At 40.2% G+C, this 143,480-nt stretch overlaps 4 protein-coding genes across 7 annotated transcripts in view; 2 read left to right on the top strand and 2 right to left on the bottom strand.

Moving 5' to 3' along the window:
- Positions 1-4,840: 4,840 nt before the first annotated feature.
- SLC44A3 (solute carrier family 44 member 3) lies at positions 4,841-48,954 on the top strand. Of its 3 annotated transcripts, XM_082766486.1 has the most exons (16): positions 4,841-4,951; positions 5,104-5,211; positions 7,657-7,799; positions 8,407-8,543; positions 9,920-10,013; positions 11,488-11,657; positions 12,230-12,319; positions 12,956-13,080; positions 14,601-14,787; positions 23,071-23,236; positions 29,120-29,276; positions 31,817-31,900; positions 41,195-41,332; positions 41,841-42,077; positions 43,898-43,990; positions 45,053-48,954. In XM_082766486.1, the coding sequence occupies exons 1-16, from the start codon at positions 4,925-4,927 to the stop codon at positions 45,056-45,058; spliced, it is 1,962 nt and encodes a 653-aa protein (XP_082622612.1). In that variant the 5' UTR covers positions 4,841-4,924; the 3' UTR covers positions 45,059-48,954. The 3 variants fall into 3 exon arrangements, with proteins under 3 accessions (XP_082622612.1, XP_082622611.1, XP_082622613.1); XM_082766485.1 differs by having other exon boundaries at positions 43,898-48,954; XM_082766487.1 differs by lacking the exons at positions 4,841-4,951; positions 5,104-5,211 and adding an exon at positions 5,222-5,383 and having other exon boundaries at positions 43,898-48,954.
- A 135-nt stretch (positions 48,955-49,089) lies between these two features.
- CNN3 (calponin 3) lies at positions 49,090-71,646 on the bottom strand. Its single transcript, XM_082766489.1, has 7 exons — positions 71,468-71,646; positions 54,673-54,794; positions 54,182-54,248; positions 52,583-52,720; positions 51,592-51,708; positions 50,690-50,836; positions 49,090-50,199 (listed from the first exon to the last, which is right to left on the bottom strand). Exons 1-7 carry the CDS (start codon positions 71,522-71,524, stop codon positions 49,852-49,854), a joined length of 996 nt encoding a protein of 331 aa, XP_082622615.1. The 5' UTR covers positions 71,525-71,646; the 3' UTR covers positions 49,090-49,851.
- A 1,122-nt stretch (positions 71,647-72,768) lies between these two features.
- ALG14 (ALG14 UDP-N-acetylglucosaminyltransferase subunit) lies at positions 72,769-107,166 on the bottom strand. Of its 2 annotated transcripts, XM_082766491.1 has the most exons (5): positions 107,007-107,166; positions 105,710-105,861; positions 100,753-100,875; positions 75,642-75,728; positions 72,769-72,804 (listed from the first exon to the last, which is right to left on the bottom strand). In XM_082766491.1, the coding sequence occupies exons 1-5, from the start codon at positions 107,149-107,151 to the stop codon at positions 72,784-72,786; spliced, it is 528 nt and encodes a 175-aa protein (XP_082622617.1). In that variant the 5' UTR covers positions 107,152-107,166; the 3' UTR covers positions 72,769-72,783. The 2 variants fall into 2 exon arrangements, with proteins under 2 accessions (XP_082622617.1, XP_082622616.1); XM_082766490.1 differs by lacking the exons at positions 72,769-72,804; positions 75,642-75,728 and adding an exon at positions 85,709-86,110.
- A 15,463-nt stretch (positions 107,167-122,629) lies between these two features.
- The window catches only part of LOC309881086 (TLC domain-containing protein 4-B-like), a 20,881-nt gene continuing 30 nt past the window's right edge, over positions 122,630-143,480 (top strand). The window contains exons 1-7 of the mRNA XM_082766674.1: positions 122,630-122,751; positions 127,382-127,547; positions 132,193-132,282; positions 136,635-136,693; positions 138,508-138,602; positions 140,919-140,992; positions 142,821-143,480. The exon at positions 142,821-143,480 is cut by the window's right edge and continues 30 nt beyond it. Of these exons, the coding sequence (XP_082622800.1) occupies positions 127,393-127,547; positions 132,193-132,282; positions 136,635-136,693; positions 138,508-138,602; positions 140,919-140,992; positions 142,821-143,136 (789 nt within the window). The 5' untranslated portion in view covers positions 122,630-122,751; positions 127,382-127,392 and the 3' untranslated portion in view covers positions 143,137-143,480. The remainder of the gene's footprint in view (positions 122,752-127,381; positions 127,548-132,192; positions 132,283-136,634; positions 136,694-138,507; positions 138,603-140,918; positions 140,993-142,820) is intronic.

Consider the following 143,480-nt stretch of genomic DNA (forward strand, 5'->3'; position numbering starts at 1 on the left):
GGCCAGAGTGCAACAGGACACTTCCAAGGGAGCTTTGCGGATGTTTGCTGAGAGCAGAGGAAAGGTGATACTTTGGCTGTGAAAGGGAGTGGTGTTAGCAGACCCAGATTCTTTTACTCATTCCCCACAGTCTTAATCTTTTACGCACTTTCAGGATTTGTGCTATTGCTTGCTTAATCCCCACATTGTTTTCATGCTTCTCAGACCTACCCTTTTCTTCCCTGGCCAGTTGTACTCTTCCCTAAAACAGTGCTGACCTGTCTTTGCTCTCTGTGTCTTTCTTTGTCCCATCTTCACCTCACTTTTCCAGCTGTCTCCCTCCTGGCTTTCAGACTCATTCACATCCACTCCTACCCCTTTCTCCAATCCTGCATGATGTCCCTCTGATGGCCCTCTGTCGGCCTCATCTCTCTGGCTGTCATTCCCCTGCTATCACTGTCTCCCGTTTTGCTCTAAGACTTATTTCTGGTGCCTTTGCTGAGCCACTTCTGGCTGTCAGTCAGTCACAGCTACTGTGGCTCAACAGAGGCACAATGACCCATTGTGTAGGGCTATATGTTAGGTGCTTTAATGAGCCCTTCTGACACTGACCTTTTGAATCCTCTGATCCCTTGCAGAGAGCTCCTAGGCCTTGCTTTCCTTATTCACCAAGGTATTCCTTATCATCTGCAAGAAGCTGTTTGGCAAAAACAATCACTGCGTTTGTTTTTCTTTACATTCATCTCAGCATTTTTCTTTCACTACTGTACCTGGACACCATCAAGACAGTCACTGAGACACAAAAAAAGTGTTTGTATGTGGCAGGTTAGAAGCACATTTCGGGGTAGTCTAAACAGTGTCAAGCAGACTCAGGAATATACCATGCAGACACAGTCTTCAGACTCCTTAGCTTCTTTGTGAAACTTAGCAAGTTGACTGAGCCTACAGTGTGATTTATCAAAGTAATTTAGGCAAACGCATATGATGTTTCTCAGACATGAGAAGAAACAGAAAGAACTTCTTGTTCAGCAAATCTCTGATCCAAAACATGTGTAAGAATTTCTTTACTAATACCAAAAAAAAGGTGTTGCATTTATTTACTACAGATATTATAATGTCTGCTTTTCTACTTTCATTCTTAGAAATGACTGAATAGTTTGGGTTGAAATTGTCCAAAAATTTTTAGCACCTGCCATGAGAAATTTCAGGCTGAATGGTTCGAGTAAGGCAAGGTCATAAACAACAGGTTTTAGAGTAGAAATTGTCAAAAAAACTAACAGCCTCAACATAATAGGTGGCACTACGTTTCTGGGTGTTTCAGTTCAGGATATTCCAAGTAACATAGCTACATCTGGAGAATAGTGCCTACTTGCAAAACTACTGTACATAAGCAAGATTATTTGAGAGTAATGGAAACTGTGCCCAGCTGCACCTTCTCTAATTAGGCAGAAAATATTTGCTTTTAGATTGACTTTCTCAGTTGCTGTGTCCTGCTATTAAAGTAATTGGTCTCTGTTTCTTTTCTGACCCAGAAGGGGATACAGATAGGGGTAGTCATCTCACTTAACCAGTCTAGCAAGGAACTGCCATGCTCTCATTCAAAACCTTCTCCCAACCCACATTCCTGCCCCAGTTTTAACCAGGTAAGTTTCCTGGTAAGAAAGAGGAGCTGTGAATGCTGTCCTGGCAGCACCAGGACTCATTCTCTGTGAATAACCACCATGCTCGTAAGTAATAACAAGAACCTTGTGATTAAAGCAGAGGCTTGGAGTCAGGAAGCTTGAGTTTTTCTTCTAAATGTATTCTGAGTGACTTTGTGAATCGAAAACAGAGGACAGAGTCCATGAGTTCCTGGTTACAGCAGAATGTATGAAGCATTAGGCTTTGAAGTAGCTTTTGTCTTTGCAGGGAGCAGTGCATCCTCCAGAGAGCAGTGAAAACTCCTAGAAGAATGCAGACACATATCATACTAATCTCCCAGGAAAGTGGCTGTAGTTGGATAAAAGACTTAAACGTAGCATATTATAGAAGTCGGTGTCTTGTGCATGTGGCCCAGGGGATGGAAACCAAAGGCTCCAAGTTAAGCTTCTCATCAGAGGGCACAAGTCAGTGTACACCTCTGTAGCCAAGTCATTAGTGCTCTCAGAAAAGGAACAGTACTGGAATCCAGTACTCTTTTTTTTTTTTTTTTTTTTTTTTTTTTATCTTGTTTCTACTTGGGTTAAAGTGGATCAGTGCCACAAATTATCAATTCTAAAAATCCCCATTCCCCATTAAGTGCTGAAACTACCGAGCTGCAGAACCAGGCTCTTTCCAGTCCTCTAAAACTCAACTTTTCTCTGTCTATAGAAACGTTCACTCTAAAGAGATACAGGGAATTATTTGCCTCAGGTAACATACAGACCAGAAAAAGACCCAGAACAGAGCCCAGTCCCTTACTGCTCCAGTGCCAGCCATTCAGCTGTTACAAAAGCAAGAAACCTTTGCAGCTGCCAGTACAAATTCTGCAGGCTTCACCCCATCTGGTGTTCAGGGCAGGCACGTGGCAGTGAGAACATGCTCTGAAGCGAGCTCCTGTGCTGAGGGGTGCCAGCCCTCGAGTTCTGGCTGCATTCAGCTGTGAGGCACCTCAGGGCCTGTGCAAGGTGAGGCGCTGGCAGCCACCACCCCAAAGCTCATTATGGGTACCTGAAAACAGTAGGGCAGAAACTTCAAAGTCATTAGTGGACCCAGTCCATTTGGGCACTGACAGGATTGGACAAATAACAAGAAAAATATTTCATTATTACACTTTGGATGTGGATTTTTAAACCCTTATAAAATCCGAGCCTTGATTAGGGGTATCCTCTTCAATTGTAACATGAAAATCCTCATTTGTTATTATTTACTGTAGTCTGCATAAAGCCCTTCGCACAAGTCCGGAATGCTGTCCTGGAACTCTAAGCAAGGAGCAGAGCACCACCTGGTGACATGACACAGAATTACCCACCTGCTACTACTAAATGCAATAAAGGTTTGATTCGGGCATGTTTAAAATCCAGGAAAAACAAAACAGAACAACAACAAAAACACTATTAAATTAAAATATTGTTTTGTTTTGTTTTGTTTTAAATCCCGTTCTAATCCTGAACTATTTGCTATCGAATATAAGATAACTTTCCCATACTGATTGAAAGAATACACTAATTCTGATGCTGTTTGGTAAAAGCAGACCTTACACTTGATTCTGGTAGTTTTCCATGAACTTCATCTGCCTGGAATCTGAATTTTTTAAAAACATTTGCTCTTCTTTCTGCTTTGCTTTATTCACAATAAGAATGTAATGCAAAGCTTAAGGAGAATCATTCAGAAAGAGGCAAATCAACAATGAAAGCTAGTATTAGCAAGCCAGCAGTTCTAGTAGTTCTAGAAGTTCTAGCCTTCATCCTTGGCATTGTTCTTTCAGAATGATTTTTCTCAATCAGACAAGGAGGTTACTCCTTCTGTCCAAGTTACAAGTTATTAATAATTTTGGTTATTTTTCTTGATATAATCAAAATACTTAATTTCTCTTACAGAAAAAAAAAAAAAAAAAAAAAAGAGCATCACATGAAATGTCACATTGGTATTTTGATGGAAGATGACTTCTTTTTTCATGTATTTTTAGAGTGCAGTACAGCAAAGTGAAGGAAAAGTTATTTGTCTATTTAGGTTCTACAGACACAAAATTACTTGTGCAAGATGTATTAAATCTTAAAACTTCATTCTAAGTTTCCTACATTATGAAGACTCTACAAACTGATGAATCATGAACATTAAAAGGTACAATGCTGATAAAGACAGCTGTGAGTTGCCTGGAAATTAAAAGGTTTAGAAAACCCTTTTTAAAACAGTTTTTAAGTTTTTAGCAACCCTATCTGTCATGTTTGGTCTGAACCACTTGTGCAGGGGGTTAAACATAAGGCAGAATTGTGCTGAGCCCTATTAAATCAGTGGAAAAAGTTAATTTAAGAAACTGCACGGGTTAACTTTTTTATTATTAATAATTTATTTATATTTATTTTCTTCTCTTTGAAAAATGTATTTATTTTCAGTTAGCATTGAAAAAGCCTGAAATGCTCTGGGACAGAGACTCATATTCTCTCTCTCTCTTTTCTCTCTCTCTCTCTCTCTCTTGTTAAATCTGAGTTTCTGGTATTGTCAATTTACTTGTATCTGTGCTAGTTTGTCACCAGTATTTCATTCTGCATGTGAATTTGAACACTGAGGTAAATTCTTTCTTCTAAGCAAAGCCAGTCTTGTGCTCTCCATCCTGTGCAAGACAGACCAACTCTTCAATGGCTTTTCACAACAGCTTCAATATAATTCTGTTTTATTGCAGTTGCTGATTTTGTATTGCTGAAAAAGCACATTATTCCATTGACTGTCAAGGTAGAGAACAATAATGCACTTTATCTTTTTGATTTTGTAATATTAGCTTTCTCTACTTTATTGATTTGAACACCTATCTAAAAAGACAGCAGGGACGGCACTGCACGGGAAAGGGCTGGCTGCAGCCGGGTGGTGGTTTCTGCATTCACTGGCCATTCCACTCACAGGTGCTGATCTAACTCGGGGTGGTTATTTCTGTGCATGCTAAATTCATGTGCACATCCCTCAGAGGCATGTGCGATCTACAGTGCCAGTGTAATGTAACTGTACAAACATACAGAAAGAGACAACACAAAGCCCCTGCGCAAGCTGGCCGGGCCCCATGGCGGTCTGCATTGCGGCAAGGCCGCCGGGACGGCGGCTGACCCGGCGAGGGGAGGGAAAATGCCCTTTCCCCGGCGGCAGGAGGAGCCACCGCGGTGCCGCTGCCCGGCCGGGCGCTCCTCCCGGCAGGGCCCGGCCCTCGGCCCCGGTGGTGCCCCCGAGCGGCCCGGCCCGGCCCGGCCCGAGGGAGGGAGGGAGGCAGGGAGGGAGCATGGCGCGGCCCGGGGGCCGGCGACAGGTGAGCCAGGGGCCGGCACCGTGGGGCGGGCGAGCTGCCAGGCTCGCGAGGGCAGAGAGCTGCCAGGTGTCGGGCATTTTAGGTGCTTTCAGAGGATCTCAGGCGTTGGGAGCTTGTTTCCTGATTTCACAGTCGGCTTTCTTTCATTTTAGGATTCTGGAGAATGCGTTGCTGAACTAAGGGAATGGAGACCGGTCGTTTACAGAAAGTGCACGGACCCTCTGTGGCTGCTCCTTTTCTTCCTTTTCTGGGCCGGTTCGGTAAGCGTGCCCTGCCCGGGGGCAGCCCAGCCCCGCAGCACGGGGCCGGGGCTGGGGCACTGCTGCCCCGGGGGGCTCCTGCACCGCGCCGCCTGCCCGCACCTTCGGGTCCTGCCCCTGCGCTCCGTGTCCCGGGACTGTGCAGGGCTGGGATACTCGGAGTCTGCTTTCTGTAAGCTCATCAGGCTCCCACTGGACTCTTGTTTCTACTTATTTCACTCTCTGCACCTTTTTGTCCTGCAACATGTCTCTCTTGGTCTGTCAGCTGGGTTTCTGCCCTGCGCCTGGAACAGCACACCAGCTTTGGGGAGCACGCTTTGTCTTTCTTAAGCATGAGTGTTTTTTCACGACGTTTCTGAGGCTACTGAGGAATGAATACACTATTAAATCAGTTTTAGATTCAATTCCTAATAACTGCTTTAATGGAAGCTCATGCAGAAGAGCATATACACATCTTGAGCGCTGCATAAGCTGAAGCAGAACTTTGTGATCAGGGTGGTTGGTGGGTTTGTTTGTTTAGATGTGCTGTCCTATGCTTGGCGCTTCGATCAGTATAAGGCGTGCTAAATATTAAACCTGTCAAACGGTGAGGATTTAGGATTTTTGTTTGTTTTCTCTGCTACTATTCTTAGTGTTCAATTTCTGTAAAATACTTTTGTTTAATCTTATTTTTAAAAGACTTGAGAAAAAAAAAAAAGGTAATACTGATTTATTCACATAGTGGGGAAAAAAAAAATCACGCTATTGGCTCTGTGGAAACGCGTATCACTGACATGTAGAGAATGACACACCCCTCCAGCAGTCATGCAGCTGTCTATTGCTTAACAATATTTATGGCTTGTATGCAAGTCTGTACCTTAAAAAAATAATAATTCATGTGCACACAGTGCTTGCTGCACTGATGGCAATGGTCCTGTAATTTCTATCTTTAGAAGGTTTACCACATTTTTATTTTTTTTAAAAGCATATTTCAGTGTCAGCTCTTTTTTTTCTTTTTTCTCCTGAAAAACAAAACAAACAAACAAAAAACAAACAGGTATTTGCTTTGTAAAGAAACTGGATCTGAAAATAACTTGTTACTGTAACAAGCATCACACACACAAGTAGTATGCCAACTTTAATTATGGAGTCTCTACAAAGTTCTCCATGTTAAGACAACAGTAACGTGAGCATAATTTAAATAGTGTTATTTAAATAGTTACAGTGCAAACACATAAGCACAAATGAGACTACACTGAGAACTAAGGAGGCACATTTACTTGTTTGTGTATGAGACTCAGTTTCTGCCCAGATACCATCTTTAGTCATGAGTGTTAAAAGTAGAATAACAAAGGCACTAAACCTTAACTAATAAAGCAGTTGTGCTGGGTCTGATATGTGTGTGTGCCATCTCTCCCCAGCACAGCTGATACTCAGCTACTCTATGCAAAGAAGCAGTGGTTAATGAGGGACAGAGAAGACTTGCTGCTGCCAACAATTTGTATGCAGCCATAGAGCCAACTGTTTTGTCCTTTATATATGCGAAATGTATTTTACGCCCCATGGGACAGAGGAGATGATTAAATCACCAAGTTCCTCAGCTGGAAAGCTGTAAATAAGCTGTTGGGTAAAATGCCCAACACTTCAGCTTCACAGAATTACTGCTTCTCGGTACTTGGAAAGGTTCTCTTCAAAGGGCATTTTGGCCCTCATGGGGTACACGAGCAGGGTATATGCTGCATTCCTAGGCAGAGCATCTTATGTTGACGAAGCGTTACTGCTACTCAGGTAGCAGAGGTGCTTAGCTGCCCCTGAGGTATCCTGGGAGCTGACCTGCAGCGCTGGGGCTGTGGTGATGCAACAGAGCATCCAAAAGCTCGGCGCAGTGACACCTGAGTTCACTATGTAGTTCTCTTGAGGTTTTTCGCGTGTGGTAAAGAATGCACCTTCCTGAAATTTAAGATAACCTGAATTTTAATTATTCTTTGTTTTTAAAATACACTTCAATAGCAGCTGCAATGTCTCAACATTTCAGCAGATGTTAGTGCCCAGGTGTGTCTTGAAGGGCACTCTGAAATATGTAGCAGTGGCTACATATGGAAAATTACCACCTGAGTGACCTTGCCCAGGGACACACAGGAACTTTGGCAGAGGCAGGATTTAGCACCTTACTACTTCTTTCCAATCATTTTAATCTGAGGTCCTATCTTTCTTTGTCTGTGATGTTCTGCTAAATAAATTCGCATACTGTCTTCGCTTTCTGCAAGATAAAGGAAGGGTCTAAGGAGACAACAGGGCTTAACTTGTCCATATGACTTGGTCTGGCCTTGTTCAGAGGGCTGAATTTTAGATTTAACTGTTTGCCTTCACAAGACAATAATGCATGTGTTAAAAGAAATACTTATTGAATGGGAGGGAAGGGCTATCATAGCATGATTTCATATGAAAAAAAAAATGTTTTAATAGATGTTTATAACTGGCTATGCTGTGATGGCTGGTGCGGCAGAAAGACTTGTGCTTGGATATGACAGCTTTGGGAACATATGTGGTAGGAAGAACACTCCTGTAAAAGGGGCACCCCTTTCTGGACAGGACATGACTAATAAAAAGTAAGTACGTCAGATACTGTTTAAATAAATCTAATGTTTAAGAAGGGAGCATAACTTCATACGATATATATCATCTAGTTGTCAATCATTTTCATACATATATAAATACATGCTTAACTTTAAAAGCAAATAAGATATAAGAATTGTGCAAAATGGTAAGGGAAGCTAAAAATTTAAGATGGAATTTGAAAAGGTACTACATCGTTATGCTTTATGCTGATTTTTTCTTAGATAGGGTCTTAAATAGGACTTCAGACAGACCAGCAATCATTCTACACAGACAAGTGTTTGAATTTATGGAAGTTTAAAAAAAGCTGAAGTTGCCAGTCATTCTGTCGACTACTGTGTAAGAGAACGCTTGTAGAGCGACACCCACCCTGGAAGTTCCTGATTCCATTTAAGAACCTAAAATGAAATGTAAAGATATAGCATATTCGCAAGTTGCTTCTTAACTTTAGCCTTCAAACTCCGTTTTTTTTTCATTGTATGTGGAAAAAGTTTCATCTGCTTTGTAGCACTTTAAAAAGATGGAAAGAAGACTCAGAATTTAAACCTATGAAAACCAGAAAGCTTGTTTTTTGAAATGAGGATCTTTTTGTCTTTCTAGGTATGTGTTCTTTCTGAATTCATGCAGCCTGGAAATGCAAAGCCTCAAAATCAGTTCAGTTTCCTTGTGCGTGTCTAGTTGTCCACAAGAGCAGCTCAACTCTTTGGAAGACCTCCAGAGTTTTGCAAGGAACAATGGTGTGCAACAGGGAACATGAGTATCTAATGTATCTGTAGAACAGTTGAGAAGATTTCACTTTATTATTCTTCTGTTTGCTACCCTAGGGAGTCATTTCTTACCATTAATTTCCTGAGCAGTCCATGGCAACAGAAAATAAAACCTTGTCTCTGCTTTATTTCAGAGCCATAGTTTCTAGGATTGTTACAGGTCACTTTTGCAAATTTAAAAGCTGTTGATTCATTCCTGCACGATGCTGAGATTATCCAGCAGAAAACTGGCTGCTGAGAATGAACTAAATTGGTTTGTTGGGGATGCCTGTATGTGAACAGAGCTTACATGCTATTTGAGAAACTTGCCTAAGTGGTTCTTTTAAATTTGGTTAAAACCATGATGGAATTATTAATTCTAGATATACATAGGCAGTGTTGCCTTTTTTGACATCAGAGCCCCAAATATGCTATTTTACCTAGACTTTTTTTTTTTTTTAATTTTTCTACTGTTCAAAATGAATATGATGTCAGAAGTAGCTATTGTGCAAAAGAGGCAGCTCCAGTTTATTCATTTCCAACATGTAAGTAAAGTAACCTGTGGCCCGTCCCTTATGCCACAGTGTATGCATGAACTGCAGACCATACAGATACTAGTGGCTATTTTTATTGGAGGTCAGAATTCCATTCTTTTTGGTTTTGTTGATTTTTTTGGCAAGGGTTTCTGTTTAAATTGACAACATTTGTTTTAATTTCATTTTGGGATATTTTGTCATCATTTGGTTATGTACAGAAAGCTGTGAACACCTGTGATACTGTGTAAGTAATTTCAATGTAACTGAATAAAATGGCATGAAATTCCATCCACATGCTAAAACTGCTTGCATATTCATCTCAAGGGAGAGGGCAGTGTTGCATTTTGAATGGCTTGAATACAACCAGCATTTCTATCCTAGAAGCATTATATAATGGAGCAGAGTACCTGGCACTATTTAGGCAGAGTCAAGAAAATATTAAGCTTCTGGATAGATGTATATTCTGTTCTAAATTATGAGGGACCTGGTTCTATTGTAGCTTGTGTCAATTTAGGCTTTTCTGTTGTCTAAAGGAGCAAGAGTTTAAAGCTGAAGTACTGTACTATGGAACAAACAGTGTGCCTGTGCTCAAGGAAGATCTGTAAACGGTAATTGAAGTTAAGTGTAGAAGAAGACAAAAGATCCTGTAGAGGTTGCTGTAGATTTACCCATTAATTCTAATGGGTAACTAATTCTAATCTACATTCCTACAAGAATATCAGTGATGAATATGACCTGCTAAGGGATTAAAGCAGAAGTGCGAACAAAACTTAATGTATTTTTTTCCAAAGTTATAACTAATATTAAGCTACCATTTCTCTTATTTCTTAGGTTCTTGTCTTTGTGTTTACAACCTGAACGTTTCCAGCTACACACTAAATCCAAAAGCAGCTGAGTTGTGTCCCACACTGCCAGTTCCACCAAGGTAAGGATTAATGGGTACTTTACAACACATTTGAGTCCAAGCAGCTTCTTAAGGGTTCTTAGTTCCTCACATTTTGTAGCTGACATGATGCTTTACAATCAGAATTTTGTTGCTGTGTGTGCCTGTGAACTCGCCCGTGTCATGTCCCACAGAATGAACAAGGACTGCATTCTCATCATCCCTCCACCCTTTAGAGATGCTTCCTCTCCAGCTCAGGGTCAGAACGCTCCTCATGAGGAGCAGCTTATCTCCTGCACAGACTCCCTCAATGCCAAGGAAGAGGAGCTGTGCTCTCAGACCTGGCTTGTTACCCTGAACCCAGAAATATTCTGTCAGAATCATTTCATAGCCACCTGGCTTGAACCGCAGGTCTGTGGATGTCAGCATCTAACATTCTGCAGCATGTAAAAAGTACAGATGTCAGTTTAGTTGTATTGTTTAATTTGTTACAAATTAGTGAGTCAAAATCCTTAAACCCATGATTTTCAATTCCGCTGTCATGAAGATACAGCAAAGAATTGGAATCTCCATGTCTGCGGAGCAAAGTCCTCTACTGCTCTGAACAAGAAAAAATAGAAGGGGGGAAAAAAACACAGAAGAGAGCAGGAGACATATAAAAGCATTATACAGTGGATCAAAGAAAGACATGTAAACTGATGAAAAATATGGTGTATTTTACTTATTTCTTTGACATTTTAAGCCTTTCTTTATTTGGCAAGGAACTTACCATATACATCTCACACAGTAACATTTCACAGTAGCAGCAAAGCTAGTCAGAGAGACCTCTCCTTTTTAGGTAGGGATGTCTCTTTGTTGTAGTGTGGTCTTGCCAAAATAGGATGATAAATTCAATAAGCTGGCTCTGAGAGCCAGATAATTTCATATGTAAATATTAGGTGGTGGTAATTGTACATTACAAACATTGTTTTGGAGCAGCTTTGAGAATACTTAAATATCCTCAAAATGATGCAAAATGTTCTTGGTCTAGAATTATCTACAACAACATAGTTTACAGCCATGCTAGCAGGAGTTTAGGTTTCCCATAAACACATGGGAGCAAAGCAGACAAAGCCAGATTAGAAACAGGATAGGAGCTACATGCTGATGGTGATTGAGATAGTAATTCTCCAGGTTGGTCCTGAATAGATGTTCTAGCACAGCAACACAGGTATGGTGCTGCCAAGAGTTTATTTTGCAGATGGAGCATAGAAGTACTGTCTGGCCACTTGTAACAGACCACTGCCATGCCCGTTGTCCTGTTGTGTCAGACTCTGTGTGTAAGGTTTTGTCCCAGGCAGGGAGGATAACTGGTAGGTTGCAGATTGTCTGAATGCTGCTGCAAAAGTGTATTGAGGCTGCTGGAAGGGCACTGCAGAGGGCTTGAAAGGGAGCCGTGGAATAGATTGCTGTGAGTTTGAAACTGTTTGTCCAGTAATGAAAACATTTTTCATCATCTTTTTTTTTAACCTTCCAGTAAATCTTTTCCATTATTTAATCGGTGTGTTCCACAACATCCTGAATGCTATTCCAAATATGCATCTGTCTTAATAAGTATGGTTAATGAAATGGATGTTTTTCACCGAATTCTGAGTGGAATATTGGCAGGAAGAGATACTGTGATAGGACTGAGTGTCCTTGCACTAGGTAAGGTTACAAATAAAAAATGAGGTTATAAATAAAAAGTGAATAATATTCAATTAGAAAGTGAGGTTTAAAATGTTTCTATGACCTTTATAGTTTTTTATTTAAAAGTACTGACCTTTTTTACATTTTCTGGGCAGAAATGTTTTCAAGGAAGAGTTTTTGTTCCTTATCAGGAGGCATAGACTGGTGAAATTCAGTGCTAGCAAATACCAGATTCTGTGTTCCTAGATATGATCATATACCTTTTTTCATGGGACTAAGAAATTGTTGATAAAAAGAACAATAACATTAGCTTTAACATTTTGATTTTTACTTTAGTCTTTATATATAATATTATTGAATAGCCAGTTATTCCCAAGGTGAAATATTTGAGTTATAAACTCTTTACTAGAAAGTTATAGATAACTGTTTTAAATGTTTAAAAGGTCACCAACTTCAGTACATGCTGTTGCTTTTGAGACCACCCTTGCAAAGTAAAAGCCCAAATTCTACAAGAACCTTAAACTTAACTATAATATAAATAAGAGTTAAATAGTTGGTAACACTAATAATAAACTTTGTGTATTTTTCAGCTTTCTGTTTTATAGTGGTTTTAACCTTCAGATTCATTCGGACACTTCTGGTCCATACTTTGATTGCGCTGGTTGTATTTGGGTTGTTATGTAAGTATATTTACCTTTTAGTGTATGCGTAGTTAAAGCACTCATCTCACTGAACTGAAGGAGAGACAGCTGAACAAACAGCTGTCCCTTTTCTCCATGGCCCTCCTCTGTAACCTTAAGCTTACCCCAGCCATTTCCAAACTGAGTCCTGCTTGCCTTGGGATGCCAACATCTGGCTGTGTTGTTCCAGCTGCTAAGTGTCGGGGTGATGATAAGATTGAGTTATTTATAGATGCCTGGAAATGACATTTCTTTTGGCAGATGAGTGCAGTTACGAAAATGCTGCTGTTTCACAGAAAGTTTAGTGAAATTTTATATCGCCTGCTTTGGAAAGGGAAAACTGTAGGAATGTGTCCAGCTAATGCTTGTCATTCCATAACAGTTAGCTTCTTATTTCCTCAACAAAATTATATGGCTGAGTTTTAGCCTAGCTCCTTCTTCTGGGTTTGTACCTCAGACTAACAGACCATGATGTGAATTTTCTTTGTGATCATGGATACTGTACCTCTCATACATGACAGCTCCTGAGCGGAGCTGGGTATAGGCAGAAGGGTGAGAAGTTCAGGAGGGAGGTGGGACGCTGCATGCTGCAGCCTGGGGAGCACTGCCCACCTTCACACTGCTTGTTTGCTGCAGTTGTCTCAGGTGTCCTCTGGTGGCTCTATTATGACTACAGAAATGATCCCAGCACTGAACTGGAAACGCAAAAGGAGAATGTAAAATTTCTACTTGGATATGCTATCTTCTCTACAATAATTACAGTAAGTAGTAGTTTACAGTAAGCAGTGATGGAGGCTGTAACTAAAAAAATTGAACTACAGGGGTTCTGCAGCAATAAGAACAATTCCTCATCCATTTCAAATTTGAAAAGGAGAATCAATGATGAGATCTGCTTACACTCGTTTAAACAGTTTTATATCTTCACTGTGAATTTCATTTTTCATCGCAGGGCTGTGTCACACTTGTATAAGCAGCATTAGCACCAGTTTTGTAGAAATGCAGGAGTTATGTTCCATCCCCATTCTTCTGTGCATCAGCTAGTTGGAGAACCATGGCAAATGAACAGAGTGGCTCTGGCTCCTCATGAACGAGATCTGTGCCCACCGTGGCAGAAGTAGAGGGGGGTGGCTCTTTCAGGCAATGAAAGGGGTAGGTGAAGCACAAGCAGCAGTGTGTAGGCCTCAAGTTACAGTGTTAAGTTCTGCTTTTCTCTCACTGACCTTGTTTTCCAACAGAAAACCTGACTTTTGCCTTCAACTTTTAAAGACTTTTTTTTCACTCTGATGTTGCAGTGTTAGTCATTGTTCAATACAAGCGTACCATTTGTACTTGATGAGACATTTGTCAAAATGTTTGTATTTTTGTTTTCTTAAAGCAGATCCATAGACTAGAATTCACTGGATATGAACAGTCTAAGAGTTTATAGCGAAAATATAAATGTTACAGATCAGATTTTTTTCATATCCTCTGTAAGTTACAAACTTACCTATTAACTTCTGTTGATAATAAAAGGATAAGAAAAGGTCTATTTGTATACAACTGACTTTCATTCATAGGACAGTGGGAGCGTCTGCTGCAGATTGCTCTTCTCTCATGACTGGTGGCATCTTTGTAGAACAGGCAAGAAAACTGGTGAAGCAATTGCCACTGGTTGCATTAATTATTTTATGAATTCCAGCCTGCCTTTTAAATGTTGTTCATAGTTCCTTGTCAAATACAAAAAACTTGTGAAGTGTGGTGTTTACACCTTGTTGTTGTTTTTTGAATTTGTTTTTGTACTTTGGGAAAACTGAATTATTTAAGTGGAGGTTTCATCTTCTGTCTGCTTTGCTTCAGTGTATACAGAGCTCTTACATCAATTTAGTTTCGCTACTGTTACTTTCTGCAGAAAAGGACTGGACCTCCTACCATTGTGAATGGTGGCAAGCTGACTTGAGTAGGAAGGAAATTTACATGTTCATTACATACAGAGTATCTGAAAGTGTAGCATGAAACATACATTTATGTTTGTTGCTGTAAAGCAAAACAGACTGTTTCCATTGGGTGAACTGCAGTTTTTTGATTCTTATTTTGTTTTAAAGCAGCAATAGTAATATTTCATAGATCTAATTTCATGAAACTAATGATTTTAATTCACAGACTCCTTGATAATATAGGCAGCATCTTAGAAAGCATTTCCAGTGCAGTGTTTATGGAATAGAAATTTCACATGTGACAACTTCTCCTACTTTTCTTAAGGAAAGAAAAAAAAGTAATATTTTTGTTTTATTTTTTGTAACAGATTGTTCTGCTTTCCCTTATACTTGTGCTAAGAAAGAAGCTTCAGTTCACTGTCCAACTCTTCCAGATTGTTGGTAAAATGATAAGCAGAATCCCTTTCCTCCTTTTCCAACCACTTTGGACCTTTCTGATTCTGATTGTCTATTGGATATTCTGGGTTGCTGTGCTACTAAGCTTAGGAACTGCAGGTAAGTATATGCTTTCCATGTTTTTGATGAATGTTATCTGCTTCCTAAGTTCAGTTCTTAAATATGTGACCTTCTGCTGTTAGTATGCAAAATATGGGCTAGCAATGTTATTTAGCCATTTTACTCTTTTTTTTTTTTTTTAACTCTTGCTGCAGTCTTTGACATTGCTATATTTCTGTGAGTCAGCACTACAGGAGAAATGTTTTTTGCTCCTAGATGTGGGCTTTAGGTTTGTTCTTTCTCAGTTACTTAATTTATGAATAGATGGTGGTAGATATGTATATGCTTGATGTATTTAAATGAGGAAAGTAACATTCTCATTTCGTAACTGCATTAAAAGTTGTCTTCTCTCTCCTGTTAATCTCCTGTGACTATAAACAATGTCCAGATCTCGTGGAGGCAGCACATTGTTTTAGGGCAGTACTTTATCGACAACTGCTGTAATTATTTAGATTGGTACAATAGTACTTGGATCGATTCAGAGGCTCTTGCAATTGTAGAGGAGGTGCTCTGTAGAGAAAGTCAATCATACTGTGAAAGATCTGTAAGAAGAACGGATTATGATTATGGAAATGGTATTACTGAGGGACATTCTGCTATAAGATTTGTCACTGATTGAACTATAGCTAACTTGGATGCTGTCCCTTGGCACAGCATCACTGTCTGAGGGAGGGGAAGGTTATCCTTTTGTGAAACCACCTGAAGGAAGGATGCTAAGCTGGTCATGTATAGCTCTGGGAATAACTCTTCATGCAAATATCAGCTTTTGTCCACAGGAAGCATGATGATTTGAGTGTTGAATTTTTTTGTTTGTTTTTCATTTTGAATTTCTATAGTGACTGCTAGGAGTCAGATGTTGTCCTGTGGGTTGGAGTTTGTACAGAATTGATGCAGGCAGACAGCTGTTTGTCATGGAAGCTTTAGTTATTCTTGTGTGTTTTGTTGTTGTTTGTTTGTTTGTTTTCCTGAATCTTTGCGGTCCTTTGTGTGTGGAGAAGCAAATGCAGCCAAGCTCTTTTAACGCTTATGTTTTATTTTGTTATGTGCTTCCACCACTTTTTGAGCCTGTGGCTGTAGTAACTCCTCTGCACAGGCTTGCAGATCCCTCCAAGGCCAGAAAAGCCTCCAACTTTTCTGTAGCTGAGCCCATTTGCCAAAACTGGCAGTATTCCCCACCTCTGTGGGTCAGGCACCTCACTCGTCTCCCATGACAACTGCTTCCATCTCAGTCTCACCCTCTTAAATCTGGCAATGTACAAAACCCACTTCACCTGCAACATGAGACACCCTCTGTCTGAGTCTATACTGGTATCGTGCATCAGCCAGCCACTGCTTAGGCTAGACCGGGATCTATTTCCCTCCATTTTTCCTTGGAGAGTTATGCAGGTTTGCAAGGATCTCTCTGTTTCAGCTACCATTTTCCCACTAGCTCATGTCCATCAGAAATTGCTGCTTGAAGCACTGTCTGCCTGATGATGGTCTGACCTAGCAAGGCCAGATGTCCAGCCTGCAGTCTCTTTGTGAGTGGTTCCTGCCTGACTAAATAGTCAGACAAATTCACTTTGCTTTAAGGGTCATGGATATTTCTTTTCCATGCTCCTCTGATTTGGGTTTTCCGATTACAGAGGCAGTATTGTGTGCTAGACATACCTTTGAGTGTTAGCTTTTCTGTAGTCTTCATCCCATTTTTGCACATATCAGTTAGGTGGCAGTAATTTTCAAACAGTCCTTGTTGGGGTACCTTTTCACTGGTTCAGACCAGTCCTTTGAGCATCTCCTGGGCTATCAACCAACTGCTCATTTCATGCACCTGCTTGGATCAGAAGCAATTTAAGATAAACATTAACTATAGTAAAAATAGCAGCAGGTAAATAAAAGGAATGATAACACACAGATTTGCTAAATATATAATTAACAAGAACTATTAGAAAAAATACTACATTTTTGATTTTTATCTGAGCTGACACATTACTCACAAGAATATTCATTGGTACTCTTAATAAGCACACGTAGGGATGTGAAGCTTGCCCTTGTTAAATCTAAATTTAGAAAATGCCAGCCGAGTCTGTCATATTGAAAAGCTTTTGGAAATGCAGAAATCATTAAAAGAGTAGAAATATTTTAGCTTATATGACAGAAACAGCTTGATGATAAGTGCCGGGTGGGGAATTAGTCAGATACTTCCTGGAGGCTTTTACAGATTTGCAGGAAAATAGTGAGTTGCACATTATATCTGAGAGCAAATTCCACATGTATTCACAGGGAAATAAAAAACAGTGAAAACTGACTTTGAGAGACTTTTTATGATTTTTCCATGTTGTGCCATTTTCCCATATTGGTTACGTTCTTTGTTTTCTGCTAGACATTTCCATTCAGCTTTTTTTTTTCCTGCCATAGTGGAGAGCAGAATTCAAATGGCTTGTGACTTGCTCTAACATTCATAGTGCAGCAGACATCTCTTGGCTCAGAGGTATTTTACTTTTTTTTTTTTTCCCTAGCATAATAGGAACGCTAGTGCTCCAAGATACAAATGGCAGTATGGAAGGCAGCATAATCTTGCTGCATAGTAGAGCAATGTTGAAATTTCTAGCATGCTTTCAGTTTTGAAAGAATTGATTTCTTGCAGATATTCTTGCATAAGAAAGGGAGGTCATTTCCAGGCACTTAACTATCAATATATTGCTCATGTAGGTAGTCTAGTAAAGCATAAGTTATAACTGAAATCTTCTGCCAGGATATTTGTAGTGTAGGTGGCAATCCTTGTATGAGTTTTCTACTAATAGATAGTATGTTAATACTTAGAAGGGAATGTGTATCTGATAAAGGATCTGTAACAATTCTAAGTTACAGCCTAAGCATGAATGCAGGTAGCAAAATGCACTCTATGAGTTTCATTCATTTACCTGATTAAAACTTGAATCCATTGGTTTTATCATTTGTTTGCAAGTATGCTTTTTATTACGATGTCTGTGTTAAATGGTGGCTGTTGTTACCCAACAGATGTAAACTGAGTTTTTGGCAAAGTCCTGGGGCTGAGGTGTTTATATGTAAATAACATGTAAATGACCTGCAGCAGCCTCAGTGCCCACTAGGTGCCGATAAAGTAATGTAGGAAAGGTTTATTTCTGGATCTACTCAGTTGTTTACAGCTGCTCTGATTACAGAATAACTCCTCCTGAGAGGAGCTCGAAGACAACAAAGGCAGTTTTAGCCTTTTAATGATCTGGAGAGGTAATAAAGGATTGTTTTTATCTGGCTCACAGATCAAGGGGTTTTGATGAGGTGACACAGAAGGTCGGTGTCAGCAAGAAGTATGATAGTTGTTCCAGTCCCATACTCTACCCAGTAAACCACATCTTAGATTTCTTTTGTAGCTCAAAACGAGGATAATAATCTCTAGGCTAGATATGATATTGAGAAAATTCCTTCAAACTTTATTTAAAATTTTCAACCCAAATATGAGTCCTCAAAATGCTGACTGTTAAAGCAGATCACAGTAAGGTAGCTGGTTGCGTTGGTGTTTTAGAATGGCTAGAAATTAAATATCCCATAAATATATATATACATATATGTATATACTGTACTGTTTGGCTAATAATACATTGGCAGACCAGCTTTGTATTTTGTACTTGTTTTCTTTAATCACCCTGTAGATGGAAGACATTTCTTTTGTGTTTTTTTTTTTTTTTTTTTTTAATTCTGGGGACTTTTTGCAACAGCTCACAGATCTTTTCTGAAGATCTCCCAGGATCTGCTCTCTTTGAACAATTTGTTTTCTCTGTTGACAAATAGCTGCCTAGCCAGACTACATAAAATATAGGTGGTTATGTCTTGTTTATGACATTTTGACTTTTTTTCTCACACGTGTATTTTCTGGATCTATATCTTAGACGGAAATACATTAAGAAAGCTGAGAAACTGAAACGTTTATAAAGACACGAGTCTTTTGTATAATACAGAGATGGGCAAATGAAATTGACTTGCTACTGTGCTGCACCTGTTCTTAACATTTTTCTTGGATCTTCACTAGTTATATAATATTTATAGTGTCTCTGCATCTTACAGCTCTGGAGCACTGGATTCTCGCTTGAGCTGTGATGCACCTGATCTTTATGTGAGCACACAGGCACCTTATTTACGTCCTCTCCAAAAGTTAGCGTTACTCTGAGAAGAGACTAACTTCTTGGGAGCTATAGGAACCTATAGATGCCCTTGGAAAGGTACTTATGCACATGACTGGCTTGAAAAACGTTGATAATCCTATTAAAATCAGTGGGGCTACTTATGCATTTTAAGGTAGGCACCTGCTTAAGTATCTCAGCAATTCAGAGTCCGTAAGAGCAGCAGAGAGCAAGTGAATTCCAGACCTAGAGATCTAGGAGAAATGCCAGGCTCCACGAGACTTGAGACAGCGCAAACAGTGGCACCAGTTAGAACCATTAGCCGGGTAGGAATGGAATTCAGCTGTGCTTTGGAAAAGCTGATATGTCTTAGGGTTATTGAGTCTTACTGTTTGTGAATTTGTGTGGTGTTTCATTGCAGAACTTAAGTGGCTGTCTGGCACAGCAAAACATGTCTTTCAGCTTTCTAGCGTGCGGGAGCTGTGAAGTCCAGGTGGCATTAATACTATGTATGTAATGCAGGATGAGAAGGCAGCGTGAGATTTTCCTGTAGTGGAGGTGCATCCTACAAGCAAGAGCAATTGAACTGCTATATAAAGTTGTTCAGTAGCTAAACCAACAATAAAAACCTATTGCTTGCAGGGTCCTTGACATTCCAATTACCGTTGTCTAGCTTTGCTGTAAATACCGCTACGTGGAAAAATACATAAATAAAATTACACAATAAATTCTGTTGGAGGACGCATGAAGATTCAGTGCATGCTGCCAGAACCTTTCCTCACTTAGCAGTGGGAAGTGCACATTGTATTTTCATGTTAACAGGAACTGATAAACAGGCTCTCGGTATTTTCTGGGCAGTGGTTCTTTGTTCTGATATGCAATTACTAAACTAGACTTCCCAGGAATTTTCATCCCTTTAAAACAGCCTGCTGCTTCAGGCATCAGCAAAAACTTGCAGCAGCTGCTGCTGAACAAGTCTTAGAGTACCAGAGTGTAGCTGGTGATGCTGCCTGTGCACGCTGCCTTCCCTGTCATTGCACTGCTGCGCTGGCTGGTACAACAGCACAGCACGGCATCACACTGCAGTCAGTGCACAGCCAGGTGGAGGAACTGTTCCGAATCCTGCTGCAAACACTTGTGATTGTTTGCATTGTTAACAGCACTGCTTTGAAGTATTTGCAGCAGATAAACATTTGTACTGATCAGAGGTTTTCAGATTTGGTGATTCAGCTGGAGGACTCTAGTTCCGTAAGCTCTTTACTATTGACTTATTAGCCTTACCACTAGGAATGTATATATAGTACACCAGAAGGATTCATTTTCAGCAGACTCTGCTGTGAGAATGTAGTTGGAGGAAAAATGCTCTGCTGACAAATTAAAACTGTATTTCAAGGCTTTGTTGAGAAAGTTTAGCTTATGTGAACAGTAAGAAGAAAGTGGAGTGATGAGGAAAAAGGCATATACTTTTCTCATAAGCATATCTAGGGTAGCATTACAGTTTATATGTGCTGCTAGGACTGACATGAGAAACAGCATTGTGTGGAATTCTGTTGACAACATTGTATATGCACAGTAGGCCCAGCATACAGGGTATCAGTCAGGCACAGATATTTACATTGGTAAACAGATTTTTGTGAGGCAACAAAACCTGTGCAGCAGGGTACAGTGCTGTACATGCAGCCGTGTGTGAGGTTGGCCAGGAAACAAAACCATTGCTGTTGTTACTGCAGGTGGTTATTTTAGTAGGCTGGAAAAAAGCAAAAGGAATTAGTTTACAATGCAGATATTTGCCAATCCTCATGACAAAGCTAGAGAAGCAAAACCAGAAATGTGCCTTTTTTTTGAAAAAGAAATGTTCAGGTAGATTGTATGCTGGAAAACATGGTTAATTCTGCTACCAAACGGCATTATGTCTTTGCATAGAAATGGGGAGGTGGTAGACCTTGTATTTTATTGACCTATCATTTGCACAAATTCCTCAGAAAAGGCTATAGGCTATGGTTAATGAGCATATCTGGGGGAAATTAGTTGGGTGTGCTGCAGGAAACTGGCAGTCTAGAGCCCCTGGAAGAAGCAAGGGTGATGAACCCCGCCTTGGATTCAGAACAAGGAGGGAAGATATAGCACATAGCTTGTTTTAATGTGCCAAAGTAGATGAGTCTATTCTCAAAAAAGCTAAAAAGGATAAATAACTTTTGTATCCAAACTTAAAAACAAGGAGTCAGGGAATGGGGAAGAATGGCTGAGAGTTTGTGAAAAGGGATCTGAGATAAGAGTAATATCTTTTTTACAACAGCAAGCATCTTGCATTTCACAGTCTTAAAATGCATTTGAATATAATGGAAGCAGCAGTATTTCTGGGAATGATCAGCCTTACAGCATTGCAAAGAGTTTAACTGTTTAGTTAAAATTGATAACCTTTCAGAAAACAAAATATTTAAAAAAAAAAAGTAAAATTCTGTGTTTGCACTTCAGCAAAGGTTGCCTTGCTGAACAAGCCTGATACCTACAGTACCTACAAACACCTCCTTGAGGCCAGTTGTGTTGCGTTGATGCATGCGAGTCTTGATTACAAGAGTGCTGAGAACAAGATTGGCTCAACTGTGGGAAGAATGCTTAGTTTGTAGGCTATAAATCTATTCATAGTCTTGTTCTTTTTTCCATGCCTTTCAATAGCAAATAGTTCTTCTATGAGCATCTAAGAGAGATGAGTTTCTTGTAGTGCTAATGTTGTAGGAGTAAAATAATTCAATTTTTAAAATACAGACACATATTTAAGCTAACCACATAGTAACAATTATGCACCTGTGTAGTGATTTTTGGTCCTTTCAAAGCACTTCAAAATAATTTTGCAGTGCTGCTATGGGGTGGATTAATATTTTTCATAATTTACAGGCAAATGGACTTCGGTTGTGAAGGCTTGTAAAGCTTGTCTAAACCTGATAGCTGAAAACAAATCTTTATTGTTTCTGCTCCTTGCTATTCTTAAGTATGAACTCTGTTGTTGTAGAAAATAGGACAGAATTAAGTGAACCACTTCATAGCTTACTATCTGTGGTATTTTTGAACTTGCAGATGGTGCACATTAGTGCTGGCATTAGAATGCTGCTCCAGCAGTAAAAGACAATTCTCTCTCTTCTTTCGAGCAGTTGGAGTAAGAAACCACTCACCTCCAGAGATCATTTTATTCTGTGATCATGTATATCTTGAAGGTTAATGAAGTAAAGGCTTGGTAAAATAAAAAGAAAAAAAGCAAAATCAAAACATTAAAAAAACAACCATGGGTTATGGACCTAGAGACCTTTCACTAGGAATGAATGTTCTGATACAGTTATTCTGTGACTAGACTTCAAAGTGAAGTGTCATAAATCGGATTGTATAGGGAAAGGTCTGATTGCTAAGTTGCCTGAGTTATTCCTACCTTTTGAGTATGGAATGAATTCTTTGTTATTAATGGAAGTGGAGAGAATTTTATTTAGCTTGCATAAGTGCATTTTTCAATGTTCCTCAATGTAGTAGTCACACTGGAGCGCTTACTACGATACAGATGTCTGCATTATTATTGGCACTGGGTTTGGAGAGGCTTTCCTTATATGCCTGTATTTTGCACAAAGATTGCAGAGTATAGAGAATGCAAACTGAGTTGCTGTTGTTCTAATTAGTAGTAGTCATTAAAATAGTAATTTTGTTTTGTTGCAGTGTTATACATCCTTAATATTTCTACGCACTTTTTCTCTTTTGCTCTTTATAGAGAAAATCTAAAACATTTCATAACTATGAGTTAATTTCAAATTTGATTGAAGAAAACAAAGATATTTTTAGGATGCTTCTGAAGCGTTTCATTACTCAATATTTTAGTAATGTTTTCATAGAAATCTTTACTGATCTGTATTTCTCCTCTTGACTTTATTGGCAGCTGTGCTTTAGACCAAATTAAAACCCAAACTTTACTTTTTGCAAGGTTGTACTTTTCAAAATTCTATTTCAATTACAAAATTTTGGCTTTTTGGTTTTGTTGGAGTGGGTAGAAATAAATATTACTTGAACTTATTTTTTATGTTTTTTATTTCATTGAACAAGTATTAAGAAAAAGGTTACATACATACTTGCTTGTTCTTCTCTAATGAATTGTATTAATACGGTGATACAATCCCAATCCCAGGTACCGCAAAAACCACTTCAGAAGGACAAGTAGAATACCGAGCTCTGTCTGGAATTTGCTACATGGCATGGTACCATTTTGTTGGCCTTATCTGGACTAGTGAATTCATTCTTGCCTGTCAGCAAATGACAATTGCTGGGGCAGTGGTTACTTGCTACTTCAACAGGTAAGTGCTGAATTGCCTCCTTATAGTTCTGGGGATTTGCTAGCATTTACTTTCAGTCTCTTTCTAGGTAAGGTAGTCTCAAATGAACTGCAGTTTATGCCAGTATTTTGGAATCCCGTTTAATATAAAATAGTGTTACTTGTTGCAAGATCTTGATTTTACAGTGTGAGTGATCTTAATATGACTCACCCCCTACCACTTGAGTTAATGGGCCAAAATGAGCCATGATACAAGCCAAGAGAACATTGTTGACTCTGATGAAATTGCCATTCATAGGGCACAAGGCTGCATTTGACCCTTTTCCAGGAGACTGGAAGCTCCAAATAGGGATGTAATATATAGCTCTGCCATAATTTTATGTATTCATTGGCCATTTGACCTCTTCCGAAGTGTTCATCCCTGCTCTGAGTTTCCAGTTCTGACTGTGTAAGTGCCTAGTCTGCTCCACTTTTTTTGTTCTGTGCAGATATTTTCAGTTAACTGTGAATGCTTTAACAGCCTGTTAAGAACTTCGAGATGTAAAGAAAATTCCTTGAATTTTATACTATATTGAAAGGTAAAGGTGGAGGAAAAATTCCCACTTATCATGATTTGTACTGCTTTTTACATTTAAAATATTTTAAGATGAAATTAAACTGGTTTCATGCACCTGTGCGGTGCTACCCTGTCACTGTGAGGGAGATTTAAATCCCACAATTGCTGGGCTTTTTTTTTTTTTTTTTTTTTTTGACAATGGGAAGAGTAGTATCTGGAAAGCATTTTTCTTCATAAATATTTCATGAGCTTTCTTCCATTCATTGCTCTGTTCCTCCACTCCCAGCAATGAGGGTTTCCATGTGTGAAAAACTCAAGTGTGGCAGGAGAGGGCCCAGAGCGCTTCAGCCAAAGCAGCTTGGGACAACTGGGACTGGGGACCAGGGAAGGGAGACTTTGGGCTTCACCAACACCTAGATAGCAGGTTTCTGTTGATGCTCTTTAGAACATATCCCTGGATGTTTCAGTTCCAGAGAAAAGCCTCTTTCCAAAAGGTTTCCAAATGGTTTCTACTGTGCCCAGCAGAGATATCAGTACAGGGCCTGCATGCAGGAGTGCTCCAGCTGTAGCAGCAAAGCTGGAAGGTGTAACAGTCAGTGGTCATTCTTGTTTAAAGCAATGTTTAGTCATCCCATTCAGAAGGCCAGGGCAGGGCACTGTTTAACATGTACATTACGAATTCTGTGCTATGATCCGCTACACAGCCGACAGCCATTCCACAGAATGGGTGCTAGTAAGGGTGCTGACAAAACCTAAAATGCTGGTTTTCAAAAGGTTAAGACCTGCTGAGTGACACTGCTACTTTACATCCTGTGAAAGGACCTGATAAGGAAGGAGCTCATAGTTCAAGTCATCTCCTTTTTCCCTATTGAGGCTCTGAGTGCAAGTAACTAGCATGTCTGTGGTTCCCTGGTAGCTGGCTGCTCTTTTCTCCTAAGCAAATTTTATGTTCTTCAAGCTTTAGCAGTTGAATTAGCTTTGGCAGCTGAGTGCTGAGGCACTAAGTGTTCATTTAGGTTGTTTGCTTGGGAAAGCACAGGAAAGAAAATAAGTTTTGCTGCCTTTTACTGTTTCGCATGCTGCAGTGCATATTTGAACAATACACCATCTAAATCCCCAAGGTAAAGACACTGTCCATATCTTCATGCAGAGCAGGGAAGCAGCTGTAAAAGCTGTTGTGTGGTGACTTCTGCTGCTCTGTCAGGGTCTTCCGCTTTCCAGCTATTTTCTACTGCTGCAGGAACTGGCTGTGGAGGACAGAAGGTTCCTGCACCCACTTGTATTGAAATCATTTTTGTACTGCTACTTTTGAGCCCTCCTTTTGCTTGCCAGGTTAAACATACTGTTTTTGAGTGACTTGTGCTTGGAAAAGGAAATGCAGGTTTGGTGTGGTGGTGACCCCTCTTCCTGGTCTTTAGGCTGTCAGCACAGACCTGCAGAGAGCAGGGAAGGGACAGGGAGAGGATGGTGAGCTACAAGAGCAGTCGCACTGCTGAGGGCAGGGGTTATCTCAAGCTGTTCCAGAAATTCAGGGCTTGCCTGCTATGTGTTTTTAATGTATTCCCTGGGGCAGCATCACAAAGGCATGTCACAAGAGTTTGTTTATGATACCTCGCAGAGATGCTTTCTTCTTGGCTTCTGAGTGCTCCGAGGAAATGGCATGGCCTTTCCGTGCGGAAATCTCCTTCCACAGCACATGCAGCCATGTGCTGTGCGACCGGCAGCCATGCCAGGTTTCTGAGCAGGGAGGGCAGGGTGGATCTTTTAGCTGGGTCAGCGTTACAGGTAGTGTACGTTTGACCTGTAGTACCACCACCACAAACTAATTTTGCCTTCTTTGGTTTTAGATGAAACATGAATTTGTGAAATAATGTATTAATTCAATAAAATAGATTGAATGGTTACTTTTTATGACTTGTGAAGAAGGCTCAGTCTAAATATATATATATATATTCTTTGTTATTATTGCTGTCCTACATGAGGGTTTATTTTCACTTTGGTGTGCTTAGGGGTTATTCATGTATTTGCCTTTTTGATTAGATGAGCTTTTTCCTTTCCCTGCAGTTAAAGGAGGGTGGTATGCTAACTCGACCTGTGTCACAGGGATCGCAGTCCTGTCCATGTTTGAGCTTATCCAATAACTAAATCTTGTATGTATGTCACTGCAGAGTGTTGATGATCAGGAAGTATTTGCAGGACTGGAGTTTTCCACCTGACTCTAAGATGCTCAGCACCACGAACTTCCAGTACGAGACTCAGTAAGAGGTGAAATACATCTCCCAGTAAACAAAGCTTTATGGATTTACAATCGAGATTTGCACCAAAGTCATTGAGACATGAGCTAGGACTAAATTTGTAAAGGACTCCTCTTCCCTTTTCCAAGAGATCTGTAGCATTTATGAGCATCCTTTACCCTACTGACCTACCTCATGAAAAGGGTTATCAGCATGCATGTAGTCAAACCTGTCCCTGTGATGCTGAGACCGGCTAAAAGGGCAATTTGAAGTACACTCTGAGAGCTTTCTGTTAGCCTGATAATGTCTCTTCTGTTACAAATCTTGAAATTCTTAGTACTTCTTTAAAAGCTGGAATTCATATTTACCTGGAGAATATATGATTCGTTCGTTAATACTTCTGAAGTATTTTACAGTAAATCTCTATTTAGGCACTCTTTGAAAAAGGTGAGGCAGGATTAAGAAAACTATAAGCACAGTTCTGAAAAGGAGAAGTGTTTTTGTTTGTTTGTTTGTTTTTTCTTTTAAATACGCAAGTGAGTCTAGGTGGCATTTTTTCATCACACAAAAAAAGTGGTTTTAAAATTAAAGATGAGATGCTTGTGTGATCCAAGGAACTTAGTGTTAAGAAAGGTATCAAATATCACAGAGCTCATAAGAAAATAGACAGTTGGCAGCACTTGAAAAAATAAAGTGATTAAAAGATGATGTAGTATTGAGGACGATTCACAGGATTTTGGAATGATAGTGTTCTGTATGAATCAAGCAATCCCTTGGTGACATAACATGGGAATACTGAAGAGGAAAATCAAGCTGTGGCCCTAATCAGTCCTGTAACCAGTCCTATCAGGAATCTTCCTGTTTTCCCCTGATACCTTGCATATGTTGGGGCACTGCATCCATGCCATGAGTCTGCATGCACAGATTCACTGAACAATACAAACTTTCCACAAAACCTTATGCATGTGGCTGACTGCATGCTTCTACTAAAGTTGTTTCAGGATTGCAGGCATAATGTAAAAAGTGGGATGAAACTTCATCCTTGAGGGTACTTGGGTGTAGATGGATAATTGAGCCAGTCTTGAACTTGATTAGTCACAAGTATAACCTGTTGTTGTATTTGGCTAGCTATTGCCCTATGTTTCCTTCCCTGAGCCAGAATTATAAGGAAAAAGTTTGTTCTTTTTCCAATCTGTTTGGAAGCAAAGCAAGAAACTTTGTCAGACTCTGTTCTTGTGAGAATTCCAATGCTAGGAAAAGAAGACGTGGAAGAGCTTCCAAATGTGTAGGAATTTATCTAAACTTCAAATTCTGAGATTTTTGCTCATTAATCAGACCTGTTAAAAGTAGGAAAACCGTTCTTTATTCTTCTCCGTGGTAGCAAGTAAATTATCAAGTAAACTTTATCCTTTTTTATTTCACAGCCTTGGTTGCCTTTTAACTTGCAGAAACTTAATTTTTATATTCTGAGATTTGACTGAGGCTGTTATGTGTAGGACAGTGTAAAAGGGAAAAGGCAACACTAGTGCTATCTGAATAGAGTAACTTCTCTATATTGAGATGTATGTGTTTCCAACATGGAAACCTGATAACTTGGAAAAAAAAAAAAAAAAAAAAAAAAAGACTTATTATAAAATTTCAGTATCCCCAAGCAGTTCCTCTAGTTTTGAGACCAAAAATAATAAATGCAGCAATTGCATTGCTGGAATTTCCTATTTAAAATAATGTGGTATATTCACATACTTAAATATAACTGCAGTTAGTGTTTTGAATGAACTGCAGTGATACCTTCAGGATTATTGCAGAACTGTGATACACATCGTAAAGCAGTGTATATGAAGACTTAATTAAAAAATATTTATAAAACAAAAATGTATTTGTAGATATTTAGCCCCAACCAGTCACTCTCTCTTATCACTTCCTTTTTATTTTTTACCTTCTTCTGCAAACTATTAATTTTTCAAGGTAACAGATGTTTTGAAGGAATCACTTATGAAAATAGGACATCGTATTTATGAAGTCTGATCTTTACTTACCCACTGTTTCTGTTGCTTGAGTAACTTTTTCAGGGTTGGGCCTATTGCATATAGTTGCATTATAGATGGATAGTTTGTGACTCTTAATCATTGGTGGTTTTTTTGTTGTTGTTGTTTCTTTTTGAACCCTCCAAAATATTTTTTTAGGTATTTATAGTGTTAATCTGATTGATTTTTTTTTTCTTACAGTGTTTGAAGAGGGGTTGGGGAATGGCTTTAAATTTGTTTCCTGGATTTCATATAAATTCTTGAGAGCTGTGTCATACTATTCTCTGTAAATGATTGACATTAAACTGAACTCTATAAAGGAAGCAAGGAAATAAAACCTGTATTTGGGATTCTTAGGCCAGTCGTATGAGGTTAACTTTTTGTCTTTCCATTTGAAATTTGGGAAATACATTATTTCCCCAGAACGACACAGATTGCAGAGGAATTACAAGATTTTTAGGCCAAATTATAATGTTAAACATACAACTGGAAATTCCTTTCTTGTGTGTTCTTCCATTTTAAAACAAAACCTGTTCAGTGAGAAATAAAAAGCATTAATTATCTGAACAAAATTTAAAACAAAATTCAGTCAAGTTGCAACAGTAACTAAATCTCAGTTTTGCACAAGAGATCTTGTTATATTTGTTCTGTTGTTAGCTTTATCACTAAAGCAGAAATAGTGAATTCATTCCTTCAGACTAAAATCTTGCAGAAAAGACAGTCAAATAAAAGACTGAGAGGATAAAAGCGACAGAAATGGGAGGGAGATGTTTGAGGAAGTATTCTCAGATGTTGTTCACTTCTGTTCTTTTCCATAGAATTTTTTTCTAGATATTTTTTCCATTACTGAATATATCAAAATAGTCATTGCTTAAGAATTAAACAAATCTAATAAAAGTTGTAAACTTGGCTACTTTGCTTTGGACTAAGGTGAACATTCAGATGAAGTCAGAAGGAAAATTGGAGTAGTTTTAAGTGTGAAAGGGTATACCAGCTTAAATGCTTAAATCTCCAAATACTAAATTGATACTATGCATATCTCCTTAAATAACAGTTTCCAAAACATTTTAAAATGTTATTTTTCTTTCTAGAAACAAAAATAGCCCACCACGTCACCCAGTCCTGTCTTCCATTTCAATTATTTTCTGCTATCATCTAGGAACTGTTGTAAAAGGCTCATTTTTAATTACTATACTGAGAATACCAAGGATTGTTGTCTTGCACCTTTTTAATATCCTAAAACAAAAGGTAAGTATATAATTCTGTAACACATAAAAGTAGTAGTTAAATGGTGAGGTTCGAGAAAAATATTGTGAAGAATATACTTTGTTTAAAATGGATGACATAATGTGAATTTTTATTTTATCCCATTTTCTTCATGAAGAAGGCCTTTTTCAAGTGCTTCCATTTTTTTCTCTCAACTCAGATATTTATATGAGGAGAAAATGCTAACATAAAAACCACCTTTATTTAGTTTTTGTTTGTAAATGTTTTTATGGCAGATAAAGGAAAAATACAGATTTGGCAGAAGGCTTTATTTAGAATTTTCACATCATAGATTAAAAAAAATAAAGTAAAAATTATATTGTTTAGTAAAAAATACCTTTTACAGAAAAGATTTCACATGTTTTATGATATGTGTTTATGGAAAGAATATGTGAAATAAGAACTATTCCAGAGATTTATACAGGAGCCAAACCACATCTATTAAGGTATATAAAAATACGGCTAGGCTGTTGTGGTTGTTGCTTGCATTCTTTCTGTCTTTCATGCATCTCTGCATCTCTTACCTTCTGCTGACAACATACCAGTGTGGTTAGCTCTGGCACTTCGGCAAGGAGAGAGTGAGCTCTCGTGACTGTACAGCTCTGACTTCAGAGGTAGATTTAGACAAAGTTTTTAAATGTAGGTCTTAGAATTCATCTCTTTTACTCCAGAACAAATGCCTCGACCGTGAAGCGTGTTATATATAGTTTTGACGGTATAGTTTTGAGCATCCCTAGTACCTCCGAGATGTATGTGGGTATACTTTGAGAATGCTCAGATAAAAAAGCCCTTCGTAATACAATGCTCAAGAGATGTAGAAGTGACTGGGTTACCATCGCTTTCATATGAAAGCATATGATGGTTATAAAACATGGTGATTTGGGTCAATTAAGAATTTTGTTTAAAGGTGGTAGGTGGGTTGTGTTGTGCTAGAAAGAAGACAGAGTATTGCCTGAATCTAGAGGAAGCAGAATCAGTGGACTTGTTGGGCATGCTTGTTTGTAATCTGAATACTTGTAGAAATACCTCAGAAAGAAATATTACTTTTTTTTTTTTTTCAATAGTAGCATGCTTTAAACTCCTTTTGGTCCAGCTGCCAAGCATCTAGCTAGGATGTGACATGTCCCATTGCCATAACTGCTCCTAAAGAGGCTATGAAGTGCTCAGTCCACAAAAGGATGCCCCACAAAGTAACTTTGCTCCTTCCCATGGCAGGAGGGAGGGGCTGTGGCCCCTTTCCATCAAAGCTCTCTCAGTAGAGGGCAGGAGAAGTACTAAAGAGGGAGAAGAGGTGCTGCATTCTTGTAGAGCTCACCCAGATTTGTCACCTTTGCAAAATAAGCTCCTGTTTTCTGAGAAGAGGAGAAGTCAGGGGTTTGCAAGCTTTGCAGGTAAATTCACTGGTGTTTCCTACACAGCGGTCTTCAACTGCAATCTCCTTTCTGCTATTCTGCTTGAAGTCCCTTACTCTGTTTTGAATAAACAGTGCTTAATGAGATTAACACAGTTGTAGTAAAATCATCTCTCCAGCAAAGCATGGTGGGATTAAAGTATTTCTCTTCTGTCAGGAGTTTGTATGTACACTCACCATTGTAAAGGAATTATTCATGGAATATTTTCAAGAACTTGGGGGAAAAAAGTTGGGAGGCCCGTGGTTTCAACATAACTCCATGGTAGCTGTGGGACCTGAGTATTTCATACAGTAACTGGAAGATCTCTGCTTTCCAAAACAAAAGAAAAGCCTCTGGAAAAATAAGGTTAAAAAGACTCAAATATCACTGAACTGAAATTCCTTTTGCTGAGAAAAACAAGCATTTAAAATTGGAAGGCTACCAGGGTTACCAAGATATCTTTTTCTTGTCTTGTTTGATAAAATCTTTGGTGATGAAGAGTTCTGAGCTCTTGGTGGGGCTGTGGGGGGTAGAACAAACACTGAGTTTCCTTCTCTGTTTTTAGTATGAAATTAATAGAGATCAGTGGTCTGCGGTCTGTTCTAGAAAAAAAGTATTTTCCTCATGTCTTGGAAAGTGATTGTATGCTCTGGATCAACACAAACACATAAGTCCTGCCCATTTTTTAATTTTTGACCATTAGGATACTGCTCATTTCAGAACCGTGAAAGTTTTTTGATAAATGACAAAAGAAGTTTAAAACAAAAAGTAAAAAACAAACAAACAACAAACTCTACTCCCTAAACACTGCATAGTACTGTAAGGGTTACTGACTTGCCTGCCTGTTTTGTTCTCCGTGCAGCTGTTAGCTCACAAAGCTGCTTACAGCATTTATTTTCTTTCCTGGAGAAGTATCTTCCATCTACAGGAAGAAAAAAAATATGCTCAGCTCATCAGTCATTAATACTGTAGGGTCTGAATTAAAAACAAGTCCTATAATCCAAAAGGAAGCATGTGCTGCCGAAGTGAATACTGTTAGAAGAGTCGGTCACCTGTAAAGCATGCTTTTCTAAAATGGCAGTTTTGAGTCTAATTCTGTGTCCAATAACCAAACATTTCATTTTATTGCAGGAGAGTGCATGTGCAAAGTGCCTGTTGAAATGCTGTTCCTGCTGGCTGTGGTGCCAGGAAGGTTGCTTAAGTTACTTTAACCAGGTACGCTCTGTCATCTCCGCCACTCAACCATCTGCACACCTAGTTTAGAAACCATGTGTGTATGCTAGCTCCATTTAGCATGACTAAAGCAATATCCAGTGCATACAAGTCAAAGCTACCTGCTGGCTAGCTAAACAAATAAAAAATTCTTCAAGTGTAGGTAGAGATTGTTGCAAAGAAACAGGGAGTTGACAAAAATGCAAGGTAACCGAGTATAAATTTTAGAGAACTTATTAATACAGCTTGAGATGACCCTTTCAGAGGGCCACTTGCTATTTCTGAAGGTAAGAGGACAACATCTTGTTAAGTTGTGCCAGAGAGACAACTGAAATGTCCAGGTAGAAGGAAGAAATTAAGTGAGAAACAGACCTGGAGATGCGTCATTAAACTAGATACAGTATTTTCCACTTGAAAGTCCCTGTTAAAGAAAACTGAAGTCTTGGCTGATTTCCATTATCAAAATATCTGGGAATATAATCCATGATCAAAAAGCCAGATGATATAATGCTCTGCATTTGAAGGACTTCTTTGTTTTGTTAGCAGTTTTGTTTCAAAAGTGCTTTTATTGGAAATGAATGACTTATGACATGCAGCAGGTTTTCTGATACTCTTTCCTTTCTGATCCTTTTCTCCAGATTTATGAATATTTCTCCAAGTTCTATGTACATCATTGTAAATAGTTAATTCTTCTCTTTGTCAGTCCCCTTTTGTTATCTCTGGTGGCTGTGATATTATTAATGTGACAAGGAATCAGATGTTCTTGCTGATTCATAACTCTAACTATTGCTTTCTTTGTTCTCATTGCTAAGAGCAGCAGTGAAGTAAACAAGACAATGCTGATAAAGGGTCAGATTTCTCATTCTAAAGTAGTTGCATAAATAAAGCTTAATCCTGGACAACTATGAAAAGAACATTTTTCACTGAGTTCACCTTAGATTAAATACTTGTGCGGTAAAATCTCTGGTTCTAGCCGATGAATTTTCCAGACTTAATTTTTTAGTTAGTTCTTATGGTCACTGACTCGGCGAGGAATCTTAGAGTTCGTTTTAACTCCAGGCTTCCCGTTTGTAGTCACCCTTTCCCTTTGGCTTCCTGCCTTTCAAAGAGATAGCCAGCATCACAGTGTTTACTTTCTCCAGCTGTTGTATGGTATGTGTTTGCTAAAAGGAGAATTAATTACAGTAATGTACTTTCTTTTGTTTCAGAAGGCTGTATTGTATCTCTTGTTCCCTTAAAAGATTTCCTGTTTCCTAATCTATTGTAGGCAAATTTATTTCTATACAAGTTGTGTTTTTTAGCCTAGTGATCTTAGTATTGTGTTTGCTGCTAGATAATTGTCTGTTTGAACGTCAGTTTAGCAAAGATGATGGTGCTACACAAGCTTCAAATCTGGGGCAGTTTGGGAGACAGAGAACAAAAGCAAGAACATTCCGTAAGATTTTGATAGAAATTTTATCTGTCTGAAAGGGTAATGTTCTCAGATTATGGCATTTCATAGGGCAATTAATGTTTTTTTTTCTATAAAGAATATATTCAAGGCTATTAAAAATAAAAGTGTTGACTAAGATTGCAAGTATTTGTGGAAAAAAATAACTAGTTTTAAGAAGCTTAACATACAGTTTGATTAACTCAAGTGTTGAATTTAAGAGTGCTCACTGAGATCAGTGAAAGTTGGGTACAGCCTTGAAATTTCACATTGCTGTTAAACATGGACTCAAGCGTTGGACTTTAGGGACTTTTAAAAAGTTGCTTTTACATATGCGTATGTATCTAACATTTTGAATGTATTTTTAAGTTTAGATTTTGATTTTTCTATGAGTTGAAATTATAGAAATGCGGAACAGCTGTTACAAAAGTCAGTCCAAAGCTCATTAACATTCCTTACTGTGCTTTTGCCTTTTATCCCACTATTACATTCACCATTGTAATAATCATATAATTACCTGGAAACTTAAAAAACCTTCCCCATCACTTCTGCATTATTTTCTTCAACCTGTTGTTGTATTGCTTAGATATTTTAAATCCTTTCTTGCTCTTTCATTCACTAGTATAATCAGATTAAGCAGAGCACCTTGTTTTCTCTCTGGGAAACTTGCAGATGATAAATAGGTGTTGGAGGAAGTAACATTGGTGATAGTGTGTGAGCTTCTTTCTTCCCATGCAGTGTGAACCAAGTGCCCTGTTACGTTGCCAATGGGCTGATGTGCTGTCTTTCAGGAGGGGTATAACACTAACTTTGATTGTTGTGTGTATTCCTGAAGAGATTCCTTCTCTCCTTGGTCAGCTAAATTGTGTTCAGCTCTCTTGCAATTTAAGTTGAACAGGGCCAAAAAGGTACCCTGTCATCTTCCTGTCAAGACAGATGCTGCACTTGATGCTGACAGTTCCTGTATTTCCAGTGGCGGTCGTTGCAGGAGGAATAATGTAAACCAGTATCCTGTTCAGATTGCAATGTGGATAATTACATTCTGCCTTCCTAAATTTCTTTTGGATATGCAACTGGATCCTGTGCTAAACTGTGGTGTAGTGTTGCTATGTGCTGTTAAACAGTTCACTCCTTAAGCTGTTCCATTTCAGTCATGGGCAAAGTGATTCATGTGTGTGTATAATCCATTAGTAACAATTGTAAAGCACTCTGGGTTCTATCTGGATGAAAAGTGCTTTGTGAATATAAAGTCATTATCCTTACTTGACAGTTCTGTTTGCCAACACTTGTCAGAATTACCACAGATTTTTCATCTTCTGGCTCTGATAGTTTCAGTATGTTCCAGATAAACATATCCAATCATCTCAAGTAAAATCTGGGAGATTGAAATTTCTCTTCTGTAAAAAGAGTATACTGTTTTCTTTATGTGGTCTGGGAGCTACAAGGTCTATCTGTCTCCTGCTCTCTTAAATTGTTATGGCAAAATCTTAACTTTTGATACATCAAAGCAGTCACTTTTTTTCTTTACAGCCTTGTTGCAATGACATTTTTAACAATATATCTATTTCAGGATAATTCTGCTTTTCTGTGTCTGCACTGGGTTCATCTGCAGCCAGTTGGCAGGCAACCGCTCCACAGTGCAGCACATGGATTTCTGGAGCTGCTGAGTGTATGTGGTTTCTCTGTTTTTCTCAGCACAGCTTCGTGCTGCGTAGCCTTCCGGGCCCTGTGGTAGCCATTCCTGGTGAATGACACGGTGTGATCGCCTGCGTTTGCTCCTACTGAGACCCTTCAGTGACACTGAAAGCCAGCAACTGTCTAGTGTGAAAAAACAGAAGCAAGTCTGTCTGTTGGTCATATATCCATGGTAGTTAGTTGTCTCTTAAACTTTGGATGGAAGCCTATCAGGAGGCTGTGCTTAAATGCCTTCTGGAGAAATGACGTAGATAAAACCAAAATTCAGGCATGCTAATGTAAGTACAATTCTCCTGTGCGCTGCCAAAGATATTGTGCCTCACACCATCAAATACTTCTTTTTTCTTCCCAAAACCAATACTGCCCTTTAATGTTACTGGCCAAGTTTCTTCTAGATGTGAAGCTAAACTTTCAATCATCTTGAAAATACTGGCTAAAACATCAGTCTTTGGTGAAATGTTGTTTTAAATATGTTTGTTTTCCCTCTAAAAACTTTTAAAATATGCAGTAATGGGAGATAAATATTGCAGGTCTTTCCTTGCTTCATAGGGTGAACCATGTGGGGCACAGAGATGAATGAGAATGACCTGTTCTTGCTTTGATGCTTTTCTTCTCTCCCTTCTCCCACTTTTTTAAAAAAATAAATAAATAAAAATTGAGGGGGATGGGATGCAGTGAAACAACTGAACACTAATTTAGTGCTCTTAAGCAGGGCAATTCTGAACAACTCCCAGACCACGTTCAGTTTGTTTTTATTTAAGAACTCCCTAATGGAAACACTGTCACGCTAATATTGCAGAAGCTACAGTTAAGTGACTCCAGTAATAATGTAATCATGATGCAATGGGCACTTAGAGCAGGTTCTCTGCAGTAAGAGTGCTAGCAGTGAGGTGCTGCAGGAGAGAACACCCAACTACAAACCCAGGAGAAAGCTGTGTTGATTGTACCCGCTGGATGACACCTGTGGAGGGAGTACGTGACAGAGTAGAAAACAAGGGAAGTTAAAGGACAAGGTATTTTCCAGCAAGTCCAGGTTGCAAATGTAAGGTGGAATGCAAAGCTGAGCTTTTTGGACTGCTTGGAAAAAAATCAGGAGGCTTTTGTCGAGTTTCTTATAATTAGTGATTAGCCTAAGAATCAGAAATAACAGTTTCAGTATTAGCTGTGTGCTCACTGGGGAAGTGATGGACGAGAGTGTTCTCCGTGTGTTTGTCTTTTGCAGGACAATGGCTATTAGTTGGTTATTGAGATGGCCGCAGAAGTGGCAGATTCAGTCCTGGAGAAGGTATGGGAAGGTATGGCCTTTGTTCAGGTTGCTGGTTTTAGGCAGTAAACCTCACAATCTTACCTCACAAGATGGGACTGGGATATCCTGGTGTGTCTACCCTTACAAATAAAGGGTCAGAGCAGGACTTACCATCTCTGAGTGCATCAGGAAGAGAAACGGCAGGGAACGGTAAGATCCAACACAAGATAAGCAGAAGAATGAGTAGTTGTAGGCTGTTCATGAGTTCCTGAGTTGTCTAGAAATTGGAAGAAGGATCCTAAGGACCAGAGGGACAATGGTCTGGAATAGATCCAAATGCGAGGGCTGGGAGAGGGAAAAGCCCTAAGTAGTTTAAAGAGGGAGCTTTCCACTTAATAGAAGAAATTGAGTAGCATGATAGCTTGAAATAGCCAGGGACTGGAGTGCCTGAATGTCTGTTCCAGTTTTACATGTCTTCATCTCCTCAGCAGGGCCTCACATGCCCGCATTGCTCCAATTTCCCCCCACCACCTGAGAGTCATGATCCAGCTGTCCCACTGGGTCACTAAAGGCCTGTACAGCAGCCACAGAAACGTCACTTCCACTTGCTACCACTAGATTTTGTTTTCTGAGGAAAATCCTATGGCAGCTGTGGCACTTGCAAGCTAGGACGTTTAAAAGCCCTGGCTGAGCTGCATGGCACTGTAGTGGGTGTAGATAGCCAGGACAGCCCCCAAGGGAGTTGGCAGCAACAAGCAGGTTGGATCAGGCTGAAAATATCAGTAGAGCAGAAAAAGCTGAAATGGGATGTGAGACCAGCATGTCTCCTGCTTCTTTTTTAAAAGGATTCTGTTGCTATGGCAATCCGGTCTTTCCCCAAGCTCATTTTATTAAAGCAAGTCCTAGAATGGAAGACTGAATTCAGCTGTTACACAAAGTAGCAACTATTCTCAACAGTTGGGGAACTTATGGGCTGGATCTGAGCCACAGTGCCTTTCTCATGAAACTGGCAGGTCAGTTTTTCCAAGACCCTTGACATTCTGTGTTGTGAAGCACAGAAGGATGTATTCTTTAAAATTCTTTTTTGCATAATGTGGTATTTGGAAATATGTAAACAATCACATTCCTTATTTATTCCTCCTGACACTGAGAAACCAGTGTCTAGTTCCCAGGCTCCAAGCCAGAAGAGGCTTGTGTTCTTCACAAAATTGGTGACACAGTACCGACTCGATGGTGCAAGGATAGAGACACCTCCTCACGCTCTGTCTCCCATGCTTGCTGATCCGTGGTATGCTATCAATGCTATTAGTACTTGCTTGTCACTGCAGCAGAGACTACCACTGTAAAACATCGATGCATTAAGCAAAGTATAAGTATATAACAGCTTTATTGGGCCAGGTAGAACCTCTGCCTAGGTTGGTGACCCATCTCCAACAGTGGCTGTGAGTAGCTGCAAAGCCATAAAGAGTGTGTGTTTCCCTGTATCCAGTGCTGTTTCTGAATCTGTTTTAGGCCTAGGAACATCCTGAGCTGAGTGTGGTTTCTGTGTGGTTAGTATCTCTCAGTGGATCCCTTTTCCCTGAACTTGAGCTCCCTTGAGCTCACAGGAACTTTTAGCGGCTAGAGAGCATCCTTTGGCCAGGAGCTCACAACTTACAGGATACAGTGAGAAGAGCAGTCATCTGTTTTCAAATTTGGTTCCTGCTGCTTCATATGGTTACCCACTCTGCCTAGTCCTTGCATTAGAAAAAACAGTAAGCATCGAATCCTACCTACTCTCCATATTTCTCGTGCTTTTGTAGCCCTCTTACCGCATCCTACTTCAGTCATCTCTTTTCCAGACAGTGGAGTCTGGTGCACTCAGTAGTTCCCCAGACAGAAGACATTCCATACCTTTTGGATCATTCCTGCTGCCCTTCTCTCACACATTTCCAATTCCACTAAAGCTTTTGTGCATGAGGAAAGAGAATACAACTGGTAGGAAAAAAAAAACACATTTGAATAGTCTGTTTCTAAATGATAGCAGGCTCTTATGTGACTGCAGTCTGCCATCTTATCCTTCACAACTATCTTTTCTTTGAAAATGAATGGGTTGCAATCCCTGCAAGTAGAAAATAAACGGGAGAGCTAAGCTTCTTAGTCCAAAGTCCAAAATCATTTGCAAATATTGGGAGTAGCTTATGTGTTAGTTATTCTTTGGTGGGTAAGGATGAGAAATCATTTGAACTAGTTTCTGTGCAACTCTGAGTTTGAAAATGTATTTTTTCCCCAAAGATCGCTTGACTCAGTCTTCAGCTTTTACTAGTAACATTCGTACTTCACCCATGCCAATGTCTACTTTTGTAGCCTTCTAGTTCATTCATTTCTGTGCCTCTTCTGTAATGTTGGATTACCACCTGGCTGTGTCTCTTGCTTATGTGTTATTAGTTGATGGTTGTATTTGTTGAAGTTGTAATTGTTATAAGTTCCACTTCTTATTAGCTGGTTTGTAGAAACACAAATGCCTATGCAGGTAGTATTCAGTCTCTAGCATTGTTCTCCAGTTCTTCCAAGAAAACTGTTCTAGTTAATAAATATCAGAAATTCTTTTCATGGCACATTCCTCAGATACCGAAGTGGCTAATTCCAGAATGTGAACAAGTGGTTGTTTATTTTAAGGTTTGGTACAGTGTTTGTACAAATGCACATGCATTTTCAGCATTCTTTTTAATCTTTAAAACAGAACTTTTTTTTTCCTTTCAGTTTATAATGAATACAGAATCTGTATTTAATTTATTGGCAAAATGTATACTGACCTCACCAGATCAGGATCTGCTCTGTGAATTCAGTTCTTAAGGGACAGCAACAAACTTACAAAACCAATTTTTCCACTTTGTGTCTCAGTTTCCTGTCTGTTAAGGGGAACAATGAAGCAGCCTTAATTCACAGCATGTTATAAAGATAGGTGTATTATCCGTGTTTGAAAAATGCAGTGACAGCCAGAGACAGAAGGCAGAGAGGGAGCCTGATTTGAGGCCGCCCTCCCTGAACCTGGTGGCAGTGCCCTGGGCAGGGGGAGGCCCAGCGGGGCTGCCCTGGGCCTGCTGATCTGATCGCCTTCCACCCTGGGGAGGGCGAGTCGGCAGGCTGCCTGCTTTTCTTGCCAAGCAGCCAGGCTTCGTGAGGCAGGTGGGATGAGGCTGCCTCTCTTTCAGGGGTGTGGGCGACTGGGAAGCCCAAGGGATGGATGCGCCAAGGGGCAGGCTGCCTGCAGGCCCCGGGGCAGCACTGCACAGGATGGTGTAAATGAAAGCTGTACTGAAGGCGTTTTTTCTTATTTTGGAATGGAGAGAACTTGCTTGTTTAAACAGATTTTTATGCAAATAGTCTACATGTTTCTGTAGAGTTCAGGGGAATCTTTATTTTTATGTATTTTTTCCTCATAGTGGGCAATAAATCCATGGTTTCTGGTTGTATTTTTTCCATCTACAGATGCATTAGGTATGATATAAGTACAGTGCTTACAGGATGTCACTGCTTATACTCTTTGTTTTGCTTACTAATCAGAGGAAATAAGTCGTTTGCTATATATAAAATAAATAATATTAAAAATGAAGATACAAAGGATCTTTGTGTTTAATTTCTTTCTGTGCAATAGTTTAAGATACAGTAATGTCAATATAGCTTTGCTACACTACGGTTTATTACAGAAGTTGGGATAAAACGGGACTCTGCAGAAATAATTTTCTGTGCCTTGAGATATCTGAAGCTGTTTTATATTTTGATTTGTAAGAAAAAACAGATTTTTGAACAGGAACTGTTTTGTAGTAGGCCAATATAATTCACTTTTAGCAAATCATTTTTTTCTGCTTCTACGTGTAGCAGAAAGTAATCTAAGCACTTCAGTACATGTTCGGGTATATAAATTCCTTCAAAACAGTAATCCCTTGCACACTGCGGTTCTTCTGAATGTACCAGATGTAACTAATATCTTGCGACATAATCCACCTTCTAATATTTTGAGAAAAGGGAAACTATTCATAAGACTTGCTGGCAAAGTTCAGCAAATATTTCAGGTATCCTGAGTGCTGTTATTCCTAGCTGATACTTTGGATGCTGTTTCAAAGCCTTATTGAGGAGTTCCATAAATGGGACAGGTGTGTCAACTTATCCAGAACAGGTGCTAAAATAATCCAGTCCAAGAAGGCCATCCCACATGCATTGGCCAATTTCCACAAAGGGAAATCTTATAATATTCCTGATACCTTTGATTGCCCCTACTGTCTGTTAAAATTATTATTATTATTTTTAGTGACAAGATTCTTCACCGGTCTAGTCCTTTAACTGTTTTTTTACAATCATTGTCATAATTGTTTTCATTTTTTATGCGATGGTTTTATTTTATGGCTGTAGCCATAAGCTTGAATTTCAGTAGCATATGAATTGTCTAAAAGGGCAGTGCATAAAACCTTTTTAATAATCAACTTTTAAATTACTTGATCACTACATAGCTTGATTGTTCTGCATGTATAGGTTTCCAGCAGTTGTGGAAGGTAGATACAAGGAAAATAAGTAAGTTCAAATAGCATGTTTCAGATAAGTGTTTTGTGGTAACTATGTTAAATTAATTAACAAAAAATTAGGGTAGAGAATTTTGGTGGTTTAAAATAAATTGGATAAAGATCGGTTTAGAAACTTACTTCATCCCTGTTACAGCATTTGCTAATGGTGGAAATGATGTAAAAAAAAAAAAACTATTTGACAGTAGAAGCATAGTTACTCTAGTCACTTGAAATAAAGTTGTCATTTTATGCAAAATAACTTTTTTTTTTATTCACAAAGTCAGCATTTCCAAATCATGTTTAAAGCTTTTCATTTTTGTAGAAGTAAAATCTAGATTAAAAGGGTCTTTCATCTCACATTGCATTGTTGTCTTCTCTCATTTCAGCATGTATACACAACTACTGCCATAAATGGAACAAGTTTTTGTACATCAGCAAAGGATGCTGTCCGTATTTTGGCGAAGAGTTCTGCTGAATTTGCATCCATTAGTTGTTGTGGAGATTTTATCATATTTCTAGGAAAGGTAAGAGTAGGAAAAGGCTGAGGTGAATAATCAGGGTATGATTCTGTTTCTTGTACCAAAAGTAAATAAGGCTTTAAGCTCAAATAAGGTAATATTCTTGTTAAACTCGGTGTTGTTAATGCTGTAAAATGAGTTTGGTAGAGAGGATAATTTTAAGGAACTTAATCCTTTTCATAGCTTTTACTGAGTTACTTATTTGTGTTAAAGTAGTGTCCTTGGTGCCACTCTTGCGGTTTCTGATGCACAGTCTTTGGTAAATATATAGTAGATTGCCGCTGCCATACAAAATTTGCACACTGAATTGAATACAGAATGTGGCAACTATTTTCCAAAAACTGCATAGCCATCTCTCAGATGAGATGTTCTTTTAAAATACTAGCTGTAATTTGCCTGAGGATTTTGGTGGTTTTTTTTTGTTTGTTTGTTTTTTTATGTTTCTCAGGAAAACAAAGAAACAAATCATGTGATTATTAATAAGGCTGCATTTGTCTCTCGGTGCCCTTTACAGGTGTTTGTTGTATGTTTTACTGTTTTTGGAGGATTGATGGCATTTAACTACCATCAGGAGCTGCAAGCTTGGGTAGTTCCTCTGTTGCTGGTTGGATTTTTTGCCTACCTGATGTCCCACAGCTTCCTGTCTGTGTTTGAAGTGACGCTGGATGCCATGTTCCTTTGCTTTGCTGTTGATATGGAAACAAATGATGGATCTGCAGAGAAGCCGTACTTCGTAGATCAGGAACTGTTGGTAAGCCCCACTGATAACAGCAAAGTTGTCTGAGCCGTTCTGAGCTTTTTGGGATTCCCTCTTTCCCCATGACCTATTAATCTGAACTCTTAATCCATCTGATTTCTTTTCCAAGCCCTTAGAACAGGATGGGCTCAGGGATGCAAATTAAAAAGGTGAGTTTAAAAATGGAAATAAATGAACTCCTCCCTCTGGCCCCTGTGTGCTAGCTGTGATCTGCTACCTATAGGCAATGGCTGACTTCTTAAGGTTTAGTAAATATATAAATAAATAGCTGAGCTCGCTGCAGTACTATCCACAGTATGCCCTAAGATTAGATGTTTATGTCCATTTTGACTTTCTGTACAGCAAGGAACAAAAATAAAGAACAAGGAGCTTGTAGCAGGTCAGGTATTCATATACATCTTGTGGATGCTGTAGTTTTGAACAAACTCAATTCAAACTTGAGTTGCTTTCCTTCATACATATATAGATTCTTTTGCCAAAATACTGTCCTATGTTTCTTGATTAAATCCTTCTGTCTCTGGACTGACTGTTCTGTCTCTACCCTGATAATTACTGTATTGAACTGCAAGCTTCCCATGGAGAATCATTGCATAGCTAATAATGATGGAGAGCTTTAGTTAACAGCTGCATCTGGAGCATTTGAATGTATACACGCCATCCCTTTCATATGAATATTGGAAATGTGGAAGCTTTTTTTCCTTTCATACTATTTTTGCCTGTCCTGTCCATTTTTTCATAAACCATGCAACAACGAAAGTCTTAGCAGCCGGACAGACTAGCTCAGATGATGTGAATCTTCTGGAAGGATTTCTTCAGGGCAGTGTCAGAAGAACTGTTTTTTGTTTGTTTGGTTGGTTTGGTTTGGTTTTGTTTGCTTTGGTTTGGTTGGTTGGTTTTGGTTTTGTTTGTTTGTTTGTTTTTATGCTGCTATTAGATTTCCTGTAATGTTCTTAGAATTTTGTTGAAAACAAAAACAATAAAAAGGCAGCCTAAAAATAGGCTTAACCCTTTTTACAGAAGAAAGCAGATGGTTATTCTTTGGCCTTGATTCAGAACAGTACTTAAGCACATGTCCTGAATAGGAATATGTTACTTAATGGAAAACTCTGAAGCCTTGACCTCTGTTCTTCTTCCTCTGTTTTGCCAAATGCTAGAATACTTCTTAAGCCAATTCTCCTTAATGAAACAAATAGAGGCTTTCCTTTTTCCACTTCCAAACTTTGTGGTAGTTTTTCTTTAACTCTGGATTAACTCTTAATTCTTTGTAGTTAGCCATTCCCTGGGGTCTGGGGTGAAGAGGACTTCCCGCAGGGGCGAGTCTTGCAAGCAGGGCAGGCAGTATAACCTTGTATGGAAAAACTGGGGGCAGCACATCCAGACTCCTCCTCATTGCACGACCAAGAGTATGTTTCATCACATAGAGAAGGGCTTGGAGTTTCCCAACACATGAAGGCATTTATGTGTGGCATCTGTGTTACAGTTGGGTGATAAACATCTGGGGGTGGAAGGGAGGCTCTGTGGCCCTCAGGATGATATGTGGCAATAGACGGAGAGCTGGGTGAGTGATTTCAGACAGCCAGAGCTCTCATTGCTGCAGTAGAGAAAGTATGAGGGATTCTTGTTTCATCCTATTCAGCTTCTTTCATCACCCTGCAGAGTGCCTCCCAGTATCACTCAGTGTCATCCAGCTAGGGACCAGCTAGTTTCATAGCCCCAGGTTAACTGTCTTCCTTTACAAGGCTGTTATTTTATTTTATTTTGTTTACATAATGGTTCGCATTCCCAAATGATCTCACCCTGCTTTTTGTTTGTAGATGTTTGTGAATCAGAGTAACAACTTAACAGAAGGGCATAAACACAGAACCATGAGACGTGACAACGAAGATGGGACAGAGCTCCAACCTATGGTGAGGAGGGAATATGGGCTGTGAACTTGTCTGCCAGCTGCTGTTTGCCTTTATGTCCTGAAGAAAAGATGTAGACTGTTGTGTCTTCTGATGTTTCACAGCGACAAACATTTCCCTTCATTGCTTTCAGTCCTCAGGAACCCCTCTGCTGGTACAAAATGGAAGGATGAAATACTTACACTCATCCTCCTTCCCGTTCCCCAGTGTGCCCAGCAGAGGATGAGAAAAATCAGACAATTGCAAGGTGATGGGAGAGCAATCCTCTTTGGATAGTCCTTCACATGCCTGCTGTAGGAAAGTCAGAACAGCAGCAGGCTGCTTGATTTTGTGAACTCTTTCCAGAACTGTAAAGTTAGAGCTTAGATGCCTACCCTTTCTTCTCCCCCCACCCCCACCCTGGCATGTCCTCTACAGTAATTAAGTATTTATTGCCTCTGGTTTATGCTGGGGTAAAAAAGCTGAGACGCTAGAAGGGAGTGTTCTCCCACACCCAAGCACGGGAATGTCCCGAGAGTGAAAGCTCACCAGCTGCCATCTGAGGTCTGCACACTGCCCGAGCTGAGGAACTGCCCCACCAGCTGAGAATCTGGGGCGATTTTACCCCAGCGCCAGGGCGCTAAGCCAGGGCTGCTGGAGAAAGATGCAGCAGCTACTCTGGCACCAGCTCCTGCTCCACGTTACTACTAGCATCTTGCGTCCTAGCTACTTGTTACGGGGGCACAGAGACTGTGGTGATTTTTCTTGTCTACTTTGAAGAAGTCCCAGGCTCGAGGGTACTCTCCACTGTTTGTGGGCGTTCTGCTGTAGGCAGGTGGGCTAGAGGGCACTGCTTCAGTGTATAATACTTGTTCTTTTCACTGTGTGTGTGTGTCTGTTAATGTATTCTTCAGTAATTTTTTGGCAAGCACAGAAACTGGGGGGTTTCTGGTCCCTAAGAGATGACTGCAGATATAAGACACAAAAGAACCGTAATTATTTTCCCAGTTTACTTTTTCAGGCATATAAATGCAGTAACAGGAGCAGTGTTACACATTGCTTGATTCCTTTTTTCTCTGTTTGTAGACTTGAATGTGAAGTACACCAGGAAGTATGAAGGCAAACCAGCAATAGCAAAAACAGTTGCAGAAAAAAAGTACAGGTTACCAATAACCCAGGACAAAGTAACTATTAGGTCTGTAAATCTCTGTTAAATCTGTTGCACTGGTAAAATGACCATCTATTTGTATGAATAATGTGTTTCATGTCAGCATATCTTATTTTTATTAATAGAATTGTTATGATAGTCTATGAAAGTTGTTAATAAACAAATTCCTCATAAATTTCTATGTCCTTTAGCTAAAAATACTGAGTTTACAAGACCACAGAGCTGTCCTTTTTACCTTTGTAGCATGTCATTCAACATGTGTTTGTTTGTTTTTTTTTTCTTATCATGCTTCTCTGGGCTGGTTGTGCCTGGATCAGAAAATGTAGAAACATTTGCAGAGGAGCACTCCAGTTGTTTCCTGATTTATTCAGTATATCTGAACAGACAGTGCATCCAATTAAGGAATGGCACTGAGCTCATTGATGGAAACTCTCTGTAGTCAAGATAATTAATAGTTATGAGGTACCTGTCATTGTTGTAATTAGACTCTATTGGGAATGGGCTTCACAAGTCAGTGTCATAAACCATCCATTGGCTCCTCTTCAAAGGGCAGATGAGGAATGGCTTTTTTTGTGAGTGTAAATAAACAACTACCTTTTCTTTGCAATTGAAAAGACAAAGCAAATACAAATTGTAGCTGGATTTAAAGCTTGACAAAGAAGTGGTGGCTGAACAGAAATGAGATAAAAGGATAACATAAATAATAATTTATGAATAAGTGTTAGTTGAAACATGGATATGAAATACACAGTATCATGGAGGAATGTAGAGGTGACTGACAGGGCTTTAAATCAGAAGAGGGAAAGAAGGTAAGTTTAGATGCAGTTTAAGAAGAAAAACTGTTTTCTTGTGAGCAGATTTGAGGTCTGTTTAAACTTCATACTTGGACTGTTTATAAAACACTTTCACGGTCCACCTTGTTCTGGGTATGGGGTTAGTTTTAGATTTTATTTAGTGCAACATGATTTTATTCTTTCTCTCTTTGAAGAGAGGTTTGAGGTGGGAAGATGACTCCAACTAGGTAGGAATTTCAGTATGCTGCACATCAGGAAGCAAGACATTACTGCAAGTTAAGTGACTGAAACTGCTGTAACGAATAAGGCCCGTAGAATATACTGCTAAACCTCTGATTAGTCACAGCTTGGAAGTGACATACATGTACAGAATAGTAAAGCTCATTGATGGTCAGAATGCCAAATCTATTTTCATCTGAATACTGTTATCTGATCTGCTGCTGAAAGGAGACTAGTTATTTGCCCGTGGATGCTAAGAAATAGTGGCTGCTTATTCCTCGTTTAAATAACCTGTCTACTTTAATATGAGCCACTTCAAGAAGTGGAAGGATAAGGGATGGATGATGGGAAAGAAAAAGAAAGATTAATTGCTTTCTGTCTGGCAGGTGAGGTTGCTGATCTGCTTGGCTGTGACTCACTACCTCATCATTATTTTAAACTATACACTTGGGTACTTCTGGTGCTTGTGTTTGTGGATGCTGTGGCAACTGAAAATTACACTGAATAAGCAATAGCACTTTAATATTGAGAAAGTGTGCAGATATAGTACTTACAGAGGGAAAAATTCTTTCTTCTTCCACAGGTCTCGGTAAGATTGTTTGCAAATTATAGCGTCTGCACAATGTAAAAATGATGTTTCACAATTTACAAAGCATAGTAGATTGCCTTGGAAGTTAGAAAAATCAGTTACTGTGCATTATTTTTTCCCCAATTTGTATTTGATACTCACACTGCATGTTTTGGCCCTTGACTCAGAACTCAACTGAGTGGTGGAAGAAAGGAGGGGACATTTCAAGAAATGTATCTCCATTTTCAGACAGTCCTTACGCTGGACACTCTCTAGATAACTTCCAGGGGTACCTTTCAGTCTCAATAATTCTGTGGTTATGTTCATTGCAATTATGATTCAGTATCATTGCCTTCAGTGCAGTTACTGCATGGAGAAAGGACTTTTAGATGCTTACTAGCAAGTTCGGTGTGTATTTCAAAGAAGGAAATTATTGAAAATCACAGTTAAACTGTACTTGAGTGTGTTTCATTTAAGCAGTGCTGTACTGCCTGTAGTCCAGAAGTTACAACTGTGATAACAGAATGTTTTCAGTCAGGTATAATTTTACAGAACAGTTCAGAATGTTTACCTTTTAACTATATTTTGTACAGAAAGCATAGCTTTATAGCTTTCAGGTGCAACACAAGACTTCCTAATCATATACATTTTTCTAGTAATTATGTCAACAGTCTCCAAATGTTGCAAGAATCTTCACCTGAGTAAAAAGCATAAAGCACCCATAGGGAAGCTGATGCTATTTAGCGCTCGTTACTGCTGTCCTCCCCTGCAGGATACCTAGTCAGGCAACTGTAAACCAGGCTGGAGTAGGTGCAGGGGTGGGTGTAGGAAGGCAGGCAGAGCTCATGAGAGTGTAGTTAGTACTACTGCGTGTACTGGTACTTGTCCAAGTCACTTCTGGTGTTTGCAATGTCTGCCCCATAAGGCAGCCCAACAGCACATGGACCCTTCTAGACTGACTGATGCTATTTCCTGCACCTACAGAAGACTGGATTCTGAGGAATGGAAGGTACTTCTGAAATTACTTCCCTTTAAAAAAAAAAAAAAAAAAAGAGAGAGATGGGGACTATTAGACGGTGTTTCTGCATACTGGAAAATAGCTACATATTACAGTTTTTCTGTTTTAAGCAGGGAAGTTTTGTATCTAGTCTTGCTTGGTGTCTTCTTCAAACTCAATTTAGTTATGATTCCATTGTGTACCTCTGTGCATGAAAGGAACAGGTGTGCTGAGAACAATTTGCATATTGTTTTGGGCCTCCTTTCAAGTACATACATAATAAATATGTGCAAGTGGTTTAACACATCATTTGGGGCATCAGAAATAGCAGGAAGGCATGGGTCAGGCTTTCAAAAGAGATCCTAACTTCACCCAAACTATGAAAATAGCAAAGCTTTTGTTGTCAATTATAGCACTGCTTTTCAGCATTTAATAACCTAGTTCTAAATTGTTAAATGCTATTGTCTTGAAGGGGGGAAGTACAGTATAGGTCAGGAAAAGCAGGTCTGAACAGACATCTTGGTAATTCTCTTGCCCTACATGCAGGGCTTGGACCAATGACCTCCAGAGGTCCTTCCTAATTTAAATTATATGAAATAAATAAGCTTAACGCTTACTCATCAAATAAGTCAGTTGGAAGTAAAGTCACCACACCTGAAAATAAACTTAATGGAGCAAAGCACAAAATTTTGTCTTGAGGGAAGAATCTCATACAAGTCTCAAACTTACATGTTAAAATACCTTCTATTATTCACAGAATTTATGACTAGTGAAATTCCCCCTGCCCTTGATAGAAGCTTCTTTTTTCTCCCGTTGCAAGGAGCCCAGGTAAATTAGTACAGCCTATCTGTATTTTATGGCAAGGACAAAAACGTTTTCAATTTAGTTACTATTATCAGAGCTTTATTTCTAAAGAATTCAGACTGCAGACCAGCGGAAATGAAGATCTGGATATCTCATTTCACCTTTTAAAGCAAGTGTCTTTTAATTTCTCAAAATAATGGTATGAAGGAAGGTTATAGGCTGAAGTAGAGTTAGTGTTAAGTATCTGCAGTTCCTCATTTGCCTTGAAAGAAGAGCAGGGATTTAGCGAACATCTAAGGATCTTTGGTTTTAATCTCACAGTAACGTAGAGGGGAACTGAACTCTGCTGTAAAGGAGCTACATTCCTTTCCTGTTAAGTCACTGTCACTCACTCACAAGAGATTTTTACAAGGTTGTTAGACTAAATCCCATGGAAAATGAAGAACTTAACTGCAACAGACAGCAGTTTTACATTGCCCTTAACAGAGGCAAGGGTGATGGTGATTTGGGAGTAATTTTTGCCATCTATTCTTTAATAATGGTAGGATAACAAATGAGGCAGAATCCTCTACATACCTTTAAGAAAAAATATTTATTTATAAAAATACACTGGGATCAGTTTGAGAAGTGGCAATAAATACAGTTCAAGGAAGAAAAAGCATTTCTACATGGATATATTATGGCACAATAAAAGGTAAATGCACCATCAAACATGGACTTCTGTTGGCTCAAGACTTTGTACAAGCTCCCTTTTTAGTAAGACAACTATTTCTATGAGTTTGGTCAGTTTAGATAATGGAATGAATACACGATCACAAATGCACACTTATGTCTAATGCAGGACTTACCATTAGCAAACAATACCGTAGAAACATAGTAATGATATTTAAATCACTAGTGTGATGTCTTAAACTTAATTGGCAGAGACCGTATTTAATTTTAAGCATTAAATTCTTTTATCTCATCTGGAAAACAGAAAAGCTGTAAATATGTCAAATGAAGGCTTAATGTGGTATGTAAACCTACTTGAGTAGATTGTGAAAAATGCATAGCTTCTTATTAGAAGGCCTGGCTGTACGAGAGCACTCCCCCTTTCACAGTATTCCTTTTTACTTCATATGCAATTATTGTTTATGCTGTAGACTACAACTGTTACAGCACTAAAGGCAACTAGACAGGGAAAGGGCAGAGAAAGGAGAAAGGAATGTACGTAAGGCAGTATTTCTTTAGGTACATTAAGCATAGTGTGTAGGAAAGACAGGTAACAATTCCACAAGGCTAGTTTCGTTCTTACTGAATAAAATAATGGACTAATACTGAACTTTTGATGCAAATCTAATAATCAATGCCTTGGTCACTGTACTGACCATGGTAATCTCTTTGATAGTCATCTTGGTACTCTCCATGATAGTCATCTGGGTATTCTGCCTGATAATCGCTATCGCTGATTTCAGACCCATTAGTTCCTGTTCCTTGGCTGCCATTATGAATGACAGGTTCTGTGGGTGCAGCACAGTACTTGGGGTCGTACACTTGCCGTCCAAGCCCATACACACTCATTCCCTTCTGTGAAGCTACTTTGTTGGTACCCATTTGTAATGAAATAGTTGAGTTATCCACAGGTTGCAGTATGTGCTTCTGATCGTAGATGTCTCTTCTGGTACCTGGTGCCAGCATACCAGCCTAGTGAAACAGGATTGTAGAGGTTCAATAAGAAGGTAAAGAGCTGCGGTTACAGGGTTTATGATTACAACGTGCATGATTTACTGGAATTGCTAGAAAGTACAAACTTAAGTACGACAGAACAGCACATGTGTTCACTAGTAAGCAAGTCTAGGAAGAAAGTCCCTGCTGAAAGGGACTTTTCCCTCTTTGGAAAGAATATACTGTTTGAACTGAGGTAGTGCCCAGGAAGTAATTTCTTTTTTATGTCTGTCTAGTTAGTACTGGAAATGAAGTTACCGCTTTCTCCTGATACAACACAGCCAGCGGAAAATTCTAAAAGTGCCAGGTCACCTTTATGCTTGAAGATTTTTCAGCACAGAACACACTGGTTAATGATAAGAAATTGAAGTTCTTAAATTACTCCACAGAACTCACTTGCCCATCCTGCAGACTCTCCCAGGTTGGGAGCTCTGTCTGTTCTAGAAATACCACACGCAGTCCTCCTTACCTGACTGGCTCCTTTGTTAGTGCCCATCTGTAGGCTAATTGTTGTCTGGTCAAATGGCTTGTCAGTTTGCATTTTTGGATCATAGAGGTGTCGTCTAGTGCCATAAGCAGTCATGCCCGCCTGACTGGCGCACTTATTGGTGCCCATCTTTATGGGGAGAAGGAAGAGGTAGACAGAGTAAGAGATCTATTTGTACAGCAAGCACCATTGTAAGGAAACATACAGTTGGTAATTGATGGCTGACTGAAAAAGTAATTTCAATGCATGCTTTTCTCATGTAGCTTGACCGCTACCTGTAATAAGTTACCCTTTCTCCATACTGAGCTTCAAAAGGTAAAATAAAGCAACTGTCCTCCTAACACATTTCAGTGACTGGCATTTGCCCAACTGCCTATGCAGTTAGAAATGAATGTATGCTTCAAAATATAATAATCGGCTTCTACTCTGGACAGTAGAGATTCAATTTCACTGCCACAACTTGTTTACCACAGGAATTTTAGGATTTTATGTCAGTTATTTTGGGTTTTATGACTATTATGGAAAGTGGAGAGAGAGGGGGGGAGAAAAAAAATCTTCTACCATATAAGGAGCTTTTGATATCCAAAGACTCCTACTAATTTTAAAGCCGCTGTCAGGGACAGAGATAATACTGATAATATTAGCTACTCTTTTCATTACCAGATCTAGAACAAGCAGAAAAACCTTCCAGACAGTCACATGAGCATAGAAAGGCAATCAGCAATCAACTGCTTACAGGAATTAAAACCTCACACCTCCTTCCATGATAAGAACATATTCTAACTGCAGCTTTTTTATTTTTTTTATTTTGCGTACAGAATAAATCAGTTAATCAAAACAAGAAAGTTGTTAAGAGTATCTGCAAACATGAATTTCTTACTTACCTGCAGGCCAATTACACTTTGACCAGCTTTTAGTTTTCCTGCATCAAAACTTCGTGCTTGTTTCTCTGCATATTTGACACCAATATCAATTGTAGTATGAAAACCTTTGGTTTTTGCCTATTTAGGGGGGAAGGAAAATAGGAGTATTTCGTATTAAGTATAGTTTCTGCTACTTGAAGTATGCATTAAAAGTATAGTTTCTGCTACTTAAATTGCTACTATTATACAGGGACCTAGGCTGAAAGGCAGGCTGCCTCTGTACCTGATCCTCTGGTCTCTCAAATGATGCTACAAGCAGGATTAACTTGTATGAGAAACTCCCTATATTGTGGGTGGGAGGAGATAACAGTTTCCATCACCATTTGAAGGTGGCACTCCCAAGCTATCTAAGTATCTTTTGTAAGAGTGGGAAGGACAATCTGCAGGCATTAATGTTCTCTTGTGATATTCCCTGGTTCTGTGTATCTGCAGTCAAGGAACATAGAATGGTTGGGGTTGGAAGGGGCCTTAAAACCCACCCTGCCATGGGCAGGGACACTTCCCACCAGACGAGGTTGCTCGCAGCCCCATCCAGTCTGGCCTTGAGCACTTCCCAGGATGGGGCATTTACAGCTGCTCCGGGTAGCCTGTTCCAGTGCCTCACCACCCTGAGTGAAGAATTTCTTCCTTATATCTAGTCTAAATCTACCCTGTTTCAGTTTAAAGCCATTACTCCTTGTCCTTTGACTACACTCCCTGACAGAGTCCCCCAGATTTTCTGTATGCCCCCTATAGGTTACTGGAAGGCCACTATAAGGTCTCCCTGAAAAAACATAATTTTAGCCTTTGCTCAAGGAATGAAGACACAGCCATCTCAAGAACAACTATCTAGTAGATAGTATGTATCCCCTCCTGATAGGCTGGATGCTGTTTTCTGTATTTAAATGAGTGGCAAGAGAGTATCTTGACTGGCATGTGGATTTCTACCAATGCCAGGGGTACAAATACTTACCAGACCTGCTAATGCCACGAGAGTAGTCTGTACTTGAGTCATGTTCCCATTTTCAAAAAGATCATTTGCTTCAAAAATATCATGTGGCTTCATGCCGTAGACTTGAATGGCTTTGATAAAATTCCCAATGTTCTCCAGCTAAACAGAAACAAAAAAAGCCATTTTTTGTTCAGTGTTTCAGTTCAGAAACAAAGTTTAAGTAACTTCACGGCTTATTGGTGTTGGTTTTGTCTTTACACACCTTCTTTGCCTTGTGAAGTTTGTCAAAACAGCTGGCCTGGTTAAGAGTGACTAATGAGGAGTTTGAGATTACTTTCTGTAGTTTTACAGAAAGTTTTACAGAAAACTTCTGAAATCAGTTTAAGGGTTTGTCTAGTCTAGCATTTCTCTATCAGCGAGTATCTGTTAGAGGGGGGTTGTAATGACAGAATTCAACTGTGTCCCAAGAGAAATCCAAATTCAAAACCTTCAAATAGGAAAAATTTACTTAAATGTCAATGCTGTTTGACTTTAGCAATTGATAACTTTGAGTAAAAGAAGCAAAAACATAGCTGTGTGGTTAGTAAGAACGCTAAACTTGGTCTGAAAGTATTCTCTTGATCACCTACTGGAAAAAATTCAGACAAGCTTTTGGGTTTTACTGCTAGTTTTTAGCACTGCGTACTATAGAAAACGGCAAGTAATAGGGAGTACATAAGTGAAGACTGAAACTCATCTTTCCTTTTGGAATTGTAAGAGATTAAAACTTAAAAAATAAAAAAATCCCCTGCATTTATTAGTGTTTGGTACCAATAAAATAAGAGGCTGACACAGCAGCGTTGAGCTCGATCCAGCATCAGTAAAGGCAGCCAACTCTAACCAGCAACCTTTCCAATGCATGCTCTAAAAGCATGGTGCTGTTGGTAGTCTCTTGGGGATTAAAAAAAAAAAAAAAAGTGCTTGGCAGACCACCCATATGAAATCCAATCTGGATATAATGAACTCAGATACACACTGTAGTTTGCACCATGTGTTTTCTGAGTTTTGTTACACAAGTACTTCCTCTGAGACCGTTTGGGTCCTTTCCCTCCCCTGTGTCCCCCAGCTGCCTTCTCAGGAGGATGCTTTGTATGGTGACCTCAAATGTGCAGGTACAGCCAAGCTGTTGACCTTAGAGCCTTACAGCACTGTCTGGATGGAATACTCTAGTTTTTGTTGGGTTAAAACATTTTTTTTCTCTTTTTTTTTTTTTTTGGGGGGGGGGGGGAAGGAAGACAGACAGAAGGACAGCTGTTGTTGGTTTTAAACTTGGAAAAAGCCTTGCTATATTGCTCTATGTTCATTCTCCATTTAAAACTTCATTTAACAGCACTACTATTAAGTATGTATAGACAACTGCCATTTATGAGACATCTTAGTTATTAGAATTTCTCCTGTTGAATGCTCTCCATGTACGCAGTAATCTCAACTGCTGTGTGTATCTTGCTACACGTACACAAAACTTGATGCTATGAAGAATTAAGGTGTAGATATTCAGAGGAAATTTGTTAATACAAAAGAACTGTTTTGGGGTTGGAGGGGTTAGAGGTGTAGTTTTGGGGTTTTATTCTGTTGTTTTACCTGGTGCCAATTTAGTTTTGATTGATTAATTTTCTTCACTGATCCTGGCTGCAGCTTATTTATAAGCCTGGGGAGGTGAAAAAAAGGGAAATGCTTAAACAATAAATCTCATCCTTATATCATCTGTGCAGGCATATAATATTTTCACTCATACTTTATTAGTTGCATTAGTTTAATCAAAATTGTTAGTTTTTTGATTTATACAGAGTGCCTCAGGTCTAACAAGTCTAACAGACAAGTCATTATTGTTGTGTGCCATTTCATTATCACAGAAAAGAGCTTCATTGTTAAATTTAGAAATAGTTCTTTATCTTTGCTGAAGTATAAAGGAGATTTCTCATTCTTCTCCACAATTTCAAAGAAGCTGTCTCCCACCCTACTGTCTGCTATCTTTGACTGTCATTGTTGTGTTTGAAGGGAATCTTCAGAAAGTCCCTCTTCAGTTCTGCAAATGTGGAAAAATGCTAAAAATAAGGTTACTTAATGCTTACTCGCATAAGATTATGCCGTCTTTTAGTCCCAGCTGAAAGTTTGCTCCAATGCTCAGTCCTGTAACTTCTTCTATCCAGTTACGCAGGTCTTCTTCTATCTGGGGATCATACTTGAGGGCTATCTGTAACAGAAGCAGTTGTAAAGTTATTTCACAAGAGAAAACTGCAAGTCTTTCTCCCAAATCTGTTTCAAAGAGTATGCCATAGCATTTATTTAGTATGGTATTTTAGTGATCAGGCTACAGATACATGTCTTTATTCCTTCTACTACAATGCTAATGGCTTTACTAAATGTTTATTCGGAAATGGTCCTTTAAAGCACTTTTAACAGTTCTTCCTACTGTAAGATTTGCTAGAACTTGTGAACAGTCTTTGATAGCTGCAGAGGAATAAGGACTTTTTAAAAAAAAATATATTACATCTAAGTTGTACTTTAGCAGCAAGTAAGAAGTGAAATAATGTTTTATGGAAGTAAGAATTTTTAACTGCCACAGCATCAGTAGTACTGCTCCAGCACAGACTTCCAGATGGGAACTTTAGCATAATAGATCTGATGTTATTTACCAGAAGATTATGGTGGATTTGCTTCTTTACCTAGATTATGATTAATGGACATGGCTTGTTAGCTTTCCCCCTTGTTGCTACAACATCCAGAGCTACCTTGCGAGGGAATTTGGGGGCTGTGTGTGGCGTTTGCCCACCCCCAAGCTAGGAGTCAGTATCCCTGCTATTCCTCTTTTCTTTGGGTTTGCTGGAAGACGCACATGGAATAAGCTGTGATCTCATGTCTTCATTGCAAAGTTAGTACACTATTATGGTGGAGAGAGGAAGCCTGGTCTTTGAAGTTCAAGGCACCAAACAGAGGCCAAGAGTTGTTAGCAAGGTGACTTGAATGCCTTTTCCAGATACTCAGAGTTCACCGCTGGAAGTTGATGCAAACCAGCACACTTCAACGGTGCAGGCTCTACTCTCTGCCCTTGGCTCCCCATCCCTGCTCTTCACAGGTGATGCTGAAAAGCATTGGCGCAAGCTGGAGAGAAGGGATTACCTCAGTGGAAGCAATCCTTAGTATTATAACTTGCTACTTTCTCTGCACACACAACAAGTGAACTGAGCGCAGGACTTTATGGCATAACCAACCTCTCCAGGGCAGAGGTTGGCAACACCTTCCACCTGCATTACAAGTCGTCCCACGTGTGTCAGTGAGCAGGACTGGGGTGAGGGAGCTGCCACAAGGAATGTGAGTGACAGGCGAGCGCAGGGGTGCCTGCAGCACTCCCCACTGACACCTCGGCCGGCCGCTGGTCTCTTACAGATTCCTAACAGGAAGCTCAGGTAACGCCACTGACGTTCATGCCACAATGTAAGTTTCATACTTTTTGCATATAGACTCCATCCCAGAAAGGCTAAGACCATTATTAGCAACCATTTTATAGTGCAGGACATTATAATTCCAATCTATCTGAATTACTGGGAGAGAGGAAATTGCTGCACTTTGGCTAGCATTAGCAATCCCCAACTCCAAACTGACCAAACTGAAAAATTACAGTATGTTGTTCTCTATTTTTCTTCTAAGGGGAATGGAAAATTCCCGTATCTCTGGCTTTACTTCAGAAACTAGAGTGAGTAATAGTTATTTTCCTTAAACTATTCGTAATAGTGCTGCTCTGGTGCCTTAGTTACAGATCAGGATAATTCCCTTATTGATTAATACGTGAAACTCCGCAGTGTTCTGCACAAGACAGTAAATACGTACCTCAATGCTCAGACCAATGGTGGTCTAAAACAATCAAGTGCTCTCTCTTATCGAAGAAAAGAGGAAGAAAGCTCAGGTTACCCTGCTCAGCGTGAGGAAAATGACTTTCTTTAATCATACTTTTCAGATACTACATAGCTAAGATGAGAAGTGGACTAGAAAAGTTAGCTGCTAAGTTCACAGCCAAAAGCCACCACTTTTGTCTCGTTTTCTTTTTTTAAGAAATACTCCTCTTGCCCTTTTTTTAAGTTTAGCCCAAGACTCAGTGCTACCACATTATTCAGTGATTGTAATAGGAGATTGTAAGGAGAGGGTAGCCCCTTTTGGAGGCCTACCAGAAAGGTTAATTGTCTTGAAAATGGTGTATGAGGAAGTTGGTTATTGTCTTTCTCCTTCCTGACCTGGTGGTTAGCTTACAAACGACTTTTCATGGCTATTTTTGATTCCTATGGAAACCAGGCTTGTGTGATCACACCCTGGGTCTGTCTCCCTAGTAACATCTGAACAAGCTGCTTGAGTTGCGCCAAACTCACAGCGGAGCTGCAATCTCAGAAACAACGGAATCAATCGTTTTGTATGTGTGTGTCAAAGTATTCGGGCAGAGGAGACAGATCCCAAAGACTAAAATGTAGCATGACATTATTATGTGTTAAAGGACCTGCAGAGACCTTACTGAAGCACACAGACAAAATCTGAAGTTAGATGTACAGACGAGATGTGCTGTAGGTAATACACCAAAATGCCCAGCTCAGCGGAGGCCTGAACGCGGCCCATTCTGGTACTCCGGGTAGGGGAAGGAACTGTGCAGGCTGGCTGCTTCTGTGCTGATGGTTCACACAACATGAAAATCTCAGCTCTAACACGCACATGGGTACAGAGGGGTTTATGCTCTCTTCCGCTATTCTTTAGTTATAGTTAGACATGTAACAAACCTTATGCTACCTCAAAATTCAGGCAGTTTGTTTCACTGTAGCTTAAAGGCAATGCTAAGTGATAGGTCAGCCATCCTGCAGCTGGAAGGGTACAACTGGAGTTGTCTTTCTACAACTTATTTTCCTTTTAAAAGAAGAAAAAAATTGCCAGTGCATGGAAGTAAATGAGGTTATAGAGAAGTTGGCGATCAAGGGACGCGCTTCAAAGATCACTCATCTCCTCCCTCCCCCTATTTACAATAAATAAATATAAAGTCTACTAGACAGAGTACCACCAAACAATTCTACATGTGGCTATTTCAGTCTTTATTTGCAAGTATATAAAGGAAAAAGAAAGGTAACATTTTTTTCTCATATAATGTAAAGTACATTCCACATTTGAGATTACAACTGAGATGAATAGTGAACCACAACCCCCACTGTTTGGGTAACTTGGAAGTAATCAGATGGAATTTTATCATGTCTCTTAAATATTTACTCTATGTTGGAGTACTCTCACGTGTGTTAAAATCTTCAGTTTTTCAAGAGGTTTTAAAGTTTCTTGGGGATATCGCTACTGTGCTTAAATACAGATAGGAAATAAATGTTTAAACACGTGAGGAAGCTTTGCATTTTTGGCATTAAAAGCATTGCTATTAAATCTGAAAATTTTCTGCATTGTCTTCAGTAAGTACTGTGCGGTTTGATTTAAATATGTCAAAGGTTTTGTTTTGATGTATTTGAACTGGTGGGCAACTAGGTTACAGAAAGTAAAGAGTGGTGATAGTTTCTCTGAAAGTTATACTTACTCTATCTGAAAGGTAAAGACATGGAAACCTTTTATAATCTGGCTTAAACGTATGACAAGAAGGAGTTAAGCAGGAAGAGCCTGGGTCAGGTACCAGGAGCAAAGTATTATGTTTACTTTGAATTGTTAGCTTTTTTTTTTACTCCCAGTGACACAATTAGAAGTTATGCAACACCAAACTGGTGAATACTTCATATTTTCCGCATGTCTATCACTATCAGTTGTTCCAGTTTTCCTTTGATTGCTATCTGTGAGGGGAAAGTTGGAAGCTTTAATATAAATGAAAAACTTTATGGCTTTTTCCATTACTGCTTATCAACATGCCAACATTTGATTCTTTTTAAAGTACTGACTTTCATGGAAGATGCTTAAAACTTATGTTCACAAAAAAAGAAAGCACCGTCTAGCAAAGATGATAGCAGTAGCTAAGCACCTTAATTCAAAGTGTTCATCACCAGTGCCATCGAAAAAAGGTACCAGTCAGAACACTGTAGAAAAGATCCAATTGTAGCAATGGATATAAAAATTTAAAATCTGGTTTAAAAACAGCAGGAAGCCAACTATTAATATAATTTCTTTACTTTGTTCTTGTAATTCTTGAAAGATACAAAGCTATAGATGCTATTGTTCTTGTTACTTCTGAGATACAGATTTCAAAGAAGCCTCTTTGAAAGGAAACTAAACTTACACAAGTGGTGAAAAATTGTAGGTGCTCTATGGTTGTGGGAGGAAACAAGTACATGTTACTTGCCTTTTACAAGCTCCTGACTATTAGTAAAGTTCATAATATGGAAGAGCTGGCTTCGCTTTCAGCACAGAAAAAATACTTTGACAACTGAAGACAACTTTTCTGATTAACTCTAAGTAGAAATATGATACTTTTACGGTAATCTTCAGAAGACTAAGTAGGTTTCACTTTGCTACTGTAAGTCATAAGAGGAGGCTGCAGAAAAATTAGGATCTTATTGTCATTTAGGACTGGCTTCTTTTCATTTAAAAAAAAAAAAAGTACTTTTCAAATAGAGCTGTATAAAATACTTCAGTTAATTGCATCTCTGCAAAACATTCCAGCTGTATCTGAATTTTTGGGACGGAGGTGGAAATCAGGAAAACTTCTCCATGCTTTAAAAGAACATTTTGAGCTGACTCTTTTGTACCAGTTGAGATCATAGACATTACGTTTGTCTTCTTGAGCTTCACATGCAGTCATACAATGTTAACATTTTATTAAAGGATTTAAATTTATCAGAAGCTGTTTCAGGTGCTTAAGTGCTGCTGCTGTACTGAGTCTGTCCTGTATATAATCTTGTCTTACAGAGCCAGGATAGAAGACTGCCTCATTAATGATGCACAGAAACAGGAAAGAAAAAAAAAATTACTAACACAGTATGAAATTTAGGTAAAATCTCTTCCATATAGTAATCTTCTATTACAGATAACTTAAAGCACATTATCTTTATAACCTGAAACTGATGCATTTCAGTTCTGAAGGTGGAGGGGCTTTTTTTTTTTTTTTTTTTTTAAGCTTTTGCTTCCTTATTTGTTTTGTCTTTCTGGAGCGGAAGGAGCAGACTTGGCTTTAGAACTTGGGGTACCAATAGGTCAGCTCTTACTCTTACTAGCAATTCCTATTTTAAATGCCAAGTTTCATCTTTGAATGTCACACGCATATAATACTAGGCATCCTGATATATGTACGTGTATGCCAATACATATGCCTTAGGCTAAAATGCTTGGGTTAAACTTGATTCCTATAGAAACTTCACAATACTTAGATGTACAGTGAAATATGCTTTGGTGATGGTATACATGGATAAACTTACTGCAGTATTTCATGCTATCCATGCTTACTTATAATATGCTTGTTTTGGCAAACAGAGAATTCGGGATTCTTGAACTCTCTCTGATCCTCACATCTTGTTCTGTTCAGGTAGGACTTTCCCGTTTGGGACCTCTTACAGTGTAAAAAAACCTCCCTCCATCCTTAGTACAAGAGAAATCATCATCGCTGTTTTTATCAAGGGTATGGATTCCTTGAAACAAATGCAAAGTTATCTTTGCCAACCTCGAGGGATGCAGGCAGATCACTCGAGTTACTGCATGTGCTTGTAGGGTGCTGAGTTTGAGTGATAATGTTAACAAGTATTTCACACCATAAATGATCTCATATGGACTTTCATTTGTCCGTTTATAATAATCTTTTCCAAATTACACGGTACACACTGCACGTTACAGGCTATAGATACGCCAAATCTCTGGTTCGAGTTCAGCTATCTTGCTGCTGTGCTCTGGAAAAATACTGTAACGGTATCTCAGGAAAAGGTTTACACAGGCTGCATACCTTTTTACAAGTCACTGGGACTAACAAACACAGAATTTAGCAAGTTAAAAAGAACAGTTCCAGAAGATAAAACTTCCAAAGTTCCCTATCACGTTACATCTGCCAACAACTCTTCCTTCTTCTGGAACTTTTGACTTGCGCTTCAGGCCTCACGCCCCCGCAGCAGGAGTCACGCCTTTAGCATGCAGCATGCTGTACTTGAAGTACCAGAAAACAGCTGAAAAACTGATCGTTGGTCAAAAGTTTTAACCCTAAGAGCAAGTGCTTGTCAAAGCGGGAGTGAGGCAGACTACAAGGTTAATCCCAAACTATTCTGCAGCATTCCTGCTCCTTGCATCTCAACTGCCCTGTTGTGTTCATTGCCTGTTGTTCCAGAACATTTCCAATTCCCACTTTTTTTTTTTTTTAAGGTTGTTTGGATTTGCTTTTTATACAAGCGAGTTAAAACTTTGTGGTTGAAAGTGTAAATTGATTATTGTACGTATCTAAACTTCAGGGCTAAGGGAGAGTAACATAAAGATATAATCAGCCTTTCTCAGCGCAAGGCTTCTAGTTGGAGCAAGTACGTCTGTCAACAAAGTGCTTTAGTTGTAGAATAAAATAAAGTGTGTAACCTTTAAAATGAGACAAAGAATCTTAGTGGGAAACTACAAAGCTTTGGTTTTACTGAAGGTGGGGCAGAAGAGGGAGTGACAGCACCAAGCTCACCATCAAGTGGAGCCTTTTGTCATTTGAGCTACCAACCCAATGAACTTTCACCATAAGGACAAATTAAAATTCCCTGTTAATTTTATGTATGTTGACCAGGGCTCCATGCAAAAACAGATGTCACGGGATGCATATTTGTGCAATGAGAAACCCAAAAGTAAGAAGAAATGCGGAAAGCCAGATGAAAAATAAATGGGAAGGTACAGTACAAAATGCAAGCCACCATTAAGCATACCCTGCTGTTTGAACACACAGTTTTCTTCTGTCATTATGGACTGTTGTACAGAAAGGCAGAAAACAGTGTGTAAAACTAATGTTAAAAGAGCTCACTGAGAGCTAGATAGAGCTCACACTATCTAGCACAAAATTTTTACAGCTGTACCCATCTTGCTTAATATTAAACTTTTTTGTTGTTGTTGTTATTTGTAGCATAGTTGGTAACTCACTCATGTTTCACTGTTTTCTCTGTAAATCATAATTTAGATCACAAATCTTAAAAGAGGAATGGATGAGAATTAATCCAAATTTCCTGGCATTGTTTCCACCTGCACAAGTTGAAGCTCTGTGAAGTAAGAACAAGCCATGCCTCACAGTTTCCAAGTCATCTTACAAACAAGATACCTGTAGTCATGATGGGCTTTTGCTGCCAGAGCAGCAGGCTGGAAGAACTATGTGTTCTATTCCTTGGCTGTCCAGTACGATTTTGTGACAGCTTACAAGCCAGTCAAGAAAAAGATGTTACCATCCCTTCCCTCAGACTGCTCTAACTCAGACTCGTGTCCATCCTCAGAGTGAATACTGCATCTACCCTGTTTTGTGCAGCTGGGTTACTGCAGCTCTCTCTCACACTGACATTTGTTTTCACAGTTTTTTCCCCTCGCGTTCACGTAATCATTTCTTGTCACAGTCAGATTTCTGGCTTGTAACTCCTGTTCTCCTCATTGATCAGCTTCTACTTCCAACTGCAGCAACACGATAGGACGAGGAGTAATAGCTTTAAACTAAAATGGTAGGTTTAGATTGGATATTAAGAAGAAATTCTTCACTCAAAGGGGGGTGAGGCACTGGCACAGGCTGCCCAGAGAGGCTGTGGATGCCCCATCCCTGGAGGTGCTCAAGGCCAGGCTGGATGGGGCTGTGAGCAACCTGGGCTGGTGGGAGGTGTCCCAGCCCATGGCAGGGGCTTGGAACTAGGTGGGCTCTAAGGTCCCTCCCAACCCAAACCGTTTTATGATTCTATAATCTGCTCCTGTCACCATACATTATTATTCTTGATATCAAATCTGTTTGCATTGTACTATTTATTCTGTGTATTTCTGAATAGTTTGAATTTCTTTACAGAACATGGTTTCAGTAATACTCACTACCCATTATTTTAAACCATGGCAGTTTTCACTGCACAAAAAGCACCAGAATGTAAAGTTTCTTCTCAGTTAGGACAGTACTGATCCCAATCAATGCACAAAGACCTGTTACCTCCTGAGAACAGATTTTACTTGGATTTGAACCCTTCCCCAATATTACTGAACTCTGGTACAACAATAAATGGGTGCAGATCACACCAGCAGCAGCAGTGACTACTTCTGAAAGAAAAGCGCTGAGCCATACACTGAAAATACTGTTACCATGCCGTCCAGAAAGACCAGTGAATTGCTTGTTTAATGGGTGGGGGAAAAACAGAATCTAACTGAGCATCCCGGTACATAAACATCAAATATCAAAAATTCTGAGAACGTCGTATTTTCCCTAGTAGCAAACAAGAAAGTGTCTCCTGAGGTTCCTCCTGCGGTAGTGCTGGTGGAACGGTGTTCTCAAAGCCTGGACAGCCTGCAGCCAGAAAGCAAGAGCACCAAGGGTCACTATATCTATTTGGGAGTACTCTCTACTGCTGCTACAACTATCCACAAAATCATGCGCTCTTTCAAGTTTACATACTTTTCTCCCCCAGTAGAACAGCTTTTAAAACGTCCCAGTAGGAGATAAAAAATGTTGATTGTATTCCAGGAAACATCAAAGAATATTCTGGATATGGCCACCCAGGGAAGTTGCGCTTTAACCATGTAGAAGGAGTTGCAAGAAGAATATGATCTGCAATTACTGTGATATTAAAAAAAAAAAGTAGAAAAATATTAGAAAATGTTTACTTAATTTTGTAATAATATCCATCTTTAAAAGTCTACCATTTAAAATCTGGAAGATTACTCAAGAAAGTCTAAGAAAACATATGCTAAGACCATTTGAAATTTAGCATGACACTTTCCCTGTTTACACAGATCCTGTAGGCAGTTCTGTAGAAATCATAAAATCTTTGTAACAGACGGTAGAATAGGTATTTTTAAGAAGTTTATGATGAACTTTTGGATCAACTGTTTGTTTAAATTATATTTTAAGTTATGTGAAAATCAAGCCACAAACCTGCTATATGGGAAGTTTATAACTAGTGTGAAAGAAAGTACTATTGTTAAAGTACTAAAGACAGTCAAACCACTAAGATGCTCGGATTTAACCATCCTGTAATAAGTTCTAAGGCAGGATTTTTCAGCAATTAAGCAAGTACTGGAAGAATATTTCTTCATGTTAGTTTTTCAAACTAAGGCATTTCAATAACTGACTTATTTTAACATGAAAAAATGGTGAAAGTAAGTTCAATTATGTCTTCCAATCAGTATGAAGATCCCAGCAGAAGGGATGCTGGACACACTGATCTGAAACGGCTCATTTACACCACTGGATACAACCACACTCTTAGCATGGAACTTAAGATGATCTATTCTACACAGAAAACTACCATAACGATACTTGTTTATTTTAATTCACTTGCTTTATTTGCTATTCTGGCACCTGACTGAATTTTCATCTCTATTCAAATCCAGCTGTACTCACATCATACGTACAGAATGCAGTATAAGAGTTGGAATTGGTCAAAAATCCAAATGGAGAGTAACCCATACGCATGCTTAATTAATCATGTGTAAATGTTTGTGAATGGTATATACTACAAAAGTGTTAAAAACTTAAAGATTGTGGTTTTACTGCTAGTAACCAATGAAAAGTCTTTCAGAAAGGGCATATAGATTTTTTTGCACTTTACAGGTAAAACACGTTCCTTGATTTATTTCAGCGGTTTCTTCCTTGCTAATTTATGTAAATCCACCTTGGGCAGAAATAGCTTGTAACAACAACAACAAAAAAAAGGGGGCAGTTACTGGTCTCCCCCTATCATACAACAGATTTCATTTTACAGGTTGTGGTTGGTCTTCTGGAAACTTCCTGCCAGCTCCTTTTGCTCAGATAGTGAATGGCACAGATGGTGAAAGACCCTGATAATCCTACAGGATTATCAATAGTCAGCACCACTAGGGGTGGGTAGGGGTTGCACGTATGCACAGCATCCCAAACTCTGGATACTGCAAGGTAAGTTGTAGTCTCATTACAACGAATTGAGGTGTGCAGGGTGTTTTCCAAACTTACAAGGTGAACCAAGAGCAGAGCAATGCTATATTACAAATGAAGTGTAACTGAGAGGGGTCCCTGACCTAAAGTGCTGAAGGTTCCATCATTCTTCTGCAGAACAAAGTGCTGGGGTGCCCTGACTGAACTCTACCTTTGTTAGTCACGTTTTGTTCCAGTTCTTTTCCACCCGTTAAAAGACCAGTTCTCTCTCTCTGATGTTTAATCTTACAGATCTTTTTAAAATTATTGTTAAAACCACTTCATTATTTTAAAAGAGAGGTACTTTTCCATATCGCAACGATTTTCATGCCATTGTTTACTAATGATAAAGGGTGCTATCCAGATAGGCTGTAATGAAGAGGCAGTAGTCTTTATTTTCTTAGAAAGTTTCCTGAACTGTTTACTTCTATTTGGCCATGATTACTACAAGAATTTCAGCAAGGTAAGGGGACAGCCTCCTACAAAAATCTGCAAAGAACATTTAGCGATAGACGTCTGAATTGTATATGCTCTGTTGAGTTAACGCTGCAGTGACTTCCAGCTGTGCTATAGATAGGGCCACTTCGAGCAGGAGCAGCGTGGTGTTACAGAGCCCCAGCAGTGGCAGCTCAGCACTCAACAGGCAGCCACGAGCCCCAGCTGCTGTGCAGCAGGGCTGGGGGCTGCGTGTGGGCCTTCCTCCTGTCCTCCTGGCCTGGCCCTGCTCAGCATGGATGGGAAATGTGCCGCGGGGGTCCCCGCTCACCACCAAGGCAGAGCTGCCCCTGACCCCGAGCCTCTGGGGATAAGCGAACGCCTTCCTGTATGCATTTGTTCTTTCTGCCTCGTCTTTTGCTGGCAAGACTTGGGAGCTTTTAGCCAACGGATCAGGGACAACAGAAAAACACTTTAGTTAAGTCACTCTTATTCAAGCATAACGAGGAGAACTAAGAGCAGACTATCTGTCTATAAATAAGAGGCTGTAGCAGTGGAAATATCAACAGGAAAGCAATATAACAGGAGAGCTTTCTTAACAGGAAAGCTAGGTAAAGCTTTTATGGTTGTGATGTCTGGTTTCACTCTGGGAACAGCCATGGTCCAAGCATACAAGGCGAGCTAGGGAGGCTCATTTGGCATTGATCTGTAACTCTTCAGTCCTTGATGCAGGAGAGCAGATCCCACCCTCACGAACACCTTTCAGGGCAGCAAGGAAACACCAGAATCTCATCTGCTTCAGGGAAGAGATGGCTTTATAAAGGCAGTAAGAATTCTCACTATGTCTCCCCTCCTAGTACCTAATAAAATCGGCACTGGTTTAAGAAAAAATGAAGGGTTGTTTTTTTATTTTATTTTTTAAAAGAAAACACGAACATAGAACCACCCACCTGAAGAAAGTCGAAAGGGTAGAGAAAAACACAAAGTAATTCAATCCAATTAAACAGAAACAACATACGTTACTGAGGCAATACTGCAAAACCAAAAATATTTACCCAAAAGAGAACGTTTGCTGCTGAATATATCCATACAAGTTAACAGTTGTGTAGAATCAAACACTTACAAAAAGCATTTCTAAGCAAAAGAGTCCCTCTTACAAAGAGGGATTTTCACATGATCTCACTTAGAAAAAATCTGTTTCAAATTGCCCTACGTGTCCTGGCCTCAGGCCCATTTTTACTGAAGGCCTTTCCTGTACTGTTCCATAGGGGATGGGAATCTCTAAAAAGTTTTCCTTAAAAGGATGTGTCAGATGCACAGCGCATACGGTGTTACATAGCTACCGAAGCCAGCAATCCTGGACACAGAGAAGTGTCTATCCTTTACTCTCCAAGGTAAATTACAACCCAGGGAAAAGCTTCCGAATTAATACTTACAAAGAAAGCTGAGATGAAAAAAATTACTCATGTGCCATTATCCTGAAACAACACGTGCACGCATCCATCAGCTTTTAGAGTATTGACTCAGCAGCTGGAATATATATATATATATTAGGTACTTTTCTCCAAATTCTAAACCAAGTCTAACTCTGAATCCACACATACACACAAAAAAATAAATAAACTTTTGAAACAAGCAAGTATTACTGAAGTGAAAATTACATTTTCTATTTTCTGAGACTACAAATCGTATTTAATCATCACGACTGTGTAAATTCAATTTGCTTTCCTCAGATGTGTTCTGGCTACAGGAGGTATACTGTTAGCTTGCACATAAAGGCTGCAAAACTTGGTGCTTATTCCCCACCCTTAAACCCTAAGCTCAAATTTTATGTTTTTCTATCACCAGTGAAAGTTTTACTGAGAAGTTTATTAATCTACCAGAAATGTTTCTGTAAGGCACTTTATAAATTAACAGCTCTGAATTGGAAGTGCAGCCAACACGCTGCCCAAGGTAACCACAAGACCAGCATGGAGCAACCAGCCTCACATCTCAGAACGCCTCAGAGGCGCATTCACAGGGCAGCAGCAGCTAATCCCAGCTAAGCTCTGCCATTCATCACCTTCCTCCCCGAAAAGACAGGGTAAGCCAAGGGACAGACCCGAGCCTCCACCCGCCGTGCAGGGCTTTACGCAGGATGCCGACACAAGTCCCACAGTTCAGGATTTCCTGCGGGACGCTGCTCCCGGCCAGTTTAGGAACACATCGGGACAACCAAAAGCAGCGGTCAGCTTGACAGCGACACGCCGAGGTTTGCTGGGGATTTAAACCATGTGGTAAAGTCATCGCCCGTCACATCCTTGGTGCCAGCAGTGCCGGCCAAACGTCCTCCTGGCAGCCACCTTCTGTGGCGTGCCTCCCCCTAGCCGTGTGGGGCCACCCGTGGCCATGGGACGGGCCTACCCGGGTGGGCTGAGGAAGGGTCCGTGGGCTTGGGAAGGGTGCAGGCTGGGCAGTGCTCGGCACACAGAAACAAGGCTTGTGCTTTGGGTGCTCACATCCCTGTTAGCTGGCAAGGGAAACAGTTCCATGGCAAAATACGTCTCTCTGCTTATCACAGAGAAATATTCTAAATATGAGCTGTCTACTACGCAGGTTTCATTGCCACCAGCTTGTTAGGAGGGCCACCTATTGCTGCTTTAGCATTAACGCTTCTAAGCAATGCCCAGTGAACTGGAAACCTGTGCTTGAGAGACACTCAGGAGAGCAGGCCTGTCCTCGGACAGTGAGCAGTGTGACAAAAAACAGGTCGGGCACGCGGAGACAGAGCAGGGAGAAGACAGCAGTGGATGGAGACACCACAGTTCAGGTTCCCTGCTGTCTGAAGACCTTCCCCCTTTGAAAAAGAGATCTAAACTAAACATGTAGCTGTTGATTAGGCTTCTGCATGCCGCCTGAATTGGTGTGAGGGCTCTTCATGCCCAGGATGCTCACAAGCGTGAGACTTCTGTCCAGAGAGGGAGCAACGCGTGACTTGGATGTGAAGGGAAGCACGTGGCAGGACCATTTTCTAAGTGACCTTGCACCTAAGTTACTGAAACTTAGTATTATCAGTCAAAGTAAAACTAAGCATTGGAAAGAAGTAACCAGCAAGCATATTTTAAGTAGCTTAGAAGTAACCTAGGTTGCTGATACATTAAAAAATCTGGCATTTCAAGACTAACTTACAAAATGCAAGTTTTCCTGTGTTTGCATCAGTAATGTGTTTTAAGTGGTACATATAGCTGTTGTGCCAAACGGACTGAACGTTAGTTTAGCTATGGAATAGCCACTGTAACATTTGTGGGTTGTGGTCAGATTTGTGCTGACTTCGCTATCAGAAGCAGACCACTAAGTACCATGCTCTTCTTACATTGGTGCATTCTGCATATCTGGTGGACAGACTTCTTAACTAAATCTATAGTGGATTTTTTTCATTCATCTTTGTACATTACAATTATAAAGGAGGTTTGGGAACATATATCACAAAAATAAAATCCTTGAAGATTTGCGCTCTGAGATTTCTGGAAGACAATCAATATAAAAGACGAAGTTACGAGTAGTTCATTTGAATGGCAGATCTGTTACTAAAGCCTGGATCCAGCTGGAAAAATTTCACAGTTCTTTGGAAAAAAATAAAGAAATCAGACATGAAGAGAACAAAATCAGTCCTGTGCACAATGAACCTTATATTTAGCTGGTAAATGTTAACTTCAAGAGCAACGATCAGTGATCAGAAACCATGAATTAATTGGGGCAAACTGGAGTTCAGCGCTTGATCCTTTAAAACCCTTTTGCTGCTTCTGAAATTCCCCGTGAAAAACCTCAGCGTACAATACTTCTATTGTAATGTTTCTGACAGCATCAAAATACTGCTTTTTTAATTTACTCTCCATGCAACAAACTGTTAAGATGTGTATCATGGGAAAGGCCAGACTGTTTTTGTTTTAAACTAATCACCTGTGTTTAATTCATAACTCGTAAATTAAAGATACTATTTCTTTAAAGGTTAGAGTACTCTGTACAAGAGAACGGGCAAGCAGAAATCCTGCACTGTCAGTTAGCATCACCTGTGCTCTGAAAGCATTCTCATTGCCTCTAGCCTCACTATTGCCTTATTATTAATTTTTGTTATGTCATTACAGATAAATGTTAGTAGAAATACGTTTCATCAGCAGCAAAAATTCTTATATAAGGTTCCTAAGAATGCTCAGTGAGCAAAACTAAAGGTTTGCTGAAGGAAAATAGTATATAAGAAGTGTGAAAAGAGGGGAAAAAAGTGTACAGTTGGAATAGTTTGGTTTTAAGTTACTTTTTAAAAAGAAAAGGGTATTTACTATCTTTATGTTGAAAGGAAGACTGTGAAAGGGGAGGGAAAGGACCCAGCAGGCCAGCTAGAGGCAGACAAAACTTCACCTAGATCCTGAGCCAACTGGATCACAAAGGTATAAAGTCTGAAAGGCAGTAATTTGAATCTGGTTCCCTGTTAAAGTATTCACAAAAAGGTAATTTCTGGATGAAGAAATTAAATCTGTTTTTATTTGGCCTGTAGCAAGTGAAATACAGTACAAGAATTTTCTCCTCAGCAGTTTCAGGAGGAACATAATAATCATACCTAGGTCTGGTTGGTCTTAATTCAGCACAGACTTTATTTCATGCTAATTAATTCATATTTGGCCTTGAGAATGAAAGCAGGAAGCGCCACTGCCCTCCTGCATGCCTGGTGATGTTTTGTTCATCCCTGCCTCCTGCGTGTCGCCAGCGCTTGGCCTTTCGGGGTCACCGCTGCAGGGACAGCCAGACTCCCTCCAGGTACTCCCCGTCTTTTATAAAGCATCAGAAAATGGCCTGGGCCGAGGCCAACTCCCTGCTGGGTGGCGGTGTGGGAGGAATGGTGGAGACTGGAGGCGAGATGCAGGACTGCCGAAGGCCACACCAAGTTTGACTCCCCACCCACACCTTGCTTTTGCCATCCTTCTTCCAGGCGCAGCTAGGATGGAGCGGCAACGCACCAAAGCTGAGAGGAGGGAGAAGATAGATAAAGGCTCCATCCCAATGCGGCTGATATGGGAAGGGTGGAGCCGTGAGGAAGCAGCTGAGCGACCCCGAGCCTGCTCGGCTCCTACCCGTTCCTGTTTCTTCCTCGCACTATGCCGTGAGACAACGGAGCACAAGCTTCTGCTAACGCCTTGCTACCTTGGTCCTAAGTCAGAGACCAAGAAAACTCCAGCTTGTAGCTTTATTTAATTCATTAATCATTGTCTCAAGCTACGCTAACATCATGCACTGCAGAAACCGTCCCACTTCTTCAGAAGAAAATGTCCCGCCTGCAGAAAAAACTATCCACTTAAAGCAACTTAAAAGGCTCCTCGCCGAACATTTGTTTTGGATCAAGTATCGGCTATGATCTCAAGTAAACAGGGAACCAACTTCAAAGGGATTATGCTAGTTTGACTACCTGCACATTTCTCATGCAGACAAGTTTCCTTCTAGCTGGGAACCAGTACCCAAATTCCACCCTTTATTGGTTGAGAGGGGGAAGGAGATCAGTAATGGGAGCAGGTACCTCATCGGTCACCTGAGGTAAGGAGCAAAACAAGAGAAGGGCAGGGCCTCAGAAGAAAACTAAAAAAATATATACATCCCTGAACACCAAACTGAACTGAATAAGGATTTGAAGCTTAGAGCCAGAATCTGGAACATAAATTTTAAAAAATTTCTTAGGCAGCATCAAGACATGTTACATTCATCTATCCAAATACCACAGCAAACAAAAGGTCTCTCTGAACACTAACACAGTGCCGAATGAGAAAATGAAGAACAAAAACCAAAACCGAGAGACTTTTCTATCCAGCAGAGCTGGGCCCTCAGGCAGCACAGCTATCAGCACGCCTGCCTTCTGTAGGAAAATAAAACTGCTTGGGGACCAGCACTGGAGATTTCAAACAAGGGCATCTGACACACGGCATCATTCAAGCAGGGAAGCGGCCGCAGGTGACGTCAGGGCTCACTTTTTTTTTTTTTTTTTTAATATATTTTTTCGCCGTTTTTTGTCGCAGCCCTCAGGGCCGAGCCCCCCCCCCCCCCGGGTGCCGCCCCCGCGCCTTTGTGTGCCCGGGCGGGGCGGGGCGGGGCGGGGCCGCCCCCGCTGATTGGCCGCGCGCCGGCCGTGCCCATGATGTCACGCGGCTGGAATGCGCCGCGCGGCCCCGCCCACACGGCTCCGGCGGGACCGGGACGGGACCGGGACCGGGACCGGGACCGGAGGAAGGGGGAGGGGGGGGCACCGGGGCCGCCCCGCACCCGGGCAGCGCTCCCCGCTCCGCTCCGCTCCCCGCCCGGGGGCGTGCGCATCCCTCCGTCCCTGCCGCCCCGCGTGGAGCCGGACAAAGCCGCGGCGAGCTGCCCGCCGCCCCGCCGCCTACCTTGTTCTTGACCTCCGCGGACAGCCCGTAGGAGGGCCCCTTGTTGAAGTGGGTCATGGTCCCCGCTGCCTGGGGGCGCTGGCGGCGGGCGCTCGCTGCGGCGGGGCTGAGGGAAGAGTCCGCCCGCGGCCGCGGAAAGTTCTAGTCCCTCCCTCGCGGCCCGGCCCCGCGGCCCTGGCGGCCGCCCGCTCGCCAATCGCGGCGCCGGGATGGCGGAGCCCCTCCCGGGCCGGCCGGGGGGAGGAGGAGGAGGAGGAGGAGGAGGAGAGCGAGGAGAGCCCGGCCCCGCCCCGCCGCCGCCGCCGGGCGCCGCTGGAGGGGGAGCGCAGCGCAGCGGGGCGGGAGGGAGACGTCAACGCCGAGGAATCCGCTGCCAGCGGCGGCAGCGCTGCCCGCCCGGCACCGGCACCCGAGCCCCGCGGGGAGCCCGGCCCCGCCGCCGCCCCTCAGGGCTTCCCCCGGGGGTGCGGGAGCCCCTCACGGGCGGCCGGAGAGCCGGGAGGGCCGCCGGTCTGTCAGCCCGGCCCCACGCGCGGGGCGTGCTTCCACGTACAAATACTGAAATAAATAATAAAAAAATACAACGCAGTTTGGCGTCGAGGTGTTTGTGGGGAAAGCTCGGCCCCGGCTGAGACCAGCGGGAGCCCGGCGGGAGGCTCGGGGTGGGAGCCCCGTCAGGCGGCCGCAGCCCTGAGGGAACCGCTCGGCCTCTAAGGCGAACGGCCGGGGCTGTTCCTAATTAAAGGAAGCAGAGCTGCCTGAGCTACCCGTGGGGACAAGGAAACTGCAGGAGAAGCAGGAAACTAAAGAATGGGGTGAGGGAAATGGTGGCTCGCGTAAACATAATGAAAGTTCATTAATTTTTAGACATCATTGTCGGGAGAAACTCATCTTTCGTGATCTCGAGGGAACGTATGATTTAGGGTTAGATCCTCTGAAGTCTTTGGAAATGTTTCCATTGACTTAAGAAATGTTGGATCAGAACCTTGCTTCTTAATGCGCTCAATCATTTCTGCTGCAGTACACAGTGGCTTGGGAAGTTTCAGACATTTACAATTGGTATGTTTTTCTCAGCTCCATGAATTATATGTTTCATCAATTTTGAAACAAAATGTTCCTGATTAGTAGCAGACAAAAATATGGGATAATATTTTCTCGCTGAACAATCAGGTTTAAATAATGGTCAAATAAATCACTAAGCGTTTTTGTTTTTTACCTCATCTGATCGGGACACTTGGTGTTTTTGTTCTGACACTGCTAAGAAAGCTACCGATCTCTTGGGGTGACTGCTGCCATTCCTTCTGTGACCAGTAATATCACAGAATCATGCTTATACCCTACAGGAAAACAACAACAAGAGAGAAATATTTGAGCATAGTTAGAAACGCATTCTGTTTTGCATCCCTCTGACAACACAAAGCAAATTTAAACCCCTCAGTGCCATACAAAGCAGCTGGACCATACTGGGCAATCTGGCTCATTATGTATAAATCTCTTATCTTTGCCCTATTTTTCCACATTCCTTATTGCCAAGGCTGTTTGTATGGAAAGAGGATTTGTACAAGAATTATTTCCCACCTGAAATCATAATCCTCTTTGTGACATTGTAATAACTTCTTCAGCAACCACATGTAATATCATAAACATGCACTGATGACTTCAGCTGGAAACTAGGAAAAAAGAGCTATGAAGAGACGCAATCTGTTTTCTTGGAAACATGGGCCATAATCTTGCAAACATTCTTGCACATGAATTATTGTAAGCATATGTGTAGTCCTATTAAATGCCCCGAGCCTAAATTATCCCTTGTGTAATTCCACTGTAATCTATAGAATTAATGTGGCTCAATGGAAAACTATCAAACACGCACTTCTATTCATTTTCGACTCTGTGATGGAAGCCCTATTTAGCGTCAATGATTGAAGCCATGTAATGGGGTGACTGGCAAGTTGTCCGTTTGGATTTGGGCCTAGCCCTGCCTGGGACGGATCATCATCTCTTGCCTACCCATCTGATCCTGATAAAGTGCCTTGGTTTAATTATCTGGCTCAGCTGAGCGGGAGCTGGATGATTTCCCTGAAGGATGGAGAGTGTGTTTAGGCGAGCTAAACTGTGCTCAGGAAGCTCCTTTGCCAAGTCTGGCTCCAGAAGGTGATACATAAGAAGGGGGCTCTGCTGAGAGGGGGCTTGTTTAGGGAGGGGAGCAGAGCTCCTTGGGGGGAAGGAGGTGCCGTCAGCCTTGGGGCTGGGTGGGAGATAATGCCACCAGGAGTTTGTAGTAGCAGATATGGGTGTAGCTCTGTCTGGAGCAGAGTGGGCTCCTGGGGGGGCTGTGCTGCAGCAGAAGAGAAGGATGAAGCTGGGGCCGTGCCCCTGTGGGGTAAAGGCAGTAGTGACTGGTGTGGGGAGTCCCATGCTGTGTCGTTCATGGTGCTACCTGGCTGCAGGTAACCATGGGGGAGCTGGCTGAAGAAAGGGTGCCTTAAGGAAGGGGAAGCACTCTAAGCTTTCTGAGTTACAACCGTTCCTTTTCTGAGCATTGAGGCTGGGGGGAGAACACTGTGAGTACTGACCTGGTGAGGCAAAGGACAAGGCTGTGCTGCTTGTTTCCCCTCTGATGCACTTCAGCTGAGAGGCAAGGAGCTAAGACCTCTTGCACTTCCTCTGAACTTGGTGGTGCCTTTCCTGGGCAGTCCTGTCCCACGTCAGTGTGTTAATTAGTCCTGGCACTGTGAAATGACCTGTCCTACTGCTGCTCACTAATGTTTTAGCCTGATTCACTGATGTGTAGGACTAAAGTTAATAACCAGCTGCAGGATAGATACAGCTTGTGAGTCTGTCTGCAGCAAGACTTGCATCTCCCTGCTGGTTGATTCCTGTTCAGAACAAATGTTAGAACAGCATGCAGTAATATTTAAAAAAAACTGCCTAAAAAGAGCTGTACAGAACGGGCAATGGTGAACCCTACCAGTACTCATGTATGTCCTGGATTTTTCATTTACTAGGAGTCCTTTCCAAAATAATCAGTGATGTCTCCCTAGGGAAACCTAGGTAACATCCGTTGATGTGTTACCTCAAATATTTAAAACATTGCTATATTCATGCTACTAATTGTAAATATGTGGGGGGATTTTAGGGGGGTGTGCAGTCCTCCCCTCTGTGCTTTAAGAAAACATGCCATACTGTATGTATATGGTATCGCCTTCGTGTCTGGTTTAGCAGACTCCATTCTCATCCTACATGAGATTCTCTTGCCTTGGAGAACAATTACAGATTGTATGAGGTGGTTGTAGCCACTCCGCTCTCCTCTCAAGCAGACTACAGAAGACAACATTTTCTTGGCAGTCATTAATTCTACCTAAAAGGCTGGCATTTACAAGTGTTTCAAAAACCAACATCTGGAAAAACAAAGCATGCGTGCTTCTTACAAATACCACAAAATATGGGGTCAGATTCAGCCTTGATGGAATTATCTGATACCTATGTTCTGTTTTTTCCCTGTATTGTTTGAGTAAAAAAAAAAAAAAAAAAAAAAAAAACATATATGGAGACTTCAGTGACACATGCAATGCCAAAATGCTCTGAGAATTGCATAGGGACAAACCTAAAATACTGTAGTAGAAAAAAAATACAAACCAAGACCATCCTTGAGAAGTGGCAGTAGTGGAAATCTCTGGTTGTGGGAAGGGTTTTTAAGCACAAGTTCTGGAAAGTATGACTGGGAGCTTTAATCTTCTTTTGGAGAAAGATTCCCCTCTGTATTTAGATTTTTACAACATAAATGTTACTCACATTCGTGACAAAATAACTCCCTGAAGTGAAAATCTCTACAGATACAAATACGTAGCAGTCTAAGCTTTATTTCACATACATATTCAGTTTTATTTCAATATCTAAATGTTCACTTCTTAATTCACCATTTTCTTCAGTGACTCTAGTGCTGAAATCCTTTTCTGTTCTCCTATGAAGATATTCCCTCCCCCCCGCTGTGAGGCTAGCTGTTGATAAATAAGCTGAAGATGGACATTTTGCTTTTTTATTTTTGAGATCCATCACCTATTAAAATGTGATAGTTGAATTCTTACCGGTGGGAGTACAGCTAGACAACAGTTCAGTGCCAAAGTACGTTCCTGGATAGAGCTTTTATATTAAAGACTTAAAAAATACAACTTACCTGCAGCCTGGTTAGCGTTATGGATTTCCTCCCCTCCTGTCCCAAATATGATTGATAGGTATGCTTCTGGTATTGGTTTTGAACTTGCTATAATTAATATACAAAGAGAAGACAAACAAGGACTTCAGGGCACTTGCTACGCAAAATGGTGAGATTTCAGCTTCAAGCTGAAATTTAAGCCTCAAGATTTCAGCCTCAAGCACTGTAACAACAAGTAAGATTGCTGGCTTGCAGTAGGTAGCAGAGATTCACTTCTCCCTCCTATTTGGCAACCTCATTTCTCTATCAGTAAGACCTAAACCACTTGCAGACGATCTTTGTCACCAGCATGTGTGTACTCAAGTGTTTTACTCCACTTGTCAACAAAGAATGTTAACAAACATCTGCTTTATTTTTGGTATTTACCTACAAGATCACTGTAGCAAAGCACACAAAGGCAATGCATGCATGGACAGTATATGTTACTAGCAATCATCCTTGTGAAGAAGTTGACAGAAGTGTATCTTCCTTTTTCTTCTTTTCTTCTTCATAAAGGAAGAAAAGGAAAAGCACTTGGCTTTCACGTGCCTACTGAAGGCAGACTTTGGTAGGCAGAAAACTTGGCACTGTATCTTCATGCTGTTGTTGAAGACAGCTACACCCCTGAAGAAATGGTGGCTTTTTCCTTAATTGTCCTCTAAAAATTTCCCATGTGAAGCTCTGCTTCAGTCTCACTGCTGCTCCCCGAGTTCACCAGGCAGCTTTGCTGGCAGCCCTCAGCATCAGAAAGCCGAGGTCCGGGCCCACCAAGCAGTGTACACTACAACTCTTCCTCCCAGCGACAAGCCAGAGGATATGTGCACACACTTAGAGTCCTGCATCTGCTTGCATCAGTGACAAAGAGAAATAATGCATGGTCTTGAAAGGATGCTAGCAGGTGAGGCTATCTTAGGAGCACACCCTCTGCTCTACCAAGCTGTGCCAGGCACGGGGAGAGCTGAGGGGCTCAGTGTGCCCAAAGCCACGGGGCGCTTCCAGCTCAGCGGACCTTAAAACTATAGAGGCTTGGTTTTGTGTCCTGTCTTCTGCTCTGACCAGACCTAAAAACGAACTGATATAAGCAGTTAATTCTGATACAGAATGCCTTTTATTGAAAACCAGACTATGCTTGAGCTGTGCTGATATTTTAAATGGCTGCTAAATTATCCAATGGTACTGTCGTTTTCCTTCTCAAAATCTGAATATGGAAAAGAAAAATAGAAAACCGTCCCCTTACTGCCTAGTTCAGTGACTTCTTTCAATTTTAGTTATCTAGGCTGTATTTTCTAAGTGAGACTGATTCCTAATCAGAAGTGTTTCCCACCTCTGACACAGTGGTCTTGAAAAGCTTGAGGAAATCCTTTGCTATTGTGTTAACTTCAGTTCATTACCCTTCTTTCAACATTTCAATTGTAGAGCTTTACTTAGAATAAGTTAATGTAGCTTTAAAACAATATATAAGTGATATTCAGCATCCTTTATAAGATTATTTGAGTCAAAGGAGAAACAGCTGATGAGTGTTGCACATGATGAGTGAATGGCTGAGATACAGTGGCATTTAGCCAGGGGCTTGCTACCACAGAGAGGAGACTGTTATTACAATAGTAGGGATCTCAAATCTGTTTGGATAAGAGAGGTTTCAAATAATCGGTGTCACTGTTAATGTACTTCAGTAGATGTTGGAGGATGTGATTCAGACTTCGGGGGAGAAAAGGGAATTTGGAACAGCTGATGCTCAGATAACTGAGACTGTACCGGAATACAGGATCCTGAGGTTTTCAGCTGCTTCATCCCAGATCATTAATCTTGTCCACTTTATGCTTGTGTTGCATCCCACAAAACTTCAGAATTTCCAGAAGATCTTGAGTGTGGGTGGCTTTTTCCTTTTTTTTTTTTCTTTTTTTTTTTTTTCTTCTCTTGTGTATGGTGTGGAGAAGTCTTTTCTTTCCCAGAGTGGCAGAAAGGCTTAATATCTGAAGTAGTTATTTGCTAACTTTTAATGAAAGGAATACTGAGTTGTAAACAGTAGGTAATAGTAATACTTTGTGTGTGCTAGGTGTGCTTACTCGTAGTAAATGCGGTATTGGAGATGCTACTGTTCTGAACATGAAGTCCTCTTGTGCATTTTGCCTGTTGATGTGCCTCCAAAAAGGGGTGGGGAGGGAGAACTCAGTGCAAGCATGGGTAATGTTTACTGGTAATGTTTACAAAGGAAGCTTTATGGAGATTAAAAATGCTAAGTAAACAGACAGCTTTATTTTGTATCTGCATTCTGTAATAAACTCTCTTTAGAGGAAAAAAGCTTGGAAAATGAGCGTGATATTCTAGAAATACTCATGACATGCTAGCCAGCACAGTTCAGTGTTACAGACTGGCTGTAAATTCAGCCTACAAGGTATTAGAACCTTAACTGCTATGTTATATTCTGAATCTGCAAAAAAATAAAAAACTGAAGGGAGGGGAAGTTGGCAAGGCAGCAGTGATAACATCTTTCCTGTCAGGATTGTTAAATCTTTCCTAAAGCAGTTCTGAGATGGAAGCAGCTCTCTGTCCTTCCTCAGCCTTCCTATTCCACCCCCTTACTGCTACTTAAGGAAAAAGTTACATGAAGGTTTTCAGGAATTCTCTCTCATCTGGAGAGGAATTAAAAATATGCTCATATCTCTGTATTGTACTGGTAAACCTGTAAATCCATGACAGAAGAGCAGAGAATACTTACACCAATAATGTATCTGTTATGTGCCTAACTACAGTGAAAAATCGGATATAGCTAGCACCCTTTTAGAGCCATGCTACTTTTTTTTTTTAATAGAATTTTTGCAAGTATTTAATTTAGAGCTGTTAAGATATCAAGTGCTGCCTTACAAATATTGCAGCATTATTTTTATCTTGCTTTTCAGTGTAGATACAAAAAAACATTAACTGTGATTCCCAGCTTTATATATATATATATATATATATATATATATATTTTTTTTTTAAATACAAATGGTTGCCTGCAAAAACAGGCCTTGTTTGCTTCTGCTGAATAGTAATTTCTGGACTTCACCTTGGCAACGAATGTTAGGGAGATATCTTTTAAGCCACTGGATTTGAGGTTAGGACATTCATTTCAGTGTCAGCTGACAGCCTAGGCTGGATCATAAATGAAAAGCAGGGGTGTTCGATTGCACTGTATAACAATAAAGCAGGAAACACTAATTACCAGACTACCGGCAACTGAAAGTAGAATTTACAGTAATGCTAACCAAGCAGATCCAACTGATACAACACTGCAAATACCCATGGTTTCTTAAATGAAATAGAGGGGGGCTGATTTTTAGAAACCTACTGTGCACCAAGGCATAGAAGAGGCACAATCAGCCACAACAGTGCAAACAGTTCTAGCTATCTACTTTCTTCAGTTCCTCCTCTGAAAGTATTTATGACTGTTCTGACCTGCAACTTCACTGCATGGATTAGAGTATTTCCTATGTCTTAATCTTTATTAAAATAAAAGAAAAAAGTGTGTGCGTATATATATTAAACAAGTCATTACACAGTTAGTATTATCTGCTGCATACTGAAAGGGCAACTTCATCTACAAATACTATCTCTCCCTTTCTTTATGAATGAAATTTGTACAAAATCTCTTGAAAATTGAACAGTTAAGTCTAAATTTAGTACTTGAACCCTGTTCTGGAAGACCACAGTGCTGCACAGTCGTGAATATCTGATCTGTGTTCTTGGAAAAACTCAGATGAAATCCTCTGGGTGGAATAGTGATGAGAATATAGTAATGCTGGAGTAGCGTCTATGCTACCATTAATGAAGCATCAATTCACGGTAGTCTTGTGTAGCATGTATAATATCTTAATTGATGAAGTGTTTGATGAAGCTTGTTTGAAACAGCCAACATCACTTCCAGAGACCCCCTACTTTCTCCGTTTTTGTCTGTTGTTATTCTTTCCTCAAGTCTCTCTCTGATTAGATGGTAAATTTTAAACATCTCATTTAGCTTTATTCTTCAGGTATGAGCAAAGATAGCAAAAGGCATGTGTAAAACCGCTATCGACAAATAGATCTTTAGATACATGCATGGTTAAAGCCTATCAGCGACATAGCTAGATGTGGAATTGCTTATTTTTGTTACATGCGTATTTGTCTGACCCACTAACTGTAATATAGAGCATGCTAAACTCTTTCTGGAGTGGGGATGTAGAAAAAATAATAGAAGCTATTAAATGAGAAATTTTGCACTGTGCAGGATAGTCACTTGAGTTTAAACAAGCGTGTCAGCAGAGGCTCATCTTTGTGTAGCACGTGACACTTTCTCTTCGTTATCCATTACCATTGCAGCGTGAAACAGTAACACAGATGAAAAATGATGTCTGCAGCTATTGCAGGGGAAGCTACTGGTTTGCCTGTCCTTCACAAAGCTGCTTTCTGCAAGATGAACCAAAGTAATTCCTATCAACTTTAATAATACTGGTCATAAGAGTATCGTTACACTATAAGGAAGTATGGTGACAATAAAGCAAATCACATCCAAGTTTCAGGAAGATCTAAATTCAAACAGTTGTACCTATCATTTATTGGGGCAATGTGCACGCAGCCTTGGCGGGGGCCAACAACAGGAGTATCAAAGAACAGAATGAGCCAAGGAGCTTCTTCAAAGACTTTACGTGGTACTCGCTCGTGCTCTGACACTGTGACCAGTCCTAGCGGTCTTCTAACTTTTAACTGTCAGGTCTAAAACAAAAATATAACTCAGTCTTGTTTAAAAATATGTTTTATTGAAAGGTCTTGCTTTCTGCTGTAGAACTTGTTCTGTCCCACAAGAGACACTCCCCAGTGCAATGCTCTGACAAATAAGCTCCACTGAAACGATCTTTGTTCATCCCGTGTAAGCTGTCCTTCTTTCACACAGCTTTATTAAGTGAATGGAAGACTGAGCTTGCTTAAACTATAATTAAAAAGTAATGTCCTAGGGAATGGATATCTTAAACACGACATTCAACAGCCAGCTTGTAATTACTTTCCTGAAATTCAGATTCATTTCAGGAAACTAGATGCAGATTAAATGGTGTATGTTCTATTCCTAGTGCTGATAAACATCTAATACATACTCCAATGATCAAAGCTCTTGCTTACATCGCAGCTGGTGATGTCCCTTTCTTTGACTGAAAGGAAAGACTTTACCTATGTGCAGACTAACAGCAAATACTTTACTGCTCTGCCCTGAGAGCAGTACTGCATTCAATTGTAGAAAATACTCATGAAGAAAACATTATTGCTTATCCTTGATATAATACCTTACATTTTTATCTAACATTGGCTATTTTATGTTTCTAATTTGCATAATACATTGTAAAGCAAAGGAAAATGGTGACTTTTTAAAGCTTCAATGTTTTTGAAATGTATGACCGAATAGTAGTCTGCCAGGCTTTAACAAAGTACAGCACTGAAGTGGCAGAAGTGACGTGAGAGCGCTGTCATTGCAGTCCTTGTGCATTTGTGTTCGTTCCCAGTGCTGCCGTTGGTGAGAGCAGAAGTTCCTTTAAAGCAGAGAGGAAAGCTGTGTCAGATCAGCAGCTTGTATCTGCACGCTGCTGTAACGCCCTATCCCCCTAAGCTGACTGCTGGTTTCAGATGCGATCAATACAGGGAAGGACAGCGTAAACAGATGATTTGAGGGGGAATTTGAGGGGGAAGTACCGTGCAGATAATGTGTTTGAGCTACCATTACGGTATCTAGCACAGGTCTGTAGCCTTCATTTCCGTCGTGAAGATGGAGGACATGCAGTCTTTAAAGAGAGATGTTGATGGTACAAGGTGTTTCTGCTATTTGCAAAGGACTTAAGTGTGGGGCAAACAGCTGTTAACTGGGTTGTGCCAGTTGGTGCTGAACCAAGCAGAGCTCTGTGTGCCCTGCGGCTCAGACACTCCTCCACGTAAGCGACCTATTTTCTCTATTGTCCCAAGAAAAAAAGGTTGCTTTGTGGATGCAGCCTGTGATACCACGATGGCTAAGGCACGCTGTTAAGCTTACTTGGGGCTGAAAGAAGGAAAAGGTGGTCTCACAGGACTAAGCTAGGTTCGTTTATGTGCTGTGGCCCCTTGCACAGATGCAAGAGTATCTTTGGCTTTATAAACATGATTTGTAAACATCTCTGAATTGGTCTGTGTGCTGTTTGCATAGGTCAGTCTTTTGTTTCAAGCCACTACCTGGCTGTCATTGTTATGACAGTGTTCTTGCACTAAAAACAGGTGTGTATAGATTTGTGTGAGAACCACCTCAGAAGTTACCTTTGTGATTTTGACTTACTGTCCAAGAAATTTGTTTGTCCCCTGAAATCATTAATGGTTTGTAACACGCTACAGAGTGGCATAACCTTATTAAAATGGCTAGTGTGAAAGTTAAAAGCTATCTGCTTTATTGGCTGAAAGTAGATCAGCCTGTTTAGATTTCTTCTGGCATAACATAGAAATAATCTCTTAAGCTGTTTTTATCAAGCGTCAGTTCTCTTCCCATATCATTACTTTATTGCAGCCCAACTGGCGCTCCTCGTTTATTTTCCCTTCCTTCTTTTAAATAAAATTAACCAGCTTTTATTGTATATGCACTATGTGTTTTCCCTTAGAAGACAACCAGGTCAAAAGTGAAACAACTCTGAATATTTAATGCTTGTCAACTATTGCATATCTTGATAAAACAATCTGATAACTAAAACTCATTTTAAATTTGGCTTCCAGGCTAGGACTAAATGAAGGAATTTTTGGATGCCTTCTCTTCTCTTTTGAATCTTTGCCAGTTTTGATGATGGTATTTCAATAAAGTAATATTTATTTTCTTTGAAAAAAAGCACATATTTATTCCTTGTTTTTCTTTAAATCCATAAGATACTGTTTTCCTCTTTTGGACATGGAGAAAGAAGAGGTAATACATGACAGAGGCTTGGAGTGAAATTTATACAACACAAACTTGTTTGCCTCAATGTTAATATTTAAGGGAAAGAATGAGACACAGCAAAACGCGAGAAGCTAAACAGAAGGAATCTAGTCAGTGAGCTCTAAGTCTTTGGAGTAGATTGTCAGGATACTTTTTTGCGTTTCACTGCTGGGAGCAGGAAGAATGTAATTTTCCTTCAGAACAATGACAGTTTGGCTGTACCCACCTACTACAAACAAAAGATAAGAGCTAGTCAATAATAAAACGATAGTTGACTTCGGCTCCACTGCTTTTGGAGAGAACTAGCAGTTACTTGAGATAATCTTTTCAAGGAAAAGTCAGTCTGGTTGATAACAAAACTTCCTTGAACAGCGTTTAAGCCAGGAACTCCTTTCTGTACTCTGTATGGTTACAAATGCAGTCTTCTTGCTGAAGGCTTTGGTCAAAGTCAGCCTGTGATCCTTCATTGCTGAGCTCTCCTAAGCAGTTCTAGCTGCTTTAACTTTACACACTGCTGTCATTTCTAACCCAAGTTTTCGCTTACTAAGACTGATTATAAACTGCTGAAATGTAAATTTCCTTAACTCAGGTTGATGCCTGAGCCAGTAAGCAGTAAGGAAAACAGCTTCAAATACAAGGAAGTGGGGTATTGTCCCACTCTCTTATGGGCTCACACCCAAACTGATCATCCAGATTAAAAACCAGTTTGCATTCACTGCTTCGCCTCAGTTTGGTCAATCTGGGAAATTTCGTGAAGCACATGCTTCTCGGCGAACACAGGCAGAGATTCTTTTGGCCTTGCTCCCAAAGGTTGGGAGGGAAGTAAAGGGGAAAAAAGTCTTCCCAAGACCTTGAAGATGAAACTCTTCCACATCGGAAGACCTGGAGCAGCTCGGTTTTTCAGAGCAGTCTCTTGAAAAGAAATCAACTGCTACTTTCAGAGCACTTATATGTGGGGTTACAAGTCTAAACAGGCAAGTGATTTCCTTCAGCAGCAGTGGTTACTACGCAGGTGATAGATGGAAGAACATTCTTGGGACTCTCTGGTGTTCAGAGCCAAACTCGTAAAGTTTATGAACCTGTAGTTTGAAAGCACACCAAACCCCTAAATCCAGCCCTGGGCAGGGCCAGAAGGGGCAACAGAGCAGCCAGAGATGCTTTCACAAAGGTATAAATCCACAGCAGGGTGAAGGATGGGATATGTTCTGCTTTGCTCCGAACAGAAGCAGCACGTGAACTCCGTGCTGTCGGAGCCTTGCCTGTGTTTATGTGCTGGGCGGCCTGGGAGGTGGCCGTGCTGCCGGGCCAGCAAGCGATTCAGGCACGGATGCGGTGCATGAATGGGAGCATTCATTGCCTTTCTCTTCTCCTGCTTCTCTGAGCCTCAGGGTGTGATCCTGTGCTGCTGCCCCTAGCCAGGCGCGGAGGAAGAGGCTGCCTCTGTCCTCCTTCCCCTCTACTCCAGTTTCCTTGTAAAACTAAAAGCAAGGTTCAGCTCAGAGAGCACCGATCTAAAATAACGTGCCATTAGCCATAATAAAGTCCAGCCTATCTCCAATTTACTGAACTATCTGCAACTATGTAGAAAGTCCTGATAAGATAGTCCTCACACCAGTTGGAGAGAGGAAAAAAAAAAAAGAAAAAAAAAAGAAGATGTTAAGCAGATCAGAACTGCTTTACTCAGGCCATTTTCAAGGACCCGAGTATATTTTGTACAGATCCCTTCCCACGTATTCTTAACCTATTAGCTGCTCTTTAATGTCAGGCACAATCTGGGGCAAAAACCACAAAAAGTGTCTGTTCCAAACTCACATGTGACCACATCAAGGGACTCTAATTGTGTCTCTCCCACAGCTCAGGATTATTAAGCCTGTTGGACAGGTTATAACGGCTGGTTTCCCCACAGGGCCTCGCAGCAGCATGACAGTCATTTTCTACCTAATGTTTTACGAAAAGCAAAATACTCCTCTAACTCCTGTTTCCTAACAGCAGGACCCACAGTTTGTGTTCAGCTGAATGCCATCCCCCGTTTCCTACCCGAATAACTGCTGCAGCTTTTTTGACATCTGATGCTGAGGAAAAGGCTTTAGAGTGCGAGTCTCCTTCCGTGGCAGCACGAGGAGCTGCTGTTGGCTTCACCACAATGTCTGTAAAGTATTTCTACTTTTCTTTGAGCTTTTTTCTTTGTATATGTTTCTGTAGCCAGACACATAGCTCTGTGTGCGCGCAGATGACAGATGTGTTTATATTGCTTCGGAGGTGGAACAGTGTGTAGAGTTACATTTTGCCAGATGAATGTGAAATATTAAAGTAGGCTTCACATACTTAGCTCCAACAAAATAGATTTCAAAAGTGGTTCCTATGGATAGCATACTGTTTCCCACGACAAAATCTTAAGTGCGTATCATAATGCTGAAAGTAAGGTGCTCAAAATGAGAAGGTAGGATATACTGAAACTCAGTCCCTGTATTGGGAAAAGAGAAGGGAATCTCTGTTCCTTCCCCTACAACACATAGTAAGGCTTTTTTTCCCCCTCTATATATTAAAGCGTGAAACAGTTCAATTCTTCCGACTGACAGTTTGCTCTCTGTGATGTAACCCTGATGAGGGTAAGCATGTGAGCTTTGAAGGAAGTACTACTTGTGTCTATAAATACTGTGCCTGTGCATGACACTTGTCACCTTTTTATTTATCTTAAGAACTGAACAAAAAATTTCAAAACATGTACTACAGACTATAAGGACGGCGTTGACAAGCCCAGAGGAAAAATGATACTGCTTTAATGCTTTGGGGGGTTTGGAAGACTGCAGAGTACAAACTGTCATGAAGCCAACTTAATATAACTGTTTCTTTTATACTCTAAGGATTCACAAGGGACTTCACTGCTAGCATACAGGAAATAAAGTCTGTTGTGCTAGAACAAGACTTTGTTTCTTACAATTTAGAAAACTACACAAAGTTTCCTTACAGGAAATGTTACAATTCATACAAATTCCCATATTTATTTGTAGACAAAAATTGCTATTCACATAGCAGGAAAAGTAGATGAAAACAGATGGCATAGACTTAAGGCCATTATGGGTATTGGTGAACAGACCTATATGATGCCAATAAATACAACTACACAAAAATGTACTTTAATGTAGAGAGATCTTTATTATTGTCTGCTTTTCCAGTAATGGCCGATTCTTTTTCTAACAGGAATCCTTGAAAATAAATTGTTACATGAATGAATTTCTTCAGTGAGGAACTTTCAGAGTTTATTTTAGGTGAAGCCTGTCTTCTCTTGTTACACTATTCGACCAAGATAGACTGACTTGGGATATTTTTCCTTTAGAGCAGGCCACTGAACAATGAAGTAATCTGAAAAGTAGTAAAGAATCTTTCCAGACAGGGATAAAGTTTCCACGCGGCAGATGCTTTCTACATACACAATGATTGCTCTTTTTATTCCTAGAAGTCCAAGAAGAAGAGCAGATATACAGACAGGAACACATGTTCCTGGTCCATTGCACAGTATCTAAAAGAGAAACATTTGATAGAAGTAAACCGTGAGTTTTTTTCATATAGTAAAGAATTAAAAATGCACATATTCTAGTAACATTAAATGTTACACACACACACACACAAAAAAAAAGATTACAAAGATATTTTAAACAGAAGAGGCAATTGAATATGTAAAAAAAAATATGGGGTGGGAAACCCAAGACATTATTTCAAAGTAGCTGCCAAAGGAGATCATCACTTCATTCTTCAAGGGGAAGAAGAGCTCTGAAATGGTACAGGCTGCCTAAGAAGGAAGCAGAAAGAACTCCCGGGCTCTTGGATTTATAACTAAAACAGCTTCCATTCTCAATCACAGCTTTGTGTTGTATCACTCATGAGATTTATGCACAGATTAAGCATAATAAGGCCAAAGAAGTTTAATTAGGATTACTAAACCTTGGATTCAGTTATAAACCTCTTGAACTTTGGCTTAAGTCAGCAAAACACTTGCCAGTTCAGCAAAAATGTGCTGATGAATTAGGACTTTCATCAAAACCTACTAGCTGATCTGCATGACCAGAGATCTTTTTTTATTTTAGTAAACACTAGTATTTAGCAAAATGCCTTCCTTAGGTAGGCTTATTTCTATGTATGTGTTGCATACTTGTAGTAGAGAGTCTCAAATTCACATGTAAATGTTAACAGCAAAAGAAAGTGGTCTTTCAAACTTAGACACTGATAAACTGACAAACAGCTTGCTTAAAACTAAAAGCTTTAAAGCAGGGTACGTATCAGGCGTACTACCTGAGTATCAAAATTGGTTTCGGGCAAGGAATTTCTTACTAAATTTAACTGCTACCATGTAATCAGCCCTTTTCTGCACAGCTGGGGGTCATGTGGAAATAAAGAGTTCTTTTACAAAATTGTGGTCCTGTATCCTATGAACTTACATTTTTGTTCCAAGTTCAACAGCTTGTGAAAAACGTTATATTGGTGGGGTGGAGAAAAAAAAGTTTCTGTTTCAGGGCTGTAACAAACATTTCAGAAAGCTTCCTTCCCTGCTTCTTGGCGAGATCCCACTGATAAGCTGGATGACAGCACCTTGCCTCGGTTAAAAGTAGACACTTTTGATGTTACTGACCTGCTCACATATATTGTCCTTTGCCTCTAAAATGGACCCAAAAATCTAGTTTGGGGATGTGAAGACCGTAATGTAATACTTTCTTATCAGAATCCACAGATCTTGATATTGTATGTAAAGTTATTCTGATTTTACTGTTTATCTTAATTTATCCAAAACTTGCTGGTGTTTTCTGGCAGACCCTTTGAACCAACATACCGTATACTGTTCGTGTCTCGAAATACTTGTATAAGAAAACTGCAAGAGCGTAATTCTTTTGTTAACAATTACATAGCAAAGAAGTGATCAAGCTGAACACGTCCACTTTGCATATGATGTTTCTGAAAGCAGTCATATTCTCCGGTTTCAAACCTCCTGTAGAACTTGCTTTCAAGTAAATCCGTGTTGAGGCTTAAAAACCTACTCTACAATCTGATGAGAATGAAAATCCATTTTTTTATATATTTGGCTTGGCAAACAAGGATGTAAACCAACCACACTTGGCCTTTTAGCATTTCAAAGAAACTTCCATACCTGTTAACTAAACCATGCGTTTTGCCCTATTTCCTGACAAGCTTGATTAATTTGCACTGGTGGTGATCCTGCTATTGGTATATGGCTCCTGACACCTAAATTAAACCATGGTTGTGTATCTCTGTTTAGTAATAGCATTTGTTACTGTAGTCTAAACATAGGTGTATGAATCAACCTGGAGTGTTTTTCTGAGTTTTCAGGGGAAAAAACAAAACAAAACAAAACAAAAACAAAACAAAACAAAACAAAACAAAACAAAACAAACATAATCAACCAGGAAATCTGCTGCAGAACCTGCTGTGTTTCAGACAAACATATAAGAAGCACCAAAACAGTCCAATTATTTACTGTTTTTTCTTGTTAGTTGAATATTCAGACTACTGCTTTCAGCTTCAAAATTCCACTTTAACCAGACAGATAAAAATGTGTGCTGCCTAGATAGAAACTCTACTTATCCTTTCCTTGAGTAGAGCTACCTGGAGTACAAGTACTGCCTGTCTTGTCTTCATTGCTCTCCAGGATCTTTTTCTGTTTCATTCGAGTCCCATCCCCTCCCTTGTCCTTTCCTCATTGTCTTCCATTTCAGTGTTTCTCTGCACTCTGCTAGCCCTCTGAGATGTCTCCACCCATCCTCCCCTTCCTCATCTTTGTGGTCTCAGTACTCTCCTCTTTCTGCTACCCTATTCCCAGGCATACTTCCACCTCTCTTCCTTCTGGACTCGCTCTGGCTCTGCATTCTTCTTGCCTCCAGCCCCTGTGAAAGCTCAGCCCAGCTGGCTAAAGCAAGGGAAGAGTTTCACATCCTTCCCTTCCCTTCTACAGTCTGACACAAAAAATAACAATCACTGATGAGATCTATGTCGCATACAAATCCTAACAGTCTCCTCATCCCAGAAGCTGAGGATGATACAGTAGGTTTTATAAAAAGCTGAATTAACAATAAACATGATGTTTATCAAGCCACTGTGCCATATACTGTGTTCTGCTTCCCCCATTAAACTTGGCTAAAGCTCTAGTCTTTCCAGTACTTTGACTGGGTGCAACACACAGCTAGAATGAATTCCAAACTAAATGTACTCCCAAAAGTTCCTGTAATGAAATAATATTAAATTGATCTGTTTGTGAATATATACATAGACCTAAAGGCCACACTGAGTTGGTGTTACTACTTTGCTGAGCTACAAGCCAGAAAAGCAATAATCAAAAATAAAATCCTAATAAAACATCTTTACTATATACAGATTTAGTTATGACATACTCAATTTATACCTTCTACTAGCTGTTTATAACTTGTGATCTGCTTCTTAGATGCTCTTGGATTCATGGAAAACTCCTTGCATGGGGAAAAAGGATCAGGAAAATTATGGAATAAGCATCTCTAAAAAAAATTATCTGATCATAACTCATGCCCTTTCACACATACCCCTTCAAACTAGAGACAGCAGATGTGACTCCGCAGGATCTCTGTATTCAAAACGGCCATTAGGTACTCTGGCTATAGATGTTCATATTCTAAAATCCTCTGTTTTAGGAATTCTGCCCTGAAAAAGACTCTGGTATGAACTTACTGAACCCAACAGGCAAATAGATCCCTATCTGAATTTGGGGTTGTGATCTTCAAGTCAGAACTATTAATCAACCTTTCTGATAATTAAAAATTAACCTTCAGTTAACCTTCAGGACGTGTCAGGAGACATGTCATACCTGGAACTGTTAGGGCAATTCCCCTACAAAAATCTTGTCTGACCAGCCCTACTTACTCCCTCTCCTGCTGTCACCGGGAAGAGACAGCAGTGCTCCCACTGCGTGGAATGCAACACCAGACACTCATCAAGAGACACAAAGGAAACTTCTGAGGAAAGGAGAACGCATGCTCTAAGGACGAGGACCTGGTGCAGACCTGTCAGCTAGAAATGCTGCCATTCGCTTCTTCCCAGCCAGCAAACCTTTCGTGAAGATGGAAAGGAGCTGCATGGTCTGCAGCCTTCCCAGAGCTTGTAAGAGAAGATAAGCTCTCCTTCTAGGGAATTTCAAAACACTGTCCCAAAGCAACTTTTGGAGAATGAGTGATGTCTTCCATCTTGCAAAGATCAAGGCTTTTGTTTTCCCCCCCCAGCAGAATCTGTTGGGGAATCTTGTGGGAATTATTAGTGCCCCATGCAGCAGACGCAGCCATCTATTGGGCAAGAAAGGACTAGGGCCTCTACAAGGTCCATCAGGCTATTTAGGGTAAGTGTTTCCCAATGTCTATTTACTTTAGCTACAAGGCTGCTTGTAGCATATTTGCCTTGCATGAGATATTTTTCTGATGATTTCTGGTTTATTTGCTTCAGCCTTCCTCAAAGAAGCAGCAGAAAGGGCGAAAAAAAAGTGTCAAAGACAATTTTTGTGTTGTTGCCTTCGTGACCTCTGCTGCAACTGCCCACGGACTTTCTTGGTCACTGGTCCATCTCACTTTGTTGCCAGCAAGCTGTAAGGGAGCATTCCAGAAGCCAGCACAGCAGGGCTCTTTACACCATTTGTGTTCAGCTTTAATGCAAAGAAATTTCCAGAGAACTCTTAAAACTAGCTGCCTGTCTTCACAGCGAGGCCTGTAAGCTCAATCCTACATACTGAAATCCTCTAGCAAGTCAACAGAAGCTGTCTTTTAAAAAGTAAACTAATCAATCTGCTTATTGATGGAGGTTTGAAAGTAAAGCATCAGTATAAAACATTTGTGCTTAGTGATTCTACAAATCTAATTTCATAACAATCACTTTCCCATAAAAATGGAATAGTTCCTGCCTTTGTGTTTCAGATATTTCCTACAGCTGTTGAAAGAAAACAAGCTAAGCCAGCAGTCTGGCACACAGGGAACTCTGGCACATGGCACCATTGCTGATAAAAACTGCTTCAGAGTTGGTGAATGCAGCACTGTAGCAGAGTGACATTTACCAGCTCAAACACTGAAACCATAGCTCGCAGATTCACTGGGACTAAATGTCAAGCCACTGGTTAGAACAAAAAGTGAGAAAAGCAGAAAACTTGTAGATTTTCCTATAAATATGTAAATATCTATTTGCTGTAAATCTTTAATGAACAAGTATTTGAGTACTGATTACATTTCTAAAATACAATAATCAAGTGAGGGCAACATCAGTCCCTCTAAACCTAGTCAGAAAGTAAACAAAAAATTAAAAAAAAAAAATAAATAAATAAAATTGTGAGACTTGATTTGCATAAGAAACTGTTACACCAGCTGTTTGTAATGATTGCCACAGAGATTGGCCTTTACCACCTGGACAAGAGTAGAGCAACTCCTCAAAGCCTGGGGCTGGGCAGCTCATAGTGTGGAAATGCTGGCTGTGTGGTGATGCATGCACCTGAGCTGAGCACCGCACAGCTCAGCAGCCCTGCTGCTAGCTCCTGGCATGGGGTCAGGGCGCTGCTCGTGCCTCCCTGCTGCCCTGGTAATGCCCCTTCCCCATAGGGCTAAACAGCCAAGGACATGAGTAAGGGAGAGGATGGTGGAGGCAGAGAACTGCTAAAAGAGGTCAAGGAAAACAGGATGATACAAAATTGGGTTTGACCCAAACTGGGTTAATTGTGTGACCTTTGTTTATCTATGCCAGTAAACAATGCTTTAAAAAATAAAAATAAGAAGCGATTAGGTATTTTCTGCTTCCTACCCTAAAATGCTTGCTTATAAATCTTATTTTCTTCATATTTCTGCTGGACTGCTAAAACTCAGCTTTTGTTGATAAATACTTCATTTCAATGGCTAATTAACATTTGGGAACAAAAAAGGAACTGTTCGGCTTATGAAAGCCCACAAGATATCTCTGAGGCTTGTCAGGAAGGCCAAGGAAATCTGAATAGCTGTTTCTGATATTTTAAGGAAGGCAAAGGAAAAGGAGAGGACATTTAAAAATGACAGACCCAAATGTGCTGCTCTTGGTGGCTGGACTTGCATAACAACAACAAAAAAGAAATGCCTTAGCAAGTTATAATGTATGAAACCTTACAAAAATAGCTTTAGAAAACTCTAGAAAAAAGGGCAGACAAAAAAAGTAAGCCTTGCACAAAAGCAGTCAAAATAACAGTAAACAAACACAATTCAATGACACGTAAACAAGAAACTAACAGGGAGCAGAACGCACTGCCTTGATACAAAGGAACCTCACTCCTGAAACCACAAAGCTGAGCACTGAATAACCTGAAGATCTTTCAGAAACAAGGGAAACGGAACCGAGAATGGTTACGGTGACAGGGAAACCAAACAGCTAGATTTAGTGAAAGCTCTGCAGAAGTCCTTGGACATGGAGAGGACAATTAAAAGAAAAAACATAATAACATACTCATTTTTACGCATGGGCTGGTTTTGGACTTCTGCTTTTGTTAAGTAAGAGCTAGGGTTTTTAATGTTTCAGGAGTTTATTGCCTTTTGTGATTTCAGTCCAATAATGAATTTGTGTGTTTTGTGGGTATTTTGCTGGGGGTGTTATTTCTTTCTGTGGCATGAGAAGTAAGAGAGAATCTGCAATGAATTCATTCGTATTCCACCATGCAAGTTACAGCATCTCATGAGCTCATCTCCACTTGCTTGTTTTTAATATTATCTTACTCTATGAAAATTTCACATTAGTGCATTGTAAAGTGAAGCATTTAGTTGAACATTTTTTTTTTTTTTAACCAAAAAAGTACTGAGTGGCTACAAAGGTAGGTGTAATGGGCTTCTTGATCTCAGCTGTTACCGTGTCTTTTCCCAAGCTTCTCAGGGACCTGCTTCAGCTCAGGGGATCCTAAGCAGCACCTGCAGTCTGTGAGAAACACAGCTGTGAACATTACAGCCCTGTAGTTGTGGTACCAGCTCTCTCAATATGGGAGGTTCTTCTAATGAAAAATTAAACAAACAAAGAAGTATTGATGAACAAATATCTCAAACTTGAATTGTAAATTTGTTTATATTATGAGCTCATGATCAAGATGCAAGTATGGAAAGCCAAGAAACCCAGGCTGTATTCATGACTCTGCTGTGATCTCAGCATGGGATTTGGGACCTGGTACTTACTTTTTCTCATATCAATATTTTCTACTTTAACACCAGGAAAACAGTAATTTACTGATCAGAGGAGATGCATCAAGATTCCTGTATATCCTTCTCAGTGAAGATCTCCAGGTATGATGAGTATTGCTTTTATTAGCATGCATTTGCATTGATGGCAAACACAGAAATTTTGTGACTTTTTTCATAGCAACTAAATCTAAAAGGCTTCAAAAGGTAAATTGTTGGTGTACGTGGATGTACTGCAGTTATGACAGATATCAGGAATTCTAGGGAATACATTATTACCATTTGGTAATAAGGAGAAAAAAGAGAACTGCCTTAATATTTTTGGTATTTTTCAAGGTTTAAAATAAGCAGGATCCTCCTCCAACAATTCCCTGTTATTGGTGTGGAGGAAGAAGAAAGTCAGGTTGAACAACATAAAGGTCACTAAACTACCTATTGGCCAATTCCTTTTGAAAAACTAAGTTCTCACCCAGTTCATTTCCCTCTAAAACTTGTGTGAAAGCAGCTAAAACTTCACACTATTTCCTGCAGGCTAGGACGAAACATCTAGCTATGTAGTCTGATGTAAATCAGGTAATTAAGGTAGAATTGAATCATACCTAGATACCCTTTTATCTTCTACTCTCCAAGCCCCAGAATGACCATGAATACAAAACAAAAGTTCCAGTGTTCTGTAGCAGGAGCTTGTGTTCAAGCTAGTCACCAGTTACAGCTTGTAGAATTGCCATGAAACATTTGAGTCCACTCCTGGGCATTTTATTGCTACAGTTCCATTGTTATTATCACACAATACCCACAGTGGGTGAGGTGCTCTTCAAAACAAGCAGAGACTTGTGTGGTTCTAAGGCAGATTACCCAACAAGGGTAAATAAGAACAGTAAATGCCAGACTGGAAGAGAGATGTGGGAGAGCAATGACTTAAATTAGAAAACTGTGCAGTTGGCTTCTTAATGGGCACTGCTTTTTTCTGCTTTCGACAGGAGTATTATTTTCATTAAAGAATAAAAATGTATTAGGAAGCATCATCCAATCCCTCATCTTCCCATCTGTTTAAAAAAAAAAAAAAAAAAAGCTGGAGAGAGGGAGACAAAAATCCTACCTGGTGAGTTTTTCTAGAGGTGAAAAACCCTAGTTCCACAAAATTCTAGGGACCAGATACAACCGGATTTAATCATAACAGCAACAAGCATTGTCACTTCTGCCTCCTAGGCACTTAGTTGCCTGGCCCTGAGTTACTAGCCAACTGTCCTCAGAGGTAAGAGATAAGGCAAGGAGCAGCACTGACGTGCCATGCATCAGTCTCCATGTGCAAAGCAGTAGTAGAGAGACTCCCAGTTTCTGGACCTCAGCAGAGTTCAGGAATGTGGCTACTTGATGCTGTCAAGCCATAAACAGCTCAGGTCTGTTTCTGGGTATGCCTAAGGGCTTATATGTTGAAAGGAAGGATAACTGGGGTCATGAAAAGTCTCATGAGTTAGGCAACAGCATAGGAAGGTAAGTTTGAAAATCTAGATTTGGATGCATGCAGAAATGTGCAAGTTTGACTTTTTTTTGGGTTAAACTAACCTTAGTTACCCTACTTAACTGCCCCTGTAATCAGGCAAAAGGTGGCAGGTCTGTGACTGGAAAGAAAAGGTCTTCTTTGGAGTGATAGTTTCCATCCCCATACACGATGCTGCAGATACATGGAAGCAGAAGGGGATGTGAGCACAGCGTTCTCCCCAACCTAGCTACCAAACATAAAATGAGAATCATAGAACCAATCAGCCAAAAACAATGATGAAGGACAGGCAAGAAAGTTGTACTAATTCTCAAGTCTGTTGGAAGGTTGGTGCTGGTTATTAAAGCTTTAAATTAACACCCAGACTGTCAATGAGACCAGCCAAGCATCATCATCTCTGCCAGACGTCTGTGTGAGGAAATAGTGGCATGAGTGAGTTGTGTAAGAAACTGGAAGATGGATAAAAAGTTGCTTAAAAAAGAACAAGATCACCACGGCAGATGCAGGCTGGAGAATAAATACCTATCTACATTACCATGGAGTACCAACAGCCTGTTCTTTATTGCTGCTACTTCTAAATTTGTGGGAAGTAAAAGAAATTTGACTTTGTGTAGATGAAAAAGTTGGTTAAAATGCAATTCAGCAAAGGACCTGTGTCAAACACATGGAATGGCAGTTACCAAACCACACCTGCAGCTACAAACACTAGGTGCTGGATGTCTTTCAGCAAGCTGTTATTGCACTTACTGTCACCTTGCCTGAGTGGTAGCCTGACAATGGGCTTGGTCAGAGAGACACAAGAAATACTATCAAACCTTCTAGAGCCTGTTTAACTGTAAGAGAGCATCTCATCTTCTATGTCAAAAAGAAATGCTTATTATAATAGCCTGCTTTTACTTGGAAGGAAAGGAGAAATGAAATCCAAAGATTAAATTAAATCATACATACTAACAGTGACCTGAAATGAGCCTTTAATTGCAAATCTCAAAGTGTCTCTCATTACTCAAGCATTCATTTAAGTAGAACTTTGAATAGGTACTTCAGGTTAGCTACAATTTATATTTTGTAGTACTACACTAACTGTAGTTGCTATAACAAGAATCTGCATCAAATACCTGCCTGAAACTTCTTCACAACACAAAACCTAGAGGTGTGAGCAGTCTGTGCTGGGTGGCAGGGCCTGGTTCAGCTGTCAGGTTTGGCAAGACTGCTCGCTTGAAACAGGGCTGTGTGATGTACGTGGAAGTAGCATGACCAGGATCTGCATTAGGTTCATGACAGAGCTAATGAGTTAAGACTGATCAGCCTTTAGTTTAAATTGGACTTAAATCTAAGCTAAGATCTCAGTTAATCTTTACTGCTATTGCGATCCTCCTTCTGAAATATGCTATCTACAGGCATGGCTGACTGGTGGTAGCAGAAGACACAGCTACCAAGCTAGCTGTAAAGCAGCTAACCTGAACGGCTTGAGATGTTTATCTCTGCTCAGCAGAGGGTAATTCGACACAGTGGCTGCAGGGTAGCTGTGTGCAGCACACACAATACAAAGTAGAGGAGGGGCAAATGTGACTCATTTTCATTAACACTAGTAAGTTACAACACAAATTTGGATGTCTTCACTTTGTTTTCTTTTTAGACTATACAACTTAAATCACTGGTCTTAACCTGATGTTCTCACTCATCTCTTTTGACTGTTTTGATCTTAGAAGAACAACAGTTGATCAGACATTGTAAAATCAATTTGATCCAAAAGAATTATAAGCAGGGCAGAAGGATTCAGTAAACAAAAAAAAAAAGAACCAGCTAGTCTTAATACTGTATTATACAAAGTTCACTTGTTATGAAGTGAATAGAGGAAAAAATGTCACCACCCAGATTTTGTAGTTTTCCACCAAGTTCTAATAAGAACCGTGATATACGGGACAATAGCTTATTATTCATCACAGCCATTTATCATAAGTGCTATGAACTTCAGACATTTTAGGCAGGGTACAAAGAATGGAAAATCTTAGCTAAATGAAATAATGATTTCCTTTCATATAGTTTGCTGCAAATACTTCTGTAACAACTCCAGAAGCTTGCTGTAGTGAATTGAAGCAGCCTGGGGACCAGCGTGTGTAATGGGATGTGCAGGCCTGAGATGAATCATACGAGAATTGGTAGGCTGCTAGAAGCATAATCAGCTGTGCAGATTTCGGGCTTCTATAAAAGTTTGCAAAGGAGAGTCCTGTTCAGCTGACAGCTGGTGGGGAGGGAGGCAGCACGGCTTGTTGTACTTGCTGTGCAAATGTAAACTTCTTACTGGAGACTTCCCACGGGAAGGAGGCTCGAAAGTGGAAGGACTGCCTTCTTTGCCTGATTTAACCCCGGCTTTTCCAAGCAGCAGTGGCCTGAAAACATCTGCTTATCTCAGGCTCTGTAGAGCACTGAAGCCTCAGACACTGCTGAGGAGTGTCCCCAGAGTTTAGGATGCACGATGCAGTAATGACTGGAGCTGCGGAGCTTTGAAGGAGAGTCCAGCACTGACCCAATTACACATCCCATCTGTGGCTGAAAATGAGGGCTGGATGCAATCTCTGTATGCTTTTCTATTGTGTGGTGCATGTGTATCCTTTGTTTTCAGCTTGACTTTGTGGTATGCCAGAATGCCTGGAGTAATTGTGATCCAGCCAAAGGGCTAGATCACCTGAAGACCTGGTTTCAGGGTTGGCAGATTGGCCCAGAGACTACGAAGACAACAGCTCCGTGAGGAGCAAGAAAACTGAGGACTAGGATCCTCTGAACTTGTAGCTACTGACTGTAAGCATGTTGTAGAAAGGCTGTAGCATTATGCCTCCTTGGACAACAAATAGTCTATAAAAGATTCAATAACTTTTCCCTATCTTTGGGAAAATCTCTGTGCGGCTCATCCATTTTTCTGTATCTGTCTAAGAAGGATTTGCATCTTTCCCTAGATAGCAGATCTTCTATCACCTTATTTTGCGTTTAAGTTTCTTCTCAACTTTTCTCTCAATGAAGGCAATAAAAATCTCTTTTCTCTGACCAGCTGCCTGTTTTCATAGTAGGATTTTGCAGTCTTTGAGGCTATAAGTGCATATTAAATCTGGCTGCAGCTGATGGTGTTAAACTTTTTTTTTTTTTTTTTTTTGGGGGGGGTAGAAGGAAGATGTAGACAGAGCATGCTGGCACGAGCCTTGCTTTCCTGGAATTTTAGGTCTCGGCATAGGAAGCCCAAATAAGGTTGACATGTTGTAAAAACTACCCAGCATAGATGTGCCTGCAAAACATTTTTGGTACCTATATTTCTAGAATTCTGTATTTGGCTATAAGAACCCAAGACAATCATCACTTCTGATGTCTTAATTCTGTTACTTGGTTTAATACCTCTAAAGGGATTTAACTTTGCAGAGTGCAGATGCTCATAACTCAGAAATGGGCCTCTTGAATATGATCTCAAACTGAACAACTCAACTAACTTTTACATTTCTTAAACCCTCTGGGGGCCCATTTTAAGTGTGGGTCAAGTCCTGCAAGACCATAAAGGTCTCCTGGAAGTTGTTCAGTTCTTTCTGAACTCACTGTCTTGAAGAAGGGTTAGATGAAACTGCTTTCTCATGTAAACTAAGAAGCTTTGCCAGAAGATCAGTGTGAGATGTAAAGGGGACACAGTGCTCATGTAAATAAGTACATATAAATTAACTCCTGTGCTGCTAGGTTTGTTGCTTTCCCCCTCGTAGCTATTTTGGCTCAATAGTTTTGCTAGGTATGCCAGCCTAAGCCTATCTGCTCCAAACTTGCCTTTGTGCACCTAATGGTTTCTGTCTCCCTTTGCGCTACTTCTCTTGTCCCGTATTCCTTAAACTGAAACTACAACAAATCTGCTTTTCTCTAGCTTTTGGGTGTCTGGAAAAGACTTCAAAGGATAGAGCTAGTATTCCTTCAAACAACAAGTTTATGACAAGCCTAAAAGTAAGCGTAAAGATTTGAGGATCACATGTGTGTATAAATGACTTAGAAGCAATTCAAATGTGTGTTTCCTTCTTGCAGTTCAACAAAAACAATTGCCTAGACTGAAACTGTACTCTGCCCTTAAGCTCTACTGTTCAAAAATATGAAACTCTCAGCATGATGTAATAGTGTGCTTGCTTCTATATTCGGGTGTCCGTTTCCATGCCAGAAGTTATAGATTAATCCTGTAAAGTCCAGCACTTGTTCCACCCTTTCTGGGTCCTTAAACTACTGATCATTTATGTTCTGCCAAGAATAGGGCAAGTTGCAATTCACTGAGAACATTTTCCTCTAAAGGCAATTAAATATTACCAGTTGCTTCACGTATCGCACAGGATCTTTTCACTGGCAATGCGACACATTTTAATCCCCATATCGCTTTACTTTGATAAGTGCTTTAAAATCTTTACAGCTCTCTGACTTACTGTGTTTTGAAGAATTCCTAAGCTATGAGATACATATATACATGACTAGTAGTGTAGTATGCAAAGCTTCTTTGAAGTGGTATAAGATTTGGCATAAAGTCAGAAATATTCCTGCCAGTGGCAGTACCTGCTGCTGTTGTGGCCAGTGATAGTACCTGGCAAAAAACATTTGGGAACTCCCTCCCCTCAAGCCCTTTTCTAATCATGGATAAGGAATCTTTGGATGGAATTTTGAACTAGTGTTTCCCTTAAACTCTGCAAAGGTCTTACAGGCCTTGCTAAAATGTATTCCTAATTTTATGAGGACAAGTGTTTTTCAAAAGCATTAAGCTTTAGATATCTTATCAACTCCAACCATGTTTCTGGTAATTCTACATGTAAATCCCACTGTCACTTTAAATTTCTCTTGTAAACAGAGGAACCATGGAATTAGTAACTTCCTGCTCTTCTCCTAGGATGTGTCCTATTGACACTTTGTGTAATATATTAATCTACACAGTGGGATTTGCAGTCAGTTTCTTTTGCAATATTTAGTTTAAAAATATATATACATTAAATGAAACCAGTGGTGTAGCAAGGTGATTCCTAAATATCTGATACCTTTTCTGTAAGGTATCTGCTTCATGTAAACTACCCATTAATATTTCCCCCCCAAATGAAAATCACTGTAGAAAGAAAAGTATCCCCTCCTCCATCCCAACTTTATAGGCTTGAAAAAAAAAGGACTGAAAAGAAACTGTGTGTTGTTCTGCACATTAAACTGTTCTGAAAACTTCAGCAAGCAAATAACTTTTGATCTAATAGGAACTGAAAAGTACTACTGAAGCCCATGAGATCATACAGTTCACAGCAGCTTCTCTCAATGTTCAAAATAACACAATTATATTTGAGCCTCTTTGGAACAAGCCATACAGTTCACAGCGAGAGCTAAAAAAAAGTCCATTTACAAACATCCTCTGTGGGTTACTAAACACACATCGTTATATACATCGTTACTAAATTATGAAAAATAACTTGCAACTGCACAAGTTTATACAGGCCTCATTTAAATATTAAAAGTAATAATAATATGAGATTCTGCTAAAATGTCTTTTAAATCCCAAGTTTGGATATCTGATACCTTAATATGACAACTCTAGCAAAAGGTCAGATTTTATCAATTTTTTTCTTAAAGAATGGTAGGACTCAAACCATGGAGTCCAATGCACTACCTTCTGAGTCCTGCATTAACAAAAATCTTTATCGATCAGATATGTCTTACTATTTTGTTTATTTCTATAACCTGACAACCCTGAATGCTTCTGACTCTATAAAGTGTGTAGAATATTTTAAAATGTATGTTGTAATTAGCATGGGATTGCGGTTTTGTGAACAGCTAGAAAAAGCTACCAGAAGTGAGAGGCTCTAGTTGATGTTTTGGCAGGGATGCTTTTTGTCATCAATAATTGTTAGTCTGCCATAGACTAAATACCTATGTATCTAGCTGAAAAGCTAGACTTTATCCCCTTCTACAGTACGTAACAGGTTTGATTGGGCAGGTCCAGCTCGGTTGGTAGATCCCCTAGTATTGACTAACCAGGTGGCCTTTGCCAAATAAGCATGAGAACTGAATTTGTATACATTTCTGCTGGTCTGAACCTGTCTGTTCCAGACTGGTCATACCATTTCTGGAGCAAGACCAGCCAACAGGATAACCGGGCTTTCAGGCATAGTTTGTGCTGTCGCAATCCTGAAGAGATATTATCAAGAACCTGCAAACCTGTTTGTGGTAGCTCTACTGGCATTCGCTCCCTAATGTTACCTGAAAACTTTGAGAAAGGATACTAGTTTTGCTGGACTAATTCATTTGCATGAAACCATTCTGTTTCTTGGTGTATTGCTACAATATCTCTTTCAGCTTTTAACGTTCAAAAATGTATGTCCTGTGAACTGTAGAACTAAGCACACACATGTGATACAGTCTGCAATGTCTCGATATTCCAAATGCTTCTACAATGAAGATTAGCAAATTCTCAATACTTAAAAATTTACCTACCAAATCTGGTTTCAGTTTGTAGGTCAAAGGAAAGGAATAAAGTATGGAGTACAGGGTTGTTACCACAGAAGAGATCCAAGATTGTCTAACCTCGCGGCTTCTGGGAATGCGATCAAGGGTGAACTGTAAGAGAGCATGATAAAGCTGAATTGTTATTTTTTCTAAGAATGTTGTTGTTCCTTCTATAGAGTTATTAGACCTATCTGTGCCAACATTTTTTTTTTATTTTTAAATCTAGGTTGGAAATATTTGGGTATGAAATCCTTTCTTAGATGCCTTATTCACTATCATGCTTAGCACTCTTTGGAATGAGGTTAAACAAAATACTAGAACTATATATCTATTTTTAAAATCGTTTCCTATGTTACTTTAAAACATTCCTAAATTTAAAAACAACTCAGCTGGAGCAACTTCGTCTGCTGTATGTTAACTTATTGCCCCTCCTAGTGGTCACCGAGACACATTTCTAGGTTTCATAAACTAGTCCAAACAAGGTGACTCACTTCTTTTTATTTCCTGCTTAAATTCATTGTGGATTTACATTCCAGAAGATGTAACAACATTTCCCAATTAATGTCCAGTGCATGCTATTAAAAATGTAATAGCAAATATCACTCTCCTTTAAGTGAGTACTCGAATATTCGGAAGAATATGCAAGACATAGTCAAATTGCAAAATATTTGCATTTTAAAACAGGAAAGAACATAAATTAATATTAAGTTTAAGAAATACTATTCATTGTTTTTTACTTAGGCAAAATTAGAGATCATCCCATGTGTGTAAAAGGTATCGAATTAACAAAATACGGATGTTTTCTGTTTGTCTCAGAACAGTGTATGCAGCCAATGGTATTCAGGCTTCATGCACTCTCCCCCGATGTCTTTGACATAGAGGAACTGCACCTAAGAATTATTGCTACAGCTGGGGGTAGTCCTGATGCCCATTCAATTTGTCATTGTTGAGATGAAAAACAAATACATTAAATACCCTGTACTGCCCAGTGATGTTGACATATTGTGAAGTTAGTGACCGCTGTCCAGATCTAAACATGGGACACCAGATCACTAACGTTAGGAGTGAGGGACTCTAAATATCATTACACATATTGAAAACTCCCCATTTACTTCAATGACACCATATCTGACTGATACAATTTAGCCCTGCTGATTTGTGACTAGGAAAGGTGATGTTACCAATAGTTGCACATTAAATACAAACTACAAATCCGTTTTGAATAGCTATAACTCAGGTCTTTTTTATGTGAAGTGGAAAAAAATAAAGAAAGAACCCTTACAAATGCAGAATATTAAGTTAATTTTCTTGACTGAAATTATCTCGTTTCATTGCAATAAGGTTCTTTAATTGTTGTAATACTGGAAGGCGTTAACAGATGTTACAAACTGGCTGTTTTATATTTTATTTGAAGGTGTTGTAACTGATTGTATTAGTCTGATAAAATATGGAAAAACAAATGTGCCCTCTGTTCCCCATTTAACAGGATTCTGGTTATCATTATTTCTCAAAGCTTTGTAAGAGATCAGGTGATAAAAAGAAATGCTGTTAAGTGAAGTTTAGACTCTTTCACAGTATGCTGTCCTGTAAGAAATATGTATTGACAAGGTAGTTTTAGGCAGATCAAGTTTTAGTAGAAGCATTTGGATGTTTTCTTCACTGCAAGAATGGTATTAAATAATAAAGTTCTTGCCAAAGAACTGTATGTAATTTTCTCCGTCATAAAAAAAAAAAAAAAATCACCAAAATTTGGCAGGGACCCTAAATGGTATAGAAGTAGAAATTTAGTTGCAGAATTGGAGTAAAGATCAGACTGGTTTTATCTATATTCTTCACAAAACATGCTTGAAACTTTGCACACTGACGTCTGTATTGCATATTAGAACTTCAGCCCATGCATCAATCGACTCTTGAATATTTAGCTGGGGAACAAAATAGGATTCTGTTTGTTTAAAAGCCACTGCCAGGTGTTTCTCCAGTGTCTCATCTAATGGAGTACTGCTAGTATTCTGGACAAAGGCACCTCCTGAATCTTTTGTTGGAAAACTGCATAATATGTCTGATATCAGAAACAAAAAAACTCTTCCCTAAGTTCTGTGGTTTCATACTGTTGCATTTATTTTTCTTACTGCTGTAGCAGAATCAGAAACCTTTTCATTATTTGAAGACAAATGTTCCAAACTGGCAATTCAATGATATTGACAGGGTATTGCAATTTTAAAACCAGCGATGTAGTCCTTACCTGTTTAATAGCACAGTTTTGCAAGCATGCAGGGAAAAGTTGCATGCATGCATCATGGAAAACTGTCATTGCTGTGAATTGTTAAAATATCCTCAACTGAATATACTGCAATTTTTCCACAGAAACTGGGTTTATGTAGTCCTTTTTCATGCTGATGAACAGGATTTCCTAGCATGATAACTTTCATGAAACATAATGGAAAAGAACGTGGTCAAATAAGCATTATGTAAAGGCAAATTAATCTGGCTTGTCCTCTTACCCATGGTGAATAGGGGTACAAGATCCCTTGAAGAATGTGTGTTATTCAGTAAACATATGTAAAATGTCTTTCTTCTGCTAGACTAAGTCAGCAGGAGCTGAAGCAGGTTCTCTGTGCTGAGTGCAGAAGATAACCTGGCTATCAGCTGTGGGGGCAGCCAAGTAGAATTACTGTGGTTACAGGTTGGGAGCCAGAGAAAATAAAGTGATAGCAGGACCAGGGACTTCTCTTAGGAGGCTCTTTGGATTTTATTTTCCAGAAGACTTAGTGGGTAGGTGTGCAGCATTTCGTTTCTTGTTAGCAAGATGTTGCTTTTAGCTTCTTTTCCTTCTGCCTGAATACTGCTGCTTTTATATCTGGGCTAAACCACGTATCAGAAAGAAAAATTGGTTATATTTGTGGCTTTTACATAGTAATTTGCTACAGAAGTACACTGATTTTCTCTTAGATCATTATTCTAATCTGTCTTCTGTCCAGTCTTTAGTTCTGGTAAAATATACTTCCTTGATGAGAAGAGGAAGGGAATGATTGTGGATTGAAGCTTTCAGAGTTTTCCCCTTCATTTATTCAAAGCTGCAAGAAGCCACTAATGTGATTTTTAAATGGGTATGTACTCTAGCACCCTCAGTGCCAAAGCACACATTAGTTGAAAGCATACTCTGAAAGTTGGCAAATACATGCTATAGGCACGTGACCTACACTTTCCAAAATGTATCTTCTATTTCACTCTGAATATTTTTGCTCAGTGGAAAAAGAATGGCCAAAGTAAAGCGAGCATCTGTTATCCAGACAGCAAACTCAGATGCAGCCAAGTACGTTCCTCTGGCTTTCAGTGCTCAAGGAAAATATAACTACACGATGCGTTAGCAGTTGGCTGGGGGTAGGAAAGGGAAGTTGCTTAGCTAAGTGAACTAGTGAAAAATACATTATTTTTTTAATACTTGAAATATGTATTTTTTTAAGAAACTTAATAACTTAGGGTTGGACACTTTTCAGATAAATGAATATGGCTCTTGATGCAAATGGCCAATTACCAAACAAGATTTCTCTGAATTATGAAATACCTCCTGCCACTTAACTAAACTCATCCATGGTACACAACAAGAGAAGAGACAGCCACACTGAATTTTAAATGAAGCCATCCCCACTCGATACAGCCATCTGTGGAATGTAAGGAACCTTCACCTTTAGAGTTGAAAGTGGAGTAGACAAACTTATAAACTTCATTCCTGAGTGAGCTTGTTGCTCACCTTAGCAGCAGTTGCTTTACAAGGAAAGGGTCTGTTCTGAAAATCACTAGTACTGAGTTCTAGTTTTCAGTCCTATCGGTGTTGCTGAAAACAACAGAAATACTGTAAGTGCACCATTAGAAATCAATGCCACATAAATAAGTTATTTATGACATGTGCAGCTTGCTCAAAAGGAATAAGATTTTTGTAATTGAAACATTAACTTCCATTGTACTTTTTCCATTTTCTAAATAAAAACGTAATCTTTCTACTAATTCTGCTGGACATCAGATTGTACTTTACATCAGCAGGGAGTCATACTGCTGGTCTGTTAATGATACAGTCAACTGGCTCAAAACAAGCAAACATTTGATAAAAAGATATTCAGAATATTTTCATGATTTTTCATTATTTTTAGGAATTCAGTGTTTGCTCAGGTCATCAATCAGGAAACTACTGACATTAAGATGCCTTAAATACTTTTAAGCACTTGTGTAACTAATGCTCAGTTTTAAAAACAAAGTAAAACAGTCTAGAAACACAAAAGGAATACAACTTTAATCAAGGCCTTCTTAGATAAAACCTTAGATAATACTTCTTTCAAAAATATACTTATGTCACTGAGGGAAATGCCAAAATAAAAAATAAAGTAACACCACCAAAAACAAACAAACAAAAAAAAACAAACCATATTTCTATACAAAGATTTTTATAGCTACAAGTAATGCTTCTGTGACTAACTAGTTTACTGAAATAAGGGAGTTGTTTTTTTTTTCCAGTGTGCTTTTCATGAGCACTAGATAGCCTTCTTTCTACAGCAGTTACTTTCACTACACTTATGTTCCCCCATTGCTTTAAATGGATTAGCATGTTAACCAGTGCTAAAGACCATTTAAAAAGAAAGTAAGGAAGGTAGGAGTGAAAATTGGAAGCGACAATGGCATTTGCTATTTTTAAGTACTTTGCATTTTCAGGGTCTCTAGTACAACATCAATCAATTTAATTTATTTAGCTCACCTTTAGCAACATAAAATCCAGTATGTACAGAATGGCACTTTAGCTGAACTTTAGTGAAAGTGATTATCAATAGCTAGAAAATCAAAAGCACAAGCTGATCTTAAAAATAACCTTTTAAAGAATCACTTCTAAATTGCCTTGAATTAGAATGTCATGTTGAGATCAATTTATCTTACAAGAGCATATTTAACAAGTTACCTGGGAATTGGAGAACCTTTGAGCCCTTTTTTGTTCAAAAGAACGTATTTTAGCTTCACTCATCTTATCTGAGTCTGCAAAAATATAATGTCTAGGCGAGTATGACTCTGACAAACAACTAAGTAACCTCAGGATTTCTGTTGTGTGCCCTCCTGTAAGAACAAAATAAACTGCTGTTAGTATATGAAATATTCTGTAACTTTCCATTTCTTCAGTTGGATTAGTTGCTTTTCCTTTTACAATTTTTTGGTACTAATAGTATCAGTCACACTCTTCTGAAAGGAGAAGATTTCGATTAAAGGATGATTGAGACTGTTTAAGTAACATGAGGACAACTCAGGTCCCACTGAAGCTATACGGATGGAAGTTTTTCAGTTAAATGAGATTGAAACAGGATCACGCGGAAGTGAGACATTTGTGTTTAACGTCCTTTACATCATGCAAAAATAACTGGGTAGAGTTACACTGCAGTCCCTATTCAGAGACCGTACCCAAGCCCAGCTGTCAAAATAAAACCAAATGGGAGCCCACCAGGAGCTGCACCTTGGACGTGTGACTCTCACTGAGCCGCCTGAGTGTTCAGCCTATGGCCTGGGAGACCAGAGCTGGGGACTGCGCTGTCCCAGCCTGTAATGCTGGAGGCGAGCAGGCAGCAAGGTCAGCGCAGCAGCTGAATGCCACGCAGCGGCCAGCCCAGCGCCAGCCAAATGCCTCACCTACTGCCCTCGCAGGGCTGCCCGGCTTTTAGCTGCAAGGTCACTTTGCTCGGGGCGCCGATCTGGCAGCAGGCTGCAGAGAAGGCAGAAGGTGTGGTGCAGGCAGAAGGTGTGGTGCTCTGGTTTTTTGGTCAGTTTAGCTTCCAGAGCCGGGGCTGGGTGCATCCCGGTGAGGCGGGGAGCGGGCAGGCGGCGTGGCTGCGTGGAGTCTGCCCGCGTGGGGCCGGAGCAGCCTAGCAGCAGGGTGCTGTGTCCCCAGGGACGCACAGACGCGCTGCAGCCCTGAGCTGATCCGTTATTTCACCCGGGAAAGCTTTTCACTTATTTATTTTTAATGCGCACACCAGATCTGACGGGACCGAAGCCCACCCGGCCGCCAGGCAGCCCCGCGCTGCCGTTACCCTCTCGCCACTCAGCGCGTCAGGCGCCCGGGGGCACGGCTCCACCGCGACTACAACTCCCGGCACGCACCGCGGCGCCCCGGGGAACCCCACCCTCGCACTCGCCGCGCGCTGCATGCCGGGAGCTGTAGTTCCCGCTGCCCTCCGCGGGCTCCGCGCCGCGCGCCGACCCCTACTCACCGGAGCCGGCCACCACCAGCAGGCTGAGGGGAGGCGCCCGCCGCCCGCGCCGCCTCCTCGCCAGGAGCGCCACGGGGACGAGCAGGAGGGGGAGGAGCAGCAGGACGGCAGCGGCGCCGCTCAGCGGGGGAAGCGGCGGCTCCATGGCGCCGCGGCGGGCGGCGCCTCCCGGCCTACGGCAGCCGGCGCGGCTCAAAACTCCGCGCTGGGCGGGCGCGCAGGCCCCGGCACGGCCCTCAACGGCCGGGCGAGGCCCCCGTCGTTAAATTACACCTTAAGTTACACCTTAAGTTACACGTTAAGAAACACCCGTGCTATTCCCATCCATCTCTTGCAGTTCTACACGTTACCCTTAGTCCTTTTCCTTTTGAAGTTAGTGAAGTATGTAAATTGGCAGTTGTCTGAGGCAGCGACTATTAAAGCGTTGCCACAGTAAGGTCTCCCACCCCAGTGAGTAACCTGCTTGTGGACAGCCTGACAGAAAATACCTCGCTACTAAATCATTACTGACATTTGGAAGCAGCAAGGCTTTTAATTAATAGTTATGTTGATGATGCATGAATCTCAAAAATTAGTTTTGCTTTCCACTTAATTAGCTACATAAAAGTAATGATTAGGGACAATAGAGATGCATGCCCCTGAATTGCAGAAGAGGAAGAAAGCTCCACAGTCCTTTTTCAGAAAATAAACTACCGTGTTAAAAACAAGTTAGTAAGCTCTGTAGGCAATGTAAATACTGATTTTGTCTGCTTCTGCTGATTTTGTCCCTCTTAAACGTTCTTCAGTGAAGTACCTGTGCCTTGGACCATGACACTGACAATCTGACCCAACAAAGGCCCCAACTTCGAAGGCGTCTAGAAAGCTGTCCAGTGAGTTTGCCTCATAATCTCCTAGAACAAGTGCAGGAAGTCCTAATCATTGGGAATTTTGCTTGAATAAGGAATATAGCTTCCAAGGAGTATCCACGGCCAATTGCAAGGCGGGAGGGAAGAGTCAGAGGTTGGTGAGGCTGGTTAACGGAATTTCTTAAAGACTGAAGTGACAATATGCAACCTGCAAACCTAAAGCTTTGCAGGTGTTTTCATTATTTCTTTTTGTTTTAGAGGTTGAGTAGAGTTAGTCCACAAAGATGTCGTGTGCTGCCAGTGAATGTAGAACCAACTTGTTTGAGAGGAAGCAGTACACTTGCCCTGAGAGTCACTTGACAGAAAGTGATGTCAGTGCAGTAATTACCAGGGCTGTCCCTGGTACCTCTGCTGCTCAGGCAGGAGGAACCTTTGAACTGCTTCACTGAAGGAGAAATAAACCACCCTCATTCCAAGCAACTGGTCACTGTTGTTCAAAAGAAAACTTTTAAACTATTGAATAGGTAAATATATAGTTTTTTTTTGTTGTTGTTGTTGTTTGTTTGTTTGTTTGTTTGTTTTTAATATAAAATGCTATAGTATTTTTTCCATTTACCATTTGTAAACAACGCTCTGAAGAAAAACCTGCTGCTGTCCTTTTTATATGTGACTATTCTCCGTGGAAGCAAACTGGTACATCTGGTGCATGTCTCCTTTGAAAGTTACACTGGTGAGTATTAAACTGAATTGAAGAAAACTCTATCTAGTTTCATTTTTTTTTTGTCTTCAGTAGGAAAGGCTGCAAATAGACTATAAACAAAAGTATTTTTTTCTTGAAAAAAAAAATGTAGGCAGCTTTGACTATCCAATAGTCACTAACTTTCTGACATTCAATTTTTAAGTGGCCTAATTTTAACTGTTAAAAAAGAAACGCTTTCCATGTAACTAAACTATACCTTATATTCACAATTTCTTAACTGGAACTTCGAATAATTACTTTTTTCTTCTAATTATGAATTCTACAAGTAGACATAAAGCTACTGATATGAAAATTTAAAAAACAATAGGAAAATTAAGTACCTGTGCTGTTTGATAATGTTTTGCTTTTGTTGGCTTTCCGGATGATAATCAATTTTTAAATTCTAGATCCATTGGATGAGGTTTGTTCACGTTTGTCAGTCTAGGATTTTTACTCCAAAATAACTTAAGGTTTAAGTTTACGTAAAGCTATCTATTCTGGACAAAGCCTCCATGCGAGCATTCTTAGAGTTTAATTACATTACATTACAAATTCTCATACTAGAGAGCTTGTTTAAGAGATTCCTGCTAACCCCAAGACACTTGCACCCCATACCTTTTTAACTTGTTATTTTCTTAAGTGAGGTCATTTTGTGCAAATCCAAACAAGGCAAACAGCTGCATCAGCACAACCATGGGGTGAACTACCAAAATGATAGGAGAAGGGGCGAGGAAAAGGTTAGGAACCTCTTAGCAAGTCTTTGCTTTTGGAAAAATTGTACTGTGGAACTGTTTACAATGTTAAACCGCCAGTTATATATTAAATGCATTTAACTATTTTTCTTAGCTACTGCAAGACATTTTTATAAGAGAAGTGATTTGAAAAACAAAATGTTACATAAGTACATGTGATTTCTGCAGAAAACACTTTTTATGTGCTTCCAATTGTTCTTCAAAACATAAAGAGAAGTGATATTGTTTTCTCTGATTAGAGGAAACCTCTAATTAGAAGGCTTCTGACTGGGCTTCTAATGCTTATTCTTTAATAATAGAAATTCAAGTTGCATCTGGAAGACTTTAGAACAATAACATCATCACAGATATTGTAAAAAGCTCTGCTGTTGGAAAAGGGCTTTTAAATCGAAGCAGTGGACTAGAGCATTGAGGACCAGCTGGGGACAAGATGGAGCAGGCAGCTGATCAGCGTACTGGCTGTTGGCTGATCTCAATTGATGGCAGAATTGGGATATGTCAGAGCCAGTCTCTGGCAAAATTTGTCCTTTTTAGCAGCAGTTACTTTCAATTGTTTTGTTTGGGCTAAGTGCAGTTTTACTTCTTCATGAGTCAGGAACTTACAAAAGATGCTGTCACTGCAATTACACAAATGCAGTCTTAGAAGCCCTGATTTGTATCTGTAATCAATAGCATCTGTAATATTTATGTTAACATTACAGTTAGTGCCATGTTTCCTAGCATAACGGCACTTCTCATATATATTTAAGATGGCTCTTGTTTGTTTAAACACAAAGATACATTTGCAAACACTTGAACAGTGCTTGTCCTAAATAACTGTAAAGCTGGAACCAATTCCCCAAATAATGGGATTTGTTCTCTGTTAAGATTGTATTAATTCTCCTAATTACACTTGCTGTTCTTTCCACGTTAATTTTCACTGGTGTGCTTTGGTGTCTAACTCTGCCCTAAGTGACAGAGAGCAAAGTGGTCGTTGGTTTACACCAACCAAAGAAATAAGGTAGCCTTCCCTCCAACTGCCTGAAGATTTCTGTCTTTCTGGCTGTGATAAATTCTCTGTATTGAGTCTGAGGAAGTGGGGGAGGAGGGAAGAGGTTGTTTTTAGAAATCCATCTTGGTCTAAGTGCAGTGTATGAATTTACAATCAGTAGCGATTTGTAGGGAAGACACTTTTCTCTCATAGGCATGAGCTACACTGAGCAGATGTTGATTCAACCTGCTACATCAGAGCGCCAGCCTCCTTGCACTGATGACACAACGCTTGGTAACAGTTTGGACGCATTCTGATTGCAATTTTATGAAGCAAGAACATTTATAGTAGGCAACACCAAAATTACATGTTGCAATTTGCTCTAATTACCAGGTAGTATGCTTGGGGAGCAGTCCCTGTAACATAATGTAAACTCATGTTCTTTTGTCTATTCCAAAAGCCAGGAGAAGGAGACTTGTTTCATAACTTAAAAGTAGTGAGCAACCCGGAGGTCACCGGGTGCCTCTGGCTACTCAGCCTGTAAAAATACGGCCCTTCTTTTTAGCTTTGGAGTCTGATATTATCTACCTGAAAATGTATCTTCAAATCTGCTTATAGTGCAAGATGAAATTTTGTGTTCTGTACACATTCACTGCTTCACTAAGACGGGGGTTTCCTGAGCTTTCCCTGGATCTGGAAGGAGACTGTGGAGACATGCAGCATTTGCTTGGCCTTCCCTGATCCCTGCTGCCAGGAGAAGACTGGCCAGTGCAAATGCTCCCTGTGAAGGGAGGTAGCCTTGTCTCATCTATCAGCACATTACTACTCCCTCAGACTGGAAATCAGGCACTTGGGGTAATGCTGCTGGCATCACAGGTCTTTTTCTAGGTTTCAGTACTCCACCCTTAGCGTTTTTAGGCTTAAGAAAAATGCCTCACCCTTTTTTGCTCTCTCCATCTCCTCCTTGTGAGGATACAACGTGTGATATCTTCTCCAGTAAAGATGGGCTCCTGAGTTGGAAGTGAGGACAGTTTCCTGAGGTGTTCAGGTTTCTGAAGGTCTAGCACTGAGTTAGTGAAATGCTGGAGTTGATCACAGAATCACAGAATTTTCTAGGTTGGAAGAGACCTCAAGGTCATCGAGTCCAACCTCTGACCTAACGCTAACAGTCCCCACTAAACCATATCCCTAAGCTCTACATCTAAACGTCTTTTGAAGACTTCCAGGGATGGTGACTCCACCACTTCCCTGGGCAGCCTGTTCCAGTGCCTCACAACCCTTTCAGTGAAGAAGTTCTTCCTAACATCTAACCTAAAACTCCCCTGGCTCAACTTAAGCCCATTCCCCCTCGTCCTGTCACCAGGCACGTGGGAGAACAGGCCAACCCCCACCTCGCTACAGCCTCCCTTGAGGTACCCATAGATAGCGATAAGGTCGCCCCTGAGCCTCCTCTTCTCCAGGCTGAACAAGCCCAGCTCCCTCAGCCGCTCCTCGTAGGACTTGTTCTCCAGGCCCCTCACCAGCTTTGTCGCCCTTCTCTGGACCCGCTCAAGCACCTCGATGTCCTTCTTGTAGCGAGGGGCCCAAAACTGAACATAGTACTCGAGGTGCGGCCTCACCAGAGCTGAGTACAGGGGAATGATCACCTCCCTAGCCCTGCTGGCCACACTGCTTCTTATGCAAGCCAGGATGCTGTTGGCCTTCTTGGCCACCTGAGCACACTGCTGGCTCATATTCAGCTGACTATCCATCATCACACCCAGGTCCTTCTCTGCCTGGCAGCTCTCCAACCACTCATCTCCCAGCCTGTAGCTCTGCTTGGGGTTATTGCGCCCCAGGTGCAGGACCCGGCACTTGGCCTTGTTGAACTTCATGCAGTTGACCTCAGCCCATCGGTGCAGCCTATCCAGATCCTCCTGCAGAGCTTTCCTACCCTCAAGCAGATCGACACACGCACCTAACTTGGTGTCATCTGCGAACTTACTGAGGGTGCACTCGATGCCCTCGTCCAGATCATCGATGAAGATATTAAAGAGGACCGATGATATACTCTGGTTTTGCTCTACACTGTCTTTCTTTTACTTTTCCCTTCCTCCCTTTTTCCTTGTGTCTTTTGCAGTAATATTTTAAAATGCCATTTATTGACTATTGTTTTGGGGATACTGCCAGGTCTGGGGATTTATCCAAATCCTATTAAAGGCAGCTGAATATTACAGCTCCACTAACTCTCAATGGAGACAAATTGAATCATCTGTAGAGTTTGCAAGGACTGGTCAAGTTATGTCAGTATTTTAATTTGTGTAAATTTGCGCATAACCCTTGCAAGACAATACATTAAAAAACTGAAATCTGACATTCCTTCTACTGCTTTTATCTGGTTTGTTACAAATATGTGTAATGTGAAATGCAGCAAACTGGTAATAAAAAGGTCTCCCAGCTAACAGTCCAGATAGAACACGATGGCTCACCTTCTGCACTACATTTTAAAAGTCCTCAATTGCATGATCACGTACAATTTAAAGGCAGATACCCCCTCACTTGCCTTTTTTTCATCAGCTTCATGTAATGTGCAACACTGTTCTCTCTCTGATAAAATGAACATTAGGAAAAAATACATGATTTGCATCAGCTGGTGTGAGTTTAATGCATTGTTAAATGATATCATTGCTCTCTACAGATACCTTAAAGGAGGCTGTAGCGAGGTGGGGGTTGGTCTGTTCTCCCACATGCCTGGTGACAGGACGAGGGGGAATGGGCTAAAGTTGTGCCAGAGGAGTTTTAGGTTGGATGTTAGGAAGAACTTCTTTACTGAGAGGGTTGTTAGACATTGGAACAGGCTGCCCAGGGAAGTGGTGGAGTCACCATCCCTGGAAGTCTTTAAAAGACGTTTAGATGTAGAGCTTAGGGAAATGGTTTAGTGGGGACTGTTAGCGTTAGGTAGAGGTTCGACTCGATGATCTTGAGGTCTCTTCCAACCTAGAAATTCTGTGATTCTGTTAAGGTGTCATGAGGAGTGGGTCAGTCCCTGTTGTGAATTAAACGATGATGAGACAATTACTTAGAGTTAAGTTATGGTATAAATATTTTTCTGACTGATGATGGATGTATTACTGAAAAGAATAAAAATTTATGCATGTGAAAACACGAGATTTCATGGTAGCTTCTGATTTACTAATGCTGGACCAAAGACAAATAAGAAATAGAATTTCCAAATAGAGATCTTAAAAGTGATTTCCTGTTTTTTTTTTTTGTTTGTTTGTTTTGTTTTGTTTTTTGCTTTGTTTTGTTTTGTTTTTAGAATACTTTGAAGACATGTTCTCTTTTTGACTGGACCTTTGTATCAGGAGGGCTGGTATGATTGTAGGTACAAGCAGTTTTTAAGCAGGAAATAGTCACACCAAGAGTGCATTTATGTGCATATAAAGAAAAAATAGTTTGTTCAAAATGACACGAAAAGTTACTGGCCCTGTTTCCTTCTCCCTGTGCTGTTTATTTTGGTAGTTAAGAATCAGATCATGAGAAGCTTGTATTCCTGCAGTTTCCCCAGTGCTTACAAGGGATGAAGTACTGTGTTCTTCTCTGGGTTGTTTTTTATCATTATGGGACGCGGGAATCCTTTGGAACAGGCACAACATAAAAGAAAGGTGAAAAGACTGTCCCATTTTAAGGGGATGTATTTTTTTTTTTTTTAGATTCATTATGCAAGGTGCAGAGCATTGCCTGCCCTGGAACCTGGTTTCGTGTGTTTACCCTAGGATAACCTGACAAGTAATTTTGTTCAGCACCCAGAAGGCCTGTATACGTGAGCATTGAATTTGCTGAATTGTGAAACTTGTGGACTTGCTGCATGGTAAGTCTGGCACATCCAGTGAGTCAGAGATGTCCAGCCCAACACTCCGTGCACGCACGTGGAGCACGGTATGGCCGGAACGTTCCTAACTTGTGCATAGCAGAGCACAGTACACGGACCACAGGACTGGGTCTGCCCCAAATACCTTGAATCTGAAGGTTCCTGCTTTCAGTGGGGAAGCTCTTGTTTCTGCTGAGGTGTAATTTCCACTTAGAAAAAGAGGACATCTCCACAGGAACTCCAGATGTGTAATATCCATAATTCAGCAAATGAACAAATGCTGAATTTCTTTGAGAAGTGCTTTAAGAAGTTCCAATAGAATTATTATAGCAAAATGTGCATGAACAACAAAATAAACATGCAATGCTGGAAAGAAATCAAGCTGTTGTAATTAGTGAATATCCAATTCCAGAAAAAAATGCATTTATACGGTGTATTTGTTGCAATTCACAAAGAGACTTTTCAAACTCATTTATAATGTTTGCATGATATATTTTTATGGTGAAACTTCCACCTTCACATTTTTTCATATATATTAGATAGACTATTAGATTTATTTTTGCATTTTTTGTCTGAACTTATTTTTAATTATCTATGGGTTTTATATTTTTTCCCTAATATTTGTAGACATTTGAGTAAGTCGATCAGAGCAAGTGTTGCATGTCTGTAAAAATATATCTGGTGTTGACTAGTGTTGGTGTGAAAAAGATACCTAAAAAAATTCTCCACGTGATCTGAAAGACAAGCTTTGGTTCTGTGTTTTAGCCCCAATGGATGTAAAAATAGTTTTTCTTCTCTTTTAAATCTTTCTTACCAGGACTGCTGTTTAGATAATAGGTTTGCAAGTTGCAGGGCAGAATGTGATCTCCTTCAAATGACTAGAATTGTGTGGAGGCTTGCATGAAATAATGTGCAGATCAAGGCTTTAGAGAGGGGCAAAATCACTAGACCTGCTGATATCAACAGAAACTAAGAATTAAACTCTAGGTAAGAAGTTAGTAATTGGTAAGAGTGCCAATAAAAAAAAAAATAAATAAATTACAGTATTAACAATTAGCACTTCTAAAAGCAGGGTCTTTATTTTACTGATAATATCTTTTAGCAAGGGAGAATAGTTCATTCTCAGGCTCCTGAGCAGACAAATTATACTACTTTAATATCTACTCCAAAATATGAAATTTTGAAGTTTTGGTATTTAAGAGAGAACAATGTAAAAATCATGTTGTGCTCTGAAAAATATGTAGTTGTTGCAAATATTAATGAGTACTGTATTTGGGAACTGTGTGGGAAACGATTTTATTTTCTTACTCAAGATTTTTCAAATGGCTTTCAACAGTATTTAGACATATATGATGTGAGTGTGCAGGAGGTTTCATTGTTTCTTTGTGCCACTAAGTAATTTTCCTTCCTTGTTTCCTCAAGACTTTCACAGAGCAGCAAAGGAGGGAAAAATCACTAAAAGTGATAGATAATTTTTTGTAAAGTCTTGAAAATTGACAGAGACATTCATAGCAAACTATATTGCCTGAGGAAACTACATAACCTTTTCAAATTAACATATCTGACATTAAAATATCTTAATAAACCATTCTTTCTGCACTGTGGTGCATTCTGAAGGAGGCATAGTTGAATGCTGTGCAGCTGCTGTGGTGTGTGCCAAAGTTTAGACTGATCTAAGCAAGGCTTGGAAGCTGTCTGTAGCATACAGATGAGTGATACACTCCCGAGTGTGCATTCTGTCGTGTTACCTGATGTGCTGCTTCTGAAAATCTGATACTGACGCGTAAACCAAAAAAAAACTAGAGTCAACGTACGCTATTTTGTTCACTATTTAAATTATGCTAATTTTTAATTGACAGTCTGAATAAAAAGACATTGCTTTCTGGCCCTTCACACAGTGAATATTTGGGAAATTCGTTTGGTTTTAGTACAGTTTGGCACCAATATAATGCTTTTCAATTGTATGCCTTTACAAAGGACATCTTTCGTTTTCTGCTGCTCTGACATTCCCAAATTCTAGTCACTACCCAATTCTACAGGGCGCTTGCTGCTAAGAGTCTCAACTGCCACAATGCAAAAGGAAATATGTGCATGTGAATAAAAAAGTCTTGTATTATTCCAAGCTTCCTCCTGCTGTTTTTGGTGTGCTCCATCTCATGCATTAGGGAACTGAGAAGACGTGTTACTCTTGGAGCTGTCTGGTTTAAGCCTTTGGGAATGGAATGGTTGCTAGACCCTCAGTTTACAGACCCCAAGGATGCACCCAGGTGCAGCACTGTTTATGAAAGAGCAAAGGACACATTTAACAAAGCTGCAGTACTGCCTTTATTACAACCCTTTGTATGGGCGCATCAGAGGAAAGAAAATGCATGCAGGAGTGTGAGGTGGCCAGTGAAGGAAGCTGGGAAGGATGACTGTGAGGAGGAAGAAAATGTGACATAAAAGGGAAAGGTGCTAAGAAAATAGAGAATAAAGTAGGAAAGGCAAAAAGAGGCAAAAAAAAAGAGTGACCTGGAAAAGGAAAACAAACAAACAAACAAAAAGAAATGGTGTTCTTGAAAGTTCTGTGGATCACATTCAGCACATTTGTCTTAATGCAGTTTGATGTTTTGTCATAATGCTGACAAAGTGCATCAGTGCAACGGTTTGTAATGCAGAATAATAAACTCACAGTGTGCTGTTTTACAGGTCCTCAATAGCTTCTGGATGGTTATAATCAGGACAGTAACACCAATAGAGAGGGTAATGCTGCAGGTGAGGTGTAACTAGATGAAAGAGCATGTGATGAGAGATAAATGGAGAAGAGAGGACAGAAAAGCTGGAAGAAAACTGAAGAAGGGAGGCTGAGATATGGGAAGAGGTTAGTGACCAGACAGCTTTCCAGAACAAGCCTTTGTTTGATCACTGAGAGTAAGTACTGCTGTCAGAAATGCTGTTTCAGATGGGGAGGTGACAGGAGCTGAGAAAGCTCAACTGACTGATCTGACATGAAAAAAAGGGGGTATGTTTGGAGGAAGTAAACTAACACAGGGAGGAATTAAGATATTTAGTGCACTGTTACCTGAAAATGTGACAAGGTATGATATAGTGACCTGTGCTGAAAAGGTAAGATTCACATTCTATAGCACTCAGTCTGAGTGGGTATAACAAAGTATGTACCAACATACAAAACGTGGGAAAGTGAGGATTACACTTCCTTCAGGCAAGCATACAACTCAACAGCTATTAACTGTGAGCATGCAGAGTGTTAAAAAACAAAACAAAACAAAAAAAACATACAAACAAAAAGCATGCAGAAACACTCAGTTTTTCTATGCTTTTTTTTTTTTTTTTTTGTGGGGGAAGGGATTTTTTTTAAATGCAGTGTTTTTTGTAGTTGTTGTTTGTTTTGTTTGTTTTGTTTTTGTTTTTCATCTTTTTTTTTTTTTTCCATTCACTACTTCCCTGCAATTTTTCAGCTATTTTGGCTAACACCAAATTCAGATCCTTTCTTTTCAGTGTCTTTTCAGTCATGGGTTGTCTGAATTAAATGCTGTAATATTAGCTGCCTACAGTTCCTGTGATTGGACTCCAGGGGTGGCATGAGCAATTTTCAGACAATGGAGCTGGCTCTTTTCTCACTCACACCAGTGTAACTGTTGGCTTCAGTGGAGTTGCTCTTGATTCACAACGTTGTGAAAGGAGAATTGTGCTTTCTCTTTCATACATTCCTTCCTCTCCATGATATTTTTGCCTACATTTATAATTGATTTTCTGGGAATATCTCCTGCTGCTGACAGGTAGACATAGGAACTTTCTAAGGTGGAAATAAATTTGAGCACTTTTTAGGTCACTGAGTTCAGTCCACTGCTGCTGCAGCACAATGTTATATAATTTGTGTCATAAACTGATCAGGTTGTTCTTTAAACATTAGGATTCTGTTCTTTCTACAGTTCGTAAATTCAGACAGAAAGGTTAGTTATGTTTTAAGTTCAAAGCTGCAACCAAAATATTTTTGACTGCTCTAGAAGTATTTTGCTTTCTCACATATGCCTCACTTTTCAGTACAGCAACCATCATAAAAGCTTGATTCTTGGCAGAGGTAAGTTCAGTTCTGAGAAAGCACAGTTCTGAAATAACAGGCATACTTAGAAAAGGGTGCCATGTAGTTTTCTATTCGTGGTCACCTTTCTCACAGATTTTAGTAGGAGTTACAAGCAGTCATCTGACAAGAAATTTTTACCATGTCTGAAATGCTACCCTGAAAGTCAGTTACAGAAGGAGAAGGATATTGAACAGGTGTGTACAACTTGGCTGAGGATGGGTTACTACAGACTTTAACTTATGTTGGACTGCCTTCTCTTTACCACCCCATCTTAGCAGACCCACTCCATTTCAGCCAGCTTTGTTCCTCATTTATGGAATATTTGGGCCTACTTGGCATGAAGCTTAAAATTCTCAATATAGCCAAGAAGTTTCGTTGTAATTAAAGTGTAGATGAAAGGCAGAGCCCAGCTTTCTTTGACATAATGTAAATAAGATGACCCAACTGAAGCCACCAGAATTATGCTGTTACCTGCAAATGTACTGTAGTACCTCTATGTCCCCCCTGTGTGCTCTCAGTGTATCTGCCCTTTTATCAGCATGGAATATATATATATAAATATATTTCCCCTGTGTTCCTGTGTCTTTGTTTTACACCTCACCATAGCAACCCTATTGCCCTTACTTCCCTTCTGAAGCTTGTCTCCAGAAGCTGTATTTATTACTGGAGAACTTCTTGACAGTTACCATTTATTGGTGGCAACCCTTCTTTACAACGGCTTGAGAATGGTGGCTGCACATCACAAGGGAGTGAGGAAAAGGTGCATAAGCTGTGAAAGATGAACCATGGTTGATGTATAGCAACCCACTGGCTGTGTTGCTACTCTGGTTATTGCTTACCCCACCCTTGGGCTACTGTATTTTCAATGCAAAAGTTAGGTGCACAAGACACATCAATAAGCCTCATACTTTTAGGACTTACAGTAAATGCTGAACGTAATTGTATGGTAAGTTCATAAATGACTTGGATGCAGGGTTCAATGGTACACTAAGAAGTAAGTTTGTGGGTGATGCTGAATTGTGAGGAGCTGTTGACTCCCTTAATGGTAGAGAGGCCTTGCAGAGAAATCTTGCCAAGTTAGAGGACTGGGTAATCACCAGCTGCATGAATTTCAACAAGAAAAAGTGCCAGATTCCATACCTAGGACAGGGCAACGCTGACTATATGTACAGAGGCTGTAGGGCAGCCCTGTGGAAAGGGAGCCGGGGGCTCTGTTTGATGGCAAGTAAAATATGAGTAACAGTGTGCCCCAGCAGCCAAAAAAAACCCAATACCCTGGGGTGCATCACGCACGGCATTGCTAGCTGGCTGAGGGAAGGGATTGTCCCATTCTGCGCAGTGCTAGAATGCTACCTCGAGTACTGCGTGCAGCCTTGGGTACCACCAGTATGAAAATGACATAAAACTATTAGGGAGCCTTGAAAGGAGGGCCACAAAGGTGATGAAGGGTATGGAGGGGATTTATGAGGAGCAGCTGAAGTCCCTTGGTTTGTTCAGCCCAGAGCACAACAGGCCAAGGGGAGGCCTCATGGCGGCCTGCAGCTCCCTCACAAGGGGAGCGGAGGGGCAGGCGCTGAGCTCTGCTTTCTGGGGACAGCAACAGGACCCGAGGGGACAGCATGGAGCTGGGACAGGGGAGCGTCAGCCTGGGGGTTAGGGAAAGGTTCTTCATTGAGGGGGTGGTCAGGCACTAGAACAGACTCCCCCGGGAAGTGATCACAGCACCGGGCCTGCCGGAGTCCAAGAGGCATTGGGACAACACTGAGAGATGTGGTTTGATTTTGGGATGGTCCTGTGTGGAGCCAGGAATTGGACTTGGTGATCCTTCTGGGTCCCTTCCAACTCAGGATATTCTGTGATTCATGCAACACCATATAAGAGTATGAGAACACTCTTGATTTCATTGGAATTTCTTTGGCCATGCAACATTGGCATAGTGTGTTTGAGACTTCTTTGGCTTTGCTGGACATAAGACATCCAAGTTGAAGCTGCTGCACATATGCAGTACCATCCAGCCTGGTAGGATTACTAGATACAAACAATCCCAGATATATAGGCAGTGCTCAAAATCTTGCTGGAGAACATTTCTGGCTGGAAGAGAGGACAGACAAACAAAGATAATGTGGGCTTAAGGTAGCTGTATTTAAACATGTCCACAGCCTTCTGCTGTAATGCCTTTGTACTTGCTTAGCCAGTTCTCTTTTATCTGCAAGTTCTTTCTTTATCAAAAAGCTGAGAGAGACCCCCACTATGTGCACATGGAGAGCAGCTACCAGCCAGGAATTCTCAGCACATCACCATCTCTCAGCTTTCCTTAGCTTTGCTCAACTGAGCACATGTTGTTGGGCTGTTGAGAGACAGTATTGCCTCTGGTCATCATCTGCTGCGTGTTCGACAACGTGCTTATCAAGGGCCAAGGTGAGAGTAGTGAGGCAGGTCAAACTAGTTTCTCTCACCCACGCAGCACGCTGGGCCAGAGGAATTATTTGGTAAGAAGCATGCTATGCTGGCCTGATGCAGAAGTGTGGGGAGAATCTGTTTTGTCCTCTGGATGCTTCCTAGCCTTGTAACTGCATAATGGTGATGGGTTATCCTGAGGCTTAGAGCTCTGACAGTTATCTGTTCAGTTTAAGACATTACCACTCTTAGCTGCCTGTTTTATCATGCTGCTAGGTACAACCATGCTTTTAAGGTAGAAGCCCCAGGTCATAAATAGGTGTATTAAAAAATTGCCTACTTAATTGTGCTCTGCTGGAACGATCATGACCTCAGGCAGCTGGGAGAAAGAACATCCTAAAACAAGGTTGCTGAATGTGCCAGAGCTTGTTGGTCAGAGCCTCTGGCTCTGAACTGTGAGCAGAAAGTCATTGCCGGTCCTTGCTGGTGCCTGCCTGTCCCGGTGTACCTGCGGGACTGAGAACAGCCATTGCAGCCTTCCCTGGCACCACGGGCCCTCTGTCATCCGCAGGGGCTCCTGCTTGTTCACATGGAATATGGTTCTTACAGTTATTACGGCTTGAGAGAGCAAGAAGTATGTACAAAGACATTTTAAATTTGGTGATATTAGACTAAACAAAAAGTGAGGCCTGCTCTTTGGAAGGTGAATTGCTGAAGAAAACACTCTCTTAAAACATTCTAGTTTGTCATCTTGTAAGTGGTTTATGATTCCGCCATGCTGTTCTTAGCTTGTAATGACCGTTCTGTTTTGCTAGAAACTGCAGACATATATGAAAGAAAGTAGGTTGAAATCTTTCATTATATGAAGAGTGACATGATAGGACATCAGAGTAAAAGCCGAGGATTTTATCCTAATTTCATTAAGAAGTTGTGTTTATATTCTATTGCTGTATTTATCCATCTGTTTCTGGAATGGAAGAATTTGGGAGCAGGATCAGGATCTCAGCTTTACTCAGCTGAGCATGCCTTGTAGTTCAGAAAAGTCAGTCGGCCATAAGACACAAGTCCATTGGAAGTCAAACTTCAGTAGTTCTCATCTTTACACAAATATGTTTCTGGCAGATGATTTATAAGTTTAGCAACAGATTAAGCTGAAGTAGCCTGAAACAATGGCAGATGCTGGTGGTGTGCCCTGCCCACCTCCTACAGGTTGCCGTTTCCAGAGGGATGACTCAATGGCCCAATATCCATACCTGCATTCTGGCTGGCGGCGGTAAGGCAACGTGGGATTTAAGCCCTTGCATTCCTGCCGTGGGGGACATCTTGCAAGAGGGATCAGTGTATGCAGTTGGGGCAGATGGTTTCTGGGGCGTGTGCAGCTTATTTCATCGCAAGGTGTATCTGAATGCCTTTAATGTTAATCGTTTTAGAGAAGAGAACTTGGCCATTCTTGATCTTGAAGATCAGACATCCTTAATGGCAAAGGGAAGCTTGAAGTGGTTTGGGAGGCATATGAAAGTAGAAGTATACAGAAAGAAATGGAATGATTAGCGTTACGCTTTCCAGTCCATAACATTTGCCATTTCCTGGGAAAAGTTAAATAAGCCCGTTGATCATCACGGTATCTCCTTGCGTTAGCAGGATTTGGCTTGGTTTTCTCAATACGTGACAATTCAAAGATGCGAAACGAAAACTAATTGGCCAAAACCATCCCAGCCTTTGGGTTCAGCAATAGCTGGTGTCAGCAGCGCCGGAGGAGAAGCGCCCCCCCCACCCCCACTCCCCGAGACCTTACCGGGAGCCGCTGCCGGCGGCGTTTGGGGCCGGGGGGCAGGTTTGGGGCGCCGGGCGGGGAGCGGGCTCCCGGGGGGCAGCGGCAGCCGCTGGCGGCGGCGGCTCGGCCGCTTTAAGGCCCCGCCTGCCGTAACCCGAGCCCCGCCGCCGCCGGCGGAGCATCCAGCGGGGAGGCACGGTGGGGGCGGCCCCGGCGGCCCCCGCCTCTCCTCTGCCCTCCTCTCCCCTCCCCTCCCCTCCCTCGGCCCGGCCCCGGTGCCCCGGTGCGCGGAGCTGTGCGGCGGCCCCAGCCCGCGGGGCTGCCCCGGGAGCAGGTAACGGGCCCGGCCCCTCCGCGCCCCCCGGGACCCACCCGGCCTCTCCGGGGGCCGGCGGCAGCGCCTCGGGGCTGGGGATCCCGCGGGGCTCGGGGCGCCGGTGTCGCTGCGGAGGAGGGGAGGGAGAGGAGGGGATGGCGCAGGCTGTGCCGCCCGTGCCGTGCCGCGGTGCCCCCGCGGTGCTGCCGCAGCGAGCCCGGAGCCGTCCCGCAGGGCAGCAGCGACGTGGCAGCGCTGGAGCAGCGCAGGTGGTGCGGTGTGAGGCTGGCTATAAAGCGAGCCCGCAGCCTCTAGTAGCAACTTATCGTGGCGAGTTTTTCTATGAGGATTGGGTTTAGCTTTCGGTTTTCAGCAGGTCAGGGGAACTTAGGGCTGGGTGGGTGTCCTGGGATCGGTAGCGGCTTCGCCACCTAATCTCGGCTGGGCATTGGGCACTCTAGTCCTAAAGGCAGCGGGCTGTGGGCCATGCACCTTGCTCTGCACCTCCACGCTATGGCTTGTGGTTATGCGATAGCATGTCTTACGTTTGTGTTGTGGAAGATTGGTATCAGCAGGGAAAGCATAAACACCAAATGCCATTGATGGTAGAAGCGCTTGGTAACTCTTCTGCTCCTTTGTACTCTCACCAAGTGCTGACTTGCTCCTGTTAGGAGTTGGTAATGGTTTCACATTGGGGCGAATGAATTTTGAGTCGTCATATACATATGTGTAATTCTAGTGCTCTTATTTATCCTAAAGGAGAAACAGAATCACAGGAAAACCACAGAATGTTAATACCGGATGAAAAGATTGCATTTTCATTGCTTTCTGAATGCTATTGAAAAGCTCTGTTATTAGCTTCTTCAAAATTAGTGGGGTCAACACAGCAATCTGATACTGTGCTAGACACATGTAACTAATACCTTGCTGGAATTTGTTAGTTTCAAGCTTTTGATGACATTTATTTACATGAAGACTATGTTGAAAAGATGCAAGAGCAAAGTTTGGACCACCTGTACTTACTGTCTAGCTGAATGGTTAAGACAGCAAATTTTGGGTTAACAAGGGAAAGACTGCTGTTAAATACCTCATGGTGAAGAACCAACCCTGGTACATTACTTGTTTGCTGAATTACAAAGTAGTTACACTAACACCCGCTGCCCCACCTTCCAGTAGCTCAAAAACTGTATCTGCTGACTGAATGGTAATCAATGACTATGCAGTTTGTGGGATAATGTGTCAGCTCATATATAATCCATGAAGTGCTGTATCTAGACTGGACTTTGCTGGACAGCCATGAGAAGATAGTGGGGCAGAAAAAAATAGCATAGTTGAAACCCACTTTTGACTTACATTAGTGATTTTTTTTTTCCTCAGGACAAAGAAATCATGTAATCGGAAGCATATTATGGTACTTTTAAACGATAAAGTTTAGTTCAACAAAGAGAATGATTTTGCTTATTTAAAGTGAAATCTGGTAAGCAGCGGTTAATTTAATTTAATTAAACAGGATATAGCTGAAAACAACTTAGAAAATGTTTGTAGCTGAACTGTTCTTCCATTTCATATAAAACATTGTGTCCTAAAACCTGGTTCTTGAATTGGATTAAAATCCAGCGCTCTTAATTTGCCAAAGTAAAATATGAAATTATTCCTGGACTTTGGCACTTTATGTGCATGAACAGTGTGTTGATAAAGCATGTATGAAATCGCCTTCTGAAATCAGTATTGCAAAACTCTTCTTAGTACCTGTCAGACCAACCGTAGGGGCCGGGTGACTACTTTCTTTGCTGCCATGATACCTTCCTCCCTTGCTGGCATTGTGGTTCTTTCTGTGCTTGCTACTAAAAGTGCTGAGAGGTGAACGCACATAATACTTCTGAAAGCCAGATCATGTACTTCCCACACAAGTGCTTTTTCTTAAAACAAAATCCATGTACAATCTCCATAGAAGAAAAAGCAACTCCTTTAGTTCATTTCTTGCAAGGGATAGTTGGGAGTGGGTTTTTTTTTTTTTTTTTTTGGTGTAACTCCCTAATCTCCTGTACTGAAATGAGCATCCGCCATGCACTGAAATATTACGTACTTAACAAAATCTTCTGGTGCTAAGGGAACAAAAGAAAACATGGATATCTTCTGTCCAAGAAATTGTTAGTGTCTTTCAAAGTCAGGGATACTAGTGTAGTCATGGCAGATGAATAAAATTGGTGGCATGAGAATTGTTAATATTCTGGTCAAAAGGATAAGGTAGGTGTGTTTTGTGTTCACTGCCTTTGATATTTTTCTGAGGAGATTTGGCTTCAACATGCATTTTGGCTTCTTTCACACACATTGGAAATCAGGCAGACTGACTTTTTCTTTAAGTGGTCCAGGAGAGGACTTTATTACTACAAATTAAAGATGTAATAACAAAGTTCTGGCCCCAGGCGCAGCGTCTGGAATGGGCACCATGCGATGTTTTTCAATGGGCTTAAATTGGAGGTTATAAAACTTCACTGATTGTTTTATTCCTTCAAATTGAAAAGTTTTTTAGAAAATGAGACTTTGAACCCATTGTCTCCAGTACTAAAAACTGCACTGCAGTGTACTTTGTGTCCTCTTGGCCAGTGGAGGCAAATGGAGAAGTATGGGGAGAACTCCATAAACATAATTGCGAGAATGCAGAACTTCCAGGATAGTATTTGAAATATATTTGAATACTTTCAGTTAGTATTTGAAATTGAAAGTTTCAGGTAGACTAGCGTTAAAAAGTACAAAAGGCTGGATGCTGCTGAACTAGAACGGGACATCAGATAAACAACTGGAATGAACCAAACTTTGTTGCAGTGCATTGCAGCGTGTGTACTTTCAAATCTTAACATGGAGTAAAAGTGCACTTCACAAACCGCATCTTTGCATCGTGCCCACTTACTGCCTTTTGGTTTGTGTTGCATAGTAGTCCCGGAGCTTGTAGGCAGGTGTCCTTCTGCATTGCTCTAAGCAGGGAGATGCACCCAGAGAGCACATCAAATGCAATCTAACAAGTGTGGGGTCCCTAGGACTGGATTAAAGCTGGGCTGAGGTACGCTCTTGAAATCCATATGATATGGGTGTGGGTTTCATTCGAGAGATCTACTTGTGTCTGAGCTGCACTCTGCTCACACACCTGTAGCTTTTATGGTAGGTGTTGCTCTGAGAATGTTTTAGGTAATTCACTTTTTTTTTTTAAAAAAAGGGGGGGAGATTTTGAGACAATTCAACCTTCTGCTTCTAAAACTTTGAAGACAAAAGTGCATTCTTCCTTATTGTTTAGCTCCTATTTATAGATAGCACACATTTGTTAAAGTTTTCAGTTTAAATGCAAAGCATTTCCATACGCTCACTCACCAGCTACCCCGCATGCCTACACTATTGCACTTAATTTTTTTTGGAAGCTATTATTGTAAATAATGGACTTTTATTTCTTTTTGTCTCTCCCTGAAGCTCAAGTTTCTTTCTATCTGCAATGCAGATACAGTTTTAAAACTCTAATACACATTCCCTCATTGTATAATGCATGTGAACTGAATGTGGACATAAGTGTACTATATTATTATATCAGTTTTTGCTATCACTAGTTGTTGTAATAACATCAAATTATGCTAGCCTCTAAGTCTGCATTTTACTTTTAGATGTTTTCTTCAGAAAAAAAAAATCAAAGGAGTGACAGTAGTTATACTGTTACTTAATTAAAAATATTATTTTTGAGCAAGCCATTTGTTTGTGGCTTTCTTCCACTTTTCTGTTCAACTTAATAGAAATTGACTTTTTATGAGTTTGCGACCTTTGTCAGTCACGGAATATAAAACACTTCTCCACACCATCAAACCAGAGATATATGTCAGAAGTTTGTGACTTCTGGGAAAATACCATTTTGCCTTGCAAAGTACTGGAGGCTTCTGAGAAATGACTTCAAGTATTTACAGACTGTTATTTGTGTTTGGAATTGTTCAGCTATTGATTTAGGCCTCATAAAGTAGCTAAACAACACAGTGTCTGAAAAATGCATTAGCCCTGATGATAGGAAGTTTTTCAGTGTGCTCAGAAATTGCACAAAGTTTAGCTTTCCATGTAAAGAAAAAAGCTCGAATCTCATAGCTTGCATGATATGGCAAGGAGGAGCCCTCAGCTGTGAACAGAAGTGTGGACTGAGAGCTCTTGTCCCTATGAAGTACAAAAACAAAGCTGCAGTGAGGTTAATACTTCCTGAAGCCTTCTCAGCTGACCTGGAAATCTTTCTATATGCTTACGTGATTTTGCTGTTGCTTTCAAAATCCTGTTGGTAGCCGTCAATCTGTTAAGGGTGAGATGGGTTTTAACTTCGGAGCTTCTTGGGACAGGAGCAGGGGCTACTGAGCCAGCACTTCCATTGTTCAGGGCAGGGGGGATCCAGTAGCAGAAATTGGGAAGCTCAAGTTGGATGCATACCATGCAAAGATAAACAAAAATCCACAACACTACAACTTTACAGTAAAAAAAAAAAAAAAAGAAAAAAAAAAGTTTGGGGATACTTTTATATTCTTATTGAATAGTATTTATGTTGATAAGTTAGCTGTCAATAACACACTGTGCCTGATTAAAACAGTTAAACGGATGATGGACTGAAATTACCTGATGCTTCTCTTTGCAGGCTGAAAAACAATGGCTTCCTTCAGCAACCTGACTATTGGTATTGCTCTTGCCAGTTTTACCACGTTTCAGCTCCTGTTCCATGTTTTAAGTTCTTGGTTATCAACGCGGATAACACCTGGTTTTAACAATCTCAGCCAGAAAAGGAAGATCGAATGGAATTCAAGGTAAAGTGTTCAAAACAAACTACAGCTAATGAACTATCTGCTCTTTTCAACACTTGAACCACCTGCATGTGTATATGTCTAAAACTGCTCATAACATCATTTAGTTAAACGCGCTCGGTGATCAGCAGGACAGTTCTGCTGGTAAAATGCTGAGGCCCCTGCGTAGGCACGGAGCATTAACACTTGTATGATAAACACTTCTTTAGACAGTGATATGCAAATGACAAGGGAAGTTTAAAAAAGAAAACAGTGACCGCTGACAGGGACTAAGCTCATGTGGATTAATTTTAAATGGTTTCTCTCTGATGCTTCTAGTTGGAGAAGTACAGAATTCCTTTTCCCCAAACATAAATGAAAATTATCTATGTTCCAATTTATTCTGTGATCTAAATGCAAGTTGCTCTCTTCTCCCATTCTACTGCTACAACCTGCTTTGGGTAAGTTTGGGTTTTCAAAGAAATTTGCTGAATCATCAGTGTAGCACTGCAGTGAGGCAGCATTATGCTATAGTTACAGGACAGCTACGTGGGTATTTTGGTGGGGAAGGGGACTGCAAGAAGAGGAGGAGGACATTACGAGATACCAGGTAAGTGTTTGGAAAGGAGTTGTCGAAACTTGCTCTAAAAACCTTCCCCATTCCCTTTGTGTTTCTTCAGTCCTGTCGCTGGGATATATCCAGGTGTATTACACTTGTCCTTCAGGCGGAGCGCTGGTAGCAGCTTGTTCAGTCCAGGGAGTCTTTTCGGGATGAATGCTTTCCTCACTTTTAAGCCACAGAGGAAGTATAGGGTAGTAATTGCAAACAGGTCACCGAGGTTTTGTTTGCAATACAATACTCTGAAAGGTTATACATATATAGTACACAAGTTTCTACAGTTGAAAGGAATTGATATAGTACAACTTCATGCTTGAGTAGCCTATTATAATGTTCAGATGTTTTTCAGGTGTTTCTCAAATCCTGAGTTCAAAATTTTGTATTGCACTGCTGTAACTGCATTCCAAATGCATTAGTCTTATACTTTTCCTCCCCTGTGCCATTCAGAGGCATTATCAGGTAGATACTTTTAAAGTTATTTCCACTGATCTATGAAGCATTAGTAACTCAAATAGTCTTGTCCTTCCATTTGGCAAATGTCCACTTGCAGTGCTTTTAGAGGCACCATCTTAATTTCGGTTCGATCTTTGAATAATTGTTTATCTGCTAGAACATCTCTTTAGGTTGCCGGTTCATCATATCAATGTAAGCTGAGGTTTATCTCTGTGTTCAAAATCAATAATAAAGGTTGACAAGGAAACTAAACTAAACTTTTATCATGTTGGAGCTGAACCTTTGTCTCAAAGCCACATCAAGTGACCCTTGAATTGCATAATAGGGTTTCTGAGGACATATCCCATGCCCGGTAGCACGATGCTAAGTTGCAGTGCTTTGCATAACAACATACAAATTGTTTCACAGATCACAAGTCTGCTGGAAATAAGCTGTTCTGTAATCTCTGGGCTAATTTGCAGTAAGGTGTTTAACTACTCAAGTTGGTAAAGCACCTTGGGTGTACCCTTTTTTACTTCTTTCTGCAATTTTGCTTGGAGTTTATAGCAGGATGTAGATGTTAGCACGGAGATGAGTCATGGTCCAGTGTGATGCTGAGTTCTGGAGTTAGAAGGCATGAAACTCAGGGCATGGTTCATCAGCAGCTTGTTGATTTTATACCTGAGGAGGGTATGAAGTGAAAGAACAGCTGGCTAATGGTGCTTGTGTTTCTATAAGAGATGGACTGTTAACTCTGCTAACCAAATGCGGTGTTTTGTCAAACTGCTACATCACTCCAGTGTTTCACTTAAATCAGAAGATGCCCCTAGGGGTATTCTGTGCATTCACAGAATATAGATGGATGTGTATGTATTCTGCATATAGCTATGCAGGTGGAGAAAGTTACTATTGCCTGTTAAAATCAGTTTGGTTAGCATAAGTGATTTAAAAGTAGGTGTTTGCTCTTTTGTCTTACACTGAACTGATGTAGGGAGCGCTCACACAAACGGTTCTGTTGGCAGTCCTGAAGGAAACTGGCACAGAGGATGGTTCTGCATTTTTATCAGCTCAGCTGGGTCTGGAGCAGGGCATCTGTCTGAAATGCGCTGTAGCATTGAAAGTATATTGTTAGTTTGGAGGGTTTTTTGAATTAAGCATTTGAACTGCAGCTCTGGTTTGTGTTTTCCATGCTGTGGATTTGTTCATTCTGCCCTTCCAAGAATAAAGAGCCAATAAGTAACTGATTGTGGGATCTTAACTATGCAGATTCTCAAACTGAGTTAGAAGCTATACTTTGACACGGATGTAGTATAACTTTCTTGTTTGTTGGGCATAAATTCCTGTCACTCCTTCTACAATACTTATTTGTATTGCTATTATGCAGTTGTAAAAATATGTATATTAGGTAGTAAAGGAATAAGCATGCAACTTACCAGGGCAACTTTTTTTTTTTTTTCTTTTCAGTTTAATGAGGAGTTAAAGGATGCAAGCTTTGACAGTAATTTCAAGGAAATGTACTGAGCTTGATAGCTTGACCTAGATTCCATGTTAAAATGGAGTGTTGCACTGTTTCCCTTCTGTCTCCTCTTCTGTGGAGAAACTTCAAAGTGCAAAGTTAAGGAGGAAGTCTGCTTTCTTCTTTCTTCCTGCCTTCCTTTCTTTCTCTCTTTCTTTCTTTCTTTATTCTCTCTCTCTCTCTCTTTTTTTTTTTTTTTTTTTCCCTCTTTAAATGCTGTGTTTGTGTATAGGTTGTAAGCTTATCCAAACTAAGGTTTGAATAAGCAGCCACTCCTAAGACAAACTGCAACTGCAAACTAATGAACTATATGCTAGGGCAAATTTCACTTCTTCCAGCATTTCCTCTCCTAAAGTTCAAAAACCTCGGGTATTTCTTAAATGCTAATCTTATATGCCATGCTTTGTTAAAGCAAAGAATATGTTAAGCAAGGACACAAAGTTCCTAGCCTTCTGTAATTCTGTGTTGAAAGAGTTGATGCTTTAATTAAACAATTAATTATCATTAAGGTTCTGACAACGTTATTTTCTTTCTTTGGGGGAAAAGAAAAGAAAAAATCCCATGCTATAATGGTTAGTACATGTTTTTATCCAGCATGCTACACGTGAATATTCATATTGTATTAATCTCCATTCAGTTTTTGGAACACTTCTGAAAAAGCTGCTGAAAATAGCATCATACACTTTTTAAGCAAATTGTAAATGCAGACTTCCTTCATGAAAAGTGATAGAACCTTCTAATGCCAGGAGAAGATAATACATCCCCTGGAAGTAGACTAAGGGTTATAAACCCTTCTTACTTTGGAAAGTATTCTACAGGAATTAAGGTGTTTTTTATACCTTGCGTGGTAGAGTCGAGACTCTGGAGAGTGATATATGCACATTTAAATTATGAATAACTTCAAAATACATTTATTCAATACGTACAAAGACAAGACTAGTAACTAACAGCAGCTGTACGCTTGTGTGTAAGTATTGCTGTGGATGTGGTGCGAAGGAGTTTCTGATCGCTCAGCCCTAACTCAGAGTTCTCATCTTTCAAATACCATCCATCATTCAGTAAAAATACTGTTGCACTTTTTTTTTTTCGTCCTAGTCATGCTTAGGAAGTGGGAAAGCAGTCAGCAGCTGCACACGTAGGTGCAGCTTATAGCAGTGTTCAACCCCTGGCCAGAGGAACGAGGCTCCCGAGCTGGACCTGCGCCCACCGCATTGTTCTGCCTTCCAAGAATACTTTGGGGCTGCACAGGGGCAGTGTGGCCCTGGCCACGTGCTGGCAGGAGCCCTCCTGTGCCCTAGGGCAGGCAGCTCTCCAGGCGTGTTGGCCTTCGGTGTTTATCTGCGTTACACCTGCAGCCTGTATGCTCAGTGCTGACATCTTTGGACATGGGTATTTAGTACTAGAGCATGGGCAAGGCAACCCTGACTGCTGCAATTCTGTGTAAGAGGAGTATAAAACTGCGCAAGGAAGGCTGCAAGCTGCTGGCTGTAAGAACCTGCAGCTGTTACACGTTACATGTGCAGCTATAGCTTGTGAGTTTTCTCTTGGAGGGACAGAATCTACTTCAAGTGCTCTGGGAATTCTTTCTGAAACGTTCATTGATAAGACTTTTAATTTAATGCCCCACGTTTTGGAAAGAGGTCTCAGGAGATGTGTGTTGGGCCACCTGTTAACTTGGTGCCAGGACGGAGAAGCTGGCTGCTGTAGCACTCGGCCAATCTGAATATAAAATGCAAGGTGCTTTCCTCTAGTTTTTCCAGCACATGGTGCAGTGCAGTAAGTATTTGTTGAGAACTGGATGTCATATTGTCTGTAAGGACCCGTTAATATATGGGATAATCGGGGGAAAAAATGTAGATCTTAGTTACTGTACTTTAAGATCCCACTTTCTGTGCAATGCATCCCTTCCTTTGTCACCATCCCTCCCCTCCCCCTTTATTTAATAGGTATTTTCTACTTTTTGACTCTTTCCCACCTGACATCAAATGAGTCGTTGGTAGTAGCATAACGAAGAGATGCAACTGGGCGTGACTTTAGATGTATCCTACATGACGGAGGTTGTGAATGGCAGTATCTCCTTGTGACTGTGATCTCTCTTTCAGGACAGTGTCCACATTCCATGCCTTGGTGGTCGGTGGGTTTTGTCTGTATATTTTGTTGTACGATGACGCTGTTAACGCTGACCATCTCTGGTAAGACATTTTGCGTATATGTTGCACTTATGCAATAAAATATCATAACTAAGAATGGAAAACAGTTTTGCTGTTTATTAATTACTGAAATAATTGTTTTATTTTCTGTTAAAGTACGCAGTTGTGATGTGTCCGTTTTTGTCTGTACAACGTGATAGTTCCAAATTATTTGTCAGTGCTAATCCCTTAGCTTATTGTCTTTATTCGCTTCACAGAGAGGCAATTGATTTGGAATAGCAAATTACATTACTAATCCATAAAACTGAGCATGTAAGTGTAAGCTGACAAGACTGAAACTATGCTATTTAGTATAATCATTTTAAATCAAAATTGAAATGCTGTTGATAGCCTTGGGAAAAAAAAAAGGAAAAAGCTGGTGGGGCCTACTACATACTTAAAAATACATGTAGAAAGTGATGAGTTAAAATGTTTGTATTTCAGCCTCTCAAAAAGCTTCTACCAATATTTGTTTAAGAAAAATAAGATGAAAATAATGCTATTTTCATAAGGAATTGGATTGTTTAATAAATTTATAATATTTTCTGTAGTTATCAAATACTCTATTTTCAGGTTAATCTTTTAGTGATTTCTAGTTATATTGAGTTACATTGTGTTGTTTTTTGTTTTATTTTATGCTTATTTTTGGGGGGGGGGGGATATAAGATGACTCTTGTGTTAATTAATTATAGAGTGCAGTTGGTGTTTTTGACATCTCACTCATTACCCTCTGAAAACTCTTTCCCCCCTGAAGGAAGAGGCCGTATTTTTCTGGCAAAGTGATTACCTCCTATAAGTTTAATTTTATACGTCTTGTCAGAGGCTGCTGTTTTTAACCTTGTCAAAGGACTGTATTATGAGTCAGTTTAAACTTAGATAAATATAACAGCTGATGCTTGTTCTGCTCTTTTGATACTGTAAACTAATGGAAGTGCAGTGTGGACTAGACAGAATTGGGTGCTTGAAGCTATGAATTCTGATCATATCTCTGCCACTGACTTGTTATGTGGCTTTCATAAATGCAACACTAATTCATAACACAAATTTAACAACATTGGCCTCTCATGGATGTAGTGAAACAGGATTAAATTGCTGGCAGTCTTGGATTTTTTTCTTTATATACTAGTATCTTTAGAGAAACCAAATACACTGAATATGTTATGAGATCTGTTAACCATGATGAAAAGGAGGCTGTTATAACTTGCTCAGTGTATGTGTTGTGGTAAGCTTTATCTGATACAAGCTTTTATCATGGTTTGTTTGAGTAGGCTTTGTTCTAAGCAGTACAAAAGAAATCACGAATGGCAGAAATAAAAACCACTTTGTGATGATAGTCTTCTTTTTTACAAAATTATGCTGGTATAAATCCAGTAAAAAAAATAAAAATAAATAGAAAACAACTTTTCTCAAACTTTATAAGAATGAAAAAAAAAAGTTAATGTTAGATATTTCTGTATTCTGATCATTGTTTACGGAGTAAAGTCTATTTTTTGAGTAAATGCCCAGGAATCCTTGATGCAGCTCTCTTGCACTCATGTAGCCTGAGAACATTACTCAGGTGCTCCAATGTTAGACTGCTGGGAAGGTTTTGATATGGGCACTCTTTCCCCATAGCTATTGCCACCATCTTTGTGCAGCTGTTGACTGTCTGACCATGTCCAGTTATTCTCTGCAGGGCTTACATCTATCTCTACCTCTAATGGAAAATCACAGGTTCTGAGTCTCAACCTGTCAGCCCAATTTCAGAGCTCATATGAAGCTTAAATGCATGCTGCTGCTGGTACCTGTAGGTCTGAAAAAGGATCAGGACTCCTGCTAAGGCTTTGGGTGCAATGGAGAGAGCACGTGGTATTGCTCTGAGGTAATGCCTGAAACTAGATCCTGCAGATCCTAACAAAGGATAATAAAGACTAGAGCATCCATAAATTAGAGACGTGTTAGCCTTGTGTATGCACACCTTTTTTGATGGTCTAGGACTTCCTGTAACACTTTGCCTTGTTTTCTGTATGTAATACAGAGTTGGTAACATAGGTGATGTGGAAATTGTTTTTGAGGTGATGAGAATAACATTGTAGAAAATGTGGAGGTGGCAGAGATTAGATAAGGAGAGGGAGGCAGTGTAAATAAATGAAATGAGTTGCAGCTTCACGAAAGGGCAGGCTTTTTCATGCAACTGTCCACTTGAAAATCATTAAACTTTGTGAAGTCTGATGTTCAGTTAGCGTTTTGTTTTTATCTAGCATGATCGTATCTGCAGAAAAGTTTGAAGAAAGTTGGTCATGTGGACTTTTGTTCATTATATCTGCCTGTGCATGTTCCTGTGTACTCATTTGCCATGCACACCTCCTTAGCAATCACAAACGAGAGAGCTCTTCTCTTCTTTTTTAGGTCACTCCCTGCTTCTCATTCCTGGTACTGGCTTGCATCAAAACTTGGCTGCAGACATCAAAGCTCATAAGCTCTGTTGCGCTTCCCATTCAAACAGATCAGGAATCCAGAAAATTTTAGGCTAAATTCTGCGTTTTCCATTAATTGAGATTAACTGGCAATCTGACATGGACTGACTCTTCTTGAAGGTATTGGGAGGTGACAAATGGGTAGTGCAGTGGTGTACGTTGTTGAGATGGTTTAGCAAGCCTAGAGAGGGCTTGCTGCAAGGTGATCATTCTCATGGAAAGGCTGAAGGGAGGTGTTTCTTCCAGTTAAGTCTTGTTTACCAGTATCGGGGAAACAATTTCATACGCTCAGACCTTTGTGTCCTCTCTGGATAAGAAAATGAAGGATACTGAGTGCAGGCTCAACCTGGGTGGTTGTGCTGAATTGATCTGGGTGTGCTCGCAAGTTACAGCTTGGTGCAGCCACTGCTGCAGCTTGGAGCCCTAACAAAGGACTGGAACTATTCACACACTGCCTGAGGTTGTGAGAACACATCTCTGCTCCGCATCTAGCTGTGACTTTCTGAGGAGTTACATCTGAAGGAGCACTTAGCCCACAGCCTACATGAAACCAGGTTTTGAAGCCTGTGAAAATTGCTCCTGTCTCAGATTGTAGTTGAGAGCCTGTTGCATGGCCTCTGTTAAGAGCTGGACACAGCTCCAGGCTCTCCTGGTAATGTTTCTCCTCAGCTCACGGCAAAATTCTGTTGTTGTGAGTCCTTCCATTTTCTTGTAAGCTATCCTCTTGCTCAAGCAACCAATTAGTTTTAGACACCAAGAAAGACTTAAGATTTAGAGAAGAGATTGTAATAATACAGGAAATCTCTCCCATTGTTTCATTCCAGTAGGATTAAGAAGTAATAGCTAAGTAATAGCATTTTACTGCTTTCTAGCTAGGGTGGACTTTGTATTGAAGGTTGATTTAAACACACATTCTTTTTTTTTTTTTTTCCTTAAAAGTTTTGCAACAAAGACTGCTTTCATAGCCTGTCCTGGGCAGCCCACTTTCTATAAATCTGTAGGTCTGTACCTTGAAGCTCAATTCATACGTACACAAAACACATCTAGACTAGATATACACACATACATATATTAAACTAAGTTGTGTATATACATATCTTTATGGAGAGAAAGAGAGAATTGCTTACCAAACTCCTCAAGGTAGGTATGCACAGAGAACAACCGAAGAAAGAACAAAAAAGTTATTTACTGTGATGTGAATGCTTCCTCCCCTTGAGCAGTGTTCACGAGTTTGGGTGTGTTGAACATCCCAGAGGAACTGAAGTTGTATGTTTGCTACTAAGAGCTTTGCCTGCTGAATGTTTGGCACCAAAAGGGAAGGTACAGGAGGTGGGAAACTATGCCAGAAACATTTCTGCTGGAAGGTTCCTTGGCTTCAAAGAGCAGGCACATAATTCCTTTCATGTCTCTTTCTATTCTGTTTATTTCTATAAGCATCCATCCTCTTACAAATGTGAAAAGCATCAGCTGAGCGAGTTATTTTTGTCATCCGCAACAAAGTTTTAATACTGGCAGAAGAACAAAAATGGGGATGTAGAGTGTCAGCTGAAGTGCTAAGAGACACCGCCTGGGCTGTGTGCTTTTATTCACTTAGGCCAGAGAAGCCAGCTCAGGAGACTTGCTGGGTTTCAGTTCTAGACTCCAGCAAGGCTATTGGGGTCTCTGCCCCAAGGCCAGGGATAGTCCTGGTTAGGGTAGCTAGTAGACAGATGTCTTCTATCTGGGTGAAAAAGGAATCCATTTTTGTGACGAGGATCATCTTCAGCCAAAAGTCATAATGTCTTACTGTTGGGCCAAATATTATGTGACCCGTTGGACGTAATGATGCTTGATATCCGTACGGTCTCTGCAAATTACCTTGTTATAAAGGTTATAACTGCGTTTTTGGTGTGTTTACAGGGGTGACCCTTCAATGGTGCAACTGAATATTGCTATTACCACAGGCTACCTCATTTCTGGTAATTATGCAATGTCTATATAATGCGCTTAACCTATATATTTATATTAAGTCACTACGCTGGAGATGTGATATGTATACAGCAATTTTAAAAGCCGCAGCAGAAACGGTATTGTAATGGAGTTCTGGGCTGTGGTGAAATCACAGGATCTTGCCTGCAGATGTGAAAGATGGGAATGTCGTCTTCCCAAGCCCTAAGGAAGTGCCATAGCGTGGCTTTGTGACAGTTAGATAAATAGCCACCAACTCCGGCTAATTTTTTGTACTTCAGCCAGTTCAGAAGGTGTTAAAGGGGTTGCTCTTCACTCACTCAGAGTGCCTAGACCTTGGAGCACTTTTATTGCATGTTTCTTCTTATGGCCTGAAAATACTGGCAGGGGAATTTTAATAACCCTTAATACAAGCTGAGGCAAATGATGCTATAGGATCTCACCTGCCCACCTTCTCATCTCATTTTAAGACAAAATTTAATCGTGTATAAAACTTCAAATTTTTAATTATTTCTTAATACTGCATTAACCCTTAGATATGTTAGAGTTCTTAATTGTTTACTGTCAACTAAAATTGTCACGGGAATTTTGTTACAAAATTATTTGGAACTTGTATTGTGTCTGAGGAATACTGACTTACCAAACTTCGTAACTTGGACTATTTTCAGGGAAAACTGCGTATTTGGATGAAGTCTTTGATCAGACTGCCTATATACTTGATTATCGTACACACTAGGTTTCTCACTGTAATGGAATTGATAACTTGGTAATCAGTACACCCTGTTAACGTGTGGCTTTTTTTTAAGTCTCTGGTTTGTCTGTGAGAGGAACTTCATCTTCTGTGTTTAAATTCATTGGTGTCTATTTCTGAATAATTACACACCAGAGTTTCATTATGAATTAATGAATGCCTTTGAACAGAGACCTGAACCTGGCCGCTGATTCTCTTTTACTTCCTTACATAGTTAAATTATTAATAGGAAATGGAGCAGCTGTATCAGATAATATAGAGTCCTGCCTGAGGACAGCCAATCTAAAAGAGATCAAGGCATTCACTGGAGTTAAGAAAAGCATAGGGGTAAGGTCTTTGATTTTGAACCTTGATCATTAGTATTCCATTCAAAGTACCAAGTGTTTGTTTATTTGGAGAAAGTAGAGGCAGAAATGGCTTATTCCAGTTTAGAACAGAAAATCTTCTGAATTATCCCCAGGGCAAGAAAACCTTGGTTGTCAAAGCTTTCTTTACACCATTAGCTCATGTCCACAGTATCACTTTGGCAGTAATTGGAAAAGTCTGATTAAGATGAACATGCTTCTCGTTCCAAGTGTCTCTTGCAAAATATTTTGGTTAATGGTTCCCTGTTTGCTAATACAATTTTTTTGATACACAAATTCCCTTGCATTTATTGTATGCATTTGTACATCGGCTATGCCCCTTCCTTCCCCATCCCCCTTATTTTTTGGGGGTCACTTCTTCCAGATTTTTGGATTTATAAGTGTGGAGTCTTGCTATGAGATCTTGGATCCACTTTTTCCTTCCAGAATATTTCAGCTAAAGGTATTGCTCCTGTACTTCCACTGATACGAAAAATAATTCATGGCAACTGTTGGAAGAACATCGTTGCTTATGCTTTGTCAGAGCTTTTCCTACATAAAGGAAAGCCTTTGGGATAAAGGTGTTCTCTTCAGAGATAACTGATTAATTGCATTTCTACTGGTACCATATATTTGCATTCATACCTCCTAGAAACTTAAAGAAACACTGTTCTCAGTTAAATGGTAGTGCACTAACTTGTTCTTTAACATGATTACTTTTTTCTTGTAGATCTGTTGCTTATTATTTACTACTGGAAGGCAATTGGTGACAAATTTTTTGTAATACATCACTTGGCGGCTCTGTATGCTTACTATTTTGTACTGGTGAGTACTGTATTTTCTAGCAACATAACAAGCAGATGAGATTGAAGACAATGCTTTTATGAATCTCATTTGCTTAATATTTAAAAAAGTTATTCACTGGTTGGTATACTACCTCTGAAAGACATGTTTATATTTCCAATCATCACTACTTTATAAATGGTTTTATCAGTCATTTGGAAGCTCTTCTCAGTTTCTGCTGTAAAGAAACTTTGAGGGGCTTTTACATGGTTACGGAAAGGGATCTCAAATAAAACCACAAATCTGAATATTTATTTAGAAAATCAGAAGAAGCTGATTTCAGTGGGTTATGTTCTGCTTGTTTCCATATTTGTAAGGCCATAGGTCAGTGACCTCTAACTCTGGTCAGCTGGATGTGTTTTTTTTCAGTGGGTTTTTCTTTTTATTTAAAAAGAAAAATAAAAAAAATTGTTATTACACACAGTTTTGTCACCCAGACACAAACACTTTACTGTTATGGTAGGTAGGGTTCTGAAATGTATTCCACTTTGAGTTACTGAACAGCTGACATGCTAATGTGTAATATTAGTACACTGACCTGAAAAATGTGCTATTATATGAAGTTCATGAGTATCTAATAAAGGGACCATATCCATTGTTTAGTATAGGCTAATTTTAAATTTTGTTATAACTGTCTGAGATTTCTCATTCAGTATTTTTTATAAAGATTGCTGTTGACTTTCTGGGACTTCTTTTTTAAACTTGTTTTGTTGGGGAAGCAGTGGATGATTATTAACTCTTTATATCTCTAAATATCTGTGGCGTACATTAACGAGAAGAGGGAAGGAGAAGGGTGCTGCTCTAGGCTGAAGACTAACTTAGTTACTCTTTCCTACTTTGCTGCTGGTGTTTCTCAAAGATGCGTATGTGATTTGGTAGAAATCCCACTGAACTCCAGATTAAGACTGCTGAATTTCTTCTGAAAAGCTCATTCAATAAATAAAGAAATGCTATAAAATACCATTTGCATCACTTACAACACTTCTTTCCCTACCTACTTCATGAATCCTACACTTACAGTATTAAAAATGTGTCAAGACATCAGAGTACAGTCAGATTTTCCATGTAGTGGTTTAAAGGGAATGAAGTACACTGACAAGTAAATACTCTGCTTCTAGTTAAAAAATAATAATATCTACTACTGTTATCGTGGATGAAACTGAATTAGAGCTGAATATTAGAGAAATGAAAATACCACTACTAGGGGTAATCCCTAATGCAGAAAATTCAGTAGTTGTTTCTGCGCTCGGATGTCTATGCCTTACTCTAATTCTGTTACTCACATGCATCTTATTTAGAAAATTGCTCTCGCAGTTAGGACAGAATTTGATAATGAACACAGTTTTTCTGTTTGCTGTGGTACTAACTTATGAGAAATGCCTGAAATAGTGGGGGGTAACCCCTTCAATGGGGGGAAAAAGCAATGATGGCATATGCCGTGGGTTGTTAGTGGTGTGCCTGAGGGTTTTTGTTTGTGTTTGTTTTTTAAATGATTTTATCTCTCTACCTGCCAAGTGCTGCTTACCCAGTCATTATGCAATGAGATACTATTTCCAGCACATAGCCCAACCAGAAGATAAGACAGAGGATTCTGTACTTTGTCATTTGGAGGGTAGTGTTCAGTTGCAACGTGTATCGGTGTAAAAGTACCATGCTCTTATCTGGATACCGGCATAAAAAAAAAAAAAAAAAAAAAGACATGCTATTGCATATCTTGGAGGATATGGCAGGGGCTACAACAGAAACAGTGGAATAGGTTTTCTCTGAGGTGGGGGGAGAGAAGAATTAAGAGCTTTGTGTGCCCTTTCTGCTGCGAAATAAGAGCCAGCAATTCATCTTCATGTTGGCAAATCGCAGTTCTAAAACAATGCAGGGATGTTCTTCTTCCATGTAGTGTTTCTGTTTGGGTTTGTTTAAACATGAGAAATCCAAAATATTTATAATCCTCTTGGGCAGTGCCATTATAGTTATACATATATATAGTTATGACAATTTGTGCCAGTCTTCTCTAGGTAGCCTTCTCTAGATTTCCTTTACCATTTACCTGTAAATCTTTTAAAGAATTATTTAAAATAAAAAAACTACTCGTTAAGATACCTGAAGGACAGTTGCATCTTCTGTAGAAAACTTAATTTTGAAATTTTAAGGAAGTTTGCCACAGCTATCAAACTTGATTACTGTCAGTTTTAATAAAAACAGTTGAGACATTTTATCACTGTGTATACTTGGAGGCTTTAATCAAGGTTTATCTGCTAGATTGTTGATTTTTCTATGTCTGTTCTGTCTTTGTCTAACTAGAGCAAAGGTCTGTTGGCCTATTTTGGAAACTTCCGTCTGCTTGCAGAGTTCTCCACTCCTTTTGTCAATCAGCGGTAAGCAGTTGTGGATTTTTTTACACTGTTCTTAAAATTTTGTTCAGTATGGTGATTCCTCTCACTTAGATTTTTGTCATTGAACATCTGCTAAAAGGGAACTTGCACAACTAAGGACTACTACCTGGAAGACTGGTTTGCTATGAAAACTTTTAGCTGCTATAGCTGCAAACAGCATAACTGGTGTATTTGCTCTTGAGCTCCCTTTTGGAGTAGACCATCCTTCATATCAAATGCTAAATTTTTGTGAAACTACAGAATGACAAAAATTCATAAATTGTTTATTAGCATGGGTGTTTAGTCAGTTATTATAGTAGAAGCCAGTGATTTCAGTAGGGATTTCTTCAATATTGTGGATCGGGAAAAGAAGAGACATGGCTTCTTTTAAGCTTATTTTAGTGATACAATGAAGAGGAGAGTAAGAAAATGGGGGTAGTGGGAAGGTGGCCTTGTAATCTGAAGGTGGTATTATCCTATAGATTTCTATATTGACAGTCGCGTCCCAGTCAGTGTTCTCTCAACTGTCTTATTAAGATAGATTTAATCTTGGAAATGTTGAAGTGGTACCTATACAGCTGCTAACCTTTCAGATTAATTAAAAGCAATATGTTATAAAATGCCTGTGGTGAGACTGTGTCCTTGAAAACCCACATTTCCTGCTTTCTGAGAAAAATGGAAATCTCTGTAGAAGATGATAAAGTCCATTGCGCTAAGGGATGTCATCTCATTAGTGCATGATTTTTTTTTTCCTTGAATTTGAAGAGAACCAGATCCATAAGACAGCAAGCTGTGGATAATGATTTACATTATGTTTTTTGTTTGCATTCTTAGTGTTACCAAAAAAAGACCCAATATCAACATATCAAATGATATTCTGATCCCAGAACTGAAGTATTCTCCTTGTATTTCCTGTCTGTGTTGTTAGGGTTATCTAATTGGAGGTTGTTTCCATGCCAAACATTCAGATCTCTTTATGTTAGTGTCAGCATTTATGTAATTAATTGTCAACAGTGATGGGTAAAATGTTCATGATCAATGTAATTTACTGACTTCTATCTTTTTGAATGTGCTGGGAGGAGGAAATCACTAAGCAGATGTCCAGTTACCCTTTTCTCCTACAGTTACCTATATTGGCACATCACTGTAGATTTTAAAAACCTTTAAAAATATCACTAGTTGCCTATTGGTGCAATTTATAGTAACAAGTAATACGTTTTTATTTATCATTTTAAAAATAAATTTGAATTACAGTGTAATAACATGGTAGTTGTTGAAATGCAGACTGCTTGTGAACTGGTTTGAATCAGGATTTTGTACGTGTTATTGCTGTAATGTTCTCAGTATCATGCAGCTCTCAACTAGGTGATTTTTTCAGCCAAGCAGAAGAATTTCATAGAGTCATTCATGTTGGAAGAGGCCTCTAAGGTCATCTCGTCTAACCTTTAACCTAGTACTGACAAGTCCACCACTAAACCATGCTTCTAAATTTTGCACTTACACGTTTCTTGAAGAAGAGGGATGGCAACTCAACCACTTCCCTGGGCAGCCTGTCCTAATGCCACACAACCATTTCAGTAAAAAAATTTCTCCTAATATCCAATCTAAGCCTCCCCTGGCACAACTTCAGGCCATTTCCCCTCATCTTATCATTAGGTGCGTGGGAGAAGAGCCTGATCCCCACATTGCTACAGGTGCAATTTGCAAACAATAACTTAGAAATACAAGCTAGAAGCAATTAAAAATACATGATTAATTAAATAAATAAAAATCAATCTTACTGAAATGGCTTTAAGTCTGCCTGGCATCTGTGTGTACGCTTCTTTTGCAGGTGGTTTTTTGAAGTACTGGGATATCCCAAATCTTCCAAGGCCAACATCATCAATGGTGTGCTGATGACAGTTGTGTTCTTCGTGGTGAGGATTGGCGTCATACCGATGTATTACAGCCGGGTAATTTCTTCGTTTGGAACTGAGGGTTTCCAGAGATTAGGGTTTGCAGCCCAGAGCGCCTGGATTATCTCAAGTGTTGTCTTGGATATTATGAACTTGATGTGGATGGTCAAAATTACAAAAGGATGCTACAAAGTTATTTGTCTTGTTGGACAGGAGGAAGCTAAAACTCACAAAAATGGAAAATCTGACTAGAGATCATATGCATAAAATGAAATTCCTGCTATGAAAATAATCTGGGTTCACTGAACCAGTGCACATTTCTGCCATGAAAAGCTCCTGTTAAGGAAACAAGGTATTACCTCTGTACTGATCTTATCTTTCCCTAGCCACACTGCCTGTGCACCCAAGGCCACGCTTTAAGGATCTTATCCAGTGAGGAATAGAAGCAGAAGTTCACAGAAATGAATGCTACGTGTGTGTTCTGAGCACTTAACAAACTACTGACGTGAGGAAGGAGCCAACTGGTTACTTGGTTGTTGTCCACCAGTGTGTTTGAAGTGTTTCACTCAGGTTTCTCAGATCAATGTTTTATAAAA

The sequence above is a fragment of the Aythya marila genome (assembly GCF_965140915.1).
Source record: "Aythya marila genome assembly, chromosome: 8".
Lineage (NCBI taxonomy): Eukaryota > Metazoa > Chordata > Aves > Anseriformes > Anatidae > Aythya > Aythya marila.

What these genes read in the sequence shown, in the direction of transcription:
- SLC44A3 (XM_082766485.1), top strand. Translation starts at nt 4,925, where the DNA reads ATGGCGCGGCCCGGGGGCCGGCGACAG. An exon ending in CAGGACATGACTAATAAAAA is followed by an intron (nt 7,800 to 8,406) that starts GTAAGTACGTCA and finishes TTGTCTTTCTAG; the next exon opens with GTATGTGTTCTTTCTGAATT. An exon ending in GCTTAAGTTACTTTAACCAG is followed by an intron (nt 31,901 to 41,194) that starts GTACGCTCTGTC and finishes CTCTCATTTCAG; the next exon opens with CATGTATACACAACTACTGC.
- CNN3 (XM_082766489.1), bottom strand. Translation starts at nt 71,524, where the DNA reads ATGACCCACTTCAACAAGGGGCCCTCCTACGGGCTGTCCGCGGAGGTC. An exon ending in GACGGCATAATCTTATGCGA is followed by an intron (nt 54,249 to 54,672) that starts GTAAGCATTAAG and finishes TCACCTCCCCAG; the next exon opens with GCTTATAAATAAGCTGCAGC. An exon ending in CTAACAAAGGAGCCAGTCAG is followed by an intron (nt 50,200 to 50,689) that starts GTAAGGAGGACT and finishes CTGTTTCACTAG; the next exon opens with GCTGGTATGCTGGCACCAGG.
- ALG14 (XM_082766490.1), bottom strand. Translation starts at nt 107,151, where the DNA reads ATGGAGCCGCCGCTTCCCCCGCTGAGCGGCGCCGCTGCCGTCCTGCTG. An exon ending in GCTGGTGGTGGCCGGCTCCG is followed by an intron (nt 105,862 to 107,006) that starts GTGAGTAGGGGT and finishes TTGTTCTTACAG; the next exon opens with GAGGGCACACAACAGAAATC. An exon ending in ACAAACTGAAACCAGATTTG is followed by an intron (nt 86,111 to 100,752) that starts GTAGGTAAATTT and finishes TTTCTCTTTTAG; the next exon opens with ATACTGTGCAATGGACCAGG.